We start from the raw sequence: 144,179 nt of genomic DNA, 5'->3' as shown, positions 1-144,179 counted from the left end.
TGATATAAGGAGGCTGACTCATAGTGGGGTGGGGAGGGGGAGCATGGGAGGAATAGATGAACTCTAGATAGGGCAGAGGGGTGGGAGGGAAAGGGAGGGGGCAGGGGGTTAGCAAGGATGGTGGAATGTGATGGGCATCATTATCCAAAGTACATGTACGAAGAATCGAATTGGGTGTCAACATACTTTATATATAAACAGAGATATGAAAAATTGTGGTATATTTGTGTAATAAGAATTGTAATGCAAAAAAACCAAAGTACATGGATAAAGACATGAGTTGGTGTGAATATACTCTATATACAAAGATATGAAAAAATTATACTCTATATGTGTAATAAGAATTGTGATGCATTCCACTGTCGTGTATTTTAAAAAATAAAATCAATAAAACTAAAAAAAATAAAAAAGAAGTTTGGGCTGGGGTTGTAGCTCAGTGGCAGAGCGCTTGCCTAGCATGTGTGAGGCACTGGGTTCGATCCTCAGCACCACATACACACAAATAAATGGAATGAAGGTCCATAGACAACTAGGAAAAAAATAGAAGAAGCTCTTGTTCATCTTTGTGAAGGTCAAGTTTCGTTGTTTACATTCATGTCAATGTCCCTACCATACCCACCCACAGCCAAGTGTTCTCCACCCCTGAATTCAACCACACTTGGATCCAAAATGGTTGGGGGAAATGCCTGTGTACAGAACCATGTGCTTCCTTTTTTCTTGTCATTATTCCTTACTGTTTACTTAGCATTTACATCACATGAGGCTTTATAGTCACCTAGAGATGATTGGAAACACACAGGGGGATGTGTGGAGGTTATAAGCATGTGCTCTGCCGTTTTATATAAGGGCCGGGAGCATCTGTGGATGTTGGTATCTGTAGGGGTTCCTAGAACCAGTCCCCGGGGTACTGAGCGTGAGAGTACTCGGTAAATAACCAAAGAAATTAGATATAGTTCTTAGAGTCAGTGTCAAATATCCCTGAGTCCTCAGCTAATCCAGGGATTTCTAAAATGACCAAGAAGAATTAAAAATCATGAAAGGCATTTCTAATCCAGATGACTTTCCCAGAGGGGCCCAGAGGACTCTCCGAGGGATGCACAATCTTAGTGCAACGGAACTCCTTGGAAGAGTCCCAGTCAGAGGTTAAGGGGAGACTTTGGGATGCCAGTGGGGCTCTACCTGTGGACCACAGACTTCCCTGGGGCTCTCCAGGAGGCAGTGGTGGGCAGCAAGGGAACAGCCATCCTGGACTCCAGCTGCAGACCAGGGCCACAGATGGTAGTGTTCATTCCGGGAATGCTCCCCTGGCTCTTATCGCCAGATGACCACCCCTAAGTTACCCTTTGGTTCTTGATTAAGCAGAAGGAAGATAAACCTTGCTAAAGAGCTGACTGGTGCAGGGATCTTGGAATCGAGTCATATTCCAGCTGGAATGTTCACTGTGTGATGTTGGTCAACTTACTTAACCTTTCTGAGCTTCAGCTTTTGAATCTGAAAAATGACAGTAGTGACAACCCACATTATAGATTGTTTAATTCGATTAATATTATCTGCCTTTCATTTTTCACTTAGCACTAAAGTTGACAGTATTGATGCATAACTAACTCCCTGTATGCTAATTGGAGGCTTAGAGATTTAAGTATCCCTGAAGGTTTGATGTTAGAGCTTGTTAATATTAGGGCACCGAGTGGTATAACAGGTTAGTAGAGATTGGTCTGTTTTTGTTTTTTGATGTGTATTTTTAAATGTGGTAAAGATAATTTTATTACAAAATCCAAACATTCAGAGAAGTTGCAATTACAGTACAAAGAACTCTTTCATAATTTCAATTTTTTTTAACTGAACTATTTGAGGTTATGCTGTGGCCAGGGTACCCCGCCCTCTCTCAAACTTCAGTATTACACCCATAAATGAAAATATTCTGTGTTAGCACAGTAGAGCATGAAGAGTCAGAACTTCAACACCTCTTCATTGCCACCATCTTGTCCTCAGACAGTTGAGTTTCACCAATAGCATCCCTCACAGTCAGAGGACCCAACCCGGGATGCTGTGGTGCATTTTGTCTCCTTCACCCAAGAACAGTCATGACCTTGGCCCTCTGGAAGCCAGGCATTTTGTAGCACATCCTTCTGTTTGGTTTAGCCCATGCATTGCTCACAATTGGATGCAGGCTATGCATTTCTGCAGACTCTAAAAGACGTGCTGGGGTCTCCTCGCCCTCCACCAGGTGGTGCATGATGCAGATCAGCGGATTACAGGTGGCATTAGCTTTGCTTGCTGGCTCAAGGTCTTCCAGGGTCTCCATTGCCATACCATGCCTTTTTCCCTAAGTAGTATTTGTGGGAAAGTATTTGGAGACCATAGTATCCAATTCTTTTTCCAGTTTATAGCCACTGGTTTTTATCACCTATGAATGAGTTTTGGCTGAAGCTTAGATTTTTTATTTTTATTTTTGTAGTAGTGAGGATTGAACCCAGTGGGGTTCTACCACTGAGCTACACTACTTAGAAATTTACTTATTTATTTATTTTACTTTGAGATGAGCTTTCTTTGGAACTTGTGATCCTCCTGCCTCAGCTCCCCTTAATTGCTGGGATCATAGGCATGCACCCTCAGGCCTGGCATCTTTGACTGAAATTAATACCATGATGTTTGGCGTTTTCATTTATTACACATTTATTTTTAGCATTATCTTGTAAGGAAAGCTTTCTTTTTTCCCCACATATATCTGTTTGTTTCTGTGTTTATATCTGTATCAGCTCATGGCTTCCTATTTAAAGGTTTACAATCCTTTGTTATCATTGTGTATTTTGATATTCAAATTATTCCAGACTGAATTAGTGGGAGCGTCGTCAAGTTGGCTTCTGTGTCTTTGGCTGTGTCCCAGTTAAAGCTTTTTCTTACACTCTCCAAAAATATGTTTTTTGGTTTATCTTTTATTTTCTGCCCCCAGTCCTGGAATCCACTATTTCTTTAAAAACTCCTGGTTGTTTTTAGTGAATAATGGTATTTAGAAACCAAGACCGGATGCTAGGTGTACTTAGGGGTTATTGGCCATCTATTTTTTTCCCTAATCCCTCCCCCACTGAGTGTTCTTTTAAAACCAATTTCCAATTTTTAAGTAATTTTCTTTTCTTTTAAAATAACTTTTCTTTTTTTCTGAAATTTCCGTCCTGAACATCTGTTATTTGCATGGTGGTATTATTTTATACTATAAAGTAAACCCAAATCAAACTCAAACTCCTTTTCCCCAAATCAAAATGTCATCATATATTCTTTTATTTAATTCCGAGAAAATGGACATACACTCTCTGTCCTTTATTGCTCCCAGTAACCAGTTCATCAATAAATCTTACTGAGTCTGCCCTCAACTCTAACCCTATTCTCTTTTCCCAGCTACTGTCCTTGTTCAGAGCTGCAATTCTCTCTCCCATGGACTTCAGTGACCTTATTGCACTCTCTTAAAAATGTTCTTTTTAAAAAAATGATGTCGTATGGTACACATATGTGGTGATATTTGAAATAAATTAATGAGTTAAATAATAAACTGAATATTTGTAAACTTACAACTTATCTTTTGAACAATGGAATGTTACCGGTATCCTTGAAGCTATTAGATTTAAACTACACTGGAAATAAAAAGGGTTGGATATTTGCAATTTCATAGGGTTAAATCTAGTATTTTGTGTTTTTATCTAATCTCATTATTTGGCCTTCTCCCTAGCAATAGCTCTCAAATCTTTTAAATATGAAAATGATAAATCAGTGCTGGTGAAGTAATTCAGTGGTAGGGTGCAAACTTAGCATGTGTGAGTCCTGGGTTTGATCCCAGCCCCTAAACTAAACCAAACTCAACTAACCACATTGCAGGTTTTTACTTTATTCTCTATCTTATATGTCTCTGTTGAGTTCTGTTTTAGTTTCTTTGATGTCCCCTGAAGCTGGCTTGCTTCTCTGGGTGCTGGTGACTACAGATTGTGAGTTCATATTTGATTGTAATTCATGTGAGAATACCCTCGGGGTGCTTGGCAGAACAGCTTATTAAGCTACTGGCAGAATAGCACATTTGTTTTAGTCAGCTTTTTGTGTCACCAGGGCCAAAAGACCCCACAAGAAAATCATATAGGAGGAAAAGTTTATTTGGGGCTCATGGTTTTATGGGCTCAGTCCATAATGAGATAACTCCATTGCTTTGGCTCTCAGATGAGGCAGAACATCATGGTGGAAGGGTGTGTCCGAGGAAAGCTGTTCACAAACAGGAGAAGAAACAGTGGAGGTGGTGGGGGGAGAGCGCGCTCTGCTTACCAGGGACACAATATATAGCCCAAAGAAATGCCCCCAGTGACCCACCTCCTCTAGCCACACACTAACTGCCTACTGTTACCACCCAATTAATTGATATCAATGAATCTATCCATTATTAGGTTACACTTCTCATAATCTAATCATTTTTGCCCCTGAAAATTCTTGCTTTGTCTCACATGGGTGCTTTTGGGGAACGCCACATATCTAAACCATAATATCTCACTGCTGGTCCTCAAAACCTTATGCCCATATCATAATACAAAATATACTTAGTCCATTTCCAAGAGTTCCTGTAGTTTTAACAGTTCTATCATTACCTAAAAATCCAAGTCCCTTGAGTCTCAAGGCAAATTATTGGCTCATTTCCCCTGTTAAGCCCAACATACATGGTATCCTGAGGTTCTCTTCAAAGGGCAGGGGTAGTGCCACCTGCCTTGCTGGTTGCAGTCCATATATAGCTTCTCTCATCTTATTTCTGTTTGATTCCTGCAACTTTCCTCAGCTCATGGCCCATGTGACTGGCGACTCTCAGTCCCAGGGGTCTCCCCTGCAGCTTCAACTTCCTTCTCACATCTTCATTCATCTCTCTCTCAGGGGCAACCTGTAGGGACTCTGACCTTGTTATACTTTTCCTGGCCTCTCAGGCCTTCTCTGAAATCTCAGTGGATTCCTCCATGACCCTCTAACTCCAGCATCCTGCAGAATCAGCACATATGGCTGATGCCGAGATCTGCCGCCATCTTGAGCAGTAGCTAAATTTCCTTGGACTATGGCTGTGGCACTCCCTGAGTGCCTGGATAGCTGAGATAATGAAAAAACTTTGTAGCCTCCCCACCGGCCATGCAAGCAGAGTGCCCGCATGGTCTCTTTTGAAAGCACTCTTTACTTTTATTGCCTTGAACCTGAGATGGATATGATCTTGCCAATTCCTATGATGCCCTTAAATCATCTTTTGTACTATCTCTGTGCAAAGTACTTAGCATCTCTCTACTAGATGTAATATCTTCAATAACCATAATTTCCTTAGCTCCAGTTTTATTCACACTTTTCTGGCCAAACTGAAAATTTTTCAGATCTTTCTGCTCCTGATTATCACAGTAAACTTGGCTCTAAGCCACTAGCAATATCCATGCCAGTATCTGAATGCTGTGTTTCCTTGAAATTTCCTCTGCTAGACATCAGTCCATCACCTTTAAATTCAGCATCATAAAAAGTCTCTGGACATAGGCAAATATAGCTGATGACTTCTCCTCTTCTTTTTCCTCCTCCTCCTCCTCCTCTTCTTCCTTTGATTGTCTCTTTAAAAGATTTATTTTTTCTTCTTGTCTGAATGTACAAATGCAAAAAGAGTATAGTTGGTATGTGCATGAATGTGTGTGTGTGTATGTGTGTATGTATATATGTGTGTGTGTGCATGTGTGTATGTATGTGTGTGTGTGTATGTGTATAAATTTGGAAATGTACACTTTCACAGAAGGGAACGACCAGGTAGACTGAAATTAAATCCAACAGAGAAATGCCGATGGGATAAGAGCTGTGAATATTGACCCTCCAACCTAGGCTCCCAGCTTGCTCCAACCTGTTCCCAGTGGGAGGACCAAGCACCAAGGCAAGTAATTGGGCTGGAGCAGGAGTGGCTGGGGACATGGCCTGGGAGAAGCTTGATCACAGAGGACCTCAGGGCAGCGAATCACTGTAAAGCTTCCTGGGGTACCTTATTGATAAATCAAATGACAAAGGCCCAGAATTCTGGAGTCAACTAGCTGCCTCTTTGGACCGTGGGGGCATCAGGACAGACACGTAACTGGGGAAGTACATGACATGAAAGGGCCTCAAAGCTTCTATACAATTCTCTAGCCCCTCTGTAGTATTCAATTCCCAACTCCTGGAACTCATTTCTCCCACTCCTACCCTGGAGTCTGGAGAGAAGCTTCAAGAAATGACCATTCCACTTCATAGGGTGTCCTCTTACCTGTCTGTGTGTGGTCCTTTGACCTTGAGAGGTGTGGAGAGAGGGGGGTAAAAAGGAAACCCCGTACATCTGTACCTACATGTGTAAAGCAGGAAGGGGGAACCTGTCCATGCCAAACGAGGAAGAAGCAGATGTGAATCCTAAAGAGCAATTCTCTAAGCTGTGGCTGCTACAGGGAATACCTGTCCCTATAGCTTCTCCTCCATGGAGTGAGGGGCGGTGGGCAGGGAGCTGTGGCAGATAATTTTTTTGCCACAACATGACACAAATGGCCTCTAGTCTAATTTCCCATAAAGTTCTCCTCTTCTGAAACTTCATGAGTCTTTACTGTCCCCGACCCTATCAGCATCCTGGTATTCTGAGCTCCCACCAGAATAACTCTTTAAGCTCTGCCTATAACATTCTAAAACCTTTCCAGCCTGCATCTCTAAATTTTCCAAAATTCCTCCCCTGTGCCTGCAAATCAGCTCCGAATGCTTCGGGAATCACATGGTCATGTTAGTCACAGCAACAACCCCACTGCTGGGACCAATTTCTATTTTAGTCAGCTTTTTGTGTTGCTGTGACCAAAAGACCTAACAGGAAAATCTTAGAGGAAGAAAAGTTTATTGAGGGCTAACGTCTTCAGAGGTCTCAGTCATAGACGGCCAAATCCATGGCTCTGGGCCCAAGGTACAGTGAAACGTCATGGGGGAAGGGAATGGTGGAGGAAGGCAGCCCAGGACATCGCAACCATGAAGCATAGAGGGACAAAATATATACCCCAAAGACATGCTCCCCGGTAACCCACGCCCTTCAGTCACACCTTACCAGCTTACATTTACCGCCCAGTTAATCCATATCAGTTGATCAATCCAGGACGAGGTTACACCTCGCATACTTTAATCATGTACCTCTGAAAATGCTTGCATCGCCCCACACATGAACTTTGGGGGGACCCCTCACCTCTAAACCGTAACAGCATTTTTATTTGCTTTTGCTGGGAACTCAAGGGTACTACCAAGCTGGATCCTCAGAGCCCCCTTAAGAGCCTAAGTCCAGGTCCCTCACCCTGCAGTGGGTCCTAAGCTTAGCTGCTTATTTCTCGTGTCATTCATTCTCAGAATTCCCAGGTGTGCTCAACTGCTTTGTTCCAACTTTAACTCACTCTTTCCCCTCATCCTTTTTGAACTTGTCCCTTGCTTTCTTGGGAACCCGGCTCATATATTCTAGTGAGAGCCCTAGAATGCTGTCTATCTAGAATGCTGTCACGTCGGGGCCTTGACACCCTCCGAAGTATTCACAGGTCGTAGACACTTGTAGACACGGCAGGCCAAGAGACTTCTCAGAAAATGTCAATCAGACTACACTCCTTCCAGGCCGCGACTCTCCCACATGCCTCCCAGCACCCTGAGAACAAGATCTAGTACCTTATCGGGGCATCCATCTCAGGCCCGCATGGGCCGGTTTGTGCCTGTTTCCCAGGTTCCGGGTCTTACCATGACTTGCTTCATCCATAAGGACATTCTTTCTGTTCCTTCCTCAGACCAGGCTTGTTTCAAGCTCACGGGTTTTGCATTGCATGTCCTGTCTGTTTGAAATTCTGTTTCCCTCAGTCCCCATTCTCTCTTGCCAGTCTTTGCTTGCCTGAGTCTTTTTTGTCAGTGTGTGATCTCAGCAAAAATGAGGAGCCTCAGCCTGTTTTCCAGCGCCATCCCATCTCGTGTGTGGTCACTCCAAAGCATGTCTCCTCGAGAGCCTGTATCACTATTGGAAATGATTGTAAGGATTTTAAAGTCTGTTCTGTTTGTTTTTTCTCTCTTTTATGGAAGAGGAATCCAGAAGAAATAATTACACTGAATCCTAGTGCCAAGAGGTTGTGGGATGTAAGAGTCACTCGATAGTTACTTATTGAAAAAGGAAAAGTTAGAACTCAGTAAGACTATACCTGAATCCTTACAAAAGACACGGTCATCTGGTAGGAAAAACATGAGCTACCAGAAGAGGGATGGAGTTGAGAATACCAAGTGGGCAGGGGAGGCCTGGTCTTTGGCCTTCAAGGGCTTCCACCCTGTCACAAACCCCTTTGTCTGGCTCATCATTTCACCAGCCTTGGGTGACCTTCTGGAGAAGGTCAATTTTTGACTTTGGCTCTCAAACCAGAGTTTATCCAGTCTTCCACTGAGTAAAGTTGAGTAAGTTGTGTATGCTCACATTTTAACATTTGTTTTTTAAAGTATTTATGGAGCTGGGCCTGGCGGCTCATGCCTGTAATCCCAGCGGCTCAGGAGGCTGAGGCAGGAGGATCGTGGGTTCAAAGCCAGCCTTAACAAAAGTGAGGTGCTAAGCAACTCAGTGAGACCCTGTTTCTAAATAAAATACAAAATAGGGCTGGGGGTGTGGCTCAGTGGTCAAGTGCCGTTGAGCTCAATCCCTAGTACCAAAAAAAAAAGTATTTGTATACAAAAATAGTTTTAAGAGTACTTCAATAATAAGCTCTCTCATAGAATCAAAACAGACATTTTACAGGTGGGCACATTGTCAAAATCATTCTCTCAAGATCTAATTGAGAAAATGCGTGTGCACATGGTATTCTCATGAAATAAAAAAAATCAATGACAGTTTTTGGTGTCAGGTGGGAATTAGTGCAACTTGATTTTTGGCTCGATATCAACCCTTTGAATGTCAGTCTTAAACTCTGAATCTTGCTGAGTGTAGGATGCACAGATAGCAGCGTTACGTTCCTTTTGACTAATGAAAAAATATTTCACTCTTTCTCTGGCACTCTCTCTTTCTCTCAGTCATAAACTGAAAACAGAAAACACACCTGTTGCAAAAATCCAAGAGTTGGAAGATCTCTGTCTTGGGAAATGTGTTTAGACTTTTGAAGCAAAATCATCCCTTGATGACTTATTCTAACGTCACTAGTGTCAGTTCTTACCAGAGGGATTCCTGTCAGATCTTTCTGCTGCTCAGGGCTGGTACTTGTCCTGAGTTTTCTAGAACTTCCCTGTTTGGAAGAAGGGCTTCAGGCAATGGTTGTCTTGCACTCCACCCCTAAATTTTTTCTTGATTATTAAAATGATTTTCCAGGTCTTACTGCACTCTTTTTTTTTTTTTTTTTTCGGTTGTTTTGAACGGAGGGGCACTTACCCACTGAGCCCCATCCCCAGACATTTTTATATTATGTTTTGAGACAGGGTTTTGCTAAATTGCTTAGGGCCTCACTAAGTTGCTGAAATTGACTTTAAACTCATCATCCTCCTGCCTCTGCCTCCCGAGCCACTGGGATTACAGGCATGCGCCAACATGCCTGGCCCTCACTGCACTCTTTAGGGAAACCAGCAGCATTTTTCTATTGAAAATTGATTTTGAGTTTGAGCCATGCATTTTCACTGGTGCCTGACCCCCAGGGTTTTCTAAATCTGACTTCCCAGCCAGGCTCACATATCTGTGCACACAATTTACACTGTTACATGCAGAGCATGTACAAATTGTTTGCTTTGGGTGGAAATCGATTCTGAAAGGCAAGTCTTTATAATGATTTTCTGCAGTCTAATTCTCTTATATTTATTGCCTTTACCTAATGTATTGTCTTTAAAGCTGTGAATAACATACACCCCAATAGCAAATTCAACAATGGTCATTCATCAACATGGTAGAAGAAGCAGCAGTGGCAATACTATCCTTTTCAAGTAAAATTATGGTCCATTGGCCCTTGATAATTTAAATTTTTCTCTTGGACAGCAATTTGGAGTCATACAAAGGAGGAAAAAAGTATTTAACTTACGCTTAAGTAGTAAAATAACATCCTAATTTTTTTTTTGGTGAATAACAGTCCCATCTATAACAGAGGATAAACTACAAAGGTGATTTATAATAAAGAATGTGTCGGCTTTTTGTCCTGGGTTCCTAGCGCTGAGCTTCCAAAATATTTGGGATTTCCTGAGCCACAGTGTCTCTTTATTATTCATGTGCCCTTTGAATTACTCCTGTGCACATGCTAATGAGATTACTTGTGTGGCCCCTAGATATAGCTTCAGGAATGGGGGCTGGTCACCAGAAAGAACAAACATCTGATTGAAGGGGTTGGGACTTTGACCCAGACAGATGTCCTGGGAGGAGAAGGGTGACTGAAGACTGAGTTCAATCCTGTGGCTAATGATTAATGATTCATGCCTTCAAAACGAAACACTCTACCAAGAAAAAATCTCTACACACTGGACCTCAGGGGCCTTCCTAGGTGACAGCACCTGGATGTACTAGGAGAGTGACATTCTGACCCCATGAGGAGGGCAAGGCAGCTCTGGGACCCTCCCAGACTTCTCCCTGGGTATCTCCTCATTTGGCTGATACTGAATCGTATGCTTTGCAACAAAACTATAATGGCAAGTATATTACTTTCCTGATTTCTTATGCATTGTTCTAACAAGTGATCAAAACTGTGAGGACTGGGAGAACCCATAAATGAGTGACCAGTCAGAAGTATGAGTGACCAGTGAGTCAGAAGTATGAGTGGCCTGGGGGGAACTCTGTACTTGGTTCTGTGGTGGGGTGGCCATGCAGAAGACTGAGTTCTTTTTTTTTTTTTGGTGGGGGGATGCCAAGGATTGAATTCAGGGGCACTCGACCACTGAAACACATCCCCAGCCCTATTTTGTATTTTATTTAGAGACAGGGTCTCACTGAGTTGCTTAGCACCTGGCTTTTGCTGAGGTTGGCTTTGAACACGTGATCCTCCTGCCTCAGCCTCCTGAGCCTCTGGGATTACAGGCCTGCACCACTGCTCCTGGCAAAAGACTGAATTCTTAACTCACGGGGTCTGTGCTCACACCCGGTGATTACAGCCCAAATTGAGGCAGTATATTAGTTCATATTAGAATTAAAGATAAGATAAAAATCCTTCAAGCAGGCTAAAATACCCACCTGGTATATAACTCTGGGCAAAATATTTAAAGGCCTACCAAGGTAAGCCTAGGCTGAGCCCAAGGCTTACCTACTGAGCATGGAGGAAGCGAACAAGACACTAAAATCTATTTCCACTCACTGATATGGGTATAGGATTCTGTCAATGGGAAATTGTGAGGATTTATTTTCATTAAGGCAATCACCAGCAGGTAGAAAGGGGGACATGGGATATGGAGGGAATGAGGTAGGTTCTGCCTCCATCTCTACTCCTTGAGCCAGTGTGCTCCTTAGTGGTAGAGAAAGGAGGGTCAGCTGCTGGAGGAGCAGTTGTCCTGGGAGATTATGGTATAAGCAAGTGCTTGGGACCAGGGAACAATTTGCAGCAAAGAGTTGGAAACTAGGTCATTCTTCCCATCTTACATGGAATGCACTTAAAATTTTTTTTTTAATTGTCAAAGGACCTTCATTTTATTTACTTATATGTGGTGCTGAGAATTGAACCCAGTGCCTCACACATGCTAGGCAAGCGCTCTACCACTGAGCCACAACCCGTGTCCCTGGAACTTTTAATCTGAATTTTTCTGGGAATTTAGAAACCCAGACAGCACTGACAGGTTTAAACAATGGTATCCTCTTGCTATGTACAAATAAAAAAGAAAACATGTCTATCACTGGATTAACGCTCAGCTTCTAGCTCAAGATTCTTCTCAAAGACCATTTCTCACTTGGCTCAGATCTGCTTCACAGAATGGTCAGGGTGTGCCGCTGAGACAGAATTGTAGCAGAGATTTCATGAGGACTGCAAAGTTTAAAATATTTACAACCTGGCCTTTTACAGAAAAAAAAATCTATATAATGCTATAGATGATATCCTCTGACAAAAATGTAAATTAACTATGATTAGTAATAATAATTTGCCCCCCAAAACAACCATAGACACTTTGAGCTCACAGAATATCCATTATAAAAACTATATAATATATGGAGGTGAGCAATGAAAACACTATAGATCAAAACATGTAAAAATTCAGTATTGACAAACCCATATAACCACAGTTATCTTATTCGCAAAGTCTCCAAAAACATACATTGGAGAAAAGATAGTTTCTTCAATAAATGGTGCTGGGAAAATCCATATGCAACAAAATGAAACCAAACCCCTATCTCTCACCATGCACAAATCTCAACTCAAAGAGGATTCAGGACCTAGGAATTAAACCAGAGATACTGTGTCTATTAGAATAAAAAGTAGGCCCAAATCTCCACCATGTTGGATTAGGCCCTGACTTCCTTAACGAGACTCCGATTGCACAAGAATTAAAATCAAGAATCAATAAATTGGATGGATTCAAACTAAAAAGCTTCTTCTCAGCAAAGAAACAGTGAGGTGAATAGAGAGCCTACATTAAAACAACAACAACAACAGTAAGTTATGGTTACATTTTTTGAAAATATTTATTTTTTTAGTTGTAGTTGTGTAAGGGTAAAAGAAATTGAAGTTAAAGCGTAAAAGTTAAAGGGTAAAAGACCGGGTGTTGTAAACTTTCTAAGCTGCAAGGTCTGAGTTCAAATGTAAAGGATTAGGTATTGTTAGGTTTCTATGCTACCTGCAAAACCTGAAATTTCTGTAGCTGTTGAGACAATGCTTGGAACTGCCCAGTAAATATTTCCCCTGACTATTGGTTGTTTAATAAGGGCTCTGTGTGGTCGCACGTAGGCATTGCAGGGCCTGGACCAATCAGTTTAAATGTAACCCCCTCCTTAGGAATGACCTATCACTCCAGCCTGACCTGTTCCCGCCAATGAATGAACCAATCATGTTTAGGAGTTGTTATTCAATTTTCCCGCGCCTCATGATGATTTGTTCTGATGTATACAAAGCCCTCCGCCCTCCGCCCTCCCCAAAAACTGTACTTAAGCAGTACTCAGCCCCTGCTGGGGCTCTGGGCTGCTTCCCCTTCTTGAGTGGGCATGGAGCCCCAGCATGCTGGTTCAATAAATCCCCTTCTGCCAATTGCATGAGTGGTCACTTGGTGGTCTCTTTCTCCGACATTTCGCGGGATCCTTACAGTTGGGCACAATGCCTGGATTTAATTTATTTATTTATATATGGTGCTAAGGATCGAATCCAGGGCCTCACAAGTACTAGACGAGAGCTCTACCACTGAGCCACAACCCTAACCCGAGAGCCTACATTTTGGGAGCAAATCTTTACCACATGCACATCAGATAGAGCACTAATCTCTAGGATATATAAAGAACTAAAAAATCTTAACACCAAAAAAACAAATAACCCAATCAATAAATGGGCCAAGGAAGTGAACAGAAACTTCTCAGAAGATGATGTATCAACAAATATATGAAAAAAAAAGGTTTAACATCTAGTAATTAGAGCAATGCAAATCAAAACTTCTCTAAGATTTCATCTCACTCCATAATGGCACTTCATAATGGCAGCTATCAAGAATACAACAACAATAAATGTTGGCGAGAATGTGGGGGGAAAGGCACACTCATACACTGCTGGTGGGGTTGCAGATTGGTGCAGCCAATATGGAAAACAGTATGGAGAATCCTTGGAAAACTGGGAATGGAACGACCATTTTACCAAGCTATCCCTCTTTAGTCTATACCCAAAGGATTTAAAAGTAGCATACTACAGGGACACAGCCACATTGATATTTATAGCAGCACAATTCACAATAGCTAAACTGTGGAACCAACACAGATGCCCTTCAGTAGATGAATGGATAAAGAAAATAGCCAAAATATATATACACAATGGAATATTATTCAGCATTAAAAGAGAATAAAATCATGGCATTTACAGGTAAATGAATGGAGTTGGAGAATATAATGCTAAGTGAAGTTAGCCAATCCCCCAAACCAAATGCCAAATGTTTTCTCTGATTTAAGGATGCTGATTCACAATGGGGTTGGGGATGGGGATATGGGAGGATTAGATGAACTCTAGATAGGGCAAAGGGGAAGGCGGGGAAGGCCAGGGAAAGATGGTGGAATGAGATGGACATCAAATACCCTAAGTACATGTATGAAGACACGAATGGTGTGACTCTACTTTATGTACAACCAGAGATATGAAAAATTGTGTTGTATATGTGTAATATGAATTATAGTGCATTCTGCTGTCATGTATATCAAATTAAAATTTAAAAATAAATTTCAAAACTCAATATTATATGTTTTGATATGTAGGGTCAAATGAATGCGTTTATTAGAAAATAAACAATTGAGAACACGGGGTTAGGCATTTAACTCAGGAAATTATTTTCTTAAAAAAATAATAATAATAATAATAATAAGGGATGCATAGTTAACCAAAAACGAGTCAGGAATCAAGAAAGAAATGAGGAAATCGTGCCAGATTAGAAGAGCAAAAATAACAGTGAGAATGAACAAAAGCAGAAGCTAAGATTTGAAAAGAAGTTACACCTATGAACTCTGGAAGTTTTGATTAAGGAAAAAAGACCAACAACAAAAAAGGGAAGCATATAAATAGGAAAAAAAGATACTAAATATATATATATATATATATATATATATATATATATATATATATATCATAACCTACACAATGAACAACTTTCTGGCAATAAATCTGAAAAGTCAGACAAAACGGTTGTTTTTCCAGAAAAAGGTGCACTATCAAAATTGACTACTGATTTAAATTCTCATGTCATTATTTTTTAAACCATGATTATAATGATTATGGTTATGTGGTTAAAGATCTATTCAGGCTTTTAATTTATGCTTGAGTCAATTTTGATAGTGCACCTTTTTCTGGAAAAACAAATAAACCTTTTTTAAAAAAATATTTTAGTTGTAGATGGAAACAATACGTTTACTTTATTTTATTTATTTTTATGTGGTGCCAAGGAACAAACCCAGTGCCTCACACACGCTAGGCAAGCGCTCAGCCTCAGCCCCCCAAAACCAATAAACCTTTAAAAGCCCCAAGCTTACATGATCTATGTGTAAAATTTATAAAATTTTCCAAGAAAAGAAAAAAAACAACTTCTTATAAAAGTACTGCTCAGAAGAGCAAGAACAAGAGAGAGAGAGAGAGAGAATAAATTGGAGAAAGACAATGCAAGAAAAGAAAAAGCTCAATCTCACTGATGCAGATGAATAAAAACCTCCTAGAAAAAATTTACAAATTAAATGCTTTAATCTCTAATATACCATACATAAGCATACTTCATGCAATATTATTAGTATTAGAAAATGTTAATACAATCAATAATAATGTTACAGATTAAAGAAGAAAAAACAGAGAGATGCAAAAAAAATAGCATTTGATGAAATTCTCTCATGAAACATGTCCGCAAACTAAAAATGGAATGTCATTTCCTTAATCACATAAATATTACCTACTGAAAACCTAAACAGACTTACTAACATGTAACAAGCAAAGATTAGAAAGAGCACCTTTAAAATGGGGCATGAAAGATGAGCTTGTTCTCATCAGCATTATTCTGCAGATCCAGACCTGGGTAAGAAAGGTGTGAGAGAGACAAGGGAATTGGAAAGAAAAGCTAGAAACAAAGTTGTCATTTACAAAGAACAGCATTAGCAACACAGAGAGGGAAAGAGGAAGGACAGGTGGACACAAAACTGATATAGAATACTGGCATTTTCATAATAGACCACCATTTATGCAAGTCAATAAGAAAAAGACGTTGCATCTTAAAAAATGGGGAAAAGGAGGGATAATTCACCCAAAACCAAGACCTACTTAGCCAATATGTGTGTGTAAAAGAGGCTCAGCCTCTCTCTCTCTCTAGGACCCCCCTAGTTTGCAGCCCTGCTTTGCAAAGCACTAGTTTCTAAAGAAGAGAGTCCCCCAGAGCAGGGCAAGCAGAGGAAGTAGAGCCCACCTGGTGGGAGCCCGGGCAATACTAGCAGGGGCTGGCTGGGCCGGGGGTGAACCTGCCACCTGGGGAGCAAGGCTGAGCCCTCAGGCCAAGCAGGGCTGCGTGGGGGAGACATCAACCTTGCATAGTCTCCTTTTCTCTTTAGGGAAACGCAAAACAGATGACTGGCTGTTGTATGCAGCCCTTTATAAGGCCATCCTTAAAGGGGAGGTCCCTGGACCTCATCCCTAATAGGTTCTCATCTGGGGCAAAACCATAACCCCCTGGGGGGCTTGCAAACACACAGAAGCTGGTCCACTGAATGTCCTGACCCCGTGGACCTAGGGTGAGCCCCACAGAGTTCATTTCTAACAAGTTCCTGAGGTCCAGCACACACTCCATGTCCGCAGCTATCAGTAATTTTAAGGTTGCTGCTCTCAAAGGCTGGGACAGCAGCTTGGAGGGCATGAGAAGATGAAGGAGCACTGAGCTGGGTCCACAGTCCTCTTGGCTCGGGAATTGGTTGGTGCTCTGAATAGCCTCGTCTTACTGAGAATCAGGACAAGCCTAGACTCTTTCCTCATAACAGTTGGGGGCAGGAAAGGGTAAGAAAGAGGACCCGGCCTTGTAGGGACCATATGACTATGATTGGGAATGTGTCTGTGGGCTGGAGTGGGATGGAAAATGCCCCATGGCTGGGAGGTCATGGTGCCCACCTGGCTGGTGCCTTTCACCATATCTGGGACCACTGTGGGGAGACGCTCAGGGTAACCTGATGTGTCCAGGGATGGGGTGCACAGGTGTCATGGCCTCACAAAGCTACGTCATTGTGTTCTGTTTCTTTCCCTCTTGTTTCTGCATCTCTGCCAAATTCTGGCACAACAGTTTTTCTTGGGAAGTAAAGTGATGGGGCAGAGAGGGAGGTTGACATTCAAATAAGAAAGGGGGATTAAGAAAGGAAAGCCAAGGAAGCTCTTCACCTACCTCTGGTAGCTAGTATCCAGGCAAGGTTTAGTCTGTTAGCAAAAGTGGGTTTTGTTTTTGTTTGCTTTTTCTGTTTGTTTGTTTTAAGTTTTATTTTCATTTGGCAGCTTCTCCAGAGATAATGCAGAGGATTTAACTATGGTAAATGCAATGAGATCTCAGTTTCTTTCTACGCTGATGGAATCTCATTTCAGCATGGTCAGGCAGTAGCCATAGAGACCTCTTTTCCTGCAGGACATTATAGGGCCAAGAAACATGGAGTCCCCTGGGGGCATAGGCTCAGATGCTGGGTCCCTTTCCATTTTATGCTTGGACTTCCCTTGAATGGCCCTGGACCTTGCTCTGTACACCTTGGCCGAGTGTTTTGGGATGCTTGCAAAAATAGTTCCCTGTATCTGCGAAGGATATATACCAATATTCCAATGATAATACCAAACCCTAATATATGTATGTATGTATATATATATATATATATTCCTTTATATACATAATCACGAAAAAGTGTCACCTTTTGACTTTCAAGCAAGCACTTTACGACTTTCCTTTGGCACATCCAAATTCTTACTGCTTTTGCACTTTGGAGCCATTATGAAGTAAAATAAAGATTACTCAAACAGAAACAGGGTGATACCATGACAATGGATCTGTAATCAAGATGGCTACTCAGTGACTAATGAGTGGGTAGGTTATACAGCATGGATACACTGGGCAAAGGGACGATTCATATTCTGACACTAGATTTCATTGTGCTTCTCAAAACAGCATGCAATTTAAAACTCATAAAATTGTTTACTTCTGGAATTTTCCATTTCATATTTTTGGACCCAACAGTTGACCAGAGGGAACTGAAATCTTGGAAAGTGAAACTGTGGATCAGGAGGCTTCTATACTCTAGAGCTAGCTGGTGGAGCTCATGATGGTATCTTCTGACAGTAGAACCTCCCAATTCCATAGCACTGCTCAGGGCTGTGAGGTGTCTTCAGACAAGATAGGCCTGTGGTCACATGCACTGCTGAGTAGAGACAGAGAGATCCCACCCCAGGGAAGCACCAGAGGACCAAGATAATCCAGTCCCATGAGTGGGACAAGCTGACCCTCCTGCAGCCCTGCTTACCTGTTCCCAGGCAGGTGGTCAGGGGAGGGGCAGCTGGCTCTCCCTCCTTCCTCCAAATGCTGCAGTCCCTGCTCATTCCTCCATGCCATAAGCCTCCTGCTGATGAGGCAGTGGCAGGAGTGACTGTCTCCTTCAGGAATGTGCCATGTTTCTGGGCCCATGACAATGACACCTGTGTCATTCATATGTACAAAAGCCAGATATAGCATCCCCCATGCAGCGCTCCTGGTCCTCTGTGGAATGGGCCCTTATGTGTCCTACCAGTGGGCCCTAGGATGTGGACAAGAGCCTTTCCTCCTGATGACCAGGCCGTCACCATTTGGCAAACCAGTTGTTTGGGCTGTGGGGGCCACACCAGCACAGCAGCCTGGGCTGATGTCATGGCCAGGTGGACCTGGGGACCACACCAGTTTCCACACCCAGCCGCAGCCTGTCCTGCCATTTGCAAGAAACAAAACACAAACAAAATGCATGGGAGTGTCTGACCTGTTTGCAGATGGCTTTAGTCACGTGCTGGGAAACCTCTGCTGCAGGGAGTTTTCTCTTACCAGGCCTCCTCAGGCACACAGGAGAGAGGTTCCCAGGGAGATGATAAGGAATGAAGAAAGGGAAAGAGAGAGGGTAAGAAGCCGAGGGCAGGGGAAGAACATGACGGTCAAGGGAGCTTGCTCTGTGGCCACTGAGTCCAAGTCCTCGGACCCCAGGCCCTATAGTGTGGGTCAAGTTCGTTGTACGTGTCAAGTGTGCTGGGTGGTGGAGCCAGGTAAGTGGTCAAGCTTTATCCTGGTGTCTCTGTGACAGCCTTTGGACTTGATCCACCTCACGGGGGCTCTTCCACCTCTTGCCTGCCAGCCATGGTGATTTTAGACTTGGTAGCCTCCATAATTGTAGAAGCCAATTCCTTGAAATCAATCAATCAATCTATCTATCAATCATATATCTATCATCTGTCTGTCTGTCTGTCTATGGTTGTCTCTCAGTATCCAAGGTAGAATGGTTCCAGGATCCCCCAACCCTGGTGGTGGATATCAAATTTCACAGTTGCTCAAGTCTCTCATATGGAATGATGAAGTATTTGCATGCAACCCATGAGCCTCCTCCTGTGTACTTTAAATCATCTCTAGATCACTTACAATACCTAATACCATGTAAATGATACATAAATAGTTGTTATGCTGTATCATTAGAGAGTAAGGGTATGAAAAAAAATCTGTACATGTTTAGTGCAAATTAAATATTTGTTTTTCAATATTTTATCTGCAGTTAATTGAATCAGCAGATGTAAAACATATAGATATGGAAAGCCAACTCTATCTATCTATCTATCTATCAATCATCTATCTCTCTACATCATCATCTACCATTTATCTGCCATTTATCATCTATTTATCTATCTATTCTCTATCATCTATCATTTATCATCTGTCTATCCTGTTTATCTGTCTAGTGTCATCTATCACCTGCCGGTCTACCTATCCATCCATCCATCCACCCACACACACATGCATCCCCAGTTCTGTTTCTCTACAGGATCCTGATGCCCCCATTCCCCACTCCTCAGGCTGCACTCATCCTCCTCAGCCTGCCCACATTCCCAGCAGTTGAGGGTTGGGATGCGGAACAGTCACTGAACAGTGGAGGTTGAATGAAAGGAGAAAAGTAGAATCAAGGGTACGTGTAGGCTCCAGGAGGCTGACATCACACCGATTTCTCATTTTCCTGGAGGAGATGCCATTCTTTCCCCTAATTTTCAAAAGATTTGTCTGTGGCCTAAAGAAGGTTAAGAGGAGGACTAAGAAATCCTGAGATAGCTCATGGATCCACGAACCACGGCCCCCAGCAGGTCTGTAGAATTGTGAAGGCCTGGTCATCAGAAGTAAGGCTCTTTTCCATACCTCAGGGCCCAGTGGTTTGGTTTTCCCATTAAGAGGGAAAAACAAAGTAAATACACCAGGGAAAATAAGAAGGAGGGGGCCAGGTCAAAGACAAGGGAGCCATGCTACATGTGGAGAAGTGATTTGTTCTGTTTCTCTGTCACTGAAGATATACTAGATGTTAGGAGGGAGGGCAGCACAAAACTGTACACATTATTGCTGGTATTGTAACCTGAATCCTCAGACATCATAACTGAATTTTTTAAAGTCTTTGAGAATCTCTTTCAGTGCTCTGCTGATCTGTACTCTGTACGTTTCAATAAGCTGGACTCTCCAGCCCCCTAAAATGGACAGTTTGATTTAGATTGAGGCATGCAGAGATGAAGAAAACTGCTTTTTTTCTTTCTCCTTTCTATCCAATCAAGAGGTCACAGGACCGAATTTCCCTATTTTGTCAGTCCTATACCTTGAAGCCCACACTATTCCAGTAGCACGGAACTGACAAGGGAATGTCCACACCAGAGATTTATCTGCCCATCTACAGCATGCCTGTGATCCAAGGGGGCTACCTACAGAGCGACAGTCGTTCATAAAGCCATCAATCAGACACTTATTTCATGAAAGTCTCCAGTGAGAAAACAGAATTTAGCTTTTTGAATGTTAAATTTATGCTACTAGAGATTCTTCTAATAGAGGAGTATAAATTCCAAGCTGCGCATGGCTCTGGAAAAACCTTTCAATGAACAAACGAAAATAATTAGAATCCTGTTGGGATTGGCCGAGGAGCAGAAAAGAAATGGTCCACTCTGAGTGTCAACCAAGTCTCCTCCCAGGGCGGCACCGGGAAGAAAGATGGATTGGTTGTCTGTAAGATTTGGCAAGGGACACTAACAATCAGAGTGACCATGGCGTGGATGTAACAGCAGCTCACCTTGGTCACAGAACGGCTTGCTGTACTAAGAATTTTACATAAATGCTAGTTCTCGTTTCTTTATCTTATTGAATCATTCCACCAACTCTTCTGTGACCACCCTTAGTTACTGAGCAGAACTGGGACTTAGAGCCACTGGCAAATTGATCAGCTGCACAAAAGCCTGGGTAGGGTACAGGGAGGATTTGGACCTAACCTGTGCACACCAACAAAGCCCTCTGTTGCCCAGTGTCCACTTTGAATCTCATGGGAGGACAGGGGAGTAAATACCAACAGAGTGGGCCCAGGGAGCCCTCGTGGGGGGTGTGGGTGAATGAGGCATTCACTTGCAGCCTTGCCCCAGTGTTTAGCTGCGGTCCCTAGACCCAAAGAACCTGGTCTCCCAGAGTCAGTGAGTGTAAAGAAGTAACAAATGTGTTTCTTGTTTATTCCAACATTAATTCTGTACCAGATCATGGCCTCCTTTAAGACACGCTACAACGTCAGATGCCTTGTGTTGTTTTCTTTCTTGCCTGAAATTGTTCTTTGTTAACAAGGAGGCCCTTTTGTTGAGTTTTAATGGGCAACTTAACATCTTTCGTCAGTCTCTGGCAGCGCTTCCAGAGTGTTCTGTAAGCTATGATTCGCTCCAAAGGCGAGAACGCCCCGTCGGGCTGGGGCGTGTGCAGATGGTACTGTTGATACTCTGCAGGAGGATCAGCTGGGCAGCCTGGCTGAGGCAGACCACATCAAAGCTGTCTTTGTGCGGCTCCATCCTGCCTTGTCCTGGCTCCAGCTTCTGCAAGGGCTTGCTTCAAACGCTCACAACCGGCATCACGTCGAGTGCCGACATCATTAAAATTCATACGCAGACAACAAATTGCAAGCACTTCTGTGTTGGGAAACAGTAAGCGCATATTTATCCCGATGAATATTGTAGTGGAGAATGTCCCCATCTAGCAGGAAGTCATTTCGATGGATAGGTTTGAGGTTTGTCATCAAGAAGACTGATTTGCATGCTGCTCCAGCCCAACTTGGTCAGGAAGCAGGTTCCAGTATCAGCATCTCACCCACAGCACCTACGTTATCCACCCCAACCCCGAGCTCAGCAGGGCCATGTCGATTTTAACAAGTTCCTGTTCAGATCAAATGTCCACTGATCTTTCCCGTGGGTGCTGCCTATCAAGGATACCTTCTCTCCAACAAAACCAACACTTCAGTTATTAGGTTCTTTACTGCATGTCAGGCACTGGCCTAGGTACTTGGCAAATATGTGCTCTTCGTGGCCACTCAATGGGATGTAGGCACCGTCATCATGTCCATTTTGCAGATGAGAAGTGGAGGTAAGAGAGGCTAAATAGCACCCGCGTGCTCACAAAGCTAAGGAAAGGTTGGAATTGGCTGCTAACTCTGGGAACACCCAAACCTGGAGGCCTCTGTCACTTCCTAGACAGATATGTTTCTGGGGATTGAACTGAAACAGGAAGGAAGCTCTTCCCAGCCCCATAAGAAGCCACCAGGTCATGAAGCACCCCTGTGCCTCCTTGGTTGGACCTAAGGAGACTGCCATAGTGGCATTTTGGACTAGGTGGATATTGGAGGCTGCACAGAGGACTTTGAATGCAAGCTTTGCTGCCAACTAGCTGTGTGGCCTTGCTCATTTGTCTTCACTGGCAAAAGGAGGACAATAATACTAACCCCCACAGACTGTGCAAAGGAATAATTGTCAAAATGCCCTAAAGCAGAGTAAGGTAGACAAAAATGGAGATTTAAAAAAAATTTTTTTAAATGTTTTTAAATACTTTAAAAAATATCTTAAAAATATTTTTCATAGTCCTTTGAGAAGTGACTCTGTCCTAAAAAGCAAATTAATCTTGAGCTGAAAATAATATTTTAATTGAAGATTATTTAACACTCGTGATTTTAAAAATAAAAATATAAGGACTCTACGGCCCCTCACCACCACTCCATAATTGTGCCAACTTTTCTAGCACCATGCTACAGCTGGGCAGTAAGAAAAACTCAGCTCTGGTCTTGTCTACTTGAATTTTGTTTCAATTTGGTTTTGGTGGGTGTCACTGATCCCACTCTGTAAGGTGACAGCGAGGAGAGAGGGCAGAACAGCTCTTCCTATCCCTGTCCTCTGAGACAATGGCCCTCACACTTTCCATTTCTCCAGCTACCCAGGCAGCTGTCCAAGTTGGCACCAGGAGACCTTCACTTTGCCAAAGGAGACAGTCAGGTCTATCAGCTGCCCCACCTCAGTAAGTCCCGATGGGCATGACCCATTCTGCAGCGAATTCCCTGGTGGACTCCTGGACCTTCCTATAGGTAATGAAAGGATGTGGGAACCGAGCATAGAGCCTAGGCCACTCTTTCATGCCTCTAACCAAACCCAGAGTGTATTCTCCAAACTAGTAACCGTGCAATATTCTACAGTGTCCCAGGTGGTGTGGTCCGTTGCCTGCTGAGACAATATGTTTTGTAGTACCTTTCAGGGAGAGGTGTACCTGGGAAAGAGTGAGGGAGGTCGCTTCAGGGACAAGGGAGCCCTGTGGACTACAGAACCATGGGCAAGAAATGGGAACGAAGATTGGGTCTCTCCCCAAGGTCATTCATGGAGGACTTTTGTAAGACCACAGTTCGCAAGCATGGCTCAAAGAGGTGATCGTGCAGCACAGGCTGCCAACAGGGGAAATGCAGTGACCCAGGTGCAGAGGCTGGCACCCTTGGACACTGGGATTCATGAGTGTGGAGGATGGCGAGGGAAGGACAGAGCCTCTATGCCAGTAGATGTTGTGCAATGTAATGTGTGGGTGCTGCAATCCAGGACAAGGTGTAAGTCGAGGTCCTAGAATGGGGTGATGTTTACAAGAGACCAACAGCAAGCTCTGTATACACACTCATCATCCATCCATCCAGCCTTCCCTCCACCCATCCCTGCACTCCATTCTTTGTAATCATTCATTTTAGTACAAGGAATGAACAAAAATATGAAATATAATTTTTCCTCTTGGAAGGGCAGTGCCAAGTAACTTCAGCCAAGAAAATGTGCCCTGTGCCTTCAGTGACCCACATTCTTTGCCTCCCCCGGAAGCAGTAAAGGTCTGCCCACAGCGCACTGGTAACTGCATAGAGGAAGGCTGGAATGGAGAGGGCAGACGAGCTTTCAAAACAGTGGCTGCATCGCCCAGTGGAGAGCAGGATCCATTGGATGGTGTCTCCACGTTTCCGTTTAGTGGGTGGGGGAAGTATTGGAAAGAGCACAGGAATGCAGAAACCTCTTTTTCTGTTGTTGGGGGGAGAAAGCCCCATAAACTCAGTAGCTTGTAAAAAATAGACATTTGTTATCTCACTGTTTCTATGGGTCACGAGAACAAATTCCCTGCTCCGTTAGAGTCCCAGGGCCAAATATTTACTATTTATCCAAGCCTATGGATAAAGGCTGGATACTGTTTATGTATCATCTGCAACTGACCTGAGACCCAGCTGAGAGCAAGGTTTTTTCCAGATGAAAGAATCCAGGTTCAGTGGAATTCTACTGAGTTCCTACTACACACTTGAAAGGTCAGTCAGTTTCACAAGCCCAGTCTTTCAGCCTGGGAAGAACTCGGGCTGTGGAGTAAAGGGGAGAGGAAGGTCTCATCAGGACCCTTAGTATCTGCAGCAGCTAGGCTTCTCTCCAAGCCAGGATAGTTAATGCCAACATTATCCTTTATTAGCTATTAAAAACTAGCTATGGCTTCCCTCTGGTGTGTGAAGAATCATGCTTACTGCAGAAGAAATTATTTGGCAACGCAACATGATATAAAGTGCCAACATTGATTACAATATTTTCACAAAAGGTTTTCTTCCAGGAAATAACATAACTATTTGGAGACCCCAGATGCCATCCTATGACATAGTTCTTCCTCTCACCTCCATTTGTCCAAACACAAGAAATAAGGGGATCTTTTCCTTAACACTTAGATATCCCTGTCGGCCATTTAAGGCATTTGAATCTCTTGGAGAACTAAGACCTCTCTTCCTTAGATGCCAGAGGAATGAATTTGTAAAAAACTTTGATGTGATTGTTCTTCCCACCTTCTTTGATGTGCCCTCTTCTCCCTTCATCCAGGGCCCTGCATTGTCTGATATAAAGAAAAAGAGACAATGTTTAGCCTTTAAATTTCAGAAGAGATTTTTGAAGCACTCAAGGAGAAAATGGTCTTGCCAGCCAGGATTTGTGAGGACAAATGGAGTTTGGTATCCCCAAACTTGCTGTCATCTGTAAACAACAAAGGTGAGAATTACCAGAGGCTCTGCAAAGGGGAAGCCCCCATAGGGAAGTTGAGGATGCTCTCCTGCCTGCAGGTAGGCACATGGGTGCATTGAGAGAGAGAGAGAGAGAGAGAGGTTTGCATGGAAGAGCAAGGCTAAGGTGGGGTTGTCATCAGTCTTTAGCTCCACTGCCTCCATGAGAGGGCACAGACCCAGGATGACATGGGGTTCAGAGTGCAGAGCAGACTTTCTAGCTATGACCAAGCAGCAATGTCCGAGAGTGAAGCTTAACACAGCAGCCTGGCCTAGACACCCCTTCCCTGTGGGACCTGGGGGACAAGGACTATGACTCATGCTTCTGGCTAGAGTTTGTGGGAGCACCAGAGCAAGGTGTGCAAGGACCCCAGAATAGGGCCCAAAGGGTGAGATCCCATGGGAATTGCACATAGCTCTTTTAAGAATCTGTTTCCCCAGAGGGCCAGTGTGAGAGACTCCTGGGAGAGGGTCTTGAGCCTTGTTCATAGAGCATCAGGAATGGAGGCATCTGCAGAGCAAAAGGAGCCAGTTGCTAAGGTGGTAGTCCTGGACCAGCCTTGTGCAGTGCCACAGGGCCTAGGTGCGCCTCCCAGCACCCAGAGGCCTCTTGGGACAGAGAAGTAACGAGGCAGTTGCTTAAAGGGGTGTCTCTGACAGCTGGAGTGCACTAAGGAGAGGCTCAGCATATACCCCAGAGGACCTCAGGAAACCCCAAAGAGGGGCCCAAATGGAGGCAATGGCACTTGGTGAGCGTCAATGGTACATTCGATTTTCCCCAATAGCAGTTAAAAAATAAAGAAAATGACAGCTGTTATTTGCACATGAGAATGATTTGAGTACGGTTTGTGCCTCTGAATCTCACGTAGAATATCTGATTGCTGCCCTGGCATGTTAGAAGGGAATAGTGCCTTTCTCTTGGGTCTAGGCTAATTCTTGGAGTTGGGACTTATTGTTCTTGCCGTGTTGGAGTAATTGCTGCAGCAGTGAGTTGTGATAAAGTGGGCCACCCTTTGTGTTTTGCTGCTTCTGCACACACCACCCACTTGCCCTTCCATCTTCTGCCGTGAGCTGAAGTAGCACAGGGCCCTTAGCAGAAACAGCTGCCCAATCTCGGGCATTCCCACCTTCAGATCTGTGTGCTAAGTAACCTCTCACGTCTGGTACTTTTTTATAGCAACAGAAAGTGGAATAGGATAATATACATTTTACCAGACCACGTCTGGATTTAAAAATGCATTGCAACTGAGGATCAGAAAAATGTTGAGGGTGATGCAACCCGGAGCTTGCTGTAAGCTGTGGCTTTTCCCAAGTTCTATGTCAGAGTGGTTGACGTGCAGCAGGAGTCTCTACAGCTCCACGTAGACCTCTCTGTTAGGAAACTGGTGCTGCAGCACCAAGTGTTGGGAAGGAGCTGACATTCCAGCCCCAGCAGTGATCCAATTTTGAGTGGATTGCAAATAAGCTGTTAGAGTTGGAGGCACCCGGACCTTTCTAGTCTAGTGTTTTAGGATCACCAATAAGGCAACCGTGCTTACCTGGCTTAATCTGGATTTATCCCAGGAGGATTTAAAATTAAAGTGAGGCTTTCCATGCAAGTCTCCTCATTTCCTAGTCACTTCTGAGCAGACTGCTCAGGTCCGAGGCAGGACAGAGGACCTCCAATGTCCCTGTCACATCCTCTGCCTCCCCAACTCCTTGCTTGCTTGTTGAAATAACCCATTCCCTTTTTTTTTTTAAGCAGGTTGGGCCAAAACTAGAAAGAAATATGGCAGCGACTTTAGGAACTCTCTAGCTCATGCCACCTTTGGTCCTTTTTCTTGGGGAGCCCTTTTTAGGAAAGGGAATTAGTTTCCCAGGACGCAGTTTTGAATCAGCCCTGGCTACTGAGAGTGGCCACTGGCCACTGAGGGCAAGCAGCTGGTGCCAACTGAACACGGCCAGGAATGACGACTTCATAATGCTCCTGGGGAGCCCCACTAATTACCCAATGGACGATTTCAGGCCCAGTCAGTCTCTGATGAGTCCTAGATGGCAGGCAAGTGTCAAAACTTGCCCTCAGACTTGGAGGCTTCATGCAGCAAGTCAGGGGGATGACGGGGTGGATTTTCCAGTCACACTGCCAAAGGGGCCGTGGTGCTGCTTCTGTGCCATACAGAGCTGTGTTCTGGCCTGCAGAGGCACAGTGAGTCTTGCTGCTTGAGGGAAAGATGGCCATAAGCAAGTCTTAACTCTCCGCATCCCATCTCTGCTTCCAGAAAGCCATAAGGCTTAAGTTCTAGGTGGCAGAATAAATCAGCAGTGGAATTCAAGTCGAGCATTTCATGTCCTTATTCCTGTGTGCCCCCCATGAACTCTTGCATCTTCTGTCAAATGTCTTCTCAGGCCCTACTGCCCCCCCCCCCAATACACATGCTTCCCAAATTGGGATGCCACCTGCTCCTTACCTACAGGAAAGGTGGCTGGTAGCATTGGCAGTGTCCTACTTGGGGGGTAGGGGTCAGAGCTCTCAAATTTTAAAAGAAAATTCACCCCCTCCCAAGAATTTTTCTCTCCTTTTTTTCTTAGCAATGCTCAATTATAAGATACACTGTTTTTTAACTACAGTGTTGAAACTGAGCAGTAGGTCTCCAGAATTTGCTCATCCAACTGGCAACTGCAAACCCTTTGACCAACATTCTCACCCACCCCCCCCATGCCTACCCCTAGTCCCTGGCAACCACTGCTTCTGTGAGTTCAAAGTTTTCAGAATTCCCCCAGGAATTATGTTCTGGGACTACAATATTTTAAAATACTCTAAAAATATAACTATTTGTTAATCCAGGGCACTCATCTGAGCGCCCAGTCTTGGAGGTTGAGTAAGAATTCCCAGGGGGCATCTAAGGGTAGCGTGGAGTGTACCTAAGACGACAGCCAACCGTGTCCACGTTGGGACAGTCGTAGAATGGGACTGTTTCAAGCATTTGGTTGAAAGTGTTTGATTTTGCTGTCTCTCTCTTCCTCATCCACCTTTTTTCTTGCCTTAGGTGAGGGAACGATGACGGGGGACAGCATAGTCATTTACGCACACGTTGGCCGATTGTCCAGGCAAACGTTTTACTATTTTGTGATGGGTTTCACAAAAGAGGAATGAACGGTCAATTTCTGAAATGTTTCCAGAGGTCCTCTAAAGAGAACCAACTTAATTCGAGTTAGAGGATAGTTTTGATAAATACAGAAAATAATGGATAGCAAAACTCCACTATTCCTGGCCTTTTCCTCATGCACACAGTGTGGTTTTTAAAACTGGAAAGTACTGGTTTCTAAATATTAGTTTGCTAGGGTCACTGTTACAAGTGCTTTAGACTGGATGGCTTAAACAGCAGAAATTTCTCATCTTATCATTCTGAAGCCAGAAGTTGGAGATCCAAGTAGCACCCTCGTTGGTTCCTTTGGGGGCTGGGGCGAGAACCTGTTCCAGCTTTTCCCCTTAGCTCATAGATGGCCATCTTTTTGCATCCCTACATGGTTGTCCCTCTGAGGGTTCCTATGTCCAAATTTCTTCTAATAAGAGCACCAGTCATTTTGGGTTAGCACTCACCCTAATGACCTCCCATAACTTTATAATTATGTGCCTCTGTAAAGACCTTCTCAACACATAAGGTCACATTTTTAGGTCCTGGGGGTTAGAACTTCATGTGAACTTGGCCTGGTGAAATAATCCAACCAGAAGAGTTTCCCTATGACATGCAAGGTCAGTAGGCAGCTGGGATGTAGATTTAGGGGTGGGCTGCGCTCAGCATGCTAAAGACCCTGGGTCAGTCCCCAACCTGAAGAACAAAGATAAAAACAAGTCAGTCTGTAGGACAGCATTCTCTGCCATCTGTACCCGATAAACACCCCTGGCAAAGTAACAGGAGTCTGGAATTCCTCCTTCTCTGGAGGTTTGGATTTAAATGGAAGAGGTTGTAAGGCTACGTGGGTTCATCCCCTGAGTGTTTATTTGGTAAGGACATTGTAAGATAAACAACCTTCTTACTGATTGTTTTCATATTTCTATTAATAACCTTTTCCCTTTCTTTGATAAAAAAGGCCACTTCCTGCCCTATATCCTTTCATGGTTAGGGACATCTTTCATGATTAGTGACATCTCTCTCGACTCAGTTTCTTTTTCCACATATTCCACATATTCTTCCTCCTTCAGGGCAGCCAAGATTCTCAGAGTCTGCAGAATTCTTCCTTTCTTTATGCCTTTGCATTTAGCATTTAAGACATATAACTAGATTTTTCTCTATTCCGCACAATTCAGTCCTTTCTTGTCTGCCAGTTTCATGTTGTGTATGGATTAGGCGCCACCATTACATAGACTCTGATTTTCACCTGTCCCTTTAAAAGTCACTTGTCTCCAGTTATATCATAAACTGCTTATATATGTGTCCCCTCCAGTCCAAGGACGGTGGTAAACAAAGAGTAGGTGTTCAATAAATACTTGTGATTGGCTGTTCTCATTTTTTCAGGATTCCTAGTGCATGTTTGTCAAAGAACTAGAAAGTGGCAGTAGGTAAAGTGGTAAAATAGATATTACTCAATGTTGCAATGGGGGGGAAAGACCTCAGCACAGAGCTGGGCTCCACTCCAAGTACAATAAGGAAAAGTGAGAATCTACAGCCAAGGAGCAGGGCGGGGGTCAGTGGATGGAAAATTCCTGAGCAGAAGCGTCAAGCGGGATTCTTGACAAAGACGGGCCCAGTGAGCAGACATCACCTGTGGGGAGGGGTCGGGGTGGGAGGTGAGGAGTTGGATGGGATAACAAGGGAGAGCAGATGCTGATGACAATGGCTAAATAGCCATCGTGACGTTCATCAGGCTCTCGTAGGACATGACCAAGGTCAAGACCTAGTCAGCACTGAGGAAACCCCTCTAAAGTCTGGTCAAGGGAGACAAGCTTCATCACACTACCTCTTTGCCACTTGCGGGGTAGAAGCTTCAGAATGCAAGAAGCATAGTCTGCCTCCCCGTGCTCTTTTGGGAGGTACGACCAGAGAGGCCTTCAGAACCAGCAGGAGGAATCCCTGCTGTAGACTTCATATGCTGGAGGACTCCAAGTGTTGTACACACACACACACAAACAAGAACATGCAGGCACAGACACACCTGCAGACACGCACACACACACCACACCCGCATACACACACAAATACATACGTACACATACCTTTCCAAACACACAGAGACACATATATGTGCATACAAACATACAGATGCACACATATGCCCCACTTACAAACATACACACACGAACACAAGAACACACACATTCATTAAAGAATATCTAGAATCCTGCATCTAGTAACAATACTTCTCACTTGAGGTTGTTAGTTTTTGTAGTAGGTTTACCAAATCATGATAAATTATAATAACTTTTTAAAGTTTTCTCTTTTCTTTTAGTTGTTGATGGACCTTTATTTTATTTCTATGTGGTGCTAAGAATCCCACCCAGTGCCTCACACATGCTAGGCAAGCCCTCTGTCACTGAGCTACAGCCCCAGCCCCATGACAAATCTGACTAGGAAGAGATGTGATCCTACAGTGGTAACGCCCACTCTCCACTAACACGGGAGACTGTTGCCCGTGAGGTTTTCTCCCCACTCCTTTCTCGATTGGGATTCACATAGTTGTATTCAAGTATCAAACAGGATAATGAGTCTGGTATATGATGGATAGTTCTAGGACAAAATTTCTCATCTCTACCATCAAATCCTCTTGGATTCACTTCGATATCTGTCTTGATTCTTTCTGCATCGTTTCATCTTACGGCTTGTTATGGCTTGGAGATGAGATGTCCCCCCAGAGCTTCTGTGTTGACGTGGGGATATTTGGGGGTACATGATTGCAGTAGGAGAGCTGTGGTCTAATCAGTCCGTCCTAGTCTGAATGGACTGACTGGGTGGTGACCGTGGGCGGGTGGGGTGTGGCTAGAGGAGGTGGGTCACTGGAGACGTGCCCTGGAGGGGCTCATGTTTCCTGTGGCCCCTTTCCCTCTCCCTCTTCCAGGTGGCCATGAACTGAGCAGCACTCCTTCACCAAGCCCTTCCACCCTGATGTTCTGCCTCACCTTGGGCCTAGAGCAAGGGAGTCAGCCCACCGTGGATTAAACCTCAAAACCATGAGCCCAAACAGACTTTTCCTCCTCTGCGTTGTCCTTGTTCATGGTGAAACAAAGATGAGTGTACAAACAAGCCCGCCTGGCTCCTCCTCAAGGTCGTCATCGTCTCTCCTCAACTCTGTGTCAGCCCTTAGTGCATCTCCGCTGTGGCCTCATGCAGGTCATTCTGCACTGGGTCGCCACAGTGATCGGCATGAAGTGTTGACGTTGCTTCCCCACCTAAAACCTTCCAGCAACTTCCATTGCACCACACCTACAACTGAAATCCCTTCCTATGGCAACGGACTGTCCTGATGGAACCCTGGCCTCCTTCACCAGTGTCACATGGGGCTACAGTCCCCCAAACACTGGAGTCAGCCCTAGGACCTTTACAACACCCGACATGCTGAGCTTCCCAGCCTCAGGACTTTGGGACTCACTCATCCTGTTATACCCACCTGTCCACCTGACCAGCTTCTTCTCATGCTCCAGTGTCTGTTGAAGGCTCATTTCCCCAGAGGTGCCTCCCCTGACCACCCCATCTCAAACGCAGCCCATCTCACTAATTCCTGACCTCCCACTGCCCAGTGAATGCCCAGTGCTACCTGACATTGTCTATGCGCCCCCTTCCTAGTGACCTTTTATTACCACAACTAGAGTGGGAGGTCCTCAGGACATTCCTGTTGAATAGATATCTTCAGGGGAATAAAGGACCTTTACTTCAATCTTACGGCAAATGTAAAGAAAAGTCGCACAGATGTGTGCAAATCTTACTGTACATCTCCATGGATTAGATAAAGAAGATTTCTTTCTGTTCCCTATTTTCCCTACCCCAGTATCTCCTCTTACCTTTAAGGAGTAAGGTTTTGACATTGTTGATGGAACTTACTAGGTTCTTCTCACATCTTTATCTTAGCTCATGAGCCCTCCCCTAGATGCACCTTGTCTGCTTTTTTTTTTTTAAAGAGAGAGAAAGAATTTTTTATATTTATTTTTTAGTTTTCGGTGGACACAACATCTTTGTTTGTATGTGGTGCTGAGGATCGAACCCGGGCCGCACGCCTGCCAGGCGAGCACGCTACCGCTTGAGCCACATCCCCAGCCCAACACCTTGTCTGCTTTTTGTAGAAGGGACTTTCCTATCTCGTTCCCCACTGCAGAGTGCTCTGCTGCTGAGTTGCAGAAACATTTTAGCTCACAGACGTCCACTTTTTAAACAGTGCTGTCTCTGCTTCTTTGAAAAATGCCAGCCATTTAATCATGCCTTCTGCTTCAAGTTCACCGTGACGATGGCTAATAAGCTTGGGATTGTTCTATCTCCATCGCTCTGTGCTGGGAGAGCCTCTGTGGGCTCATGTAAGCCAAACAAAGACTTCTCGCTATTCCTTGACTTTTCTCTTTCATCTCTCCAGTCTTTTTACTTGGCTCTGATTAGTGCATCTGGAATTTGAAGACCAAATGCAACAGAGACACACAGAGAGTCACAGAGCTGGCATAGACCACCAGAGGTGGGCTGATATTTTCTCTTGGAAGATAAACTCAAAGAAAGAAAAAAAAATGGATTTTATCATCTACCATGGTCCATAGTAAACACAGAAAACCGCCCTCTGCTCAGTGGGCAGCTCATTCACATTCATTCACTTTTCCAACAAAGTCCCTGATCAGCGTCAGCGCTGCCAGGTGCTACTCACCTGTGTGGCCCAGCGTGCAGAGTTGAATAGCTATTCTTTTCTATATGCTTATTTCATGCTTTTAGAAATAAAATCATCATCTTGAGTGTAGCAGAAGTTGTCAGAATCAAAATGTAATCGGTTATGTCAACTTTAACAACAATAACCAAAAACAACTAAGTCGGAGAGATTACAAAGGAAGGATTTTTACTCTTGGCTACCCTTTAGCTGCTACCACAAAGGACTGTGAGAGCACCACCTTGCACAGAGCCCACTGCGACCTTATACAAAGAGCACTTGTACGAGGACAGCTGCCAGGCAATATCTGCTCAACCCTGGACGCAGGCTACTCTTGCTATTGGTCATCATGGCCCAACCTTATTATTGCAAAATATCTGAAGTAATCATCCTATTTCTATATTTTTTATTTGGCTAGGGTCTCCTTATGTTGCCCAATCTAGCTTTGAACTCAAGATACTTCTGCCTCAGCAATCCAAGCATCATCCTTTTCTTTAAAAAAATCTTCCCCTTGTCACCGGGTATCGAGGTGCACACCTGTAATCCCTCCCAGCTACTCAGGAGGCTGAAGCAGGAGGATCATAAATTAGAGGCCAGCCTGGGCAACTTAGCAAGATCATGTCTCAAAGTAAAAATAAACTGAGCTGGGGATTTAGCTCAGGGATAAAGTGTACCTGGGTTAGATCCCTGATACCATGAAAAACAAAGCAAAGTAAAACAAAACCAAACGAAAACAAAACTTCCCCTTGCCTCAGCCTCTTGAATACACTCATGGTTTCCTAGGGTGTGTGTGAATCTCTGCTTCATTCACTGCAAAAAGATTTCCAAAAAAACATTAGTTTTTGGAGAAGCTATTTCTATTTATTTATTTATTTTAATTTAGGTCAATAGTGTGATAGACTGAGAAAAGTCCACCAATTCCTGTCTTCCTTTGGCTGTAGACTCCCAGAGTCCCTGTGGACACGTGATGATTCTCAACCTCCACCGTTAGCGTAGCTGTGTGAGTAGGGCCTCAAGAAGTGAGCAGAGCCTTGTGCATGACACAGAAAGTCGCTAAAAGCAGAGTGTGGGGGGTGCCCCTCCTCCTTTCCTCTCCTTTCTTGCTGAATGAAGAAATGCAGACGTGGTAGTCAGTGCTGAGAAGGCATTTGGACCATGGGTGGAAGTGAGGTGCACGAGATAATAGAAAACCAAGACTTTTAACAGGTTTTCTTTGAAGACAGACATCAGATGATACCATGTGTGGTGGTTAATCTGAATCGTCAACTTGATTGAAGAGTAAAAGGCTCCTGGCTGGGTCCGTGAGGACGTTTCTGGGAATGATTGGCAGGTGGGATGGCAGACTGAGGGGAAACCCACCTTAAATGTGGGCAGCACTGTCCACGGTCCCATAGGTCAGGGGCCTGGATGGAAGAAGACGATGGAAGAACAGGAAAGATGATGCAGATCCGAGCTCCGTTCTTCCTGAGAAGGTGCTTTGATTCTGCCAGGATCCCCAAGGTCATCACAGTCCAGCTCCTTCACCCTTCCAACGTGACTTCTGATGGGTGACTGTCCGGGGGGTTTCCAGGCCTTTGATCCTGGACTGGGGCTGCACCATCGATCTCTCTCCTTCTGAGGCTCCAGCTTGTTGGACGACGCAGCTCTCCAGCCTGCTAATGTCCACTGTAGGACTATCCAGATTCCAGTCGTTGAAGCCGATTGAATAAATCCCCTTTTTATAACCAGACCTACCTGTATAGACTGCTGGCTCTGTTCGTCTAGAGAACTCGGACTGATACACCATGGTAACTGTTCTAGTCAGATTTCCTGCTGCTGTGACTACAACATCTGACCAGAATGATTTTAGAGGAGGGACTGTTTACTTGGGGCCCATGGCTTCAGAGACCTCAATCCATAGACAGCTGGCTCCATTCCTCTGGGCTCAAGAGGAGGCAGAACATCATGGCGGAGGAGTGTAGCGGAGGGAAGTGGCTCACATGATGATCAGCAGGAGAGAGAGAGAGAGAGAGATCTCCACTGGCCAGATACAAAATATGTACCCCAAAAGCACGCCCCGCCTCCTCCAGCCACACCCTACCTGCCTTCAGGTACCACTCAGTTAATCTCTATTAGGGGATTAATTCACTGATTGGATTAAGGCCGTCATAATCCAATCATTGGGGAACACCTCACATCCAGATGATGATGATGACTGATCTAGAAGGGGCAACAATTTCTGACCCATGGTGCCTATAGAGAGTGGTTTTCTTGGGAGGAGAGTGATCCGCCCTGCACAGTCAAGAAGCACTCAGGAATTGGATGCACCACATACAGGGGGGCTGCGCTGACGGGATTGTGTCTGTATTCTGAGCAGTCAGCCTCCTAGGGCGCCTCATCACCCTCCTCAGTCAGGCATGTGATTCCTCCAAATTCTCCTCCTCCTACTTCCAGGGATGAGTCAAGAGTGTTGTTCTTTGGAGAAACTAAGCAGGAAAGAAATGCTGGATGTGGGGAAACCAAATGAATTGCAGCATGGAGCAGAAGATATGTGAGAATCAAGGAAATGTCTATAAGAGAAACAATTGGGCGTAAGACTTTTTTCTCTCTTTTTCTCTCTCAGAAGACCCTCGGCAGACTGTGCATGACAGGTTGTGTCTTCTAGGTCATCTGTAAGAGACACATTTGGTTGCATAGAAACAAGCAGGTTGATAATAAAAGGATGGTATGATATCTACCTGGCAGAGAGAAGCGAAAAAGAACTATGTTGGCTCTGCTAATATCAGACAAATAGATTCTGAACAAAGAAATATCGCCAGAGAAGAGAGGGCCATTTCATAATAATAAAAGGGTAAATATATCAGAAAGATGTAGTGGGTGTAAGTGCACCCAACAGCAGGCTCTCAAAACACAGTAAGTAAGAACTGATAAAACCAAGAGGAGAAAGAGACATTTGGACAATTGTAATTGAAGGCTTTCTCAGTAATTGATAAAACAATATTCAGAAAGTCAGGAAGGGTATAGAAGACCTGAACGATACTATCAACCACTGGAACTAATTGACATAAAGAAGTACCCTTCTATCCTTGACTTCACATTCCATGGCTTCAGATACCCACAGTCAACTGTTCGATGAAAGAACATTCCTTGCAATTTCCAGCATCTGGTGGCGGGCAGCCTTCCTTGGCTTCTGGTTACACTGGCTGGCCTTCAACTTTATATCACCTTCTCTTCTCCCTCTGCCATTCTCTTAGAAGAACATCCATACTGCATTTTCCAGAATAATCCCAAGATCCTTCATGTAATCACATCTGTGAAGAGCATATTATGTAAGTCAGTTTTCTGTTGCTGTGACAAATACCTAAGATAAATGAACTTAAAGAGAGAAAAGGTTTATTTTGGTTTGTGATTCCAGTCCACAGTCGCTTGGCCCTGTTTCTTTGGGCCTGTACACAGTATATCACAGCAGAAGCTTCTGGAAAAGGAGACTGTTCACCTCATGGAGGCCAGAAAGCAAATAGAGGGAGGAGGTGGGAGTCTAGTATCCCCTTCAAGGACATGTCCCTAGTGACCTCCACTTCCGCCCACTAGGACCCACCTCCTAAGTATTTCCCAATAGTGCCATGGATGGGCCACCAAGTCTTCAGCATGTAGGTCTTTGGGGGACCCTTATCAAATCATGGCACATACAGTGTGCTATTTATAGGTCCCAAGGATTGGGACATGAACATCCTTTGGGAGATAATTGTTTTTTAGTGTATTATACAAGTGCCCATAAATTTTAAAAGGTTAAAGTAATACAAAGTGTGTTCTATGACTAAAACAGTATAAATTAGCAATCAACTAGATAAATAAATATGGAAATTTATCACATATTTGGAAACCAAACCACAAGCTTCTTAATATTCATAAATCAAAGAAATCACCCACAAAATTAAAAATGTCTCAAACTGAAAAGGAAAGCCCAACTTTTCAAAACTTAGAGGATGCAGAAAAAAGACATCTTAGAGAAATAAAAATGAATATGTTTAAACTCCTGTATTTGAAAAGAAAAAGGTTCTAAAAAAAAGGATTACTTAAGCTTTCTCATCAAGAAGCTCTAAAAAGAAGCGTGAATTAAAACAAGAGTAAAGAGAAGGAAGGAAATAATAAAAATCAAGGCAAAAATCAAGGAAAGAAATGAAAGATCATGACAGAAAATCAAACAACAAAAATGTGTGTTGGAAAGATCAACAAAATACATACACTTAGGGAAACTGATTAAGAAAAAAAGAAGGGAAGACACCAATTGCAAACTTTTGAATATATTTATTCTTTCTAGTTGTTTTTTTTTCTCCTCTTTTTTTTTCAGGGGGGTGGGTTAGGGAAAGAATTTCTACACAGGCCATCATACACCTGCCATTAGAACAGCTTTCCAGACTTATTTTGTTGCCTAGAACTTCATAATTATCATACTGAATAGAAGGGATGGGATACGACATTCTTGCTCTGCTCTGTCTTGGGGAAAAGTAGTCAGCTTTTTACCAGTAAATACAATATTAGTGTTAGGGTTTTTACTCATGTCTCTATCAAGTTGAGGAAGTTCCCCTTTATTCCTAGTTTCCTAAGAATTTTTATCATAATTGGTTGTTGAATTAGGTAAAAATATTTTTCAACATCACTTGACATAGTCCTATGATTTTTCTTCTTTAGCTTGTTCACATGGTGGATTGCACTGATTGCTTTTCAAATATTGAGCCAGACTGGCGTATCTGGAATAAATCTCAGATGAGCTCTGCCTGCTGGTACTTGAGAATTTTTTGTCTGTTTATGAGGGATAGAGCTCTGTAGTTTTCTCTTTCCTTGAACTGTCTTTGTTTAGTTTTGGTACCAGGGCAATACTGTCTTCGTGGAATAAAGTGAGAACTATTTCCTCTTCTGTTTTCTGGAACATGTTGTATACAATGGGCTTATGCAATGTTTGGTTGAATGTTCTCCAGAAAAAAAAACAACTAGTGCTGGAGACTCTTTTTCCAGGAGATTTTAAATGATCAACTTCCTCTGAAATGATAAAGCTTATCAGATTATCTTCTTTGTACTCAGTGAGCTGTAGTGCTTTGTACTTTTCAAGGTCCTTTCACATAAGTTGCCAATATTATACATGTAGTTATTCGGGGTTTTGTTTTGTTTTGTTTTTTTACATAGTCATTCTCTTCCGAAGCCCACAGTTTGTATGGCGCTATTCCCAATCCTGATATTAGCAACTTCTAAACTTCTCTCATCTATTTTATCAGTCTTGCAAGAAGTTGTCAATTTTATCAAATCTTTTCTAAGAACTAATTTTTATTCCTAGTGTTTTCCTACTTTTAAGTTTGGTTTCTACTCTTTTCTAATATTTTATTCTGTTGGCTTTGGATTTGTTTTTCTTTGTCTGGAGTCTTCACTAAGGAACTTGGTTATTGATTTCTAACGTAAACTTTTAGCATTTTACATTTCTCTCTTGGCACCATGTGATTCCATCCAACCTGTTGTGAAATGTTTTATTTTCATTTTCGTTCACTTTTTATTGCCTGGAGACTCCTCTTTGAACTATGGCTTACGTAGAAGTGTGTCATTTAATTTCCATGCATTTAGAGATTTTTCCTGTTTTCTTTCTTTTTTTTTTTAATTTCTACTTTGATTCCATTGTAGGAAGAGGAAATACTCTGTATGATTATAATTATTTTGGATTTGTTGAGACTTGTTTTGTAGTTCAGGATGTGGTCTTGGTGAATGGTCTATAGACATCTGAAAATCAGAAAAGCATGCATTCTGCTGTAGGCGGGTGAGTAGTCTGTAGGTGTCAATCAGATCCTATGGCTGATATCATTCTATATTCTTCCTGGTTGTTTTCTCTAGAAGTGCCATCAGCTGTTGGTAAGAAGGAAATGCGGAAGTCTCCAAGTGCAAGGTTTTTACTTGTTTCTTTCATCTTCAGTTCCGTTGGTTTTTGCATCATACATTTTGAGGCCATATTGTTTGGTGGTATACTTTGGATCTGTAATGAGCCCCACCCCTAAAAGCTCACAATTTGAAAGCATGTTCTTGTTGCAGCAAGATTCTGAAGTGGGACTTTTAGACAATGATTGGATCATGGGAGCTCTGAATCCATCATTTAATTAATTAATCAATCCATTAATAGCTTAGTGGTGGTAACTGTAGGCAAAGGAGGCATGGCTGGAGGAATAGGTCACTGGGGGCATGCCCTTGGGGACTATATCTGTCCCTGGTCCCTTCCTGTTACACTCTCTCACTGTCTCTCTCTGCTTTCTGGCTGCCATGGGCTGAAAATATCTCCTCTCCACCATAATGTTTCTGCCTTGGGTTCTGCTGACCGTGAACTGAACTTTGAAACCATGGTCCCAAATAAACCTTTTCTCCTCTAAGTTGTTCTCATCGGGTGTTTCGGTCACAGTGAGACACAACTGACTAACGTATTTGGTGGGTATTGTTATATAATTTTCCTCTACATCTCTAGAAATTCAATCTGATATTCATATAACCCCTCGTGTCTTTAAAAATGTGAACGTGAGATGTCATTTTTCTTCCACTGACTTTAAACCTCCTATATTAAGCATGAGATGAATATTACGTAAATAGACGTGATTTTGCACCTCCAGTGAGTGTGCACACCTCACCTTCTTTCAAGTCCCCTTGTTTTCCCATCTAAGTTGGATGGTCTAGACTATCAAATGGTATCATAATTCTGTTTCCATCATCAATACGATTTATAACACTGAAGAGGAGTCGACTCTCTTTTATGTGCCGATTTTCTCCTGGTCTTTCTTCCTTTCTGATCCTCCAGGTTCCTCATTTTACCATCGCCTTTCTGTGTGAGAACTTCCACTAGCCTTCTTAAGGGTGGCCTCCTGGTTGGTTCACCTGACTGACGCGTGGGACTCCCACTCAGTTCGGAGAAGAAGTTAGTCTGTCCAGGCTACCCTGGGTTACGAGGCTGGGGTTGGGGGATCCCAGGCCTGGGTTATTGTTTTAGTCAACATTTTTGCTGCTGTGACTTAAAGACCCAACCAGAACAATTGAAGAGGAGAAAAAAATCATTTGAGGGCTCATTGTTTCAGAGGTCTTGGTCCATAGAAGGCCGGCCCCATTCCTTGAGGCTCAAGGTGAGGCAGGACATCATGGCGGGAGGGTGTGGCAGAGGGAACCAGCTCACATGGTGATCAGGAAGCAGAGAGGGAAGTCTCCACGTGTTTTGTTTTGTTTCATTTTTTAAAGTACTAGGTATTGAACCCAGGGGTGCTCCACATCCTTAGCCATATATATATATATATATATATATATATATATATATATATATATATATATATATATATATACATACACACACATATATAATTTTGAGGTGGGTCTCACTAAGTGACCCAAGTTGGCTCCAAACATGTGATCCTCCTGCCTCAGTCTCCGGAATGACATAAGTAGGGTCCACCACCTTTCTATCTGGAAATAAATGGCTCTCTTTTAAGCCCCTTTAGCAGATTTCTTTTTGTGTCTCATTAGCCAGACCTGTGCCACGTGATACCCTTAGGCCTCGGAAAGTCTAGAAAAGGACAGGGTCAGGTTCATTGCTACCCATAGTCAAATCGGATTCAAAGTAGAAAGAAAGAAGCACAGAAGGACCCTTGGGTGGGCAACTACTCAAGTACTGCATACCTTTGCCTGTTGTTCTACTGGGTTCTTTGCGTTTTCCTTCTTCAGCATTTCTCTACATATTCAGATTCCAACATACTGTAAGTTCAGCACATGAAGTTGTCTTCTCTAAGTGAAAGGTTCCTTTTGTGTTTTACTTGGTAACATTTTTTCCGTTAGTTTTTACGTTGTAGATCCAAAAACCAAGCAGACAACTCTCCTTTGGTGGGGATTGCTTGTTTTTTTGTTTTTTTTTTCACAGAAACCCCACATTTCACGTGATATGGAGCTGATCCTCCAGAGAAGCTGCATGCTCATTTCTTCAGGCCAGTTCTTGTCCCAGGACAGAGTCGTGAGTGTTTGCCCACGTGGAGTCTCCTGGCTTGAGTGTAGCATAAACTCCTCTCCATGTGGCTCTGGGTTGATGTTCTAATGCCTAATGAAAGATATCTTTCTATCCAGATAGTGATTGGAAGAAGCCTCTTGGTCATTACCTTGGCCAGTGGTATGATTCTTTTTTACTCTGTCTTAACAGAGAGTCTAAACTTCTCAAAATCCCCAATTTATGCCAAGATCTAAGCTTTGGGCCCAAAGCCTCATTTCTTGTCTTTGACTGTTTGAACTCTAACTTGATCTGATACCATTTTTTTCCCCGCAAGATGCTATAGCCAGACCTTGCATGGAAGCGCTCCAGATCTCCTTTCAATCTTTGTTTCTGACATTTTCTTTCCTGTGAGATAAAGTGTACATTTAAACACTTTTATTTTTGCTCAGTTCTATTCAGCATTCTCATATTTGAAATGGGAAAAAGGTTTCATATGTCTTCAGGCATCACGCTGATGGAAGAGGAAGCCCCCTGAATGTTTTAATGGCTGTCCTAGCACAACTGGATGCCTGTGAACACCACTAAGAGATGTGGCCACTTCACATCAAGGGATGATTTAATTTGGAGTCTCCAAATACTTTCTATAGTTGTACACAGAGATGATATTTTTCTACTGAAATGAAAATTAATAGTGGCACAATGTTCAAGATTAAGCTTTGAACATGATATCATTGTTCAACAAAGATGATGAATTAAAATGAAGGGATGAAGGGGAGAATTTTTGCTCAGATGCCTTAATATTCCTCCTATGTTCCTTTTTTTTTTGGGGGGGGGGGGTACCAGCAATTGAACTGGAAGTGTTCAACCACTGAGCCACATCCCCAACCCTTTACTTATTTTTAATTTTTTAAAATTCTAATTTGTTATATATGACAGCAGAATATATTACAATTCATATTTCACATATAGAGCACAATTTTTCATATTACTGGTTGTACACAAAGGAGAGTCACAGCATTCATGTCTTCATACATGTACTTAGGGTAATGATGTCCATCTCATTCCACCATCTTTCCTGCCCCCATGCCCCCTCCCTTCCCATCCCACCCCTTTTCCCTATCTGGAGTTTGTCTAACCCTCCCATGCTCCACCGGCAACCCATTATGAATCAGCCTCCTTATATCATAGAAAACATTCGGCATTTGGTGTTTTGGGATTGGCTAACTTTACTCAGCATTATATTCTCCAACTCCATCCATTTACATGTAAATGCCATGATTTTATTCTCTTTTAATGCTGAACAATATTTGAATGTGTGTGTGTGTGTGTGTGTGTGTAATTTTCTTTTACCATTCATCTACTAAAGGGCATCTGGGTTGGTTCCACAATTTAGCTATTGTGAATTGTGCTGCTATGAACATTGATGTGGCTGTGTCTCTGTAGTGTGCTGTTTTTAAGTCCTTTGGGTATAGATCCAGGAGTGGGATAGATGGGTCAAATGGTGGTTCCATTCCCAGTTTTCCAAGGAATCTCCATACTGCTTTCCAGATTGGCTGCACCCATTTGCAGTCCCACCAGCAGTGTATGAGTGTGCCTTTCCCCCCACATCTTCACCAACACTTATTGTTTGTATTCTTGATAGCTGCCATTCTGACTGGAGTGAGATGAAATCTTAGTAGTTTTGATTTGCATTTCTCTAATTGCTAGAGATGTTGAACATTTTTTTCATATATTTGTTGATTGATTGTATATCATCTTCTGAAAAGTGTTTGTTCTGTTCCTTGGCCCATTTTTTGAGTGGGTTATTTGTTGGATTTTTTTTTTTTTTGGTGTTTATATTTTTTAGTTCTTTATATATCCTAGAGATTAGTGCTCTATCTTATGTGCGTGTGGTAAAAATTTGCTCCCAAAATGTAGGCTCTCTATTCACCTCACTGCTTGTGTCTTTTGCTGAGAAGAAGTTTTTTAGTTTGAATTCATTCCATTTATTGATTCTTGATTTTAATTCTTGTGCTTATTAAGGAAGTTGGAGCCTAATCCAACATGATGGAGATTTGGGCCTACTTTTTCTTCCATTATACACAGTGTCTCTGGTTTAATTTCTAGGTCCTGGATTCACTTTGAGTTGAGCTTTGTGCATGGTGAGAGATAGGGATTTAATTTTATTCTGTTGTATATCGATTTCCAGTTTTCCCAATACCATTTCTTAAAGAAGCTTTCTTTTCTCCAATGTATGTTTTTTCCAGCCCTTTATTTTTGAAACAGCATTTTGCTAAGTTGTTTAGAGCCTCACTAAGTTGCTGAGGCTGGCTTTGAACTAACAATCCTCCTGCCTCAGCCTCCCCAGCTCCTGGGATTATAGTCATGTGCTGCTACACCCAGCTTTCCTCCTAGTTCTGCTACATACATGAGTAGCCTAGGCAAGGACGGGAGGAGGAAGGGACACCAACTTGGAGATTGAATTACGTAGCTCTTACAAGAGGAGGGTTTAGATAAAAGACATTTGCTTAGGATCACTGAAAAGATTATATCAGATTCATAGATTTGAGTTCTCTCGGTAATTTTTAAAGCAATAGGGAAGAGTTAAATCAAACATCAATTATCTACATTTCAAATATCTGTTTATATTGCAGGAGGAGTTCAAACAGACTCATTGAATGACCTGGATGCTTTGAATATAAATTGAAGAAATGACGTTGTGATTCCTCAGTCTGAAGAAATACAATTATCATCGCTACTAGCCTTGAATTAAGCATTTCTTTATAGATGAATACACTCTTTGAAATAGAAGAATCTTCTGTGAATCATTTAATCCCCTCTCCACAAAGAGGCACTCTTTGCATAAATAATTTTGAGCATTCAGGCTGGCTATCTTCTGCAGTGCTGTTGCCTCCAATAAATCCTTCCTGCATTGGATGTATCTGGTTCTAAATTCATCCCAGGGAAAAACAGTAGGAAAGAGCCACACATTTTTCTTGGGTATTCCTGTCTGGAAAATTGAATGAAGGTCCCCCTGTTGCTCACCTGCCTTTCTCTTTTATTATCTTGGGCTAAATACACTAGTGCTAGTAAATGCTCTTCCAAAAATTTTATTGTGGTACTTGTCAATTTCTATGGTGAAATACGTAGTTACCATGGCTCCAGAAATAAACCTAACATCACTGAATATGGAGTTGGGAAGAGATCTGTAGTATCACACCAGTCTATAGGATTTATACTACACAGATACAACAGACATAAATAATTTCAAGAACAGAGGCAACAGTAAAATGTACTAAAGTAACTAGGAAGTGATGAGCTTTGAGCACTTGTTATCATTCTTGATAAAGTATCATATTTAATTATAATTTTGCAAAAGTTATTTTAATGATGCCTTTGTTTAACAACAGATGACTGTGTGAAGAGACTTTTTGTTAAAGTCTATGATATTTATTTGAATCTGGGTGGATGCCAACTGCTTTCCCTTCATTGTTAGCAGTGGACACCATCAGCTTCCTATGTTTCTGTCTCTTCTTCTCGGTCCCCACCCCCTGAGTACACTTTTAAACTAGAGTTCAGCCTCTTGAACTTGTTCCTTGTTTAGCTCTTTACCAAAATATATTGTTACAAAAGGTTTCCTGCAAATCCCCACAGACAAGTAGTAGCAGACAGAGGAAGATAGTGTTATTAGGAAGGCACAATCGTTACAATAAACTATGCAAACAGAACAAAGGACAGCAGACACACAGAAGGCTTTTCACAGAATCCATCGCGCCTTTGTGGTAAAACTTCTTAACCAACTAGGAATAGAAGAGAGCCAAATAATGGGCATCTATAAAAAGTCTATAGCTAATGTCATACCTAAGAAGGAATGATTTCTCCCTAAGATCAGGAACAAGATAAGGATGCCTGCCCCCCAACTGCTTTTATTTAACATTGCACTGGAAGCAATTAGAGGAAAAAGAAACCAAGAATGAAAGAAAGAGGAAGGGGAGGAGGAATATTCAGATTAGAAAAGAAATAAATTATGTCTATTCACAAATGACATAGCTTATACATATATGCAAAATCCTAATCAATCTACTAAAAACTATTAGAAGTAAAAAAATGAGTTGATCAAGGTTGCAGAGTGAAAGATTAATATACAGACATTTTATATATATATAATTGAACCCAGGGGCCCTCAACCACTGAGCCACATCCCCAGCCCTTTTTTGTATTTTGTATTTTATTTAGAGACCGGGTCTTGCTGAGTTGCTAAGTGCCTCACTAAATTGCTGAGGCTGGCTTTGAACTCATGATCCTCCTGCCTCAGCCTCCCAGGTCACGGGGACTACAGGCGTATGTCTATACATTTTCAGTGACCATTCTGAAAATAAAATTGAGAAAACAATTCTAGATGTAATAGTGAAACCGGAGTTTGAGATGAAACTAATTCTCTGCTTCGGCTGGGGGCTGGGGTCTGTGTAAGATGCAGGCATCTGCAGCTGAGAAAGCCTGTCATAGTGTCAGCAGGTGATCCAGGCAGGGGATGCTGATCGTGTCCGCTGTGAGTGTTGCAGCCGGCAAAGCCCAATTCTTCTCCAGTGCTGTTGAGTGGGGTGTTGTACTCTTAATGGCAGGTTATGCCCCCCACCCCCGTGTTGCAGCAGACCCCAGGAGCCCACTGCCAATTTCTTCTGTCTGGGTTCCACAGACAAAGAAGAGTGAGTGCAAAAGAGTGGGGCTTATTCATGTGGAAGAAAAGAGACAGCTCTCTCATAGGGTGGGAGGGAGTCTTATAAAGGTTGCCCCTTAAGTGCGCTGGTCTGGGGGTTTATATAGCTCTTGGGTCAATTTTATTGGCCTAAATTTATGCTATTTAGGGTTTGGAAAAATACCAATGGGTTTTAGTCAGCTTTTTCACTGTTGTGAGTAGAGGACCCAACTAGCACCATTATGGAGGAGGAAGAGTTTATTTGGGGGCTCACGGTTTCAGAGGTCTTAGTCCATAGAAGGCCGGCTCCATTTCTCAGGGCTTGAGATGAGACAGAACATCATGGCAGAATGTGTGGGGAAGGGAAGCAGCTCACATCCTGGTGATCAAGAAGGGGGGGCCGGGAGACTCCACTCTCCAGTTACAAATATACCCCAAAATCACACCCCAATGCCCACTCCTCCAGCCACACTCTACCACTTCAGTTACCACTCAGTTCCTCCCTATCAGGGGATTGAATCGCTGACTGGGTTAAGACTCTTACAGTCCAGTCATTTCTCCTCTGAACCTTCTTGAATTATCTCACAGGTAAGCTTCCGGGGGACACCTCACATCCAAACCACAGCACAATGCTGTTGGTTAGCCTTGCAGTCTCCATTTGGGTCTGTCCAACTCTGTTTTCTCATTCTCATTGGGAAGAAGGAGGTTGAGCTCAGCAGATTGCGGATACTGAGGGGTTCAGGGCTGTGGCGCTGGGTGGAGTGGATTTGGGCTGCCATAGTGTGACAGGTCCACGAACCCTGGCTCTCCTCGGCCTTAGCTTGTGCTGGCAGGGTAGGTTCTGCATTGCCACCGGCCCAAGCTCGCAGCCTGTGCTCCAACCTGACCAGTCCACTGCTCTGCAGCCCCAGGACAAGGGCTTGGCTTCAAAAGCATCAAAAGGAATAAAATATTTAGATATAAATTTAATAAGAGGAATTCAAGGCTTAAACATTGAGAACTATGGGATATTAAAAGAAACCAGTGAAGAAGATAGAAATAAGTTTAAAGACATCCACTGTCTTGAACTTATTATTGGTAGATGGCAATATTTTTATACCATTTTGATAATAACCATACTTAGAAGATTCAACATGATTTCCATCAAAATCTGGGTTTTACAGAAATTGACAAAATTCATATGGAAATGCAAGGGATCTAGAATAGTCAAAAACAATGTTGAAAAAGAGCAAAGTTAGAGGATTCATACTTCTTAACTGCAAACAAACTTACTACAAATGTGTAATAATCAAGACTGTGTTTTACAGGCATAAGGATAAACATAGAGATCAATGGAGGGTCCAGAGGTAAAGTCCCACATTCACAGTCAACTCCTTTTCAACAGGGTACCAAGATGATTCAATGGAGAAAGAAGAGGTTTTTTTGCTTGTTTTAACAAATGACATTGGAACAACTGAAAAACCACATGCAACAGAATGAAGCGGATCTCTATATTACACCATTCTCAAACATTAATTAAAAATGGATCATAAACACACAAACATAAGGGCTAACACCATAAAACCTTTACAAGAAAACCTAGGAGTAGATCTTCATGACCTTGGATTTTAGCAATGACTTCCTACATAGAACACCAAAACCCAAGCAACAAATGAAAACATAGATAAATTTGTCTGAATCAAAATGTAGAACTTTTGTGCTGCAAAGAGTACTATCAAGAAAGCAGAAGTAGAATTTACAGAATGGGAAAAGACATTTGCAAACTATGCTTCTGATAAGGGATTGTATCCAGAATACGTAAAGAACTCTTAAAACTCAATAATAAAAAGATACTCCTCTGTTCAAAAGGTCAAATGATTTAAGAAGACATTTCTCCAAAGAAAATACACAAATGTTCAATAAGCACATTTGAAAAAAATTCTCTAGGGACCAGGGAAATGCAAATCTAAACCACACTGAAATACAACTTCCTACTTACTAAGGCAACCATCATCAAAAAGACATAAAATAACAGTGCAGATGAGGTGGAGGAATGTTAAAATAATATAGACATGTGTTTTCAAGTCTTTGGGGAACAAATATACATGTTGAATTGCTGGGACATGTAGTTTAACACTTTGAGTGTCCCAGCAGTTCACCTTCTAGGTTTATACTCAAGAGAATTGAAAACATGTGTCTGAACAAAAACTTGTTCGGGGATATTCCTAGCAGCATTATTTATAATAGTTAACATGTGAAAACAACTAACTGACCGTCAACTGATAAATGGATAAATAAAATGTGGCATATCCTTACAATGGAACATTCTCAGCCATAGAAAAAAGGAACAAAATCTGAAAAATATGCTAAATTTAAAAGGCCAGTCATAAAAGCTGGCATATTGTGCAATTCTGTGTATATGGAATATTCAGGACGGGCAAATTGGTACAGATAGAAAGGTTAGTGGTTATTTAGGGGAGGACGCTGGTTGGGGGGTAATGGAGGGTGACTGCTCACGGGTGCATGGTTTTTCTGGGTGCGGGGAGATAAAAATGTTCCAGTTAGATTAAAGTAGATTAGATTTTGGTGATGGCTGCACAATCCTGTCCACATATGAGAAAACATTGTGTAGTATACTTCAAATGAGTGAATTATGTAGCATTGAGTTGCATCTTAAAGCTATTTAAAAAAAAAAAATTATGGACATCCCAGAATCCTAACCAGATTCTCAAGTCCATTGATTTGGGCCTGAAACTATTGCCTTCCTTGTTGGATGTTTGCTGAAACTTGGATGGTCTCCTATGCAGCCCTTCCAAGTGTCTCCAGTGTCAAGTGACATTTGGTACCTCTTAGCACCTCCATATTGGGTGGGGTTGGGATTCTCTAATATCTCATTGAGGGATTGTCCTCAAACTGGAGAGGGTACTCGCTGCAGTGTGTACCCACTGGACCACTTGAGAGGCTGATGGTACAGTCTTGGTAGATGGTGTCTTCTTGGAGCTTCAGAGTTGGTGACGTACTTTTCAGAGGACAGTCTTACCCTAACATGAAGACAAGCATAAACCAAATAAGCAGGAGGCCAACTCACCATGCACGTAAATGCAGGGATGGATGACTTGGAGGCAGCAAGCTACTTCCACCCAACCCTAACAAGCTGCTTGTTTCCTACTGCGTGGGAGATATTTCAGTGGCAAAGTCCGACAAGTCCCATCTTCGACATCTTCACAGAGCAACTAACTCCCCACATGAGCAAGTTACACAACGACAGCATATGCATTAGTTCTCTTTGAAAACATTTATAAAGTCGCCACAAAGTACTTTCTATGAGTAAAACAGAAATTTCTTTTGTGTGTGATTTAACCATTATTTAAAGAACGTCTGTTCATGGTGAAGTGTTTGACTTTCCAACATTTAATTAAATTTCATTTCATGGTTTAGAGCATTCCTTGATTTGACTTCTTTATGCAAAAACCATCAGGCCCATTTTTGCTTTCTAACCAAGTGGAACCGTGCAAATGTTTTGAGTAAATGATAAACTGAACACTTTTGCCAGGAGCAGCTATTTCTACAAGATGCGATGCCACTGAATTATCCAAGCAAAGTGGAAGATGCCAATTGCTAGCAGACGTAAGGAGACTGATAGAAGCTTGTAAACGTGGCTATTATCAAGCAATCCAAATAATTTTTTTTTAAAAAAAAAGACGAGACAACAGCAAAAATCCTTAAAAACTTAAAAATGATAGACATTGTCACCGTAGCAGTGGCTGGTTTGTTTTGTATGTCTCATCTAAGTTTTTTGGCATGAGGGCAGAACTCAAATTACATGCTCCAAAACTTGGTTCCTAAAGTTGTTTCTTTCCATTTGTGATTCACTTTCCTGGAGAAAAAGTGTTACACTTGGTGTCTCAGGACAGCCCGTGAGCAACTTTTCAATTCATCATGTAATAAAAACACTACATTTGCAATGGAAAGTGTAAAAAACAAAACTGCAACAATATTGGTAATCAAAACAGGAAAACAATAAAAATGAGAGGAAAAAAAGAAGATCCCCTTATCTCTAAGGCTGTTCCTGTGAAACTCACATGCATTTAGAGAAAAAAAAATGAGAAGGCATTTGGAATTTTTTGTTGTTGTTTATAAACATTTGGGATTTTATTTTTTAAAAAAATCACAACCACAAACATTGTTACAGTTGGTGGTCCTCTTGGTTCTCCGCAATGACATGGAGCATGTTCACAGGGGTTACCATTTTTAGATCTTAAAGAACCATCATTAAAAGAAGAAGAAGAAGAAAGGCACACTGCCATTTGATTTGTTTTTGTTTTCGTTTTTAGGGGGAATTGAACTCAGGGCACTCGACCACTGAGCCCCATCCCCAGCCTTATTTTGTATTTTATTTACAGACAGGGCCTCACGGAGTTGCTTAGTGCCTCACTTTTGCTGAGGCTGGCTTTGAACTCACGTTCCTTCTGCCTCAGCCTCCTGAGCCGCTGAGATGACAGGTGCACCACTCCAGGCCATTTGACTTGTTTTAATGTTTCTTTACAAGCAGTGAAAAGTACTACAGTGCAGCAAAGGAATGATCATAATGTTGTGGCCAGCAGTATAAATATAGAATTATAAATTGAAAACATTTTCTGGTTTCAAAATTAAATCTGGTAGTCACTGGCACTCTGTGGGCGCTGCTGTAATGGGACCTGGTCCGTGTTCCTGATGGTGCTGACCTTCATCGATTGCCCAGGTCCTGCCTGTCCTCCTTTTCTTCCTCCCATCTGTCAACCTCACCTTTCTCTGCCAAAGTCACCTTGGTCCATGCAAAGGCCACCACGGAAGCCACCTCTGTCTTCACCAGAGCCACCTCTGGGCATTCCACCTGGCCCTCCACCATCCACGAGGTCCCTCTTCCTCCTGGCATTTCTCTCTGCTTTCCTGAGGGTGCCCTCAGGCTTGGGGCTCTCACTATGGTTGCATTTGTTCTAAGGGTGAAGTTCTGGGTTCCACAACCCCCTCTGGGACACTGCCAGCCTCGGGCCTGGTGCTGGGCATTACCTCCTCCCTCAGAAACCCTGGCCCTCTTGAGCAAAAGCCTCCCTGGAACGGTGGCATCCATCTGTCGTCACGGGGCGGCATGGCACTTTGCATGTGGTTCATCAGAGGCTTCTTCTGAGCAAGTGCGACTCTCAGTGTCCTCCCTGGAAAGTCTTCTCCACTGAACCATCCAACGGTGCCCTCAGCAGCCTTTGGGTCTTCATAGGACACTGTGGCATGGCCTTTGGGTTCTCCTGTTTCCTCGTCCAGGAAAACCCAATTCCTTGTGGATGTGGATCATGGGCTGCCCAGTTCTCTTGTTCTTCTTGACAACCCCACGCTGCTTAAAGAAGTCTGCCACATCGTGGTGGAGAGTCACGCTGTCATTTGATCCTTGCACCAAAACTGCATGGTAGGGAGGGTCATCATCAAGATCCAGCCCTTCACCCAGGGGTCCACTAGGCTTCCTGAAGCCTTCTCATTCCACTGCATCCTTCTCCCCACCCACCTGAGCCCATGCCTCCATGATCAAGTCCACACTCCCCTGTCCCTGTTACTGGGGCCATTCATGTCCCAGTTCTCTCCGGAGCAGGAAAACCTTCCAGACTCCTGCTCATAAATACCCAAACTACTGGGAGGTCCCGTGGGAATGAACTCCTCTGCCCATAGCTGCTGCCCTGTTGGAGGTACTGACTTGGAGCCAGGTTGTGGGATCCAGTGGGCATGGGGGATAATTAGTAGGAAGCTGTACCCATTGACCAGAGCCACTCTGCCGTCCATAGCTGCTCAGTGCTCATGTGCTCTGCTGCGAGTACTCCTCTGATCATAGCTGGTTGGCTGTGTAGACGATAGGATGGAGGTGCAGGGTCTGGTTGCATGGGGAAGCTCCCAGGAACCTGGAGGTAACCGTAGTTACTTTGTCTGCATCCTTGAGCTGGTTATAACCCCCTGTGCTAGACTGAGGTTGACTGGTCTCCAAGTGCTTGTTACCATCCTGCAGTCTCGTAGGTGTGGTGGTTGCCTGTTAGAGAGGCCGGGTGAGCAGGCTGAGTGCCATATGCAGACTGAGTTGCATAGGAGGCCTGAGTGGTGGTGACTGTGGCTGCGGTAAGGTCATAAGCACCTGTGCTGTAGCCCTGGGCTGGCTGGCTGCCTGCCTGGCAGGGGGTGGGGGCAGTTGGCATAATGTAACCAGTGGGAAGCTGTCCATAAGATGTTGATATGCGAACTGCCCTTAAGTGTCAGTGGACTGAGCCTGGGTATGGCTGACACCAGTAGCTGTCCATGAGAGCCATAGTTCTTTGTCCATAAGCCTGGGTGACCTATGTGTATCCTTGAGTTGACTGGGGGTGTAAGCACTGTGCTCTGCTGGGTTGTAACTCAGCTGGAGGTACTAGACACCATTTTCTCTCCTTCCTCCTCCTGCATGTGAGCATTTTGCAGAAATTCTGAAGCAAAGCTACTAGCATCTATCTCCAATCTGACCCTGCCTTGGTTTGGGTTTTCCCTAAAGCCAGCCTGTGGCAAATTTGGGAACCCAGTAAGCACAGTGAGGAGCTAGAAGTTGCAAGGTATGTTAGGGAGTAGTTACTGCTGTGGGTCACTGGGGCTCAGTCCCACTGGCACTATCTGGCAGACTGCAGGATACACCTCAGAGGAGTCCCACCAGGGACGAGAGAGCCAGGGTGTTGATCCCCTGATTCCCTTCCCTTACTGGTTAGGGTTACCCCTGTGGGTGCTACCTGCGCGGTACTGTCAGCTGGCCCTGCACACAGGATGAGAACATTGCAGCAGCTGAACCAAGCTCCAAGATGGAAAGATGCAGAGTGTCATCAGGGTAAACCATCTGCAGGGGGTCTCTGGTACTGGCTTGATGCTGACAGCAGACCTCTAAAATTGATGGGAATTTAAAAAATTTTAATAGACTTTATTTTTTAGAGCAGTTTGATTGTAGAGAGAGTACAGAAAGTTCCCATAAATCCTCTAACTTCTTTCCCTCAACCCCACCATTTTTCTATTAATATCTTGCAGTAGTGTTATTAGAGTCATTAGTATCAATGGAACTAAAGCCCATAGTGTACGGTAGGCTCACTCTGGGTCTTGACAAATGTATCCACGATCACAGAGTGGTTTCATTGCCCTAAAAGTCCCATGCTTCACCTATCCCTTCTCCTGCTTCCCTAGTTTTTCCTTCTCCAGACTGCCATATATTTGAAATCATGCACTTTTCACACTGGATTCTTTTACTTAGGAAATCCACGACTTGCTGTCTCATTTCTTTTTATTGTTGAATAACATTCCAGTACCCATAAAGCTGAGGCTGCCGAAAACCAAACCCCGACTCTCAACCTACAAGTGGCTAGATGACAGTGCAAACTGAATCCCAGCCTTGCTACAAGGTGCTCATGTTAGAGTGCCCTCTCTCCCCCAGCCTGCTCCTGTGGTTTCCCTGGGCATCTCCTAGAGCCATGTGGCAGAGAAAGAAAAGACTCAGGCCTGGCCTGCTGACCACCTAGAAACATGAAGAGCGGCTGCCTTACAGCTTCTTTCTTGGACACCATGAAGGGACAGAATTTTGAGCAAAGAACCTACTTGTTCATCTTGCTTAAGAAGGGAACTGACCAGACACAGGACTACACAGTGACTTATGAGCTATAACCACTGGTTTTGTTGGATGGTCAAGTATTTGAAAGGAACATTGTTGGAAAACTGGTGAGAATAAAGTCTAGGGAAAACTATGTGGATGGTCTTCTCAGAATGGGCAAAGAGTGAGGATCTTTGTGTCCCATGTGAATGCTCACCCATGATGACCTCAGCAGAAGAGGACTTTAATAATCAAGTGGATAGTATGACATATTCTGTGGCTACCAGTCGGCCTCTTTCCCCTGCTACCCATGATCAAAATAGCCATGGTGGTAGGGGTAGAAATTGTGCATAAGCTAAGTGACATGACTGCCACTCATGAAGGCTGACCTGGCTACAGCCATCTCTGAAGACTTGATCTTCCAGCAACAGATACCAGCTCTGAGACCCAGATATGGCGCTAACCCTCCAGGTGATCATCCAGCTACTTGGTGATGGGTTGATTTCAATGGGCCACTTCCATCAGGGAAAGGATCTTGTCCTTTTGGAATAGACACTCTGGATGCAGACACGCCTGCCCTGCACATAATGCTTCTGCCAAAACTGCTGTCCAGAGACTTCCAGAATGACCTACCTGCTTTGTGATATTCCACAGAGCGTTGCTCCTGATCGAGGAACTCCCTCTGCAGCCAGAGAGATGCAGCAATAGGCCCTGCCCAGGGGATCACTAGGCTTATCAGGATAACAATGAGCTGGCTTGATAAAACAGGGGGGTGGACTTTTGAAGTCAGGGCTACAGTGCCAGCTAGACAGGAATGCCTTGCAGGGCTGGAGCAAAGTTCTCCACAAAGCCTCATGTCCTTGGAATCTGTGTCCAAAGTAAACATAGTGCTGTTGCATCTTCCAAACCCCAGCTTCCAGAACTGAGGGTGGAAATGGATAAAGATTTCCGTTGTAAATAATAACACCTGACCTTCCTGCCATAATCAGGGCTCTCACTCCGGTTCTCTGTGTTCATCTTCTTCTTGAGGTCCTAGATGCTACGATGGACTTAGAAAAAAATACATATATTCCAAGTTTCCACAATTGCAAAGGGAAGAGCAACTTCTCACTTGTGATAAATGACATGACTCTTGCTTTCTTTTGATGCATGACAAATTACTCCAAACTTGGTGTTTTAAAACAGCATCTTTTTATCTTCTCACAGTTCTGTAGGCCAGAGTCTGATGGGTTTCACTGGGTTCCCTGCTTACGTTTTAGGAGGCTGCAGTCAAGGTGTGAGTGGACTGAAGTTTTATCTGAATTTCTTATCAGGAAAATTCATGACCAGTCTCACGCATGATATTGGCAGAACTCAGCTCCTGTGGCTGGAGGGTTGAACTTGCTGATTTCTTGATGGGTGTCATTCTCTCTCACCCTGAACCCCCTCTGAAGCCCTGAATCTCTGAATTCCTCTTTTCTTGGCAGTCAGAGAAAACTCTGCTTTTAGAGGGCTCACATGGCCAGGTTGGGTCCACCCGGTTTACCTCCCTATCTTAAGGTTAACTGATTAGCAAACTTAATCACCTCTGCAAAATCCCCTTTGTTGTGTAACATGAGACTAACACCAGAGAAGGGATCAGGGGGACAATCTTAGACTTCCACTGGCCATAAATTCCTGCTAAGAAAATCTGAAAGGAGCACCTGATAGCAGGATAGCCACATATAATACAAAAGTCAATAGCTTTCTAATAATTAACTATGAAATGTACTGGGGAAAAAATTCAAGGTTAAAAAAAGAAACAAACCCCCCAAACAGGCAGAGATAAAACTAACAAAAATGTTCAGGATCTAGGTAAATAAAATTATGAATGTTTCCTGAACACACACACACACACACAAGTAAATGGGAGCCTAAGCATATTTACAGGTTTCCCTTTCATTTATTTGTATTTTTATTTTTTTAAATGGGAAAAGGAAACAATGTCAGGAAGTCACAGAAAGCAAACCTTTAATCTCTTACTTATAAGAGACGGAATCTTGCTGTGTTGCCTGGTTCAAGAAATCCCCCTGCCTCAGCCTTCTAAGTAGCTGGGACTACAAGCATGCTCCACTGTGCCCAGCTTCTTTATTTCTTTAAAAAAATTAAACACGTGGGAAGATTTTGAAAAAGCACAAGAAGGAGAACGTGGCTTATCAGATATTAAATTTACAATAAGCAAGATAGTGTGCAAATCTCACGAGAGGAGTCAAAGACAGTGATGAACCCAACAGGACAAGCGTGAATATTCTGATGGACCTGAAATCTATGGTCTGAGAGGGCCACATGGGCTAAGTTCCAAGGCAGGCAACAAAATGACTGGAGTTTCTAAAAAATCCACTTTGGATGAGCTGATGTGGGACATTAGCCTTTTTGTTGAGGAACAGGCAGAGATGTGTAAATAGGCTCACTCAGGTGTAACACACCTTCAAAGGATGTGAAAGGATACAGACAAGATAATATAACCAGTCACCCACGGGAAAGACGGGCAGGCTGACAGCCATTTGGGGAAAGGGCTCCTTTAAAAGGTTCATTTTTACATCAACGTGTGTCATTGGATTATTTCCTCACATCCACATTCCATTTATTTTTAATTTCTCGGCTTTAAATAGTTCAGAAATAACATGGGCTGAGAAAAGTTAAATGATACTAGATGTGAGAGTTAACATTGCAAGTCCCCTTCCACCACCAATAATCTTACCCACTCTTACCATCAAAGGAGAACAAATTTTGTGTGTGAATTCTTATAGATCTTGGGGGGGTTTCATTGCTGGATTATTTTGAGGTCATTTTGGGAACAAAACATATGTACATAAATAAAAATAAAGGGAAAGTACGTTTGATTCCACAAGCATAAACTATATGATTTGTTTTACTCTATTCCAACTGTTTCCTATGGCTTATAGTGTCATAAGATACCTACTATGGGCTAATCTTATTTTTTGCATAAAAATGGATACCTTTAGCTATACATGACTGCAGAGTCCATTTTGATATAATTATACAAGCATGGAATATATCTTATGCTAATTCGGGCCCCATTCTGGTGGGGTGTCCATATGTGTATACAGGGAAGTTACATCAGGCTCGTTCTAGTGTCTTTCCTTTTCCCGTCCCTTCTCCCTTCCCTTCATTCCCCTTTGTCTAATCCGTTGAACTTCTACTCTTCCCCTCCAACCCTCCTTACTATGGGTTAGTTTCTATATATCAGAGAAAACATTCAACCATCGGTTTGGGAGGAAGGGATTATTTTGCTTAGCACGATAGTCTCCAGTTCCATCCATTTATCAGTAAATGTCATAAACTCATTCTTTTATATGGCTGAGTAATGTTCCATTATGTACGTATACCACAGTTTCTTTATCCATTCATCTGTTGAAAGGAACCTAGGTTGGCTCTTAGCTTAGCAATTGTGAGCTGAGTTACTATAAACACTGATGTGGCTTGTGTCCCTGTAGTGTACTGATTTTAAGTCCCTCAGGTATATACCAAGGAGTGGGATAGCTGGGTCATATGATGGTTCCATTCCTAGCTTTAGAGGAATCTCCATACTGCCTTCCAGAGTGTTTGCTCCAATTTGCAGTCCCACCACCAACAGTGTATGAGTATACCCCTTTCCCCACATCCTTGCTAATATTTATGTTACTTGTACTCTTGATAATTGTCATTCTGGCTAAAGTGAGATAAAATCTCAGTGTAGCTTTTATTTGCATTTCTCTAATTGCTAGAAATGTTGAACATTTTTTCATATATCTGTTACCCTTTCATACTTCTTCTATAAAGTGTCTGTTTAGTTCCTTTACCTGTTTATTGATTGAATCATTATTATTATTATTATTATTATTATTATTATTATTATGTGTGTGAAGCTTTTTGAGTTATTTATATATCCTAAAGATCGATGCTCTATCTGTAGGTGGCAAAGATTTTCTCCCATCCTGTAGGCTCTCTCTTCACATTCTTTATCGTTCCTTTTGCAGTCAAGAAGCTTTTTAGTTCAATGCCATCCCATTTACTGATTTTTCATTTAACTTCTTGTGCTTTAGGAGTCTTGTTGAGGAAGTCACTTCCTGAGCTGACATGTTGGAGTACTGAGCCTACATCTTCTTCTAGCAGGTGCAGAGTTTCTGGTCTCACTCCTAGGTCTTTGATCCACTTTGAGTTGTGTTTTGTGCAGGGTGAGAGATGGAGATTCATTTTCATTTACTACATATGGATCTCCAGTTTTTCCAGCAGCACTTGTTGAAGAGGCTATATTTTTTTAAAAGTATATTTTTGGCACCTTTGTCTAATACGAGATAACTGTATTTATGGGGGTTTGTCTCTGTGTCTTCTGTTCTGTGCCATTGGTCTTCATGTCTGTTTTGGTGACAATACCATGCTGTATTTGTTACGATGGCTCTGTAGTATAATTTAAAGTCTGGTATTATGATGCCTCCTACTTCTCCTTTCTCACTAAGGATTGCTTTGGCTATTCTGAGCCTTTCATTTTTCTAAATGAATTTCATTACTGCTTTTTCTAAAATAGACACTTTTAAACCTCATTTCATGTAAATAGGTTTACACTTACACCATGACTTGTTTGTTTGCTTATTTTTATATACTGAGATGAACGCAGGAGCATTCTACCTCTGAGCTACATCCCCAGACCCTTTTTATTTTATTTTGAGACACGGTCTCACTAATTTTCACAGTCTGGCCTTGAATTTGTGATCCTCCTGCCTCAGACTCCTGAGTAGCTGAGATTATAATCATGTGCCACCACACCTGACACACCATGATTTTTGACAGGTGTGATTGTATATAACACTATAAATAAATTATACCCTAATATTTCAATATTCAAATTATTTTCATTTTAATGATAAACATGGCTTACAAATTGATGCTTCTCGTGTAAATCTTCATGTGCTTTTCTAAATATTTTCCTTTTGATTTTGTAATTAAAAATTTTTGTAAACACAAGAAATATTGATATTTATGTTTAAAATTTTATGCCACAAACATAAGCAAAGTCAAAGTACAAATGATCAACAAAGAAATACACTTAACAAATGAAGAGTTGACGCCTATATCACAAAAATATTTGGAGTTTAATAAGAAAAGGATTTTTTCATCTCAATGCAAATTAGAGAATATAATTATAAAGAAAGAAAATACTAATGATAATGACTATGATTATATGATTAATTTGGCTATTAACCAGAAGGATGCAAGTTCAAGTAAGAGTAAGATACTAATTTCATTCAATATATCTGTTTAAAAATTGAGGAAAATAGACACATACTAGTTGGGGAAAGGTCCTTGCATATGTTGCTCATGGGAATAAGATGACTGCAACTATTTGGAAAGCAATCTGGCAATATCTACTAAAAAGTTAAAAATAAGCGTACCCTTTGGCCTTGCAATCCTACGCATCAGAATCCAGCTCATAAAAATAGAAGTACTAGTATCTGAGGATGTCTACCACCACACTTTGGGACCTGACCAGAAACTGCAAAATGTCTTTCTTCATGTTTATTTTTTGGTACTGGGAATGAACTCAGGAGCACTTGACCACTGAGCCACATCCCCTGCCCCCACCCCCCCGCCTTTTTTTTTTTTTGGTATTTTATTTATAGACAGGGTCTCACTGAGTTACTTAGGGCCTCGCTAAGTTCCTGAGGCTGACTTTGAACTCCCAATCCTCCTGCCTCAGCCTCCTGAGCCACTTGAATTTCAGGGATATGTCACCACACCCAATGAACTTATAAACATGAACTTATTAACTCACAAAACGTGAACTTATTAACTTATGTTATAAAACATTATTTGTGATTGTCTATTTGCCTCTAGTTATATGAGTAGGGGGAAAGGCATGCTATTAGTTTTGGGAGGTGGCAGCTTGATGTACCAAAGAAAAGGCTGGATGTCAACGGTGAGGATGGTGATGGTGGTGGTGGTGGTGGTGATTTTACTGAGAGCACAGATTACTTTGTAGTTTAATTTTTTAAAAGATGAATGAGTTGGACTTTTGAGTGGGCTAGAGAACTTCTGCACATGTATTTAGGTTAATAGAGATGCATCATCACCCTGAAGGGTTACATGTAGACAACAAAATATGGATCTACACAGATAAGACCGTGTGTTAGTCTGCTTTGTTTACTGTAATGAAATACCTGAGGCTGGGTAACAGTATAAAAAAGAAAAATGTATTTAGCTCACAGTGCTGGAGGTTTAAGGGCCCAAATGTGGTAATAACTTTGTTACTGGCAGAGTCTTGAGGTGGTGCAGGGTATCTCATGGTGAGACAGGGAGTATGTGTGTGTGTGCGTGTGTGTGTGTGTGTGTACCATCACTTTTCCATCTTTTAACATGGGATTCTATCCCAATGACCTTACCTATTCCTAATCAGCTCCCAAAGATCTTCCCTCTAAAAAACAGAGTCAGACACAGTTTCCATCCTTTTAATTTCTTACACTGGGGGTGACATTTCAACACGTGAGCCCTTGGAAGATATGCTCAAACTACATCCAAATCACAGCAACCATAGACTGAGTGTCCACACCAGGGTCATGAAGCATGAGCTAGAAGACCTGTGTCCAGGGTTTCAAGCCCAAGTTCCTGCTGTCTTCCTTTCCTCTGTCCTTCAAAAGGGGTTTCCCACCTGTTGGATCCTCTCCCTGGTTACGGGCTCTGCCGAGGCCACGTGAGGTCCCGGCGGAGAGCTTCCTGGTGGCTGCAGCAGTTAGAAAGCAGCAGTCTCTGCTGCTTGGCTCTCCCTCTATCCACCCTGACCTCTGTTTCCTGGCCAGTCCACCATCAGCCTGCCAGGATGTGCTGTAATGTCCAGCCTGGGCCCGGCACCAGCAGGACAAAAATAGAATCTGGAGAGCCAGTTTAGGATTCGCCCTGTTGCAAGTCAGCCAGGCTGGAGAGCACAGGAAGACCAGGGGATACCCTGCTCCTTGGATCCCCAGCTGGAGTCTGTAAGCCTCAGGAACCAGATGTCAGCATCAGGCGGTCCCGGGAGCTGGCTGCTCTGTCCTCCCCTGCCCCTCCTTGGAGCTGGGGGGCTTGCTGCCTGCATTACTCAGCTGTCTGCAGGAGGGTTGCCTGAGCGGCCATCTCTGGAGTCACCGCATTGTGGGGTGATGTTCCTGGCTAAAAGTAACCCAACCCTGGGCACTGAACACACATGGCAGATGCAAAGAAGAGACTCTTGCAGCCCCTGACCTTGAAATCCTAGTTTCCAAGAGTGGGAATGAGCCGCCATGAGTTCCTTGAGCTAAGGTCAAAGTACCTGAGGTAAAGACTTCCAAGGCCCCTAACGGAAGACACCCTGCTCTCCCTGGGAGCGTCCAGCTGCCTGCAGCAGGGAGCAGCCGCCTGGCCCAGCTCCAGTTTGCCCCCGAGGTGGAGGCTTGTGTGGAGGGAGGCTGGTCCCAGTGAATGACAAGAGGCTTCCGTCCGCTGCATTGTTGGACCTCCCGGGTTCCGTCTGCAGCCCAGCCCGTGCCACAACACCGGGACCTAGACTCTGGAAGCAGACTGCGTTCTGTGAGTTCACGGCCAGCCACAGCCTTGACATCTGCAAGGCTTTCTCTGGGCCTGGGGTTTTCAGGAGGTACTAGGCCTCCTAAAGGCGTTATCACAGTCCATGAGCGCCCACAGGTCTAGAGGTGCGGTGCCATTCTTCTTGCTCCCCCGGTAAAGCACTTTGCTTGCTCTCTTCTAAGAACACATCATTAAAAACACCTTGAGACGCCCGCCTGCCCTATGGGATCTGTGAGTCTGCGTGCTCTGGGCCATCGCCCTGCCGCGGGCATCATGTCAGACTCTTGACACACATTATTTCTACATTTTAGTACTCAGCCAGCCAGCCGCGCCATTATTTTTATGTTACTTAACCAACTACGTGGTAAAGTGTTCAGATCCATTCAGACCCTGTCCACCTCTACTGGACTTTCCCACCTCCCTGCTGTCAGCTGCCACCAGGGTGCATGAACATTCTGATGGGTGTGAGGTGTGTCACCTAATCAGTGACTGAGAGGGTCTGCAAAGATGATGATTTCAATGGGGAATGAAGGTCAGAGCACCACAGTAAATTATATGCCTACTCAGGAGGCAATTGAAGACAGCGGCTTTAAAATACAAAATGAGGAGTATTTCATAAGTCGTGTTTGAAAGAATAACCTTTGGTTACAAGGGTCAATAATAAAGGTGGCATCCGTCTGAGTCGGACAGGCAGTTTGGGGCGAACATCCTTGCCGAAGTCTTTTCTGTGTAGGTAATAAGACGGCCTGTGGTGGCCATTGAGCATGGTGTTGGTTCTGGCTGAGTCTTTGGTGCTAGTTCTTGTCACCTGGCACCCATGTGTGACATCCCCTCCTTCACCACTTCCCAGCTTTATTTATTTTTATTAAGGTTCAACACGAGCATCAGCATTTGGATTCTGACCACTTTCATGCATGCAAGGTGAGAAGTAGGAGATCCCAGGATCGACATCCCTCTGCCACCTTCTTCCAAAGGCCGACGTTAGCCTACGTAACTGAGGATGGAGACAGACAGCAAGCAGTTAAACAGGTTATATAATATGCCAAGCGATGGTGAGTGCTGTGGAAGTAAGGCAGTGAAGGAGAGCAGGGAGTTCTGGTAGACTGGGATGAGAGAGGGAGGGTTTGTGAAATTTAAATAAGGTGGTGCTCTAGTTTGGATCAGAAATGTTTCCCAGAGGCCCGTGTGTTGAAGGTTTGGTTGACAGCCTATGGTGCTATGGGAGGTGGTGGGACCTTTAAGAGGTGGAGCCTAGTGGAAGGAAGTTAGGTAATTAATCAAGGGGTGTGCCCTCGAAAGGGATATTGGGATCCAGCCCCCCACACACCCCCATGACCCCTATCCCCTTTTTGTTTCCCAGTCACCAGGAGGTGAACAGGTCTTTTCTGTCAAGTACTCCTACCATGATATACTCCACACTGGAGGCCCAAAACAACTGTGCCAAATGACCATGGACTGAAACCTCTAAAACTGTGAGCCAAAATAAGCCTGTCCCTCCTTGTAAGTTGTTTATCTCAGGTATTTTGTTACAGTCATGGAAAGCTGACTAACATAAATGACCACTTCTGAATTATTTCCTGAGGTGCCTCTTACCTGATGGTGACTTCTAAATAATGTAAAGTCTGTGAGAAGTGATGGCTGGTGAATCTGAAGGGACATATAGTTTCTGCAGTCATGACCTAGAGACATACTCTTCCGAATGATTGACTGCAGTCATGTGTAGCTTTTTCAAGTACTTAAAATGAAATAAATTAAGAAATTGTGTTCCTCTGTCACACTAGCCATACTAGCAAGTCCTTATAGCCACAGGTACTGAACAATGCATATCTAGAACATTCCCCTCACTGCAGAATGTCGGTAGGGCTGCATTCAGGTCGAATGTGATGGTCAATGACTGGGATATTTAGCATGGTGGTGCAGTTCAGTGGTAATGAGATTAAGGTGATGGCCTTGGAGCACGGGGCTTGTACCCCCCAGAGGTATTATGAGGCATCTACCTATTGCAAAACACTCTTAAGACAAAAGAGCACAAATACATCCATCTTCAGGCAACAAAACTTATTCAGCCAACCTAACTTAACATTCTCTTCCTCCTCCTCACCACCGGAGTCAGCAGTATCAACACCATCTGCCATTGAGCCCCTTCCTGTTCTTTTGATTTTCTTCCTGGAATAATGTGCAATACCACAGGACAAATGCTATTTGTAAGCATAAAATCAACAGGTTATTTTGGGTTATAAAAGTTATTAAAAAAAAAAAAAACTGAACCTGTGTGACTTCTTCAGTTACTTCTCTCAATAAGTTATCGATGGGAATTAACAGAAAACAATACATCAATCAACACATATGGTTTTATGATAACCCAAGTTATTTCATTAAGAACTAAAAGAAAGACTGTGGCGTGAAGCTCAAAAGTAAGCTGTTAGTAAACGCAATGCCTGATACTCAGTTGGATCCTGGATCAAAAGAAAGAAAAGCCAGTTGTGAAAGATAAAAGGAAAATATGAATGTGGACCCTATATCTCATCAATAGTACTATATTAATGTTAATTTTTCCTAACTGTGTTGAGTGTACTATTTTTTTTAGGAGATAAATGCTAAAATGTCCAAAGGTGGAATGTCATGATGCCTATAGTTAACTTTGAGATGGTTCCTCAAAAAAGTATGCATATTGTATCACATGTAAACATACATGTGCAAATATGGTAAAGCAGGTGAATCTGGTAAAGGATATGTAGATGTTCATTGGATTACTTTTGCAACTTTTCTGTAGATGTAGTATTTCATAATAAAATTTGGAGAGAAACGAAAGGATTATTTTTACATGCAGTCATAGCAGTAGTCCACTAAGGCTTGAGACCGTGTCTAAGACTTTCAAAAGACCACTGAATAAATGTTTATTTTATGTACTTGAATTTGTTTCTTCCAATAGATTATGTTTTCCTCCCTTTTTCAAAACATTAGTCCCAATGTGTCAAACTGATCATGTTTTGTTCTTTGAGTCAAAGTTTAACATTTGCAAGTGCTTTTTGAACTTACTTACGTGTTAATGAAATCTTAACTTTTGGGATAAAGCCTTAGAATGTCAGAATTAGACCCTTAAGCATCTCAAAAACAAATTCCTTATATTCCTTGTCAATTTAGTCATCCCTTTATGGAGGGATCCGTACATTCCTACAGACCAAGAGGACTCCAAAGGTGGATGTCATATACAAATAAACTGAGGGGCAGCTGAGAGACACACTGCCCTGGGGCCATTCTGGACCACAGAGGAAAGGGAAAAGAAACTTGAGTCATGGCACAAATGAAAGTTTATGAAACTTCTCCCTATCCATTGCATTTCTGTGAGGGAAAGTTAACTGGTCTAAAATTTGATTAAGCAGGAAGAAAAATCCATGTGTCAACTGCTGGAAGGTCCAGAGGACAGGCAGGTTCTACTGCTCAGTGTCCTGAGGACTTAGCGTCTCTGTTTCTCAGCTCAGCTTCTCTCCAATAGGTTCTCAGGATCTTCTCTCATGGGGTCAAAGTGGCTGTGAAAGCCCTGACCTGTCATCTCTGTGTAAATCCAGTGAAGAGAAGCAAAGGGCTCTTTCCCAAAAGTCCCAGGGGAAACCTCATTGGGTCTCAAGGTGCCAACACCCACATCTGTGCCAAGGGCTGTGAGGGGAAGAAGCTGAAATGCTCCCAGATGTTGAGACACACCCTCACCTACCCCATGGCCTACTCTGCTAAAACAGGGTGTGGTGGGTCCCTGAGTGCATGCTAGCACAAGTGTGGGACCACTCTATCCTGGAAACCATTCAGATGACTTAATGGAGCATGCACCCTAGGGTAGCCAAGGAGGAGTTTCTATAAGGAAAAGGAAACATCTTACTCTTCTGCAAAAGACAAAATGTTCCACTCCTTATAATTGGAAATTCCTTTTTGTTTTTGAGCTTCAAGACGCTCAGCGTTGGAACGGCCGTGTTGAATCTCTCAGTGTAGGCTGTTAAAATAGAAAATTCATTAGCATTGCTGGTGTGGCTCTCGTGTATTCTCCAGAAACTTCTGATGGATGCCTTCAGCCTGCAACAAGTTTCTGGAGTGGAAAAATCTAAGCATGGAGCCCAATGCGGTGGGAAGTCCTGGCTCAACCCCACTGGAGGCCTATAAAGGAGAGTGAGAACATCCCTCTGACTCCCCCCACCAGGGGGCAAGGAATAGAAGGATCTTTGGCTCATTGATTGAAGGTTAATCCCTGTCATTTCTGCCTTGTCCCTGGAATAGGTCAAGCTCACAGGGACACTCTCAGGTGGAGAGTTGTGGATGATACTACAGGGTGCCACCAGTGTGCCTGATTTAAGTAAATGTTCTAGGGACAACGGGCACCAACTTAGTCAGTTACAGGAGAAAATGTCTTCTTAGACACTTTCTGGAAGCTTTATTCTAGGGATGCACTTGGCCACTGATGCTACTATAAAGAAATAGTTTTATCCAGAGAAACATAGCAGACCTTCAGGTCCCCCAAGAAGTGGGAACACCTCCTTTCACAAACCCAGATGATGCATAAGTCACAAAAAGCCAAAAGATAGATTAGAAACCACAGTACGAGACTGGATGTGGAGCTACTGGCTACTGCAGCCCACCTCACTGTCAGACAGGAGCTGCATTCGGAAGAACTCCAGCTCACACTTCATGAGAGATCTGAATAATTAACGGAATGCAATCCTTTCTGGCTCAACAAGATTATGGAGGACGTCAAGCAATGAAACAAAAGGGCAACTTCAAGTGGAAAGAGGTGCTAAGGATAAGGCGTTCTCCTAGAGTCTAGACACACCAATTTGGTGAGAGAATATTGGGGGCCCCAACAGGGAAATGAAGAAGGCCATCTTGGTTTCCTGCTATCTGATATTAAAGTATCATCCCGTGGAAAGACTAAGGGCTCCCATCTTGTATCATCCATGGACCTTTGGGCTTGCTATTCAACTTCTTTGGGGTTCTATTTACTCAGCTGATAAACTGGGATGCAATACCATATAGACTGGTCTTGAGGGCACACGCAGAGCCTCCCCTGATGGGCACTCAGTAGCCGAGGGGTATCTGCTGGGTCAGATCTGCTATCCTAGATGAGAGCTGTTACTGGCTGTGACTCCATTACCTCACATGTCAATTACCCTGCTGTTTCTGGAACAAGTCCAGGGGGTGCAAAAAAGCACAAATAAAGAACCGACGGATACTCACAAGGAGAGACACTGAGTTCTCCCCAGGGAGACGGTTGACCGTGGCAAGCTATTAATAGAGTGAAGTTATTAATATGTGTGGACTGTGTCCACTTTCTTGGCATGTATTCAGTTTTATATTCTCTCTAGAGGCATGCTAAGTGGATGTGGTGGGAAAAGGAGAGAGAGGCCATAAAAACGCTATTCTGGGTGAACCTGTTCCCATCCCTCCAGAGAACCAGGGGCTGTCGGGGCCTGAGTCAGCGAGCCAGCTCAGCAGCCCTTCCGTGTGACTGTCTCTGGCTGAAGCCACAGAAATCTTGACTTTGTGCTCCAAATAGAGCGCTGACTCAGAAGGCTTCCCAGTAAGAGACTGAAATGAGGCAGCAGACTGTGCTGCCACAAAAGATGGTGGAGTGCTTAAAGGTCTATTTTGGGGTCCCTCCTTTCAGCCTTCGGTAGGCTGGAGTCACCTACATGTGGGCACGCGGGTTGGGGGCCTGTGTTCTGGTGACTCTGTGGAGACAGGAGCTGATTCATGTGGTGGCTTCAGCTGACTTCCTTGGTGTGCTTGACTCTCTTTGTAAGAGTCAGTGGCTAAAGGGATTTATTGTTGCCACCATGTGAAACACATGGAAGCCGCGGACTCTGGAATGATCTATCTCAGGGGACTTGGTAGAGTGGAGCTATGTGACAGTGGCAATGTTGGAGCTGGAATTTGGAATTTAGAGGCAAGAGCAATAGCTATGATCAGAGTTCTAGAAAACGAATTTTGTGGCAGGGACTCAAATACTTCCCTCTCAACACACAGCACTGTTGACTAAGGGGCTTCATACCAGGCATCCCTGAGAGTCCTCATCTGTCAAAGTTGGATGGAGTAGATAGATTGACCTCCCATCTTGGAATGCTCCCAGAGGTGAGATGACCCCAGCCCTCTGTCCCCAGGAGAGAAGATTCCAATCCCTCCTGTTCAAATGCAGCCAAGCGAACAGATTCAGTTCAGTCTTATGGTGCATTTTAAATCTGTGTCACTTTGAAATCATTTGGTATGTACAGACAAGTTTCAAGAATAGCACAAATAACCCTTATCGGCCCTACACTCAGATTCCCGCATATTAACTTCTTACCATATGGGTCTTATCATTCTTTATAGATTCATGTTTATTTCTTCTGAAACACTTGATAGAAAGTTTTACCCATAATCCCTTCTGCCCCTAGAAGGGTCAATGTGGAATTTCCAAAAAGCAGGGATATTCTTGTTAGAGTCTGTAAACAAGTCAAAATAACACCTGGCATTTTGCCAGGGGAATGTTAGAGTTCGTAAACAAGTCTGGATGGTGCCTGGCAAAATGCCAGAGGGAGTGGTTTGAGAAGTAACAAAAGCGAGCCATTAAGTGTGGAGATTCCTGATTGGTTGACTGCTGTATCTAGTTTATGTTAATTAGATAAGCTGTGTGGAATGTATAAATACCTCTGTTGTCCTACAATAAACGGCTCCCTCTCCTGCTGTATCAACGTGCACAAGTTATTCGTCACCCCCAGGTTATTTTGCTGCAGCTGGACTGCGGCATATTCTCTTATCTAAGTTCAAGTATCAAAATTTAAAAAATTAACATTGATGTAGATTATCTAATACGCAGTCTTTATCTAATTTCTGCCAATTGTTTAAGAAACATCCTTGAGAGCAAAAGAAATAAAAGTCCTTGTCTGGGATCCCATATTGCATTTAGTTGTCATGTTTCTTTAATCTCATCTAATCTGGACCAAGTTCTCAGTTTTCATGAGATTGAGATTCTTGAGGAGGACAAGTCAGTTACTCTGTAAAATATCCTCATTTTGGATTTAAAGAAGGAATCACTTTTTTTTTTTTTAATTATCAATGGAAAGACTAATCTAATTTTCAATTGATGCATGAACTAGCTGGAATTGGACTCAGTAGTTCCCCTCCTATTCAGTGGTTTCAGTTACCTGAGATCAATAGTAGTTTGAAAATAGCAAATGGAAAATCCCAGAAATAAACAATTCATAAGTTTTAAAAGTTGAACATTTTTCTAAGTAGCATTATAAAATATCATGCCATCCACCCCATGCTGCTCAGGACATGAACTGTTCCTTTATCCAGCGTATCCATGTTGTATATTCTACCTGCCCATTAATATCTTAGTATAGGTATCTTGGTTATCAAATTTGGTGACAAAGATATTCAATGGTAAAACATTTGCCTAGCATATGTGAGGCACTGGGTTTGATACCCAGCACCAAAAAGGAAAAGAAAGGGAGAAGGAGAAAAAAAGAAAAGAAAAAATAGAGAAATCAAGTGAACTTTGAAGTATCACAGTGCTTGTGTTAAAGTACACTCTTATTTTGCTAGCTAATGGACCCAAACAGCAATAGTAGCTATGCTGGCAATTTGGTCATGCAAAAAAAAAAAAAAAGTAGTGTAGCACTTTCTTTAAATGAACAGATGGACGTAAACATATGTGGGGTTCAGTTTGACCTGTGGCTTCTAGCACCCCTGAGTCTTGGAATGTCTCCCCTGTGGACAGGGGAAGCTACTGCACTTACTTAGTCTCCATACACCTCCCCCCAGAATACTTACTGACTGGGAAGAGAAAACGTCACATTGTAATGGGCCAGGCTGGCAGACCCCACTGTACCTGGGCCAGTGAAGTTGACATTGGACTTCATGTTGTGCCTGCTGTATTTCCACCAAAAATGCATAACGTGAACCTGTTCAGGAAGAAACAGCAAATGGAACACATTGGGATGCTAGCATAATGTGAGGAAATTTTGGAATACAAACTCTTTACAGACAGGGAACTTTGTGTCAACCATCCTGGTTATATGGTGAGCTTGGCAGAACTGAGGAAAAGTCCAGAACCTTCACAAGACTTCCTGAACATCTAAGCTCCTCCCACCCATTCCCAGAAACTCCAAGCTCTAGCTCCTTTTCTGGGATCCCCCTTTCCTACGCAGGCTAGAAAAATACTCAACACTTTCAGTTTAGAGTCAGCCTGGCTGAGCTTCCCTGTGGATCTGCACCCCGGGAGCCACTGCTTCAGTGCTGTTCCTCTGGTTTCCCATCTGGAGCAGACTTGGGTCTGAACTAATGCTGGCCCCTCCTCTCCCTCCATCTGCTCATCCAGGCAGTGGGAACAATGGTCCCCAGGTGGTAGTACTACAGAGTCAAGTTCATTTATCCGCCACTCGAAAAAACCCTATGACTCTAAGATGAGTTGTCAGCACAAGGAAAAAGAATTATTTGGAAAGCAAGCTTCTCATCTTCTTTGCTTTACTAGCTTCCTGGATATACTTTCCCTTACCCCAACTGCTCAGTGACAACCAGGCTGTAGAAAGTACAATATAGAATATTTGTAAAAAGCGTATCATAGAATTCAGCACCTGGTCACGGTGCAGTCCACGTTAGCTTTTATTATGATCATCAGCAATGCACCCTGGAGCCAAGCTGCTGGGCTTCAAATCCTGTCTCCACCATGTCCCAACTCTATGCTCGTTGGCAAATGATTTAACCTCCTTCCTGGGGTTGTGGAACGGATCCAAGAAATGGTGCCTGGCACCCAGAGTGAGCTTCACTTCACAGATTGTGGCTGTTCTTCTTTCTATCATCTTTCCTTTTTAAAAAGCTCACATTTGGTAAAACTTCTGAGTTGACCATGAACACTCACCTTTGGATGCCAATCCTCACGAGGTTAAGAAAGGGAATACATCATGATCCTCATTTCATGAATAACAATTAGCGCCATGAGCCAGCTCAGCAAAAGCGCACATCTGGCAGGATTACAGTGGCGTGCGGCTGTAATCCCACAGCTTTGGAGGTTGAGGCAGGATTGCGAATTCAAAGCCAGCCTCAGCAACTTAGCGAGATGCTAAGCAACTTGGCCAGACCCTGTCTCTAAATAAGATATAAAGAAGGACTGGGGATATGGCTCAGTGGTTGAGCACCTCTGGGTTCAATCCCTGGTACCAAACCAAAACAAAACAACACACATTTGCAATTAGCAGAGAGTTACATTAAGTGTGTCCAGGTCATAGACACAAGTACTCTGTTCTTTACAGCAGCTGACCTTCCAGAAAGTACTCGAGAAGTACCATGAGCTGAGAGCTGGCACACGGAGAAGACAAAGGCCCTGAGTCAGAGTAAGTGGGGAGGACAGGAGACGGGCCAGGCTGCAGGGAGATGTGAGTGTGGTCCCACCTGTGGCTAATGTCCCTCTAACTGGACTCTGAGGTTTCTTAGAAGGCGATGCCTGAGACAGAGTCTGGAAGGATGTAGAATGATCTGGATGGAGGAGCTGCAAGATGAAGGTCATCCAGGGAAAAAAAGTAAATGTGAAGTCAGGGAGGGAGAAACAGCACATCACCAGGTGCGAGGTTCAAGCAATTGGGAATGGCCAGAGCCAAGGCTGCAGAATGGGTGTTAGCAAGAGCAACGTGTGTGGACCTCCCGGCAGGGGATAGAGACCCACTCTGCGGCAGCTCTGGGCTGCTGTTCACAGGGCACTTTGGTGGAGGAGTTTTGGGGTTTGTTCCTTCCCCCTAGATTCTCATTTAATTGCATGATTTTTAAATGCTTTCTCCAGGTCTGTGGTGATTCTGCTGAACTACTCACCCTTGCCTTCTGTCAGAAGGTTGATTCCAGGTGGGGCTGCCCAGACACCAGGTAGGAGCTCAGAGGTCAGCTGGAGCCAGGTGGAGCTGTCCCCAAGGGGTCCAGGTAGCCACCCTTAGGAAGGAAGCCCAGCCCAGGACAGATCCAGAGTCACAGAGAAAGGGGCTCCTGCTACAGAGCAGTCAGCACAGTTCTCAGATACGATGGGGGAGGACAGTGGACCAGGCTGCAGGCAGTAGGCAGAAGGGAGAAGCTGTCTTTGGAATGGCCACTGTGAGGAACCCATGGAAGACCCCTAAGGAGATGTCCCCTAAGCAGCAAGATGTTCGTTTCTGAAACTTGCTCAGAAGAGAGGCTGCTCAGGGAATGGAGGCTGAGGACGTCAGCACACTAGCAGTTTTCGAAGTCCTGGGGAAAGCCACTCTGGAGAATGCATGAAATGAGAAGACAAGGGCCTGCAGAGACGGACGAGGACTTGGAGCAGAATGTCAGAATGCACGGTGCCAGGTTCCCTTTCCGTGTTGTTCACGGGATTCCCCCCACTGTCACAGAGAGCTGCCCACGTCCAACATGCTGGCGTGCTCAGGAGGTGGAGATTGACCTGGACCTCACAACAGTCTCTTCCCGGCCACAGTTACTGTGCTCAGGAGTTCACATTTAATGTGGTGAGCTCCTCACCATCTGCACTGCCAGGCGTCCTCAGTGTCAGACATCAAGGACGGGCCTTCTTGTCACATGGTGTTTTGGAAAGAGGAATAGGGCTCTCTGAGTCACTCCCCTGCCTTTCCACACCCAGGTCTCCTCCACCCACTCATTCCACCCCAGCAGTCAGGAGGGGTCAATGGAATGCTTCATACCACAGGTTTTAGGCGGCATAGTATTCTGACAGTTTTGCCTAGTGGCTACATTTTCCATCTCAGCCATATTTCTTGGCAGGTTATGCATTACTTTTCCCTTCGTACTGCACATTAGCTAACTGGCCATGTTAGTATGGTCCTGCAGGAATGTAAACATTTAGAGAATCTTTGGCAATGACAAGGAGAGATAATACACAGGAAGCCAGTGAGCTGGTCATGTTTAGGAAAATCACCATGGGGTTTCAGAGGATGCATTGATGTAATGCAATTGGTGGTTTTATGGAAATTCCTTTAGACTAACCCGGCTGTATAAGCACACACATTCCTCACTACTGAACAGAGGTGGAAGTGGCGGTGTCATTTTTTACGGGTTCCATTACTAACCCTTTTCTTTCTTTTTTTTTAAACTTATTTCTTACATACATGACAATAGTGGAATACATTACATTCATGATTATCCATTCACAGCACAACATACCTTATATACAAACAGAGATATGATAAATTGTGGTATAAAGGTATATTAAGAATTGTAATGCAATAATAATAATAATAATAATAATAATAATAATAATAACCCTTTACTTTCTACCTGTCGAGGGAGAAGGAGGCTTGGGGGGAAGGGGGACAACTTCACAGTGACATTTTCAGTGGAAGCCCGTTTGAGCCTACAGATAGTAAAAAGAGAATCCAGAGATAGTTTAGAATATTACTCACCTGTCTGCAAACTTTTCAGTTACAGTTTTGTATTCCACTTTATGGAAATTTTTTTTAAAAAAAAATGGACGTGTGGAAAGATTAATAATCTTTGTACAAGGGCAGGAAAAAGTCCAGTTTCAGGTCTGGAAAGACAGGGAAAAAGTTCCCATTTACTAAAACATTGTCAACATAATTCCCATGCTGGAAAATCATATTCTGGGAACTAGGAAACATGTTGACTTTCTCTACTTTTTGCTACGTTTAACAACACAAAATGCCAATAATTGGGTCATACTTAGTATTGCTTATTTAAAAACAGGAATATGTCATCTAATGCCTGCATACACAGACATCATGAAGCTATCCACTAATATATGCCTATCTATCTTTTTTAAATGTGGAATTTAGTTCTCCTTAAAGGAGAACTGAGATGGGGTAAAGCAGTATTGAAATATTCCTGTTGCTATTACCAGGCCAACCTATTGTTCGGATACTTTCAAAGCAGTTATTTTTCTCCTTGTTATTCTATTAAAATGTGTCTTTAGAAACAAGGACGGTTGAGGGAATGGAATGGGAAACTTGTTACAAAGCTTATTTTTTAAAGGTAAACAGTTTCCAGAGCCACACTGAATGGTGCTGTTGGCCCCAATAGAAAGCTGGGGCTGGGGTGCTCACCCTTAGTGAGAGTCCAGCCCCAGGCTGTGTTCCTCAGGCAGTGACATCTGACTTGGCATTGATAAGAAGCTTCTTGTCGCCTGAGGAAAAGGGTCTAGAGGGCATTTTGGAGTTAGAGTCTGAGAACTCAAGTGAGTAGCATCTATAGCAAAGCATCCTGCCGGGCTGATGCAGAACGACTGGGCAGCTGCTAGCCCAAGGGCTGCCGACCCGTGGCTTTGCCTCGGGTGGGTGCTCTGAGTTGCCAGTCACACAGAAGGCTCAAAATGAGTCATCAGGGCATCTGGTTAAAATGAAAATTATGATCCAGCAGGTCTGGGTGGGACCCCTGATCCAGAATTTCTCCTAAGTTCCCAGTAGCATTGATATGGCTGCCTGGGGGCCACAGTTTAGGTTACAATGGCTTAAAAATCAGGATCCTGATTACCGTCTACAGTAAGACTTTTGCAGACTGGACAGTTCCCTGGTTGGTACAGCAACTCAAGACACATCTTCACATAAACATTTCTGTTGATGTCAGAGGGACAAATTTTTGCTCTTCTGTCCCCAGCAGACCTCCCTATGACCAGGATTGCCTTATGCTCACACCTAGCTTTTAGGGAGCTGGTGAAACAGCTGTCTGGCACTCCCAGTCCTGTCTACAAAGCAATGGGCATATGAGGCCCCTCTGATAGGGGGATGATGTCACCCTCATGCACAGAGAGAAAAACCGTCTTTGTTGCATTCAGTGCATTCAGTGCCACAAGAAAAATCAAATCAAGTTAAGAATATTTGAAAGTTGTATGGAAAACCTTATTATAGTTAATGTTGCTTAGTAATTGGAGATGCATCATTAATATAGTCTCTCTGATGATCATCGGCATATAAAATACTCTTGAAATTCACCACTCTCACTTATACCAAGGAATGAGGATAGCCTCCTCTCCGAATGAGGTTAGATTAAGTAGAATATATGTAAAACTGTCTAGCTAAGATTCTCTATAAAAGAGTGAAGCTCAGTGCCCAGCGCACAGTAGACACCCTACAAAACTAACATTATATAATAATATAACATTTTATATCACATAGTGCTATTTGTGTGTGCACAATATAAGAAGATGGATTATATTTTGTACTTCTACTTTCAGCTAATCTATGCAGAGTGAAATAAATCCATGAAGATAGTGACTGGGACATCTCAATCAATCATGCAGTTAGAGCTGGAAGTCTTGGTCCACTCCCTGACATCTATTTGAATTGTTGGATATGTGTCATTAAAAGGAACATACTGGTCTTGCAAATCCAAACTTAAAAAAAAATGACACAAATATTCCAATCACCTGCAATGATAATAGATTTTTACTGGGTACAGGAAAATCATTGATTAGAAATCTTTGTGTCCGTTAGTTAATCAGAGCAGCTTCTAATTGCTAATATTGTCTGTGTTCATCATGAAATGATTTGGTTTAAACTGAACTGAATGCCTAGAATTTATTTAATTATATTATTTACTTAATTATCACTAAGTGAAATATAAAACTAAAAGTATTTGTTAACTATGATATGAAAATCTTATCAACTTCAAATTTTGAATAGGCATTTGACACAACTATTTCATAATTTAAATACCTATTTGGCATAAAGTCTCTTTCTTTTTTATTTTGCATACAATTAAAGCCTGAAACATTTTAGCCAGTGTGCATATTTTCAGTTTGCATGCAACTAAACTTTTTTTTAAATAAATAGAATAATTGTTCTTATGCTTGACTTGGGTAAGTAGACTTGTTAGGACAAACACTAGAATGACTATAAAATATTAGTTCCTAAAGGAAAACAAATATACAATGATATTGATATACTTGAAAGCATGTTATCTTTTAAAGCATTGCCATGGGAGACCATAAACTTATTCAAAGATTGCTGAAATTGCTCAAAATAGTTTCAGTTTCTCTTAGGGAATGGATTTCAAAGCCAATGCAAAAACTATATGAAATTTATATCATTTTGTGACACAAATGTGTAATTTTTCATAGTTCTCTAGAACGATGATAACAAAACCAAGATTTGTTTTGCAAATGCCCTACAAAGTAAAATAAAATTTTCTCTCATTTGTGAAGTTCTCTAAAAACGTCAAATAACTGAGCATCCATTATTTTTATAATAATTAAAATAAAATAAATGTGGGATAAAAAATTCTCAAATATAATCACATATGACAAAAAAATCTGATTAGAATGAAACAATTTGAAATGGTAATAAAGGAAATTAAAATAATTGTAAAAACAGAGTTACAAAAATATTGACTGCTTTGACAGAGACACATGGAAGAGTGAATACAAAACAACCAAGCTGGCACTCTGTATCTGGCTAATAGGAGTGTAAAATATTTCAGCTCGTCTGGAAGGCCTTTGACAATTTCTAGCAGAAAAGCATGGAAATTTCTCTTTGAATCCAGCTACCTTTCTCCCTGGAGTTTCCTTGTGACTGCACCCTGCAGCTGCAAATCAATGCATGCACAAAGGGATTCATGATGCCATGATTTGGAGCAGGTGGTGTGGTGGTGGAAGGCACCGTGCACGCCTGTCCACAGAGAACACGGGGCAAGCTGGAAACACTCAGCTGTGCCAGCAAGCAAGACAAGTGCTAGACAGAATGCATCACTGCAATCAGATGGGGACCTGAGAACAAGGACACAGATGCTCCCAACAGCAACACTTGGGACAATTCGTGCATTGGAAAAAAATACATAATTGGTTATAACACTTTAGAGTTGGAAAGGTAGCTCAGTTGTAGAATATGTACTTAGCATTCAAGAGGCCCTGGGTTCAATTCCCAGGACCTAAAATAAAATAAGATAAAAGAATCTTCAAGTCATTCATAATAACTCTAAAATGGGAAGGAAGGAAGCTCTTCTTTATTATTGTGATGGTTTGGATGTGAGGTGTCCACCAAAAACGCACGTGTGAGACAATGCAGGAAGATCCGGAGGAGAAATGATTGGATTATAGCCTTAACCTAATCAGTGAATTATTCCCTGGCGGGATTAACTGGGTGGTAACTAGAGGCAGGTGGGGTATGGCTGGAGGAAGTGGCTCATTGGAGGTGTGGCTTTGGGGTATATATTTGTTTCTGGCAAGAGAAGACCTCTCTCTCTCTGCTTTCTGATGAGCACGTGAGTTGCTTCCCTCTGCTGCTCTCTTCTGAACATGATGTTCAGCCTCACCTTGATCCCTGAGGAACGGAGCCTGCTGTCTGTGGATTGAGACCCCTGAAACCGTGAGCCCCCAAATATACTTTTCCTCCTAAAATTGTTCTGGTCAGATCCTTTAGTCACAGCAGTGAAAAAGCTGGCTAAAATGGTCATTCTATATTATTATAGAACAAACTTTGCTAATAAATGTAGAAGGAATGAAGAATTCAACAGTTAAATTTTGCCTCTATGGAGGTAATGACCGACACAGGTAAGGATTAGCAGCAAATCCAAAAACCACTGAGCAAAGAGTTGTCAGGTGCACCAGCTCAAAGCATCACTCCCGCAGATTATTTCTTAGGTACAGAGAAGATCCACATGGGAGAAGAAAGCAAATCGGTATGGCCCGATCACAGGACAAGCCCGCCATGTAATAGGAAGCAGCCTACATGGCCAACTGGTTTCCTGTTAAAGTCCTTAACTTCACCCAATCAAGAAAAGATAGTGGAAATCCAGAGAGTGGAAAATTCCATAAGGTGACTGGCCTAGATTCTTCAAAAGCGAAGCATCATGTCATGTAAAGCAAATCAAAGGAAAGACACCAGACAGGGGTCCAAATGAATCCTGAGTTTTTTAAAAAATACATTGTTATGGTTTAGATATTTGGTGTCTCCCCAAACCTCAGGTGTGAGACAATGCAAGAAGGTTTAGAGGTGAAATGATTCGGGTATGAGAGCCTTAACCCAATCAGTGAATTAATCCCAGATAGGGATTAACTGAGAGGTGACTGAAGGCAGAAGGGTTGTGGCTGGAGGAGGTGGGTTATTGGGGGCATGCCTTTGGGATATATATTTTGTTCCTGGCAAGTGGAGAGTCCTTCTCTCTTTCCTCCTCTAATTGTTCCTGTCAGGTCTTTTGGGTCACAGCAATGAAAAAGGTGACTAAAACATACATACACAAAACAAAAACAACAACCAAAAACAAGTAAATCAATCACAGAATGTAGATCATTTTGATTGCTTTGGGGGAAGTTTTAAGACTGTCATATTAAAGACTGAATTCCTGAGGTTGATAAAGGTCTTGTGGCTGGTAGAGAACATCTTTGCTCTTGGGCAGTGGATGCTGACATAGAGGTGAGGGCTGCAGCTTATTTTCAAATGGTTCAGCAGTGTGCGTGTGTGTGTGTGTGTGTGTGTGTGTGTGTCTACCTGCACATGTGTGCTTATAGAAAGTAAAAGACAAAACTGTGTGGTCAAGTGTTAACAGTTAGCGAATTTGGGAGGAAGGTTGATAGGCATTAATTGCACTATCATTTCCATTTTTCTGTGAGTTTTAAATGGTTGGAAAGAAATTGGGGGAAATCCAGTTAATGATTGTACAGCTACGCTTGACATATTTATCACAGAATCTGGTATCTGTGGATGAATTGCAGTATTTTCATCATTAATGCAGACCATAATATGACTGGCAGGAATCGGGGGTAGATATCAGTAAGATATGCACACATCAGAACCAGAGGTTGCTAGGGTCAGCCCTCCTGAGGCAGGCCTTGTGCACAGCAACCACTAGTTCTATTTCATTAATGAGTGAGTGGATCCACGTGTTCACCAGCTGCTTGAGCAAAGAACAAGACTGAGAGACTTGTAGTCACAGGTACCTCCTCTGTGCAGATATCAAATGTGGAAACTACAGATGAAGATCTTTCAGGAGAGCTAATGGGGCCGTGGCTACAGGTACTAAATGGAGCACACATCTGGGTATGTGACCAAACTTTTACCTCTTACATAATGTAATGGACCACTTCCCTCTCATTGGGAAAGAAATAAGGAAGGGGTCTGAAAATTGGCTTTAGAAAACAATTAAGCTCTTAAATCCAGTGTATCTTTGGCTCAGATAATAGCAACACACAACACTGATATGTTCCCATCATACCTGAGGGCTGACTATTCCAGAGAATTCCAAGGGAGGCCCTCAGATATCCCAGCGTTGCACATGGACAATGCTATTCCCATTAGCATTTTGTCAGTACTCTTCATCAATGTCTAATTATATGGAGTAGAACTAGCAGGTATGTTCTAATGAAAAACTTCCAAAGAGAAATAAAGAGATTTAAGGAGGTAGAGGAGACTCTCAAGCTTCTAAGCATACAAAACTGCCTTGCCATTCATCGAGAACTTCAATGCAATTCACTCCTGGGCATATTCTTCAGTGCATCCAAACGACATTTCGTAATGGATGCTTCTAAATACTAAACCGCCAGGGTTGAACAGCCAGGGTGAGGGTGTTTCACGGATCATCCATGTCTTCTTGCTGTTTAGTGGGCTCACTTATATCTCGCGGAGTCCTTTTAAACCCTTTTAAACCCTCTTGCTCTGATCTGCCAGGCTCACCAACACCAAATCAACCTCTCCAGCTTTCAGAAGTGACCACCCACTCTCCCACTTTCTCTCACACTCCTCCCTTGCCCACACTCAGAACCTAATTACCAGCTCTTCTGAAGACTCAAAGCTGGGCTTTAGACCAAGAGTGCCCCAAAGTTGGTGGGAAATGCCAGCTGACCTCCTAAGAAAGTCAGAAGAGAAAAACCAGTGTGTGACCCCCAGGTCCTGTGAGGTTTCTGCAGGCAGAGCACAGTGCAGTCCTGGGGCTCCTGGAATTCTCCTTCAGTGGTGCACGCTGTGCAATACTCACACCGGAACTTAGTGGCTTAAACATCAGCAACCATTGATTTATTCTTGGTTCTGCAATTGTCCAGTGCCTGTAGAGGACAGCTTGTCTCTCCTCCAAGTGACATTAGTGGGAGAGCTAAAATGGAGCTGGATGACCCAATTCCAAGATGGCTCTGCTCAGGGGGCTGGCTTGTTGGTGCTGGTTGTGGGAAAGGGTTTGCCCATGGCTATTGACTTGCGGCCTCAGTTTTCCTCTGTGTGGCCTCTCCATGTGGTTAGGATTGGCCACCACAGAATGGATATCTCAGGGCAATTGGGATTTTAATGTGGCTGCTGGCTTCCCTCGGAGATTAAATGTGGAAGCATCTAGGCTTTCTTAAGACTGAGGTCTCACTCCAACAAAGTGTTACTTTTGCTACATTCTCTTGGTCAAGGTGAGCCACAAGGACCAGATTCAAGGAGAACAAGTTACATAAGGATGGATGTGAATATCAGCTGGCATGAGTTATTGGAAGCTGCTAATATATCAGACCATCACATCTTCAGAATCATCAAGAAAAGGTTAGATTTGGACCAGCAGGCTACTTAAGGAGGAAGGGAAATGTGTCTAATAATTAGAAAATGCTTGCATTTTTAAAATAAAATATACTGTTTCAGGATAAAATTTTCATGTCCTATATGGGAAATTCCTTACTGATTCTGGGTAGACTAGACCTTGCACTCTGTGCTTCATCCCGTAGATGGAGTTTAGATGTGTACCAGTGAGCAAGTTCAGGTTTGGAGACGGGGGGACCACAGATGGGCCCCTGCTCAGCCTCCCAGGCTCAGGGTCCGGGGAAGCTTTGTGAGTGAACTAAGTGTTAAGGAGGCCAGGCTTCCGGAAGGAAGGAGACCCTGGTGAAGCACAATGATGACGTGGGCAGTGTTGGGATAAACCAAAAAGACTCAAAGGGAATAAAAGTGGGAGAAGGAGATAAAGCCAAGGATCCGCAGCTGCTTCTTGCTCCGGAGCCTTCCAGGGACCAAGAAGAAAGCTATGGATCTTCTTTTCAAATCATGGAAGCTACACTCCCCTCTTCTGTCTGGAGGGAGAATTTGAGGCTCAGGCAAGAGGCTGCCGGGAGTTCCTGTGTTAAGGGTATTGACCCTTTATGTTGAAGGGAAGGGAGCCTGCTGACCCTATAGGTCAGGGATATTGATTGATGTGCTCAAAGGAGTACCATCACCCTCACTGATGCTGTGCTAAGGAGTAAGATGGCCACGAGTTTTACCCCTGCATGTTCTGGAGGTCTCTGAGTACCGTCTGAGGGAATTTGCACTCCTATCTGATTTTCGCACCTGTAGGGCCCTCTTTTCCACGTGTCAGGATAGCAATGCTACTTTCACCTCTTCCTGCTCCAGTGAGTCAGTAGGCAAAATGGTCAGTTTTCCACCACCACAAGGAAACACAAACAGAGAAAACGTTTACTTTGGCTCACTGTTTTGGAGTCTCCAGTCCAAGACTGGGTAGACGTACTGCTTTGGGATTCTGGTTGGCATTTTGGATGTCAGCGAACTGTCCACCTCATAACCAGGAGGCAAAAGAGGAAGGACACTGGGGTCTCACAATCCCTTTCCAGACCACACCCCTCTGACCTAAGTGACTCCCACTACACTCCACCTAGAAGTCCACAGCATCTCCCAATAGCATCACCAAGCCTTTAGCACATGGGTCTGTGGGGGACATTCAAGATCCATACTATAGCAGTGGACATGATCTGGCCAAGGATTTCATACTGCTTTCGGGGTGAAACCCTAAGTGACAATGTTTCATTTTACATATGCGAAAATGTTAAACTAGCCAAGATAGCTCAGTGGCTTACAGGGAGATGAAGGTGGGAAATTTTAAATACGAACTATCTTCAGTAATTCTAGGGTAGAAAGCTATATCCAGAGACCAGGCCAGGAGTGTGACATAACTTAAACTGTGGAGAGTACAGTGGAATGTAAATTGTGGTGAAAACACTGATGTGGACTAATTTTTGTGGGTGTCGGAAGTGGGTGACTGAGTGAGGTCATCTGCTGGCCTGCCCTTCCCTGTAAGTGTGGGTCCACTCCTCTGGTGTACCACCAACCACAGCCACCCATCTACTTATGAGGACCCACCTTGCAGAAGTTCAAGGAAACTTCCAGAAGGACTAATTCTGCTCCTCCAGTTAAACCGGATACATCCTTCAAAGGTAAAAATTAAAAACATTTTAGGGATAATACTTATCTCCAGTAGAACTGCACTACAAGGAATCCTAAAAGAAGTTCTTCTTCAACCTGTAGTGAAGTGACACAGCTAGAATCGAAAAACTATTTCCTCCAGAAAATAAAGGAAAAGGGACTACTTTAGAAGAGGGAATGACTTCATTTTATGAGGTCAATGTAACCTTGATACAAAAATTAAACAAAGACATTGCAAGAAAAGAAAATTACAGACATTAATATCCCTCACAAACACAGACTTAAAATAGTTGGCAAAATATTAGCAAATTAAACCCAGACATTTGAAAAGGATGACACATCCTGACTAAATCAGGGTTATACCAGGAATTCATGGATAATGATGAACAAATTCAAAATTTGAAGAAAAATGTTAATATAATTTGACACATCAACTGGAAAAACATTTTTTAAAAACTGTATAATCATCTCAGTAGATACAGGAAAGGCACTGGATAAAATTCAATAGACATTCATGACAAAAAATTCTCAGCAAACTAGGAATAGATTGGAATTTAGCTGTAGAATGAAGGAAAGCAAAACTATTGATGCAGCATTTCTAAGGGCATTTGACCTTGATATTGAGGTGGGTGGGAAGAAATCTCAAAAGTCACCTTGTCCATAACCCTGGATACCTGAGTCTCCCAGCAACCTGAGGGCAAACTATTACTTTCATATATAAGTTACAACCCTAAATGGAGATTCCAAATCCCAAGAGCCTGCTCAACTAGAGTTTGTTGAATTAATCAGGATGGCTCAGATTAGAAAATAAGGACTTTGACAAACATGTAATGATTTTATTGACTCAGAGGTTGAAAAGACTTTATAGTACTTTCCATGGATATTAAAATGTTAACACAGGAGAAGAAAACTCAAGATTACATTGTAAAGTCAAATCTGCTAAACAGCACAAGGGACTTGAGTGTTTCCCCAAAGGTAAGATCGTTAAGAATCACCTGGAACGTGTGTTTAAGGATCACTCACCAGTTCCCAATTCTGCAGATCTGATTTTGAGATGGGGCAATTATTCCTGTTGCATTGTCATTATCAGCTGAATTTGAGAAGCACTGGATTAAGATGTACCAGCTGTGTGCAGAGGCACACACCTGTAATCCCAGCAGCTCAGGAGGCTGAGGCAGGAGGATCGTGAGTTCAAAGCCAGCCTCAGCACTTGACAAGTCCCTAGGCAATTCAGTGAGACCCTGACTCTAAATAAAGCATAAAAAGGGCTGGGGATGTGACTCAGTGGTTAAGTACCCCTGGGTTCAATCCCCGGAACAAACAAACAAACAAAAGTACCAGAAAAGGCTCATGGAAATAAGATCCCCACAAAAGTCTCTAGGAGTTATGTTTATTTCATCATTAAGTACAATATTTTTGTTTGATTTGGATAAACAATCTTTATTAAGAACATGTTCAGGGGCTGGGGCTGTAGCTTAGTGGCTGAGGCACTGGGTTTGATTCTCAGTACAACATACAAAAATAAATAAATAAAGATATTGTGTCCATTTACAACTAAAAAAAATTTTAAAAAGAACATGTTCACATATTCCTACTATAGTAAAATGTCCCTTTCTTTAAAAAAAAGTCAAGATATTGAATTTTTGAACAATGTCTCTTGGTTTCTATAGATATTATATATTTTATAACAAGTTGATACAATGAAATTATATTTTGGAAATTTCCAAAGGATAAGCCTTATGTTAGAATAAACTTATCTTATGATCTATTTTTAATAAATGTACTGGTTTTGATAATATATATTTAAGATTTTTACACTACTGGCCATAAACTGAGATAATTTGATTGTTAATTTTCTGTGTTATCAAGATTTGCTATCAAAGGATTCGATAAAAAAGAAAACTTCAGCCAGGCATGGTTGTGTACACCTGTATTCCCAGCAACTCAGAAGGTGGGGGGGCGCAGGAGGATCGCAAGCTCCAGGCCAGCCTCAGCGACTTAGCGAGACCTAATAAATAAAAAATAAATAATCAAAAAAGGACTGGGGATGTGCTCACTGGTAAAGCACCCTGGGTTCAATCCCCAACATCCCCCCAACAAATACCCTCCAAATTCCAAACTTTTTAAATGCACAACATTTAAAAAATGAGCAGTAGTTTGTCTCTTAAGTTTTCCTAGAACATGTCACTCAAGCAGTTTGGACATAGATGTGTGACTATATCTGCTACCTGAGCTAATCAGGGTTGTTTCCAGGTTTAAAAACCTTGATGAACAAAGATGAACAATGACTTGGGCCAGTGATCATGACCCTTTTTTATCAGCAAAGAATCTGGGCTAATTTTTCAACTCATGGATTTCGTGCGTTTGAAGATTTAACCTGCCCGACTGCTTTCTTAAGGAAAAGCAAATACACTTTTTTTTTTTTTGATTGAACCCAGGGGCACTTAACCCCAACCCTTTTAAAAAATGTTTTATTTTGAGGCAGGTTCTCACTAAGTTGCTCAGGGCCTTGCCAAGTTGCTGAGGCTGGTTTTGAACTTGCCATCACTCTGCCTCAGCCTCCTGGGCTGCTGGAATGACAGGTGTGTGCATGCCACCATGCCTTTTTATTCATTGTATTTGAAGACGCACAAAAAATCAGGAGCAACAGAAATAACCCATAGCATAAAACAAGGTAAAAATAGCACCAAACTGGCTAAATCCCAGACTCATGAAAATAGACCACTTTCATTCATCTGTGAGGCCTTATTATTTATAAATATTTTGGCTCCATTAAGCATTAGGAAGTCTTGAAAATACTCACAGACTGGTAAGATTCCCACTGGGGCACTTGGAAGTAGGGGACTTGTTCGACCCCAGCCACTGGCAGATGCATTCTGTTTACTGATCCCAAAGGAAGAACTTGGAGGATTCAACAGAGAGGACATTTTATTACTCACCATGAGATGTGAGGGCCAGGGGCTGCCCCCGCACCTGCAAGCAGAGAGGCTCTACGGGACAGGTGCATGCCCACTGCGCAGGTGGTGCTCTTCACATATTTTCTGAGTAAATTCTTTTCCTCTGCTTTGATGGTCACCTAAAGATCCCATACAAGGGAAGGGCCAGTTCCCCCTTTCTGTTTCCTTCATTATCACATTCTTTAAAGTCTTTAAACTCACTGCCGGGAATAAACTTTCCTAGGCACTGACTAGTGTTTATTCCAACAGAAGTTTTGCAATTTTATTTATTTATTTATTTATCTATCTATTTATTTATTTTTAGTACTGGGGATTGAACCCAGGGACACTCGACCCCTGAGCCACATCCCCAGCCCTTTTTTTGTATTTTACTTAGAGACAGGGTCTCACTGAGTTGCTTAGGGCCTCACTAAGTTACTGAGGCTGGCTTTGAACTCGCGATTCTCGCGTCTCAGCCTCCTGAGCCACTGGGATTACAGGCATGTGCCAACGTGCCTGGCTGCAATTTTTTTTTTTCTTATAAAACCTACACTAACTATAAAATAGCTGGTAAGCTTCTCGGGAGAACTGCCTCTGCTTGTTTGGTCAAGATGGTGTGGGTGCTTTTGCCTCTGTGCCTATTGGAGCTAACAAGAAAGCAATTTAAAACTGAACGTGGGCCACGGATCAGGGGTCATCATCTCACAAGATCTCACAATCCCGTGGTCATTCCCTACTCGTGTGTTCTTCACGGTTTCCACAGTTCTTGGAGATTGCTTACCCTTGACTTCTAGGCTGTGGCCAGCAGCATCAGGATGGAACAGTCCTGCCTCTGATTATTTCTCAAGTAAGCCCCAAATACGGCAAAGGCCAATAGGATAAGTTTTCCTGTTGGGGAACAGAAAAATTTTAAATTGAGAAGAGTTTTAGAAATGAATATACGTCTTTATTCTTCCCTCTTCTCGAGTTTATTGAGCCTTTCTTTAAGTGCTAGCTCTCTACCTGATTACTTACTGGGACAGTTAATTGCATTGTTTAGAAAGAAATGTACAAAGATGGAAAATACGTGTTTACATTCATATTAAGAAACTAGTTTTGGAGGAAAACTGTAGTCTCCCAGGGTGATGGAAATCCCTTTACAAACTGTGTATCAGAAAGCAATAAGTCAGTTATGGTATGAACAGACATTGTTGAGAGGCTACCCCTGGAGTCTTACTTCAGAAAGGGATTATATTTTCACAGAAATGTTATTGAATGCAACTTCTCCTGGTAAATATAGAAAGCTCTGGCTCCCCAAAGCTGAGCACTTTTTTTTGGTGAATGAAATGGGCAATGTGCATACAATCCATGATAAAATCTCTCAACAATCACTAAATCCACCAACAGGAGGTACAAATATGTGTTTGCCTCTTTCTATCATTGGTTCAGACCCTCCTCTTTTCAGACTGAAGTTCGTCTACATCACTGACCTAAGGTTATTCTGAGCCTAAAAAGGGAGAACAAGATCTCATGACGTTCCTATGAAATTATGCACAAATATGACCCACCCAGACCCACCCAAGGAAGGAGCCAGGCTGCCCAGAGTAAGCTTCCAAAGGTGAAGGGGCCCGGTGGGTTTTATGAAGGGTCTTCCTGTACCCTACTCTGAGGATGATGCCCAGGCAGCTGATCTGGTTGAAAAGTCTACAGAAACTTCCAATGTGCTGGACCGTCATCCACTGGAGACCTGACTAGAACAGAAGGCTGAGCAAACAGGAATTCAGCCCTGTTTTTCTGCCTATCTGAGCTGAGACATTGCATCTCGTCATCTTCAAACCTCTGACGGAGGGTTTCATCATTGGCTCCACCAGTTCTCAGACCTCCAGACTGAAGTACACCCCTGGTTTCCTGGATCTCCAGCTACAGAGCCTGGCCCTTCTCAGCCTCCACAATCATCTGAGCCAATTCCTCATCATGTGTGTATCCACCTCATTCTGTTTCTCTGGAGAACTCTGACTCATGCAGCCTCCTTTTAATAATTCCATTTGAGCTTGATATTGTTGCATTTGCCTGATGGGATAGTGTAGGCCACATTAAAGTGATGTGCCGACCCCACATTGAGAGAGTTCCTAGCTACAGGTACAAGGAGGAAGGCATCTCATTGCAGGAGCCTTTTCTTTTCAACTCTTTCAAACTCTTCTTAAGCTAAGAAGAGATCAAGGAAATGCAGAAACACTCAGCTGCCATTGAGATGGAGAGCAGGTGGTGGGAGATGAGGGTAGGGGGAAGATTCCATTATCCCCAGGGCTGCTGTCACCGCCTGCCAGGGATTACCCAAAAGCTGGAGTGCACATCCTCTTTCAGTGATCTTTCCAGGCCAGCATTTCTCGAAACTTAATGTACTTAGAAATTGTCTGAGGATCTGGTTAAGACAGTAGGTCTGGCTGGAATCTGAGACTCTGCATTTCTAACATGCTACTGTAGCTGCTGGTCCGTCGCTCCTCTGACAGGTACAGCTCTAGGAAATAGTGGCAGAGTTTGCACGGAGCTCCAAATAGTCGCTGAATCCCTAAAATATGGAGGAATCTGAGGCAGGAATTAGCCAAAAAGTCTTCGAAAAACCAAGGTCTGTCCCTTGAGTTTCAAATATCAAAGTGAAAGGGACAAAGTGGTCTCTTCTTCTCAAGGCAGAAATCTTGTGACGCCTTCTCACATGCAAACCTCAAGAGGCACTCTCCGTTGGTCACTGTCACCAGAGGTTCACCTGAGGAACCAGCCTTGAATGACCCAACTATTTTTCAAATCTGTTTTTTATTTCATTAATGTCTGTTCTCATCTTTATTGGTTTTTTCCTTTTACTTTCTTTGAGTTTTTTTCCTCTTATTTCCTTAATTTTGTTTTTTTCTTCTTTCCTAATGCAGTATATTCACTGAAGACTAAAATATTTTCTTTGGTTCATTTAGAATTATCTTCTAACTGCCATTGTGAATTCTGATTTAATCTATTGATTATTTAGAAGTGTAATTCTTATGTTCAAATATGTGAGGGTCTTCTAGTTATCATGGGATTATTGATTTCTAGCATAGTAGGATTATCAGAATACTTTGTAATTATCCAGTCCTTCAAAATGTGTTGAGACTCACTCTAAGGGACACAGTCTGGGACTATTATTGCAAATGCTGTGTGTGAACAAAAGTATTAAATATTCTGGAGTGATTGGTTGCGGTGTTTTGCTATATTTCATTGATTTTAAGATGGACACTTTTCATATCTTAATATCTCAAAAATGAGGATGCATTTTATAATCGCAGAGGGACACATGACCACCGTGACATTGCAGTGGCTTCTGAAATACATGGGTATATACACATAGAAGGAATAACTGTAATATCTTAACTTTCTAGTCAACAGATCACTCCAGGACCTTCTGAGGAAGAAATGTGAATCCCACTGTTGTCTGACAATGTTCCAATGTCGCCTTCGCACCCTGATCAATGTAGGGAATGAAGACTCAGCTCCAGACTCCAGCTCCGGACATCCCGGCTCCAGGGATTCCCATAAGATCAGCCAGCATTGGAACAGCATCACAGCTTCCCCCTCTGCCTAATCCTGCTTCCTTCGCACCCTCTGAAGGAGCTGACGTCATGAGTGCTCCTAATGAACCTCCTGCATGCTCACCTCCTATGCAGAGTCTTCCAGGAGAGACTGCCCTATGGCAATTGGTAGGAGAAGTAGTTCAAAAAATGAGGAACTGTGATGGGACTCTCCATTGGATCAGCCCCTGCCTTCCTGGCAGCGGGGGGGGGGGGGGGGGGGGGGGGGGGGCTATTCCTGATGGCACTGGAGCACAGCACCAAAGGTAGTGCCATTATTAAAGCAGACATTGGCAGTGAGCTCGAGCAAGTTCCTGGAGGAAGGAAGTATGTGGACTTGTACATTGTATCAAGGGTTTGAGAAAAGTGGGGGCAGCAGTAAACATTAGAGAAACCCAATTTGGTGGTTATTGCTAAGCTCGATTGACCCTTGGGTAAGACAATGAAAAGCTGAGATAAATCAGTTAGCAGCAGAATGCTCAGCATGAATGCAGGCTTCTTTGGTCATGAATAAAGAGGTTCCCATCACCTGCAGCGCAATAGCAGAGCCAGACCTTCCTTGGATGATGGCCGAGCTCCAAATAGGGACAAACTGCCACCAGAGCAGCCAGCCTAACAAAGAATGGGGCCCTGGCACGAAGAGTGGGGACATCTAGGTTAATGCCTCCCAAAACATTCAACGTCCAGATTCCACTGACCATCAGAGCCTGCACAGTGGCTTCCTTGGCATACCAAGAGTTACGTGTGAAGGACCCACACTGACAGGGAGCTGTTCACAGCTCAGTTTCTGTCTCCGCCAAGGCTGCTTCCTGCCCTTTTATTCTGTGCATATAGATCCCAGGACTCCTCCTCAAAATCTCTCCCATGCTAATCTCCATCTCAGGTCTATTTCCTGGGAAGCCAATCTGCAATGGTTACCCCTGCAAAGGCCTTTATTTCTGTGCCACCTTGATCCCACTTTTCTCTGTTAGGGCAGGGGCCAAATGGTTCTAGTTAGGCTTGTTCTGCTTTTAGTGTGTGACCAAGGCCATGAACTGGCTATGTTATGATCAGTGTGTAGTCACGGTCTGAAACACTCTGATTCAGCAAATGTACTCAAGGTTGTCAACATTGGCTTGTGAGCATGCGTCCCCCTGTGTAAAACCTGTTGATAGTATTTGACCTGCACAAAAAAGAGGCCTATGGAAATGGCTCTGGGGGCCGAAGCAGGAGCTGGAGGCTGGCGAGGGGCGATGTTTGAAACTCAGTGGACAGACCTTGGTTTCTCTAGTCCAGAATAAAGGATGACCAATGTTCCCACTGTGCCCTGAATCTTTCTTCAACTGCTGGATCCCCCAACCTTCCTCCCCAGACCTGAGCCTTGCCCGCAGTCTGACACTCATTTTCCCCTCAACTTACTCTTCCTTTTCTTCTGTTTGAGTTACTTGTCTCTTTTTCGACTTCTTATTCTCCTCTGAGTTCTCCTTTCAATGTTATTATGTTTCCTTTCATTTCCTGCAGCTCAGGGAGTAACATGAACCCACATTTTCTGTTACTTCTGAGGCATGGTCTTCACCTGCCATTATTGGTTGTCTCTGTTCCCTTCTTTGAAGGACTATTATTCCTTTTAATGAGGTCAGCTCTCTCTGGACTGGCTATTTGCTGAGAACCGTGTGGGGAAAGGACAAATTGTGGAGGACAGCAGCGGTGTTATCTGGAAGGACATCATTTCAGTGTCCTCTGTATAGGGACTGTTATCTGATTACCAATCCCAGGGCTCCATTTCATGGGGAGCAGGCCTGTGTGATTGACAGCAAAGCCCAGATGTTTGACAATATTTGCAGAATCAGAGCAGCTAATACCAAGTTGACTGCCTCAAAGATTCTTTCTCTGAGCCCTTATACTTTGCAAAAAGACCAGCCACCTCGATGGTTTCCCCCTGCCCTGGCTCACCTAAAATGCCAGGTGTGGACATCCCTGGCCAGGACCTTCAACTGGACCCCTTTTTCCTTTGATGGAAAGCTGTAGGCTGGAAAAGACTTGTAGAGGTTGCATGTGCTTGGTGGTTAGCTGTCTAATGAATCCAAAATTTATGGTGCTTTGCAGCTACCCTTTTAAACTCATGGGTTTTTGCATGTCTTTTCAAAGAAAATAGTTTTTTTAATTCTGTATTACTGGTTCTTTTAGTCAGCAGTGCAAATAAATAAATAAGCAAATAAATAAATAAAGGTATTGTGTCCATCTACAACTAAAAATCGTATTTTTAAAAATATTACTTAGAGCATGAACAACGACACCGCATGCATGCAGACATAGAAGTTCTTCCTTGAGTCATGAATCAGGAATTTAGATCTGAAAAAGAAAGAAAAAATCAATTTTTACATCACAAAACCAATGAACACCACCAATAGTCCTGGCCGTGTTCACAGGGCACCACATGGCTCATAAAAAACTGCCTTCAAGAAGCGGTGGTGATGTAAAGCCAGCCAATGCAGTAGCCACGGACTCCCCCACAGATGAAGTCATCTGCATTGCGTGGCAGGAAGAACTTCTGCCACCTCAGCTCGGCGTTGGTCACAGCGTGCCACAAAGACTTTCTTTGTTTTTCCCTGACCCTTGCTCCTGTGCTGTTACATGGTGACTGGATCCCAAGATCAGAACTTCTCTGAAGTAATTGCCCAGAGGTCACTTAATACAATTTCTTTGCAAGCAGTGAAGTGTCACTGGGTGTCTTCATCTCCAGGGTGCTGTGAATCCAGCATGATTCATCGGGGTGTCAGGGAGGAGGTGCAGGTTGGAGAGCAATCAGGCTACCTGTCCCTGTGCCTCCGTCTTTTATTTAGTCTTATCCAGCATCTAAATGCCAGCTTGGGATCAGCCCACGAGCGTTGGGTTTTGGGGGGTTTTCACTATCAAAATGACCACCTTCAAAGGAAGACAAATGGTGATGACTCAAACCAGATCTAATGCCTGGTTTGTAAATTAAGAAACAGTTATTTTTGAACAAAAGAAAAGAGAAGCAGCAAAACTTCAGAAATGCAAATTAGGAATGTTATAAAAAGTACAATTTCATTTCACGAAAATATAGTTAATTCCACTATGTCCTTCAAACCCAGTAGCAAAAACACGTTAAAAAAAAATTTGAAGTTAAAGTGGGAGAAATCTTACTCATTTCTGAATTTTGAAGCAACCACAGGTCAATACAATGTAAACTAAAAAAAACAGCCCAAAGTTTTTAATTCTATCTAAGGAATCGGAAGGTCTTTCTGTTGAAGCTGAAGTAAGAGCATGTTCCAGTAACAAACCTCACAGCTGCATAGACGGCAAAGTCTTTCCTCATTTGATCCCAGATTGCCTTGTGTGGTGAGCTGAAGAAGTCCCCCTGAAGATACCAGGTTCCTAATCTTCTGGAACCCGTGAAGGTCACCTCGCAAAGAGAAAGGGTCTTTGGCGATGTCAAGGCTCTTGGCATGAGGAGATTAGCCTGGGTGGACCTTAAATGCCATCAAAAGTGTCCTTGTAAGAAAGAGGGAGAAGACAGGAGCACAGAAGAGAGGAAGGTCAGGTGCAGACAGAAACTGGAGTTACGTGGCCATCAGCCAAGGAACACCAGCACCAAAGGGTGGCAAAGAACAGATTCTCCTGGAAACTCCACAGGGAATGTGGACTTGCTCACCCTTTGATTCCAGTCCATTGATCCTGATAATGAACTTCGGGCCTTCAGAGCTATAAGAGAAAAAAGTTCTGTTGTTCGAAGGCACCAGGTTTGTGGTAACTTGCTATAGTAACAATAGGAAACGAATACGCCTTATTTCCTCACAAATATGGTATGATTTTATTTTGTCTTCCTTCATTAGAGACATCACAAAAAAATGAAAATGTAAGATCTAAGGCAGCTATTTTCTAAAATTTGACTAATTTTTCCATTGAAAACTTTTCTTTAGATAAATGCATGCTAAAACCTTCCTGTTAGATAATATTGCACTAGCATCAATTTCCTGGTTTTCATGAAGTGTTCTAGTCTTTCAGACTGTCACCCGCGGGGGACACTGGATCGGTTGGTATACATGAGACTTTTCTGTACTGTTTTTCCAACTTCTTATGGGTCTATGCTTATTTCAAAGTAAGAATTAAAAAAACAACCTTTCCTTTATTCTTTTTTCTCCTTCCCTTCTGTATTGGTCACCTATTGATTACTGGTAGTTTCAGAGTTCAATAAGTGAAAAAAAAAAAGAGTCTATGTGCTTAAAAAATCAGTGATTTACGTAGTGAAAGAAGCATTGATATTCATGTTTTCCAGAAGCAGAGGGTGAACAGAGAATAGGAATTGCTGTGTGACCACATGCTAGTCATGGGGCACAGCTTAAACCCTGTTTTCTAACAGCTCCATGATTTTTACATGCAGCGACAGGTACAGCAGAACAAAGAAAATCCTGTTTCAACATGTCCTGGAGTTTCTATCCAGAATGACAGTACTTTTTGGAAGTGCCGATAGAAATCACCTCGGGGTGAGATCACACAGAGCCTTCAGGGAGACAAGTGCCACCTTCCCTCAGCCAAATGTCAACAGCATAACAAAAGGAGAAATTGGTACGGCCAGTCTTCAGGAGCATGGTACATCAAAACAAGGAGATTCCCCAGCAGGACAGGTGATCAAGTATACCTGAAAATCATTTGTCATCCCTCTCTTCCTCTTCCCCAACTTTGCTAAGGCTCAGCCACAAAGCCCCAGGCCTGTGTAACCTCTTGACAACCCCAAATCCCCCACTTGGAGAAATAATTGAACCCTAGGCACCATACTACCTAAAATAATGGAACCCATTATCTTCTCTCGTGGTGCATCTGTGATTGCTATGCTCATTCATTTCACAAGTATTTACTATATCCCAGACGTGACTTTAGGCTTGCAGGATATATCAGTGAACAAAAATGACAAGGTTCCTTCCTGCCTTTGGAAGCACACATTCATATAGGGAGAAACAAACAAAAAATAATATGCATAAGAAGTAAGAATTGCAGTTTCAGCTAAGGCAGTCAGGGAAGGGCATACTGAAATGATAAGATCTGAACAAACTTTGAAGGAGGGAGGAGGTGAGTTGTAAGTATCTGGGAGAAGGTCCTGGCGAAGAGGAAGCAGACTTCTGCTGGGCGTATGACTCAAGCAAGAGCAAAGAGACTCCTGTTCTAGAATGTGCAAGGGAGATGGGATCTTCTAGTTTCAGGTAGAAGCGGGTTATTCATTATTTATAAAGTTTTAAAACTTTAATGCATATGAGAAAAACATGGTGAACTTGCTCAAATACAGATTGCTGGGGACAGGATTTCTACAATGGTGGAAAGAGGAGTTTGGCAAATCCGTACCCCCTACTCCTTCACCACCACCAAAAAAGGAACAATGAAAGTGGAAAAATAATTTCCAGAAAAAATATCACCACTTCAAAAGTCTAGAAACCAACCAAAAGCATACAAAAAAATTGAGAAGCATTTACTTGAGAAAATCACTGAACCTCAGGTAAGAACGGTCAGAGTTGGTAGCATTTTTGGTGGGGATGGTCCTACATACACACACCAGGCTGTCAGTGCAGTATTTCTGTTAAGGCAAGAAAATCATAAGCTTTGCTTCCAGTCGATGATGGTACACTTTGGAGTGTGCATAGGTTCAAGGCTCTGTGCACATTCAAAGCAGGCCCGAGAGGACCTTAGCCATCCATACCTCTAAGGCAGAACATGAGGCAGTGTGCACTCAGGGAAGAGACAGGGGAGGACTGAGTGGAAAGTGAGATCCAGGACAAACTTGTATATGGCCCGAACTTTGAATGACAGACCCACTGGCAAAGAAAGGAAGCCAGATTCATGCAAGATGTTTAAGAATAACCCCTGATCACCGCTGACGGACCAGTAAGATATACTGACACAGTGTGACCCAGAGCAAGTCAGGTATATAAATAAAAATAGGAAGAAAATAGAGGAAAGGAGAAAGGAACAAAGAAAGAAAGGAGTGAATGAACTGATTAGGGACATCAGGAAACATACACATATACCACAGAATGAGTTCAGGCTACCAAAATAAAGAACTAAGCAAAAAAAGAAAACCAACAACCATTGGGGTGGGATAGGAAGAGAATCATAATTGCTGCAATAAACTATCTAAGAGGTTCAGTTTTTAACAAAAGAATTATGAGACATGCTAACAGGAAAGGATGACCTGTGTGCCAGAAAATACACAATGGATAGAAACTGTCTCTGAAGAGGCCCAGACGTTGGATTTAGCACACTTAATAAAGGAAGGAGCTACCATAAAAATGTCCAAAGAACTAAAGAAAGAAGAAAAAAAATGAAGTGACCCATAAACAGAAAAAAAAATGGTAAGAAATTCAAAAAGTCAAGTTGGATATGGCAGTATATAATCTATGATCCCTGCTACTTGGGAGGCTGAGGCAGGAGAAGTTTGAGGTCAACCTGGACAACTTAGTGAGAATTTGAGAATCAAAATAAAATAAAAACAGCTAGGAATGTAGCTTAGTAGGAGAGTATTTTCCTAGCAGGCATGAGGCCCTGGATTCAAATCCCCAATATATAAAAAAAAACAAACAACAAAAACAAAAACAAAAGCCTTCCAAAATCCATGAGACACCATCAATGCACACCTCTCCCCTCTTCCTATATATATGAAATCTCGGGAAGAGAGAAGAGAAAGGGAGAGAAAAACATTGACAAAAAAGTGATCAACTTATAATCCTAAATATTTGGGAGGCTGAGGGAGGAAGATTGCAAGTTTGAAGCCAGCCTAGGCAACTTTGTGAGATCCTATCTCAAAATAAAAAAAAAAAAAAATGACTGGGGATCTAACTCAGTGGTAGAACACTCCTGGGTTTAACTGACAGTACCACAAAGAAATGAATAAAATTCTTTAAGAAGAAGGAGGAGGAGACAGTGGAGGGGGGAAGGAGGAAGGAAAGAAAGGAAGGGAGGGAGGGAGGGATAAAGAAAGACAGAAAGAAAGGGAAAGACATTCCTTGTTCATGGATTGGAAGACTTAATATTGTCAATATGTCACTACCCAAAGTGAACTACAGATGCAATGTAATCCCTATCAAAATCCCAACATTTCTTTGTAGAAATAGAACAATCTATTCTAAAATCCATAAAATGAAGAATGATGTTGAAAGTCTTGCACTTCTTAATTTCAAAAAAGCTACAATATGGTATGGTATTGAACAGTATGGTACTATCATAAAGCAGACACACAGATCAATGGAATAGGTTAGAGGTTCTAGAAATAAGCTCTTGCATAGATAACCAAATAACTAGGAGAAGGGTGTCAAGATTTTCCAATGGAGAATCCAAACAGAGTTTTCAACAAATAATATCAGGAAATTGGATATCCAGATGCAAGAAATGAAGTTATGCCATTACCTTAAACTGTATGCAAAAACTTGAGTAAAAACCTAAACATTAGCACTAAAATTATAAAATTCACAGAGAAGACCTTTACAACATTGGATGTGGTAATGATTTCTTGGATATGACACCAAAAGCACAGAATATAAAAATAAAAGTAGGTTAATTGCAATTTATCAAAATTAAAAACTTTTATACATCAAAGAAGACATCAATGTTGAGTGTAAAGGGGATTCATTAAGTGGGAAAAATTATTTTTCCAATCATTCTTTCTGATAAATGGTGAATATCAAGAATACATAAAAACTTCTAGAACTTAACAACAACTCAAAAGACTAATGACTCAATTTTTAAAGAGGGCAAAGAAATTGAGTAAACATTTTTCCAAAGAAGTTAGACATATGGCCAAACAAGCACATAAAAAGATGCACAAAGTCATTAATCATCAGGGAAACATGATTTTTAGTCAGTTTTTGCGTCACTGTGACCCATATAATCTGAAAAGAACAACATGGAGGAGGGGGTTTATTTTGACTCACAGTTTCAGAGGTTTAGTTCGTGGTCAACCAATTAGCCTAGCTCTGGGCCCAGGATGAGGCAGAACATGATGGTGGAAGAGTGTGGCATAGGAAAGTAGCTCGGGACATGACACCCAGGAAGCAGAGAGAGCTCCACTCACCAAGGACAAAAGGCATATCCTCAAAGGCATGTCCTAAGTGACCTACTTCTTCCAGCCACGCCCTACCTGCCTATAATTACCACCCAATTAACCCATATCAGTGGACTAATCTGCTGATTAGGTTACACCTCTCATAATCTAATCACTTTACCTCTTAACGTTATTGCATTGTCCCACCCGCGTGAGCTTTGGGGGACACCTCATATCTAACAGCAAATCAAAACCACCAGAGACCATTTTACACTCACTACCAATGATTACAAAAAAAACAAACAAAAAACAGAAAATAACAAATGATTGGTGAGAATATTAGAGAAATTAGAACCTTGTGCATAGCTTTTTGGAAATGTAAAATGTTGCAAGTGTGGCAGTTTCTCAAAATATTAAATATAGAATACTACATATCCAGCAATTCAGATTCTGAGTATATATCTGAAATGATTGAAAATGGGGATTCAAGCAGATATTTACACACCCATGTTCACAGTGGCGTTATTCACAATAGCCAGAAGGTGGAATGAACCCAAGTGCTCATTGACAGATGACTGGATAAACAAAATGTGGCATATAGATGGAATGGAATGATATTCAGCTTTATAAAGGAAGGATATTCTAACACGAGCTACACAGGGGTGAACCCTGAAGATGTCATGCTAAGTGAAATAAGCCAGTCATAAAATGGCAAATAGTGTATGATTCCTTTTATAGCAAGAAAGTAGGCTTGTAGTTGCTATGGACAGGGGAGAGGGAAATGTGGAATTATTGGTTAATGGGTAGGAATTCCATTTGGGGAAGATGAATATTTTCTGGAGATGGGTGGAGGTGATGGCAAATTTATATCTCACCACAATTAAAAAGAGAGAGAACAAGATCTTTCCATAAGAAAAAGTTCCAGGACCAGATGACTTTACAGGTGAATTCTATCAAATAATTACCAGTCTCTCACCAACTCTTTGAGAAACTCATTGGATGAGGCCAGGATGACCCCAGTTACTGAGCTAGACAAAGGCTTCACAACACGAGGAACACGCAGATGGGTACCATCCAGTACGTAGAGACAGAAAAATCCTCAACAAAATATTAGCCAACAATGTAGCTGCATATAAAAATGCATAGTCACCACAACCAGATGGGATTAATCCCACAAATGCTTTAACTTTGAATCAGTAACAAGTCAAGGATGTCCGGCACTCCACATAGTACTGAAAGTTCCAGCCACAGTAATAAAATAAGACAAACAAAAAAAAAAAAGAAAAAGAAACAACAACAACAACAAACCCACCAAAGATGAAAGTTAAAGGTATCGAGGTTACAAAAAGGAGAACTCAATCTGTCTTCATTCACAGATGATGGACTGCTGTATATAAAAATTCCTCCATGTTCCATGAAAAACCTGCTGGAAATGATAAAAGCATCCAGCAACACACAGGAGACAAGATGAATATACAGAAGCCAATTGTATTTCTATGTACTAGCAAATCCACAACCCCAAAATGAAATCAAGATAACAGTTCCACTCATAATTGTGTCAAAAACAAAAAAATATTTAGGAATGAATTTATCAAAAGAAGCTCAAGACTTGTACATGGAAAAAAAAAAATATCAAACACTGCTAAGAAAAATTAAAGAACTAAATAAATGGAGGAGTTTGAATGTCCATGAGTAGAAGACTCAGAGGTGTCAAGACAACTATTTTTCCTAGAGAGAAAAAAATCCCCCAACAGAACAACCCTTGGGATGCTCAATGTGAAATAAAACTTGCATCCCTAGTACTCAGTCCTCTGCCCCATAGTGAGAAAACCTGGAAAGTATTTGGGTCTGTTTAGAGCAGGTGGCCTGCAGTAAGTCTGGACCCCAGTGTCACCAGGCTGTGACGTCAAAGACACCATCACAGGTGGACCTGTGGCGTTTGAGAAAGAAACAAAAGCAGCCATCCAGATGAGAAGGCCCTGGGTAGGGAGGGCTGGAAGGGGAAAGAGAAAAGCAAAGGTTTGGGTCCACTGGACTCAGGTGGGTATATGAAAGGCTTCTTGCTAATGTGCACAAAGGACCAATCACACCAAACGTGCTGGAGTAGAGGTGAGCCTGCTCAGGTGAGCCCACCCATCACTACCCCGGTGAGTCCTTGCAGTAGGGGCCTGGGCACGGGCATTCTTTTCGGTCTCAGAAGCAGGGAATGTTTTAAATGGAAAGAAAGAGGGCTGAGGATGTAGGTCAGTAGTGGGGCACTTACCAAGGAAGGAAGGAAGGAAATGTCATCCCTTCTGAGTTGCTTCCTGGTTGGCATTGAAGGAGGGATAGAGAAGGGCCTGCAGCCCCTCTGGGAAATGCATGAACAGTTAAAAAAAAATTAGGTGTGTCAGGGCTTCACACCAAGTCTCCTGCACCCAATGAGCAGACAAGCTCATAGCTGATCTCCAGAAGAATATAGACGGACCAGGGGGATGTGACACCAGAACAGCAAGGGACACTTCTCAGAACCCCAGTAGACTCTTTACCCCAAACCAGGATGTCATCTTTCTGGGAGCCGCATGGAAACCTGTGGACAGGCTGTGGAGCTCCCTGCTCTACGTGGACATTAACCACATCCTTTGCATACAGTTCAAGGAACTTGCAGGTTCAGAAAGCGCTTAACACTTTCTGTCAATCATAGCACCTCTTCACCTCCACGGAGACTGACAGGCTGCATCACAGAGCAATTACAAACCACCACAGAACATTGTCAAAAAAGTGACATGGTTTTAGCCACCAGGCCGTCTTCTGATGGAACTTAATTACCGTGTCCTTCAAGGGATCTCTTCAAATCTCTGGATTCCTCTGTCTGGAAAGTGAAAAGGAGCCTGTTGGGTTAAGGTAATTTTCAGGAATGCCTTGTTTAAACAGCAGCTCTGAGGACAGGAAGTGTCACCCAACAACTGACAATAGGCGGTGTTTTAAAAGAAAAAGTCCTCCCAGAGAAGATCTGGCAAAACAGCAAACATCTGCAGGAAGTGAAGGCTCCTCCTCAATTGTAGAACCTCATCTTAGAGAAAGGGGGTGGATAAGATTTAGCAGAATGAGATAAGGAAAGATAGAGGAAGTCCCAAGTCACAACCTTCAAACTCCTCTAGATGCTGAGAACAAGAAGGAATTCAAATTTCTGGAAATTTAGAGTGGACCAAGGGAAAAACAATCAATTCTTAGAGAGCATGCCATGAATTCACAAAACTAAAATTCCCATCCCTGGAAATCTGTACAAGAAAGAGCCACTGCCTAATAGTACTATCCTATGCCTAGGTCTTATGAGAGTGGCAACATAGTGGAAGTTCATTTCTAAATTCATTTGTCCTCCTAAATTGGAGCAAGGAATTTGATGAGGAATTAGATGTCACCAATCCAGAAATCCTGGGTTTGCCCTCAGTGGGGAATTGGAAAACAGCAGACAGAAAGTATGAGCTCTACCTTGAGCACTTTGGGACCGAGGGCTGGTAGAAGCCTTGTGTTTTTCTCACCACTCAGTAACCAATATTTAGCATGGTCCTTGGCATCTAGTACATGCACAATAAAATAGCTCACGCACGAGTGTGAGTTTTACCCTAAAAAGAAAGCAATGAAATTCAGCACAGTTGTGAGAAAGAGACTGCCAAGGGAGAAGTAGAAGTTTAGCAATATTGTATTAATTTTCCAGGATGCAACACAGCCTGGAGCCGCTCACTATGTCTGGAATATTCTGTTCAGATGGAATACAGTTCTTGTGTGTTACAGTTTGGATCTGAAATGTCACCCAGAGGCTCATGTGTTAAAAGCTTGGTACCCAGTTGGTGTTGCTATTGGGAGGTGGTGGGAATTTTAGAAGGTAGAGCCTAGTTGGAGGAAGTGGGTCATCAGGGAAAGGCCCTGGCCCCTGCATCTCTTTCTCTTTACTTCCTGGCCCCCACAAAGTGAGCTGTTTCCTCTGTCATGTGCTCCCTGCCATGATGAGCTACTTCACTATGGCCTCAATGACAAGAGAACCAGATAAACATGGACTGAAACCTCCAAAACTTTGGGCCAAAATTAACTTTTCTTCCTCATAAATGATCTCAGGTATTTTGTCATAGTTACAGAAAGCCACCCTACACAGAAAAATGGCTACTCCTTCAGTCTTCCTTTGTACTTATAGAGAATTATGTAAACTTCTCCATGTCTCTCTTTCAAATTGTCCTCTTTGAATGTGTTAAAAAAGTAAAAGGTGGATTTGAAGGAATGTAATGCCAGCTAAAGAATACATCAGTCAAATTGGTGAAGACTGTATTTCAAAGCAAGGAAAAATCAGTCAGAGGAAATAATTGCCATCTGATTTGGGGGAAAACTGGAATACACATCTTTTGGTTTCTGTCTTTGAGAATTAGACCTACTTTATGATCATTGTGAAGATTGAATGAGATAAATGGAGAGTGTTTATCTAGTCTGTAATATATGTAATGAATATTAACAGCTATCTTTTTTATTTGAAAATGGAAGTCTTCATTAGCTCTTTTTAAATTTTAAGACTATTTTTAGTGTAATTTTTGGTTTTAAAAAAATTGCACCAACTTTTTTTAAGTGCAGTTGTATCTCACATATCCCCCTCCCTCGCCCACATCCTCTATGTGAACATATTGCATTAGCGTGGTCCATTTGATAGAACTGATGAACTAATACTGATATATTACCATTAGGTACACTCCATAGTGTTCATTATAGTTTTCTGGGTGTTGTGCATCCTACAGGTTTTGACAAATGGATAATGACATGCATCTACCATTTCAGTATCATACAGAATAGTTTCATTAGCCTGAAAATTCCATGCTCCACCTGTTCACCCTCTCTGCCCAGAAACCCTAGCAACTGCTGATCTATTTACTGTCTCCACAGTTTTGCCTTTTCCAGAATGTTCTATAGTTGAAATCACACAGATGGAATTTTCCCACTGCCGTATTCACTTAGCAATACACATTCAAGTTTTCTACGTATACTGTTGGGTCTTGATAGCCCATTCCTGTTAATCACTGAGTAACGGTCTATTGTATGAAATCATATGCATTTTGAATACCAATTATCTGCTGTAGCTTTATGCATTAGATTGATAAAATTCATAGATGTAAGCACTATGACTAAGGAAAATTTGGCATCTCCGAGAGGCAACATAAATACTGCCTAACACAGCTTTTGGATCAGACATACCTGAGGATAGCAATAGTCAACATTCAAAAAATAAATACTCATTGAGAATAGTATAGAATAGGTACAACACCCTCTGGCCTTGAGGATAAATCGGCAAACAGATATGGCCTGTACGTTGTCACCTTCTCTTATCTCCCCCAGTGGACCCCCCCCCCCCATATACACAGTCTTTTTCACAGCTGCCTTACTCTGTATCATGAATTATATTAAGTGCCTTATAAATCTTGACTCATTTAAACAACTTAGGAGTACATACTACTATTAGTCTCATTTTATAGATGAAGAACGGAGGCACTGAAAAATTAAATAACTTACTCCTTATTCTACCATCACTGAGTGGTAGAACAGGGATTCAGGTCCAGGCAGTCTGTGAGAGTCTAAATTAACAATTAATGAAGACGGCCTATCACAAAAGACCAGCAGGAGAAGAGAGAGTTAAGTAAAAAAAAAAAAAAAACTAACAAGATAGCATGTGTATTAGTCTGCTGTCCATTACTATAACAAAAATACCTGAGAATAACCAAGTTATAAAGAGGAAAAGTTTGGCAGCATATCCTAGCAAGAGGGCATGGTAGAGCAGATCCACTTACATCATAAGCCAGAAAGCAAAGAGACAGAAAAGGGCCAGGTCTTATGATATCCCCAATGACCTAAGCACCTCTAAGACCACCCCTCCTTTTAAGGGTTCCACTGCCTCCCAATAGTGTGTTGGGCTGGGCCTCTGGGGGACATTCAACGTCCACATGCTAGCCGTGTATTCAGCCTGATGGTTCCCAGGGAGCAGCAGGACCACTTCACCTTGTTGTACCTTCAGCAGGGTGAAAGCCACGCCGGTCACATTCTGAAGCCTGCGTGTGGTCAGCTCCAGAACCCTCTGGGTCTTACTTGGGGATAAGGACAATCATCTGTCTGATTTGGGGGGAGAAATGGGCATTGTCACATTTCCGTGACACAGAAGGGAGAGTAACGGTATGTCCTCACTTCACAAAGGTGCTTTCTTGGTCTGAGGCTGCCACTCCTCCTACCTCCCCACCAACCTTGCAGACCTCTGAATGCTGCAGGAAGAGCCCCCTCCCGACCCCTGAGAATCTCTGGGCTGCTGCCCAGTCACTGTTGAAGAAGGAATGGAGAACAGGGGGAAAGTGAGAAACAAGATGCAGGTACGTTAGCTTTTCATCGCTGTGAGCAAGAGACCTGACCAAGAACAACGTGGATGAGGAAAGTTGATCTGGGGCTCATGGTCCGTGGTTGACTGGCTCCATCGCTCCAGGCCTAAGTAAGGCTGAACCTCCCGGCCAAAGGATGTGGCCGAAGGCTGCTCAGTTCATGGCAAATGGGAAACGGGGGGAGAGAAGGAGGAGCTGGGGGGCAAGATAGATCCCAAGGGCTCTAGTGACCTACTTCTCCAGCCACGCTGCACCTGTCCGCATTATCACCCGTACAGTGAACCTTTCAAATCATCAAACCATCAGATGGGTTAATCCACTGCTTAGGTCACAGCTAATAAAATACCCCATCGTTACCTCCTGCTGAATTAAATAAATGGGATAACTTGGTCCTTTCTTATAATGCCAGGCATTGGATCCTAAACTCAGAACTGCACAAAATATTTCCATTAGAAAAAAACAAATTTGGTATGTATTGCTTTGACTTGAAGTAATAATACAAAATAGGAGCGCTTTGGCCACAGAACTACCCGAGAGGATTGTTTATTAATATAGTGCAGGGTGCTGGAGAAGGCTGCTCTCGCCAGTGTGTGGGGTCAGTCACTGACCATTGGAAAAGCCGTTTGTTAAGACAAGAGGTCTCACTGCACAGGGTGAGTTCACCTACAGAGCAAATTGCCAGCTGTCTCTGTGTGCTCATTTTGGGGCCCTAATTAAAAGCTTACTGCCCTTATGGGGGTTTGCTGATATTCAAGATCTACAGTTAAAGGCATATTCTAAGGGGGTGGGCTAAGAGACAGGCCACTTCTGGAAGTGGAAAGATGCTGAGGCTACGTTAAGTGGAACAGAGGTCAGCAGGTGTGGCTCTGAGGACACCAACAGGCAGGAGCAATGGAGGTGGTGGCCCCTGGAGGTGTCTGTCTTGTGGTCATAGAACTTGTTTCTTCATATCTGTGGCCACGTTTGGGCATTCGCGAGCCAGTTTGCACTGAAGGATCAGTCATTTCCGTACCAGCAGGGCAAACATCTTAGCTCTCTCTCCTTACTTGCCCCGCTCTGAGGGATAGTGGGAACAGATGATTGCAAATGACAAAGTACATACAGAAGTCCTGGGCCACCCTGGGCACTCACCGCCTTTCAACTTCCTTCTTCTCTGCGTGTGAACATGAAGGTCAGCAGGGCTCACAGATTCACTGCCTCCTCTGGCACTCACAGATGTCCAGCTGCAGGGGGTCTGGGCTGCTGGAAGTGGGAAGGAAACCATAGTTGGTGGACAGGGGAGCCCCGGTGTGGGAGGAGCCACCTCCAGCAAAGTGACCTTAAGACAAGACTGCACATCATGTTGTATCACAGGCCACTCTGGTTTATTTTCCAAAGCTGAATTACAACAGGTCGATTTTCTTTTTTCTTTTCTTTTTAAAAATGTGTCTACTCTTGACAGTCTTAACCAAGGAGAACGAAATCATTAGGGCTTGATTTTTTCGTGTTGTTTCTGGGCTGGGCATTGTGTTCTTCAAGACCTAAGTTTATGGTATGAAATGGTAGTTTAAGGTAAAGTATTTGTCTGGGGTAGGCAGAATTTATTATTGCTTACTTTCATATTTTTTATAAAATTGTTAATAATTAAGTAAATATCTGTCCTGTGGGGCAGTCAAGAGTGCTTTCACGTTATTACACTCTCTTCCAAATGATCCTAAAAGACAGAAATGATTAGGATAGTCGATGCAGATTGCAAGGTTTAAAAGATATGGAAGACTTAGACTAGATTTTTTTTAATTCGGAGAACACACACACACACACACACACACATACATGCATAGTCATCCACAGGTGCACACATACACACATGCACACACTTTGCTTTATTTAACAGGAATCGCTTGGGAAGCCTCAATGATTTGAAGAAGAGCACGGCTTTGCACTTCTTGTTGCTTGAGGAGACAAACAGCATAGATTGTTTCTGAGACTACATGTTCAAGGGCTTCTCTTGCAACTTTGCAAGGTCCAGATTTAACTCTCAGCAATGCAATGAAAACTGGAGACTGCTCATTCTGTTAGGATCCTCATATCTCAGCATACGGTTGTACTGAACTGTCCACTTCATTTTTGTTAGTAACCATTCTCGAAAATCAAATACTTAGGGAACAAAGACTCAGAGCTGCAATTCATTTTACCTTCTTTGTTTTTTTTTTTGTTTGTTTGTTTGTTTGGTACTGGGGATTGAACTCAGGGTCACTGGTTCACTGAGCCACATCCCCAGCCCTATTTTGTATTTTATTTAGAGACAGGGTCTCCTGGAGTTGCTCAGTGCCTCGCCATTGCTGAGGCTGGCTTTGAACTTGGGACCCTCCTACCTCAGTCTCCCTAGCTGCTGGGATTTCAGGCATGCGCCACCGCGCCTGGCTCATTTTACCTTCCTAGACAAGGGTCTCTGATTGGAGGACGACGGTGGGAGTGCTGGGTGACTGCTTGGCCTGGACTGACCATCATGGAGGACCAACGCTGACCTGCTTCTACTCTCCTGGGAGCGCATCTCCAGTCAGACAAGGGAGTTGTCAAGAGGAGCCCTCTGCCCGGACACGCAGCACCTGGGCTGCCAAGTTCACGTGCCTCTGTCCAGGTCCTGGCACCCTTCCATCTTCTAAAGAAAGACTCAGTGTTTCAGAGGGAGGCAGAGCCCAGGCCCGTGGCAGGAGAGCACAGGACAGCAGCCATCTAACGAAATACTCATGTAATTAGCTAAATGAGTGAGAGGATTATTCCAGCAGAGGCTGGGGACTTCTTTTCTATACACAGTGAAGCCAGGGGACTTACGCATTCGGGTTTCTTCCAATTGTGGAAAAAAACAAAAACCCCATATTGAAGACAGCCTCTCAGGTCGGTCACTGTTCTGAACCATCCAGGCCTGTGGGCAGGAAGGTACTCTGCTGAGGAGACTTTGGGGTCAACCAGAGGCAACTTCTTGATTTATAACCCTGTGAGTAGCGAAGAATGCTGAGGTCTTTGATACACCCTAGCTGCAAATGCCCTGGGGAGCAGAAATGCTTAGGAAGGCCAGGGTCATGGAGAGGGGATGATAAAGGTTGACGTGTTTATGGGGTCAGAGCCTCAAATGGCTGCTCTCCTGTTTAAACAAACGTAACCAGGGCCACAGGGAGTGAGCAGATCTACTCCCGTTGGCAGGAAGGGGAGCGTACCTTGACCCTTCTGGAGGTCAGCTGGGCCGTATGTCTTAGAGGCCCCAAAATACACATCCTAATTGACAAGAATTTACAAGGCACCGAGAATCATGTTCCCTCCCACTGGACTAGCCAGTCAGTAGAGGTGGAAACAATGTGAAAATCCAGTCATATACAGAGGATCAAAGTAAATGATGCTACTTTTACCCCAGGAAAAACTTTGCAGTTCAAAACATATTTGAAAAGAACATTTGAGGACAGGAAACAAACAAAACAAAACCAAACCCTTCCTTGCCTAGTTAAGTGAAAAGCTCACGAAACAGTATCAGCTTCATTCCACTTTAAAAGTACTTAAAAATATAACATTAAAGAGTAAATATCAAAAACTTAAAAAAAATGTAAACATAAGGTTGGCAGAATCCTAAACATTCCCCAAGATTCCACTTCCTGACATCCAGAACCTGTGATGGGCTAAGGCGATCACCTGTGCTTGCAGTAAGCTACCCGGCACTCTTGCTCATAATGGAATGGTCATCCTTGTGGGCCTCACAACCACAGAGATCCTTTGAAAGCAGAGTGCTTTTCAGGCTGGTTTGGACAGAAAGGCAGAGAGGTCCTCTGGAAGCCAGCGGGTGGATGACTCACGCACCACTGCTGGTTTGAAGATAGAGGGGGCCAGGAGAGAGGGAAATGAGGCAGCCTCGACCCCGGTCCTAGGGATACAGGAGCTAAAGGTGGCCAAGAACCTGAATAAGCTTAGAAGCACATTCTTCCCCCAGAGCCTCCCCTGGTGGAGAACGAGCCGGACACATCAACTGTGAGCACCCCCTGGTCTTCCTGGCAGTGATGCTCTCCAGCGGATTTTCAGCCTGGAGACACCTTGACAGATCCTGAGCGGAGAACCCCGTCAAGCCGTGAAGGACTTCAGACCTACAGAACATGTGTTGTTTTAAGTGTGGTGATATTTTTTACAGCTGGTCAAAAATGCACACACACACACACACAAAAAGGACTCAAAGAAATCAAAATACAAGAGCAGGCCAAGCACGGTGGGCCTGCCTATAGTCCCAGCAACTAAGGAGGCTGAGGCAGGAGGATCGTGAGTTCAAAGCCAGCCTCAGCAGATTAGCAAGGCGCTCAGCAACTCAGTGAGACCCTGTCTCTAAATAAAATACAAAATAAGGCTGGGGATGTAGCTTAGTGGTTAAGCACCCCTGGGTTTAATCCCCAGTACCAAAAATAAAAACAAAAACACACAACAGCAGTCTCAGTGCTAGAATGCTTCTGTTATTGTGCATGTGTGCGATGAGTATGGCTTTTCCTTGAACTCAGGAAAAAGATATTTAAAAAAGACAAAAACAATAATATCTTTACAAAACAAGAGAATAAAAATGATGTTCATGGCATCCATCTAGAATGAATAGATTTAAAAGGAGAAAACTTCCTTCTCTAATTTACCAATTATACCCAGGGACTCGAACACAAAAGTTTATGCAGGAAAACTAATGCACTTTATATGCAATATCTAGTTTTTTCTTTGCCCTATGCAAGGACACGAAAACTATTTTTATAACTTTAGGAGAAACATTAGTCACCTATTGACAACTTGATCAATAGCTTGATGCAGAAAGGCTCTAACCCCAAACCCAGCACGGGTCTGTGTCTAGGATTACATACTTGAGATAACCATGGAATGTTTCCTATTCCTTTAAATCCTCAAGAGCTCGAAGGGCAGAACCTTTAAGAACTGCTCCTGCCTTTGTTCTCTTAATTGCTGACATAACCTAAGCCCCAGAAGGATTTGCTTTCATCCGCACATGAGGCAGGAGCAGCGATTGCCTGGGCAGGTCTTGTCACTGCCATGTGCTCCTAGGAACTTAATTAATCGTTCACCTCGGCATCTCCATGTTTCAACTTCAAGCCAATCATTTCATATTCACATCAGCAAAACTGAAATGAAGTTATCATCACCCTGCACTGAGAAAGGTGAAGGGCTCCGTGGAGTCCAACAAGTGTTCATTATTCTGTGCAGGGTTTACGGACCCCAGCCTGCCTGTCAACCTGTGCTCATTCGGACTCCCCCAGACACGCCTTTGTTCCAGGGGTGCAAACCATTTCTAGTGGGCTTTTGAGCAGCGCACGTATTCCTGAAAATATTTGTTGGACCTCTTTCTAGATATTATGGTTGACCAAAAGGGACTATTAAATGTGGTGATTCTTAATATATGGACTCCCTCGCTTTGTAGATAAGATATTCACCCATGAAAAATACTAAGAATGGATATAATCTGAAATGTGAAAGGGCAGGGCCATGTAAATGCAAGATGGAGTAAACAGGAGGGTCTGCGGGGAGGGAGGGGTTGAATGGAGTAGGAAGGTATTGGGTCAGAAGTAGAGAGGATCTGTATGGTGTTTATTAAAATGTAGGACTAGTGATCAAGGAGCATGAGACACACAGGAGGTCATTATTCAATGAAAAAGAGGCCCATTCTTCAAGAAGAACAGCAATTATACATGTGCCCAATGCCAGAGCACTTAAATATATAAAGCAAATGTTAATAGATCTGAAGAGAGAAAGGCCACAATACAATGGTAAGGGGCTTCCAAAGCACTCGCTTTCAATAATGGACAGATGACCCAAGCAGAAAAACAATGACCAAACATTGGATTTGAACCACACTTTAGACCAAATGGACTTATAGACACACAGTACATTTCATCTAATAGAAACCAAATGTGGTCTCCTGAAATGTACAGGGCATTCTCCAGGACATATCCTGTGGTAGGCTGCAAAACACAGCTTAACTAATCTAAGAAGACTGAAATTACGTCTAGTGTTATTTCAGACTACAATGATATGCATCTAGAAATCAATAGTGGAAGGAATTCCACAAATATGTACAAATGCAACAACCTGTCCCAAATGACTAATAAGTCAGAGAAAAAATTAAAAGGGAAAAATTTTTTTTAAATCTTGAGACAAGGGGCTGGGGTTGTGGCTCAGTGGTAGAGTGCTCGCCTAGCATGCACGAGGCACTGGGTTCAATCCTTAGCACCACATAAATGTAAAATAAAGATATTGTGTCCACCTAAAACTTAAAAATAAATATTTTTAAAATGGAGTGAAAATTGAAAAATAAATGTAAACTATCAGGATTTAAAAAAAAATCTTGAGACAAAAGAAAATGGAAACAACAATGTACCCAAAATTATAGGATCGAACAAAAGCAATCCTAGGAGGGAAGTTTATAGTAATAAATGCCTACATGCAAAAAGAGGATCTCATATCACGTTACAGGGGACAAAGAGACACTATATATTATATACAAAGTGTATTGCTTTTCCTGCATTAACTTTTGTGTTAGAATCCCTGGATGTGATTGGTAAATTAGAGAAGGGAGTTTTCTCTTTTTAAATCTATCCATTCTGAGACAATACCATTCATATGATTTTTATCCTCTTGTTTTATAAAGATTATTTTTTAAACATCTTTATCCTGAATCCTTTGCATCTCAAAAAACTAGGAAAAGAAAAACCAACCAGGCTTAAAACTAGAAGAAAGGAAACAATAAAGATCAAAGCAGAAATAAATGAGAGACTAGAAAATGGTAGAAAAGATCAATGAAACCAACACCTGGTTTTTAAGTAAAGATAAGCAAAATGGACACACCCTTAGCTAGACTGGGAGGGAAAGAGAGATGACTCCAATAAATGAAATAAAAAAATGAAAGAGGAGACATTACAACAGATACAGAATTCAAAGGATTATAAAATACTTCTAAGAAATTATACACCAATGTGTTGGATAACCTAGAAGAAAAATTCCCAGACACATACACTCTATCAAGACTGAAGCATGAAGAAATAAGAAGATTGAAGCAGTAATAAAATATCTCTCATCGAAGAAATGTCCAAGAAATGCACTGCTGAATTCCACCAAACATTGAAAGAGCCAATTCTTCTCAAACTCTTCCAAAAAATGAAGGGAGGATCACTTCCGAACTCAGTTTAGAGGCCAGCATTACCCTGAGAATACCAAAGCCATTGAAGAACATCACAAGAAGAGAAACTTACAAGCCAATACCCCGGATGAACATGTTTGCAAACATTGTCAACAAAATCCTAGCAAGCCAAATTCAACAACACATCGAAGGGACGATTCACCACGATCAAGTGGCATGAATCTCCAGGAAGCAAGGACATAATGAAAATCAACAAATAGGAGACGCAACATCACTAGGATAAATGACCCAGACCATTCCGTCATCTCAATAGATTCCAAGAAGATATTTATCAAAATTCAGCATCCTTTCATGACAAAAATTCTCAAAAACTCAGCCATGTAAAGAATGTCCCTCAACACAGTGAAGGCCGTGTATTTCAAGCCCATAGCTAACAGCATACCGAACAGTAAATGTTGAAAGCTTTATCTCTAATGTTGGGAACAAGAGAAGGATGGCTACTCTCACCATTTCTGTTTAACATAGTCCTGGAAGTCCAAGCCAGAGTAATTAAGCAAGAGAGAAAATAATAATAATAAAAGTCATCCAAAGCAGAAAGGAAAAAGTTCATTTATACCTGCTTGCAGATAACTTGATCTCAAGTATTGAAAATCCTAGACTCCCTAGCACTATTAGAACGAATAAATAAATTCAGTAAGTTATAAGATACAATATCAACACACAAAAATTAGTAGCATTTTTATAGACTAACAACAAACTGTCTGAAAAAATTAAGAAAACAGTCACATTTGTAATAGGTACATATATAAATAAAATCAAATACTTAGGAATAAATTTAACCAAGAAGGTAAAAGATCTGTATCCCTGAAAACTGTAAAAGCATGGATGAGAGAAATTGAGGAAGAGAGAAATAAATGGAAAAGTAACACATCTTTGTGGATCAGGAGAATTAATGTTATTAAAATATCCATGCTATCTGTTTCAGTCAGCTTTTTCGCTGCTGTGGTCAAAAGACCTGACAAGAACAATTTTAGAGGAGGAAAAGTTTACTTTGGGGTTCATGGTTTCAGTAGATAGACAGTGAACTCCATTGCTCTAGGCTCGAGATGAGAAAGAACACCATGGCACAAGGGTGGGGTGGAGGAAAGTGGCTCAGGACCTGGCCACCAGGAAGCAGAGAGAGACCAACAGCTCCTCTCACCATAGACAAAGTATAAACCCTAAGAGCACAGCCTCGGCGATCCACCTCCCCCTCATACCCTCGCTGCCTACAGTTAACATCCAGTTCATCTCTATCAGTGCATTAATGCACTGAGTAGGCTAAGACTCTCATAACCCAACCATTCCACCTCCACACTTTCACTCCCTGTCTCACACATGAGCTTTTGTGGTGTATTTCATATCCAAACCAGAACACTACCAAAATGATCTACAGATTCAATGCAATCTCTAACAAAATTCCCAAGACAGTCTTCACCGAAAGAATAAACAATCTCCAAATTTATAAGAAACCACAGAAGACCCCAAAGAGCCAAAGCAATTCTGAGAAAAAAAAGAACAAAGCTGGAGAATCCACACTTCCAGGTTTCAAATCTACCACAAAGCTATAATAAGCAAAACAGCATGGTATTGGCCCCAGAGACAGACACATAGGCCAAAGGAACAGGGTAGACCAGAAATAATTCCATATACTTACAGATGATTTTTTTATAAAGTTCTCAAAAACTTAATGGACAAAGGACAGTTTTTTTGTTACAGGAGTTGGGAAAACTGGATATCCACTTGCAGAAGGATGAGATTAGACCCTTATATACAAAAAACAACTCAAAATGGATTAAAGACTTGAATATTCATCCTGAAACTGTAAAACTATTAGAAGAAAAAATAGGGAGAAATTTCCATGACATCCGTCAGGGCAATGATCTCTTTCAAATGGGATCCAAAAACCATAGGCAACAAAAAGTAAAAGTAGACAAGTAGGTTTACATCCAGCTCAAAAGCTGCACATCAAGGAAACAACCGACAGAGAGAAGAGACCACCTACAGAATGGTTGAAAATGTGCACAAACCATACGTCTCATAGGGTTGATCTGCAAATATATCAGAAGCTAAAATAGCTCAAAGAAAAAAAAAAATACCATGGGCAAATAATGTGAATAGATAATTTCTCAAGAGAAGACAAATAGCCAACAAGTCAATGAATATAATGTTCGACAACCCTAATAATCAAGGAAATGCAAACTAAATGGAACTGAAACATCAACTCCCCCCAGACAGAATGCTATTATCAAGAAGACAAAAGATCGTGAGTGTCGGTGAAGATGTGGAGTAAAGAAAATCCCTGTGAGCTGTTGGTGAGAATGTAAATTATTACAGCTATCCTGGAAAATCGTGCAAAAGTCCCTCAAAACAATTAAAAGTAGAACTAAAAATCAAGAATAGATCTACCATACGATCCAGCAATTCTAATTCTGGGTATATAGCTAAAAAGAAAGGAAACCAGTATGTCAAAAAGATATCTGTATGCTTATGTTCATTAAAGCATTATAACTAGCAGTCAAGATAAGAAATCAGCCCGGGAATCCATCAGGGCACAACCCGATAAAGAAAGTGGTGTGTGTACATACACAGTGGAATACTGTCCAGCCTCTAAAAAGAAGAAAACCCTGTCATTTGCAGCAAATGGATGGGTCAGGAGGACACGATGTTAAATGAAATAAGCCAGGCACGGAAAGATAGATACCACACGATCTCTGTTAAATGTGGAGTGTAAAGAAGTCAAACTCACAGAAACAGAGTGACGTGGTGGTTAACAAAGATTGCCGGGTAGGGGGATTGGGTAGATGTCGGTGAAGGAATGCAAAATTTCAGTGAGGAAGAACACGTTCAAGAGAGCTATTGTACTTGCAGTGACTACCACAAATAGCAATATATTGTGTATTTGAAAATTAGTAGAAGAGTAAAACATTTTTTCCCTCCAGCTTCTGGTTTGTTCATACAGACAGCACAAGATGAAACCAGCCCCATGCAGATGACAGCCTGGGGACAGTCACACCAGTCCTTCTGTCCTCTCACTGGCAGTCAGAGGCCTTTACTATGGAGACTTCACAGGGGCCTGGGCACCTTTGGGAGCCTGAGCCAGGACTGAAACTGGAGCTGGACTTTGGTCTGGCCTTGACCTTGGCCTTTGGCCAGCAGAGCCTGAGATCCTGGGCACTGCAGGCACTGGCCCACTTGCCAAGCTTGGGCTGGGTGCTATAGGCAGGTGACTGGGCTTGCCGCTGACACCCTGGGAATCCTGGGCTTCCCTTCTCTGAGGCCTTGATGGCCTCCACACGTATCCTTGTGGCCTTGGAATCGCTGACCTTCATCTTCTTCAAGCTCTCCTTGTTGTGATTATTGGGAAAACACAAGTTCCTCGGGAACTGAGGATCTTACCCTCTTAAGAAATCCATGTCTTTGTGGTCAGGATTTCTTATTACCATTTCTGTGCCGTTTTCAGGACTGGGTGTGTGTGGTGTGCTTCTTGGACTTGGCCACGTGTGCACTGTAGCCCACGGCTCCTGAATCACGTGGGACCAGAACAGAGAGGAAAGAGTAGGTCTGAAGTGTCCACACACACACACACCCACACATATGAAGCAATACATATGTTAATTAGCTTGATTTATGCATTCTACAATTATACATAGATCAACTTGTTGGGCGAGGGATGCAGTTCAGTAGTACAGCACTAGTCTAGCTGGTGGAAGGCCCTGGGTTCAGCTTTCAGCACTTAAAAAAAAAAGATCCTGTTGTACATCATAAATATATAAAATCTTTGCTGGTCAATTTTAAAAAATAAATAAGAATCATGGATCATAGGGTTTGTGGTTATCAAATGAAGTTTAATATTATAAACCACAAGGAAACCCAAAGGAGAATGTAACTAGAAAATGATGGAGATGGGAAGATGGAGAGAGTGTCAAGTGAGCAATTTCTCCTTCTCCATCATAAGGAATCGCCACATCCTGCCCAAGGTTGATAAACGAAAAAGGGTCTAAGTGTGTTCATTCATGCCATGAATAGTTTTAGAGCACATGCTCTGAACCCGGTTCTGTTCCTGGCTTGGGGTACAGTCCAGAACGTGTCCCCACAAAACTTGCATTCAACCGAGGGGAAAAGACAAGACAAAATGAAACTCGTAAGGAAGATCTTCTAACTTGGTGGTCATCACCGTGGAAACAGGACATAAGAGGTGCATTGGGGAAGGATGGGTAGGAGAGCTGGTTTAGGATTGGGGTCAAGAAATGGGTGGGGGTGTCATTTGAGCTTCACTTGGGGGGTGCAAGAACACCCTTGTGCCAACCTGGAAGAACACTCCAGGGCAAATGGAAAGGCCCCAAGAGGGGGGTGAGAGGCTCAGAAGTGACACGTGTGGAGGCCACACAGACACGGAAGGACTGCCTGAGACCTGGTCCCTATCATGGAAGCCCGCCTTGAGCAGAGAATTCCCATGGAATTGGCAAAGGATTTGAAGCAGAACAGTGAAGCTCTCTCTGTGGTTAGAACGAGAGGATGTAGCGGGCCAGAGGGTGCAGGCTAGGGTGGGCTGGGGTGTAGGACTTCCTGCCTTTGGAGCTAATGGGGTTGGGAAGACGGGGCAGAGAAGCAAAAGGAATCAAGGGTATTTTGGAGAAGAAATTCTAGGACTTCATGTGAACACAAAGCAGACATTGGGAGTTATGCCTGAGTTTTTGCTCTAGCAAAGAGAGAGCAATCTCTTCATGGAAAAGCAGAAAAATATAAAAGTCAGGTTTCTGGGAGGCTGGAATTGCGATTCAGTTTGACGTAAGTTGTAGTGGCTTTTTCAGACACCCACTGTCAAGTAGATGGGTGGTGATGTTGGTGATTAAGTAGACAGGAGAATGTCCAGAGCTGGAGCCCAAGGAATGGAGCTTGAATGGAGAGATACGTTAAGAGACAAGGAGTGACCACCCGAAGAAACATAGTACCACCACAACAGCTTCAAAGTAGGAAAGTGCTTGACGTGTCAACAGGTATTGTAAAAGTTGGTAGGAAACAAGAAAGTTTCCGGTGAATTGTTAAAAGTTGAAAGGTGGTGCACACCTGTGATCTCAGAGACTGGGGAGGCTGAGACAGGAGGATCTCAAGTACGAGGACAGCCTCATCAATTTAGTGAGACCCCAGCTCAAAATAAAATGAAAAGGGCTGGAAATGGAGTCCAGCGGTAGAGCACCTTGGGTTCAATCTCCAATAACACACACACACACAAAAAAAAAAAAAAAAGAAGAAGAAAGAAAGAAAGAAAAAAAAAGTTATAAGACTAATCCTACAAGACTGGAAGTAAACTATACATTTTCCAAACTATCAAAAGACAAATATTGATGTTCAAAAAGTGAAGCCATATAGCAAAAGACCTTTTAAGAAGAAACAGAATTACAGAAAACATAAAGAAACCTCAGTCCCCACACCACCCCCAAAAAAAAGAAAGAAAGAAAAACTAAGGAGAAGAGTTAAAGGCAAACATACCTGTCATCTCAAATAGGGGATAAACAGCTTTATGATGAAGGAAAAAAAATCAGATTGAACCCAAACTCATCTAAAAGCTGCACATAAAAAAATAATAAATGACGAAAACAAAACAGAAGAGAACATTTGAAATTACAAAACATAGGTCAACCAATTAGGTGAACCCCATGAGGCAGTGCAAGATAGCAACGTCAGAAAAGATTTAATTTGAAGCAAATGGCCTTAAACAAGCAGGAGCGCTTTATGATGATAGAAGGTACAATACCCCAAGAGAGGCCCCATTGATCTCCACACCCCAAGTAATCTATCAGCAAAATTCACAAAGCAAAAAAATGAAGAAGGCAGCGAAGTACATTAACAGTAGGAGACAGTATCTCCCTTGTCAGCTACTGACAGAGCCAGTAAAAAAATTTTAAAAAACTAAGTGATAATATAGAAAATTGTTTTGAAAATGCAATGTGCTTCAGAATCATCTCTGATGCCTCCAAAAAAAAAAAAAAAAAAAAAAAATATATATATATATATATATATATATATATATATATCTTATGCCAAAGATCCTATGCTAGCAAGTGTGTAGTAATAATACCAGGGACCTGAACTTTAATACGCGCTTCAGATAATTCTAATCCAGAATTAAAATGACAGAGACATTCTGAATGACACACACAATAAGGTGAATCTCATTAGACTTTTATTGAACTCTATGCTTGGAGGAAATAGAACACACCTTATTTTGAATTGCTCATGAACTATTTACAAATTCTATACAAGGCCCCACATAAAATTTCAAGACTAATGCTGTGATTTAGAAATAGTTCAGGTGACATTTTCTGATCACAAAATATTGAAAAGAAATAGAAAATTAGCAACAGAAAAAACCCAAGCATCCAAAATGTTTAAGTCATACAATAAGCGGATCTTGTCCCAAAGAGATCTTGCTTAAAGTAAAAGTCACATGACATCTTAAAAGAAAGAACTTTTTATTTTTTTTTTTTTATGAACATCTCAGAACTCACAGCATTTGGTTAAGATTTCCTTCAGTGGAACAATTCTAGGTCTCAAACAGTTTCATTACTAAATATGAATGAATGAAAGGGGGAAGACTCTGTCTACATCATCTGCTTCTTCATTTTGCACCCTCTCCCCACTACTGAGGTTGGTGTGTGATCTCTCCAGATGTTTGCACACTATATTATTGCTTATTCTTTTTACATGTCTTTGACTCATTTATATCGAGGCTGTTTGTCTTACAGACTTGCAGAAATTACTTATATAGTTCTTCCTTCCTCAGGGTTTCGAACATATTTTTTTGTACCTTAAAAAAGTTTGTCCTAGGGCTGGGGTTGCAGCTCAGTGGTAGAGCACATGCCTAACAGGCACAAGGCCCTGGGTTCACCCACAACACTAAAAAAAAAAAAAAGAAAGAAAGAAAAAATTATTCCAAAACACTCTAAAATTCAACTCCCAAATACAACAAATTTTCATGTTTTTTTCAGGTTGCTTGTTTTTGCTATTTTAGTCAAGTTTTATTTTAAATTTCCATTCATGTATGAATTGGACATATTAATGAGGTCCATTGTGGTATTTCCATGTGTACAGGGTGCTCTGTTCGAACCCAATTACTCTTCTTCCATCATCCTGCCCCCCCCACCCTTCCCAATCTCTGGTAATCACTATCCTACCTTCGGGTCCATATCTTTTAGCTTATACATATGAAAGAGCACATGTGGTATTTGTCTTTCTGTATTTGGCTTATTTCATTTAACAAAATGTCCTCCAGGTTTATCCATTTTGTTGAAAATGGCAGGATTTTGTTCTTCTTTGTGCATACACACGCATTTTCTTTATCCATTCAGCAGTTGACAGGCACCCAGGCCGATTGCATATTTTAGGTGTTGTGAGTGGTGCCACAATAAACATGGCTTTGGTATGCTGATTTCTTTTCCTTTGCATACACACCCAAGAGTGGGATGGTGAAATCATATGGTTGATCTACTTTGAGTTTTTTGAGGAAACTACATCCTGTTCTTCCTAAGGGCTATAGGAATTTACATTCCCAACACAAGTGAATAAAAGTTCCCTTTTCTCCACATCCTTACCGACATTTGTTATTTTTTTTGCTCTTTGGATAACAACAATTCCAACCAGAGTGATTATGGTTTGGAATTGCATTTCTCTAATGTCCTATTTTATTATAAAATACTTTTATTCATTTTTTTCTGTTTTTTTATTAATTGTTTAAAAAATAAATGACAGTGGAATGCATTACAATTCTTATTAATACTTTTAGATTCAAGAAAGTCTACGGGATACATGATAAACACCCACAAACTCACCATCTAATTCCAACGTACTTCACTATTTGCCACTTTTTGCTTACTTTTTTTTTTTAAATACTAAATCAGACATGAGGGAATTAGCCCAGATGGTGGAAGCAGTGGCAATCTTTGAATGGAACTGTGCTGTTCCTGCAGGTCACATTCTCAGAGGCCCCCTGACTCAACACAACCGTGAAGGGCAGGGCGACCCATCGCCAGGAGCTCAACCCAATTACAAACAGGAGAAATGTCTCTTTATGGGTTACATTCCAACTAACATCAAAGAGAGAGGATTAGAAAATGACATTTACAATCCCTAACAGAGCCTTGGATCAAAGCGTCAAGCCCTGGGGCTACAAACGTAAAGGGAGATAACCAACCAAACCCGCACCTTCTGAAGATGCTCAGGGCAGCCGCTGGGGAGTAAGCTTGCCAGAAAAGAAAACGCGATGGAAACTGTTCTGGTCAGCTTGTTCACCGCTGTGACCAGAAGAACCGACAGAAACCACTGTAGAGGAGAAAAGTTTGTTTGGGGCTCATGGTTGCAGAGATCCCAGTCCATAAACAGCTGGCTCCATGGCTCTGGGTCTAAGACGAGGCAGAACAATATGTGGAAGAGTGCAGAGGAGGAACGTGGCTCAGAACACAGTCACCAGGAAGCAGAGAGAGAGAGAGCTCTGCTCACCAAGAACAAAATAGACACCCCAAAGTCGTGCCCCCAATGACCCACCTCCTCCAGTCACACCCCACCTGTCGATAGTTACTGCTCAGTTAATCTATATCCCTGGATCAATACACTGATTAGGTCAAAACTCTCATAACCCAAACATTTCACCTCTAGACTTTCTTGCATTGTCTCACACATGAGCTTTTGAGGGACGTGCCATATCTAAACCATAACAGAAACGGAATCTGTTCTCATGATCTGATACCAACTCATAGGAAATATATGGGTCAGGGGGAAAGTTGTGACTGTGAGGAACTATATAAGACAAATATCCCAGTTTTTCAACAGAAGAAAGTACAAGGGGAAGAAATGGGGGAGGACCCTTAGATGGAAAAATATATAAGCCAGTAGGATAGGAGAAATGACTTCTAATGTTCTATAGCAAGTAAGTTAGATACGGTGGACCACATTGTGCATTTCAAAATAGCAGAGAGGATTCTGAATGCTTCTAATACAAATAAATGATACGTGTCTGATAAAGAAAGAATGTATGTCTGATGTGATAGATATGCCAGTTATCCTGATCTGACTGATGTGCATGGTATACACATACTGAAACGTCACACTGTACCCATAAATACATACAACTACAGGTGTTAATTAAAGCAAAAATATATATTTTAAAAAAATACATAGGAGACCTATTGAACAATTTCAGTTCAGATATTCCTCCACTTTAGAGGGGTTGCATCCTGACAAACCACCCCAAATTAAAAGTATCATTAAGTGGAAAGTGCATTTGCTATACCTCACCTACAGAACATCATAGTTAGCAACAGTACACTGTAGAGAGTCAAAAGTTCACCTCATGCTCACAGGACCAACTGGGCCTACAGCTCGCTGACTCTGCCCAGCATCATGAGAGATTTCCAGGCGACTTATTGTAAGCCCAGGAAAAGATCCAAGTTCAGAATTTAAAGTATGGTTTCTATTTAATACGTATCGCTTTCACATCAACAGAAAGTTGAAAACGTATACGTCGAACAATCCTAAATCAGGGAGAATCTGTCTGTGAGTCTTATTTGGATCCCTACCCACTCGAGACATTTAAAAATATCTCAAAGACAAATGGGGCACATTTGAACACCTACTGAGCGTGAGTTTTGGGTGTGACAATGATGTTGTGGCTGTCCTGTTTTAAGTCTTCTCATCCAGAATTCATGCCAAAGTATTTACAGTGGAATTTCAATATGTTCAGGGTTCTTTACATCAGTGATATCCAGGAGGGTTTTCATCTGCAGAGATCCTACAATCAGCAATCTTAACACACACAGATGGTCTTGGCTTTGGGATGGGATAGTGGACTGAGCTGGTGGGGGAGGCTGCAGGAGGGGACAGGACATCTCTTGAGAGGGGGGACTTGGAGGTCCATTATACTATTCTGTCTACCTTAGAAATGTTTCCAGATTTCCATGATGGAATGTTAAAGATAAATAAATAATGATTTGTGAAAATGTTTTATATGAGGCTTAATTCACCTCCAACAAGAAATGAGCCTGGAAGTCAACCATCCCATCCTTATTTTGCAAATTGAAAGTCAGTGGCTGTCACCAGCCGTCCATGGGCTGTGTGTGGATTGTGTTGTGCACAGTAGCCAAATGAGGGCACAGGCCTGGCATTGCGGGCTCCCTGTGAGGGAGTGATCATGTGATGCAGGTGCGCCTGCCGCTCTGGTTCTGCCTAAGATCACACCCACACAGCACCTGAGAGGGGTGTGATTTGCCAAGCTGTCAATCAATCTGCTGACCTGGAGACATCACCAAGCAAGCCTCCACCCTTGAAGCCTTATCCCTGCCTCGATGCCCTGCTATAAGATAAAGGGATTCTGGGATCACACCCCCACCCCCTCCCCCCCTCCCCCCCTCCCCCCCCCCACCCCCTGCTCTCTCCAGCATGAAAGCTGAACTCTTAAGGTCGCAGAGCCGTCCCATCCTCGTTCTGAAAAACTTACGTCTGTGTCACGGGATTTTTCGCAGCTTTCTTGGTTCAATGTTGCAGCCAGCTCTTTTAACCCAGTTCATCTTGCCTGCACAGGTCATGGGCCAGAAGTGGCTTCTCTGGGGCCTGTCAGAGGTCATCTGCCACCCCAGTGTGGCAAGGGGCAAATGCAGGGTGACAGTCAGAATCTGACCTGGAGCAGCAGCGAGGGAGCTGGGCTGGAAGGTCTCAGAGGTGAGCTGGGCAAGTTGTTGGAGGCTGAGTGTGGATGGGTGTGAGCGAGAAGTGTCAGCGCTGCAGTCTTGGGGGGTCCTTCCTCCCCGGAAGCCCAGGCACTTTTGGAGGTGACTGAGAGAGATCAATCACTTGGTTAGGGCACAGGGCAGGAATTACAGAGTTCACCCAGAGACTCCTTTTTCCCCCCAAAACCATTTATTTATTTATTTTGGTTATTAACTTTTTATTTGTTCTTTTTAGTTTTACCTGACAGTAGGATGTATTTGACATATCCTACATACATGCGGTATAACTTCCCATTCCCGTGGTTGCTCGTGATGTGGAGTCACACTGGTTGTGTATTCATATACGAACACAGGAAAGTGATGTCCGATTCCTTCTACTGTCTTTCCCATTCTCATCCCTCTCCCTTCTCCCCTGTCCCCCTGTCCAATCTGGTGAACCACCATCCCCAACCCCACCCCTGCCTACTGAGAGTCAGCATTCACATATCAGAGAGAACACTTGGCCTTTGGTTTTAGCTTATTTCACTTAGCAGGATAGTCTCTAGTTTCATGCATTTACCAGCAAATGCCATATTTTCATTTTTCTTGAGTAATTGTGAGTAATTGTGTATATATACCACATTTTCTTCATCCCTGTATCTGTTGAAGGGCATCTAGGTTGGTTTCAGAGTTTAGCTATTGTGAATTGAGCTGCTATAAACATTGATGCGGCTGCGTCACTGTAATATGCTGATTTTAACTCCTTTGGGTACAGACCGAGGGGTGGGAGAGCCGGGTCAAATAGTGGTTCCATTCCTAGTTTTCTGAGGATTCTCCATACTGCTTTCCATAGTGGTTGCACCAATTTGCCATCCCTCCGGCAATGTATGAGTGTACCCTTTTCCCCACAACCTCACCGACACTTATTGTTACTCGTATTCTTGATAATTGCCATTCTGACTGGAGTGACATGGAATCTCAGTGTAGTTTTAATTTGCATTTCTCTAATTGCTAGTGATGTTGGACATTTTTCATATATTTGTTAACAATTCCTATTTCTTCTCCAGGGCCTCTTTTTGGAGAAAAGACTTGGCTGAGCCCTGTACTGGCTCAGGGCGAAGGCACAGTTTCCTCCCCCTACGGCCCCCTACAGCCTTCCTGTCTTGCTTCAGAGGGAAACCATAGTCAACAACTGTCAAGAAAATGGAACAGGAGTGGTAGCCAGGGAAGGAGGAAAGGGCAGGGACAGAGGAGAGAGAGAGAGAGAGCCACTTGGGAGGATCACAGCACAGGATCAGGGGCCAGAGAAGGATGTGGGATTGTGTGTATGATCTATGAGTATAATGTGCATTGTGTGTACATGGTGTGTGTGTGTGTGTGTGTGAGGTACATGTGGTGTGTATGTGATGTGTGTTGTGATATGTGTGGTTTGTAATTTGTGGGAGCATCCCCTAATCAGCTCTCTGTGCTATGACCCTCCCAAGTGGCTCTCTCCAAACCACACACATATCATATACATATCGCTTGCACACACACACACACACACACACACACACTTTCTCCATCCCCATGAGCAGTTTGTTTCGGTATCTAATCTGAACATAGTCAGTACCTCCTCCTGGGCACCACAGGTCCCCATAAGCCCTATACCAAGCTGTGGTCGGCAGCAGCTTCTCAATCTCATTTGATGACTTGAGGTGACCATGTGATCCTTGGAGCCTGGAATGTACTGCTGGTCCTCACAACAGCAGCATGATAGGGTTGGAAAGCTGTCCCCTCTCACCTCCTCTACCCTTAACCAGGGTTGGCTTCACTCCACTTCTCTACCCAGCAGGAGCTGGGGTCAAATTAGAATCATTGGTTTGTTAAACACTTAATAAAATTTACCAGGTGAGATATTTGAACATGGACTTTGCTGGTAGATTTTAAAATACAAATTCAATTTCATTGCTAGATATTTAAGCTACCCATGTCTTCTTCAGTTCACTTTGGTAATTTGTGTCTTTAAAAGAACTTATCTATTTAATGCAGATCGTCAGATTAATTGGCATAATGTTATTAGTGATGTTCTCTTATTTTCCTTATAATGTTTATAGAATCTCTTATGATGTTTCTTCTCTTGCTTTTGATATTAGTCATTTGTATCTTTTACCTTCTTTTTTAATAGCCCTGTTAGTGGTTATCAATTTTATTAATCATCTAAAAAAAAACAGCTTTATTTTGTGGTGCTGGGTATTGAACCCAAGGACTTGTGCATGCTAGGCAAGCACTCTACCAACTGAGATATATCCCCAGTCCCCCCCAAAACCAGCTTTTGATTTCAATTTTTTCTGTTCCATTGATTTCAATGACAGAAATTCCTATGTCTTTACCCACTCGTTATCACTTCTGGTGAGATTTAGCATTTAATTTGATATGTCCCTCAGTTACTATTATTCCATCAAAATCATTAGAAAGTATTTGCTTATGTATTCATTTCCTCCCATAGACTACAGAATCCTTGATGCAGATATTGATTTCTTATTGGTATTTGCATTTTCAGTGCATTAACTTGGACACATCATGAATGCACATATACTGAATGAATCAATGAATGAATGAATGAAAAAATGAGTGGGCGATGAGAAACACACTGTGGAGCCTTTCCCCTAGGCCAAGGGAAGGCCCTGACAGAGCCCTTGTTATGTGGCCGCTCCACAAGCTGAAGAGCTGTTGATAGAAGTGATGGAGAAGCTAGAGAGATTGGGGTTTATGTTTCTTTGTTCACTAAACATGTTAGAAAACTATTTGAGTTGAGGGGCCCCTGAGTCTGGGATGTGAGGTGTGTGCATGTGAAGTGGATGGTGTGCAGTGTTATGGTGTGTGATGTGTGGGCTCCCAGCAACTGTTCCTGCTGGTCCACCTGGAGCCAGCGAGCCACTCATTCTGCCCGTGATTGATGTTCACACCCATTGCACTTTGGAGAGGTTTTTTGATTGGTATTTTTTGTGTTTACTTTTTACCTTTTTGTTTTCATTAACTATCATTAATCCTGCTAGATATTTTTTCTACTTATAAGAAGTAAATAACTGTCTTTTATCAAATGAGCAGCCAATAACAATTTACCTGATAGCCCATTCTTGCCTCACTGATCTGAAATACAGTTATAATTGTTATATGCAAAAATCCCTATAGTTAAGTGGGTTTGATTCAGGATTTTGTATTCTGTTCAATTGATCAGTTTGCCTGTTCCTTTCTCAGTACTGTTCTGTTTTCATAAAATAGCTAGTATCACTTAGATTGTGATGGGCTAAAGGTAACCATGTCCTAACAACAATAGGAGTGAATTGTGCTCATAATACCAGAGCTGAGTAGCCCAAGTCAGATGTGGCAAATCCAAGATGGCACCTGGGACCCAGAACCATCCTTGCCTTCAACTTGGCCAGTGTCCACCTGTGATCTTGGCCCTTATGGTTGCCTGAAGGCTGATGAACCCTTAAGCATCTTGTCATAGACAAGAATAAAATGTATGTGAAGTAGGGGCAGAGGAGAAACGCTATATGTAATCTGAATATGTCCTTTTTGTCAGGAAAATTATACCTTTATCAGGACTCTCCCATGGCACACTTTGCTTAAGTCTGATTGGTCAAAACTATGTCACAGGGACACTTCAAAGAACAAAGGAGATGAAAGAGCCCAGAATGTTACCACCCCAAATAATTTCAGGACTGTGTTAGTAATTAAGAAGGGAGAATGCCTATTGAGTAGACCATTAATAATCTATGCCCCACAACAATTTCCCTATGTGTTTCTGTCTGAATAAAAGTCCTGTATCTCTCTTTTTTAAAAGGGCATTCATGCACATTCAAGAGGCCAAATGAATTTTAAAATCAGATAATTTTCACAGGAAAAAATTAGATGAGCGTTTTATGGTTAGTTTTTGAAGGTAGAAATTAAGATTTAGAATAAAATGGTTTATTAACTTATTGAATAAATTTTTCTTCCAATTCATTCAGTTACATTTTTTCCATTTCCCTCTGTAGTTCTTTTGCGTACTGGTCCATTTATTCTTGTAGTCCCCCGTCACTTAACAATGGGGGTATGTTCTGAGAATATTGTCAGGTAGTTCTGCCCTTGTGTGTACTTAGACAAGATTTGACGGTCTAGGTCAAGCACGTGATGTGGTCTCTTGATGCCACCAAGAGACATAGTAACTTGGGGTGTAGGAGGAGAAGCATAGCATGCTGGTTTACACTAGCCTTTTAAAATAAGTAGTACTACATCTAAAATAATGAGGGAAAGAGTAGCAGAGTAATACATAAGCCAGAAATAGTCATTCCTCATCCTTGCCAGGGATTAGGTACCATGCCTAATCACAAATGCTACACTATTGCACAGTTGATAGTCCAGTGCGTTTGTTTACACCAGCAACACCATAAACACCTGAGTGAGGTGTTGTACTATGACTTCCCAAGGGCTGTGACATCACAGGTGACAGGAATTCTTCAGCTCCATTATGATCTTGTGGGGCCACAGTCACGTATGCAGCATGTCATGGATCAACATTTTCGTGTGGGGCAGGAGCACACTAAGGTTTACTGTTATCAGATGTGATTTGGTTGGTTTTAGTGTCGTAACTGCGGTGATAGGAACTAACCCAGGACCTCATCTATGCCGGGCAATCACTCTACCACCGAGCCATACTCCCAACCCCAACTGGCCACTTCTAATGAGCGTAATGTTGAATGGCACTTGTAAGAGGCAACTGTGTCTGGCTTTAATCAGAATGCTTTCATCTGCTATGAATTTTTTATTAGATACCACATGTTTAGCCAGCTTCCTTCTATTATTAATTTTCTCAAGGTAGAGTCAAATTAAGTGTCAAATTTTATCAATTTGAAAATAACATGCATTTTGACTTTGAATATTAAAGTACATTGAAATACATTCCAAGATATTTTTTTCTGTTTCTGAACATTCTGTATTCTTTGCATAAACTTATATTCTTGAATATTTTAAGAGTTTTTATCTATACCCATTTGTAAGTAAGATTGACTTATCAATTTCTATTTCAAATGTTCTTTTCCTGTTTTGACATCAGGTTTATACTGTTGTCATAAAATTAGTTCTTTAATGTGTCATCTTTCTGGCACTTAGAATGTAGGACCAAAATTGTCTATTCCTTGGAGGTTTTTCAGAACTTACCTTACCTATAAAATCATGTTAAGGAGACAATATCTCCTAATATGGAATTTAGAGAAGATATCCAAGAACTATTTTAAATTATTTTTATTGTCTTTTTAGTTGTAGTATATCTTCTTTTAGCAAATCAGAGCATTTGGGAAAATTATCTATTTTATTGAAAATTTTAAATTTTCTTTTTTTTTTTTAAATTTTTTATTGTGGGTTGTTCAAAACATTACAAATTTCTTGACATATCATATTCCACACTTTGATTCAAGTGGGTTATGAACTCCCACCTTCACCCCATACACAGATTGCAGAATCACATCAGTTACACATCCATTGATTTACAAATTGCCATACTAGTGTCTGTTGTGCTCCACTGCCTTTCCCATCCTCCACCCTCCCCCCTCCCCACCTCTCCCCTCCCCTCCCCTCCTCTATCTCTACCTCCTCCACTGTATAACCCTGAGGGTCTCCTTCCATTACCATGCAATTTTCCTTCTCTCTCCCTTTCCCTCCCACCTCTCATCCCTGTTAAATGTTAATCTTCTTCTCCTGTTCTTCGTCCCTACACTGTTCTTAGTTACTCTCCTTATATCAAAGAAGACATTTGGCATTTGTTTTTTAGGGATTGGCTAGCTTCACTTAGCATAATCTGCTCTAATGCCATCCATTTCCCTGTAAATTCTATGATTTTGTCATTTTTTAATGCACAGACACTTCTCAGAGGAGGACATACAGTCAATCAACAAGTACATGAAAAAATGCTCAACATCTCTAGCTGTCAGAGAAATGCAAATCAAAACCACCCTAAGATACCATCTCACTCCAGTAAAATTGGCAGCCATTAGGAAGTCAAACAACAACAAGTGCTGGCGAGGATGTGGGGAAAAGGGTACACTTGTACATTGCTGGTGGGACTGCAGATTGGTGCAGCCAATTTGGAAAGCAGTATGGAGATTTCTTGGAAAGCTGGGAATGGAGCCACCATTTGACCCAGCTATTCCCCTTCTTGGTCTATTCCCTAAAGACCTAAAAAGAGCATGCTACAGGGACACTGCTACATCGATGTTCATAGCAGCACAGTTCACAATAGCAAGACTGTGGAACCAACCTAGATGCCCTTCAATAGACGAATGGATAAAAAAAATGTGGCATTTATACACAATGGAGTATTACTCTGCATTAGAAAATTTTAAATTTTCTGATACAAAGCTATTAATTGTATTCTCCTGTATTTTTTTTATCCCCTTGGTATCTAAATTACACCCCCTTTCCTTTCATGCTGTTCTTTTGTTGTGTGTGTCTTTTCTCTTTCTTCTTGATCAAACATGTCAAAGATAGGTCTATTTTATTTGACTTCTCAAAGAATTTTTATAGTAGGTTAAATGGCGTCCCTCAAAAGAGATGCCCATGTCCTGATCTCCAGACCTGTGGATAAACCCAATAATAAGGGCCCTGGTGAAAGAAAGGCAGAGGGTGAAATAGAAGAGGAGAAGACTCAGACACAGAGAAGAACTCAACGTGAAAATGGATGCAGAGGTGGCAGGAGTGTGGACCAAACCAAGAAAGCCCAGGACTCCCTGGACCCATTAAAACCAGCAGTGGCCAGAACAGTGGCCAGAGCCCCTGGGAGGGAAATAGCCCCTTAGACTTCTTATCACCAGAACTATGAGAGGATACATTTCTGTAATTTAAGCCACTATGTTTATGGTAATTTGTTACAGCAACCCAAGAAAACAAACACAATTACCTTCTGTTTTTTAGTTATTGTCTCAGTCTCTGATCCCCGCCACCAAACCAGCCACACACATAATTGCATTATTTCTGCTTTCTATTTTATAACATTTTGAATTTTTACCTGAGCTTCTTTTTTAATTAAAAGAAGTTGAAAAGGTCAAACTTAACCTCATTTCCCTAAGGGCTTATATTTCCTTCTGGGTGTTTTATATTGGAAAATGTGTAACCGTGGACTTGACAAGATAATTGAATTCTCATATTTACTCTACCTACACAGGAGGTAGCTTCACTATAATTGAACCTACACACAAGTTCTTCACTATAATCGTCCCTGACGAACTAAATCTTCCACAAATCAAGGACAAGTATGAACATCATCAGGACTGAAATGGAGTCACTTGGTCAAGCCCCAAGCAAAAATAAATAATGGGGTAATAAAACTAGGGGGGCGGTGAAGGAGGGGATCTCACAAGAACTGGTAATAAAAACTAGCACAAAAGTCTCTGCCAGGGCCACAAGCCTGGCCACAGGTCACAGCAACCTTACACAGAAAACACTTGTGAGTGGAAGTCTGTCCAAACACCGCTTAGTACTGAAGTGGTACCACACTGATCTGTGTAGCTCAGGATCCTTGTTTCAATATTCCATGTGGTCCTTCTTGTTTTAGCTTTAAAAACAAGTGTAGCAAGCACTAGGCTTTTGCACAATTGACAGTCCAGCGGGTTGTTTACACTGGACTAACAACCTGTGTGTCAACCTCCTTGAATATACACACAGCTCACAATGGCTCCCATTCCCATTGCAATTCTCTGCGGCTTCCAAATCGATACCATTCTTCTTTGAAGAGTCCACTCTAGTGCAGGTTGACACTGGGAGTTTGCTCAGACAGAGGACAAACTCCCAAAGTGCCATAGATCCCACCACCACGGAAGGCACAGAATTTAGAGATCCGCCGACATGAAAAACCTCTGAAGCCATTTATTCTTTGCTTATATAGTCACAAGGAAGGAATTGGATTGCAATATGACATTTAATTTCTATTCTAAATCTTTCTACATCCCATATGCTTAGGATGTATAAGGTATTTTTGCCGTTTTCAGGATCTAAGTAAAACAGTACTTTTGAATTTCTGATGCCTTATTGGAGGGTGCTCAACGCACCCACGCCATATGCCATGCATCGTGAGCCAGGTGTTCATTTCTGACTTTTTCATTTAATAACTCAGGTGGGCGCTTGCTGGGCCACTGCACGTGCATAGCTCAGAAGCCCTGGTGAAGTTTCTCAGGGAAAACCCTCGTGTGATAAGGAATTCAGGTGGACAATTTTGGTTTTGCAGGTTGTCTATTAAGAACTGAGCATCCCTGCCCACAGCAGCAATAAATCTTAATAAAGCACTTTATGTGGATGTACATGGTCTTACATTCCAATAAGTTCGTAATACGTTGAAATATCTTAAGTCAAAAATGCATTTATTGGGCTAGGATTGTGGCTCAGCAGTAGAGCGCTTGCCTAGCACGGGCGTCCGGACCCAGGTTCGATTCTCAGCACCACATAAAAAAATAAATAAATAAATAAAATAAAGGCGTTGTGTTGTGTCCATCTACAAAAAAGATTCTCTCTCTCTCTCTCTCTCTCTCTCTCTCTCTCTCTCTCTCTTTCTCTCTCTCTCCTTAAAAAAAAAAAAGATTTAAAAAATGCATTTATTGCACCTGACCTACATGACATCACAGCCCAGCCACACAGTACCCCATGACAAACTATCAGTTATTAACCTCTAGATGGTGTGGCTGACTAGGCGATGCAGCTTGCTACTGCTGCCCAGTATGGCAAGAGGATTAAACCATGTATCACTATCCCAAGAAAAGATCAGAATTTAAGGTTGTTGTTCGTTACCTGAATGCATGTGGCTTTCACACCATCAAAAAGTTGAAAAATCCTAAGTCAAACCGTCTTAGGTCAGGGACTATCTGTATTGACTTCAGCTTCTCTCCTGTCTCACCCACCTGGTCCCTTACTTCTGCCCCTGGGATTACTTTTCAAACTACACCCTTGCAAGTCCTTGCCTCAGATTCAGGGGGCTCCTCAACTCAGATAGTTTTCTAACATGTTTAGTGAACAAAGAAACACAAAACCCCAATCTCTCTAGCTTCTCTATCACTTCTATCAACATCTTTTCAGCTCGGCAGGAGAGGACATAACAAGGGCTCTGTCAGGGTCCTTCCCTTGGCCTAGGGGAAAGGCTCCACAGTGTGTTTCCCATCGCCCACTCATCTTTTCATTCATTCATTCATCCATCCATCCATTCAGTATATGTGCATTCATGGTGTGTCCAAGTTAGTGCATTTAAGATGCAAATACCAATAAGAAATCAATTTCTGCATCAAGGATTCTGTAGTCTATGAGAGGAAATGAATACATAAGCAAATACTTTCTAATGATTTTGATGGAATAATAGTAACTGAGGGACATAACAAATTAAATGCTAAATCTCACCAGAAGTGACAACGAGGTGGGTAAATACATAAGAAGTTGTCATTGAAATCAGTGAAACAGAAAAAAATGAAATCAAAAGCTGTTTTATTGGAGGCCCGGGGATATATCTCAGTTGGTAGAGTGTTTGCACAAGTTCTTGGGTTCAATACCCAGCACCACAAAAACAAAACAAAACAAAAAGAAACTGTTTTTTTTTTTTTTTTTTAAGATGATCAATAAAGTTGATAACCACTAGCAGGGCTATTAGAAAAAAAGGTAGAAGATACAAATGACTAATATCAAAAACAAGAAACATCATAAGAAATTCTATAAATATTATAAGGAAAATAAGAGAACATTATTAATAATATTCTACCAATAAATCTGACAATCTGGATAAAATGGATGAGATTTTTAAAGACATAACTACCAAAGTGAACTGAAGAAGACATGGATAGCCTAAATATCTAGCAATGAAACTGAATTTTTTAAAATATTTATTTATTTATTTTAGTTTTCGGCAGACACAACATCTTTATTTTTATGTGGTGCTGAGCATCGAAGCTGTGCCGCACACATGCCAGGTGAGCGCGCTACCTCTTGAGTCACATCCCCAGGCCCCAATGAAATTGAATTTGTATTTTAAAATCTTCCAGCAAAGTCCATGTTCAAATAGCTCATCTGGTAAATTTTATTAAGTGTTTAACAAAGCAATGATTCTAATTCTACACAATCTCTTCCAGAAAATTGAGGAGAACGATTTCCAGTTCATTATAGAAGGCCAGCATCACCCTGATACCAAATCCTGAGAAAGACGCTATAAGGAAAAAAAAAATCACTACAGATTAAAATTCCTCATGAGCATATTTGTAAAAATTCCAAATAAATCTAAATCAAATGACACATAAAAATATAATGTGACTAAATGTGGTTTACCCCTTGGAATGTAAGGATGGTTTACCTTTGAAAATCAATGGGATTTACCATATAAACAAACTAAAGGAAGGAGAGAAACTGCGGGATCATCTCATGACAGAAAAAAAAAATTGACAAAAATCACACACCCCTTTGTGATTTTAAAATCTAGCAAACTTGGAATAGAAGAGAATTTTCTCAAACTTAAATGAGAACGTCTATGAAAAACCTATGGCTAACATCATACTCAGTGATTAAAGACTGAATGTTTTCCTCCTAAATTAGGAAAAACCCAAAGATCTCACAGCATTTCCATTCAGCATGTACTACAAGTTCTAAGCTGTGAAATAAGACAAATAAAGGAAATAGTGGCCTTCAATAAAGAAGAAAAACACTATTTGTGGACAGCATGGTCATCCAGGTAGAGAATCCAGTGAAATCTTCTAACAGCTACTAGGCTGCTAGATACAGGCTCATCGTACCATTATCAATTACATTCTCTATAATATGAATGAATATTGGAAATAAGAATTTATTTTTTGATATATTTTCTTCATTGTCAATGGACTTTATTTATTCATTTCTCTGTGGTGCTGAGAATGGAACCCAGTGCCCCACACAGGCTAGGCAAGTGCTCTACCACTGAGCCACAGCTCCAGCCCAGAAATCAGCATTTAAAACACCGTTTACAACAGCATAAAACATGCTTAAGGACGAACACAAAAGATATGCAAGACCTCTACACAGAAATCTACATGGTATTGCTAAGGGAAAGAATAGAAGAAATAAATAAAGGCAGAGCTAAAGCTTGGAAGACTTCGTATCGCTGAAATAACGAGTCCTAATGAAGCTGTAAACTCAGTGAAATCCCAGTTAAATTCCAAGCAGGTTTTTTCTTTTTTAATAGAAACCTACAAACTTCATAAAACTAGTAATTAATTCAAGTGGTCTAGAATGCCAAAACAACTTTCCAAAAGATGGATAAATTTGGATCGGTAAGTGAGTTCAAGTCTTATAAAGCTACAGTCATCAAGACGGTGTGGAACTATATATAGTCAGGGTAGATACATAGCCCAGAGAAAGAAATTAAAAGAGTCTAGAAACAGACCTATTATGGTTAAGGTAGGAGGTGTCTCCCCAAAGCTCGTGTGTAAGACAATGCAAGAATGGTTCAGGGGTGGAGTGGTTGGACTGTAAGCTCATCAGTGGATTGACACGATTAACTGGGTGGTAACTGTGAGCAGGGAGGCTGTGGCTGGAGGAGGTAGAACCCTGGGGGTGTGGCCTTAGGGCTTATGTTCTGTCCCTGCTGAGCAGAGCTCTCTGCTTCCTGATGGCCGTGTTCGGAGCTGTTTTCCCACTCCACGCCTTCCGCCCTGATGTTCTGCCACATGTTGGGCCAGAGCAATGGAGTCAGCCATCCAAGGACTGAGACCTCTGAAACCATGAGGCACGCCCCCACCCAAACAAACAAACTTTTCTTCCTCTGTTGTTATTGTCAGGTCTTTTGGTCCCAACAACCAAAACAGCTGACTAAAACAGACCCAGACATCCACCTTTCAACAAAGGTGTAAAGGTCATTCGGTAGTTAAAAAAGGTAAGTCTTTTCAACAACTGATGCTAGACATGTTGCATATCCACGTGCAAATAAATCAAAGCAATGTAAACACAAAAAAATATTAAATAAAAAAGGACTTGATCCGTTCTTCTCATCACATTTAAAGTTAACTCAAAAATGGATCCTAGATTCTATGGTTTAGATGTGATTTGTCCCCCTAGATGTCCCTGTGTTGGGAACTTGGTCCCCAGGGTGGTGGTATCAGGAGCTGGTAGAACCTTTAAGGGGTGGGGCCTCCTGGGAAGTGGTTAAGTTATTAGGAGTGCCACCCTTGCAAAGATTAATATGACTCTTAGTATATTCAGATTAATTCCCAACAGAGTGAATTGTTTAAAAAAAAGAGCAAACCTGGCTCTTGGATCTCTCTGGCTTCCTGTCCTTCCAGCTTGTCTCTCCCTGTCTTATGTGCACCCACCATGACACCATCTTGTGTGTGTGTGTGGGGAGGGGGGGGATTGCTGAACTTTGAGAACTGTGAGCCAAATAAACTTCTTTTGTTTATAACATACCCAGTCTTAGATATTTTATAATAGCACCAGGAGAGAGACTAAAACAAACCTAAACTATAAAATATCTACAAGAAAACAGGGAAGAAAACCTTTGTTACTGTATGACAGGCAAAGATCTCTTAGCTATGACACCAAAAATATAATCAAACCAGAAACAACTTCATAAACTGGACTTTCCTAAAATGAAAACTTTCTTTCATTGGAAAAAGTAGGTTCAGAGAATGAAAAATGTATTCATACACTGAGAGAAAATATTACAAATCATATAACTGATAAAGACAACATATTTGGAATATATAAAGAATCTCAAATTTAGAAAAAGAAAATGAGCAAACTAATTTTTTTAAAAAAGGAACCAAAACATGTGCCAACACTTCAGGAAGGAAGATTGAAGAATGATTACTAAATATCATATAGAAGAGGCTCACAGAGCCAAGATTAACATCACACGCATTCATACCAGGAACCCCTCGGCATGACACTCCAAGAAAGCCACCACATTATTTCTGTGGTATTCTTGCTAAAAACCTCATTCTATTCATAAGAAAATATATAATAAACCCAAAATATTATACAAAATACCTGGAGCCAAGGATCCTATAGGCCACATTTACCACCGAGGTATCACTAGCAATCGACATCATGCTTCACACAGAGTAGACATGTATGAATATCCCTTGCATAATTGAGTCAAGCAGAAGAATGAGTTGCACTTACCAACAGAAATTTTGATGTTTGCTATAGAAGTTTGTGACAAGTAAAATCCGAAGGTCTGTTTTAGAATAATTGAATTTTGACCCAATTGAATTATAGCTTCTGTAATGATGGCTGCATAATTTTCCTGCATAATCTTTGAAGATTTTTTTTCTACAACAAACGTGAGGTGTAACCATTATGTGAAGCTGGTTTATTTTTAATGTATCAGTATTATTTAAAAATCACCTATTACTAAACTATCTTTGGCTCGAGATTCAGATGCACAGAATACTCGTGAATATATGTTAAAGTAGAGTAGTCCAAATCATTTCTTCATGACAGGTTAGCCAACATTTTTTCCAGCCTGGGGGAAAAAAAAAAAGAAAGAAAGAAAGTTAAAACATCAGTTGTTCTTTGATTTGTGCATGGAAATATTACACTTGAGAAAAATTTACTACAGTATTGTGAAGCATGGACTTCAAAATTTAATCTCCTGGGCTGGGGCTGGGGCTCAGTGGTAGAGCACTTGCCTAGCATGTGTGAGGCACTGGGTTCAATCCTCAGCACCAAATATAAATAAAGGCATGCTATCCATCTACAACTACCAAAAAAAAAAAAATCCAAAAATCAAATTTAACCTCCCGTGTCCAAGGATTCTGCGCCGCTGTTATCGATCTCCTTACACTGTTCTCAGAGTCCCCAGCGTGAGAAAAGACAGATGTGCATCGCTTGTCATGGGTAAATACATTGTTGCTCTACTTTTTTTTTTTTTAAACCAGGGTTTAAACCCAGGAAAGCTTAACCACTGAGCCGTATCCCCAGCCACCACCACCCCTTTTTAAATTTTATTTAGAAACAGGGTCTCGCTAGGTTGCTTAGGGCCTCCCTGATTTGCTGAGGCTGGCTTGGAACTCTCGATCCTCCTGCCTCAGCCTCCCGAGCTGCTGGGATGACAGGCCTGTGCCACTGCGTCTGGCTGTCTGCCTTTTAAGCAGCAGGACATGCAGAATTATACCATGCTATGAGTACACAATTAAAGGTCATAAACCAATTTTTGGATTGAAAAAGCAGGGCGGGACTAACATGGGCGGTGACGATTCCGCAGGTGAGTGTGTCTTATATACGAAGAAGAGTTTGTGCATCTGCTCTAGTATTTCCTTAGAGACAAAAGCCTATTTTTTTTCCTTTTGTAAACACAAGAAAAACAAAGCTTTGGGGGATAAAAACTCTTAAAAGATGATTTCTGTGGGCTAGAAATCATTTTTTTTTCCTACTCCGACAACTGCCTTGTGCAAATTTGTTTTTCGGGAACATAAATCATGAGTTAATTTAGTTGTTATATTCTTTAATTGTATTCCTCAAGGTTCATTTACTTGAAATTTGTTTTCCACCTCAAAAGCTAATGTTTAATTCCATGCAAGACACAAAACAAGAAGTGAGATACTAGAAGTTAAAAAATAAATCTCGAGTGAGTATAAACGGTCCTCATTTTGTGACTGTTTTTAATGTCTTAATTATCAGTTCTCTTCATCAGATACGATTTCCTGATACGCCGTTCCCATGTTTTCGTTTCTAAGAAAAGTTTCAACTAATGTGTAGTAAGCGGCTGCTTTGATGTAATATTGGAAATGTCTCTGCTTTAAAATACAGTTTGAAATGGTCGGAGAGGTTTATTAGTGTAATCACTTGAGAAAAACGCCAAATGGCCTGGGCTTAAGAAAGACTTTTGAAATATGTTAGGAAAAAAAAAATCGAGTTTGTATGTCTTCCAAATAACCTTAAATCAGAGTCTTGCCTGAAATGTTGATACGGCCCTGCAGTCTGAGCAGCCCCAGTACCCTGCCCCCCTGGCAATGGATTATCCCCTGCAGGCTGAGCTGCTGGGACACCTGCCCCACCCCCACCCCAGCTGTTGCCACTCGCACTGTTCCTTGGTCCTTGCCATGCCTGGGTCTGTGCTGCTGCAGGGACTGCTGTGTCCCGCCCTCCCTGGGTGCAGAGACACCACTCCCTGGCACCTCATCTCTCAGGGTCCGACCTGCTACCTTAGACCTGTTAGTTCCCAGACTTGAACTGTGGCTGCGCTCTGCTCCCTGGGGCTTGCCCCTCCAGAGCATTCCTGACCTGGAGCAATTCAATGTGGTGCCCTGCCACCCACAGTCAGAATCACAATCATAGTGGAGCTCACACTGCAGGGGTGTGCCTCAGAACAACAGAACCCACCTTTGCAGAATTGCATCCACCTGTGCCTCCAACAATAAATACCTAGGCCTCAAGTACCAGGTACTGCAATAGTTGCACAAGACCCTGAGCCCAGGAACCTGACAGCACAGCTACTTCGAGTACCTATGCCCTGGACCCAGCACCATCGCAGCTACCTGTGGGCCATGTTGGACTCAACACCCAAGGGCCATCCCCCAGCTAAGACTCCAAATGTGAGGAAAACAAGAACCGGCAGGTCTCGAAAGCCCTTGGCACCATGTACCCTAAGAACCTTTGCTGCCACAGCCACCACCACGGACCAGTGAGGCACCCACAGATAAGACCACTGTGCCCACCTGTCACCAGAGCACTGTACCCGGCCCAACTGGCACCATCAGGACCACTGCAGAATCCACTCTGTGAAGTGAGGGAGAGGCAAGTGGTCCCCCAGACATTCAGACAGAGACACAAAAATCATGCAAAAGCAAGGAAACACCATACCACAAAAGGAACACGATCATTTTTAAGTAACTGACCCCAAAGAAACGGAAACTTAAACATTGCCCGAAAAAAGGAATTCAGAATAATTGTCTTAAGAGAACTCAGCAAGGTACAAGAGAATACAGATAGCAAATCTAACAAAAGCAGGAAAACAATTCATGATCTAATAAGAAACTCAACAAAGAGATGGATACCTTTTTTTTTTTTTTAAAAAGAACCAAGCAGAAATCTTGGACTGGTGAATACAATGAATGAAATAAAAAATACAATTCAAAACTCCAACAGCACACTAGGTCAGTGGGAGAAAGAAACCGTGTGCTGAAAGATAGGTCCTGCCGTGACTCAATTAGAGTGAATGTGGCTCCCCCCACCCCCCACCCAACACACACACACAAGGGCTAACATGTTGGTTGCTTGGTCCCCAGTGTGGCAATGGTAAGAATGGCGGGACATTTCAGAGAGGGGACAGGACGGGAAGTCATCTGATCTTTCTGACTTGCTGCCTGTGGAAGAGATTAAGATGGTCCTCGTGGGACCATGAGTCAGTTCTCATGGGAATGTTGTTACAAAAAGGGCAAAACTTCCCTCCCCACGCTCTTGCTTCCTGACTTGCAGTGTGGTCTCAGACGTGTGTTCCTGCCAGCGTGTGCCATCCACCATGGGGCCTTTATCAAAATCATGCTGATACCAGCTCCAGGCTTCCAACTGAGAAACGGATGTGACTCCATTTTGGAAAAACCAGCCTCTACCTCAGAGCAGGGCCTGTCCAAAGTGGGGCTGACCCTTGCTCTTGGAAAACGCACAGTGTTCCTAGGCGTGCAGCCCCCCTGCTGAGTGGTCTGCCTGTAAATAAGAGGAGAGGTCTGCGGAGCCAGGTGTCCCTGCCTCAGCAACGCTAGTTCCTGGAAAGACCAAAGAATGTTTGAGGCCCAAGGCCCAACCATGAAGATCCAAGCAACCCCCTAGTGTGAGACAGAGAAGATGCCTGGAATGCCAGGTGACCCCCCAGGAGTCTCAGTGATGGATAACATGTTAGGAAGCCATGTAGTTTAGCATGTACACTCTTGCAACCCCTCGCGGCCTAAACCCATCAGTTCAAACGTATCCACCTCTTGAACTCACCAATCACCCCTTACCCAACTTGTTCCCGCCAGTGAATGTACTGATCAATGCTAAGAGTTGTTGTTTGATTTTCCCGACGTATGGAATGATTTGCTGTGTGATGTTTAGAGTGTCCCCCCAAACTATGAAACCTCACTGAACAAAGGACCGGGACTCACGCCTCAGAACTGCTATGTTGGGAACAGCTCTGAGTCCAGGCTGGAGCTTGCAGTAAAGACTCTGTGTGCTTGCATCGGATTCAGCTCCTGGAGGTCTTTCGTGGTCCCTAAAATCTGGCATGACACAACCTGCAGGAAAGTGACATAAATAAGCCTCTCCTCTTTATAAGTTACTGTCCCCAAGTACTTTGTTATAGTATCATAAAATAGACTAATTCAATCTCCAAGTAGTTACAATCTAAATTGGTCATCTCTGAGGAACATTAGAGTCAAACTGCCAAAAGCAAAGACAAAGGGAGAATTTTTTTAAAATGTATTTATTTATTTATATTGGTTCTTTTTAGTTATACGTGACAGTAGAATTTGTTTGACATAATTATAAAAGCATGGAATATAATTTGTCCTAATTCAGTACCCAGTACTTCCCCTTCCCCTCCCAGCACAATTCATAATAGCTAAGCTATGGAGCTATGAATAAAGAAAGAAAATGTGGTGTATATACACAATGGAATATTACTCAGCCATAAATAAGAATGGCTTTATGACATTCACTGGTAAATGGGTGGAACTGGAGACCATCGTACTAAGTGAAATAAGCCAGTTCCAAAAAGTCAAAGGTTGGTGTTCTGATATGCAGAAGTTAATCCAAAATAAAATGGGGGGGGGGTGTGAACAAAAGAATAGAAGAAAGATTAATGGAGTCGACAAAGGGGAATGAAAGGAAGGGAGATGGGGTGGGATAGGGAAAGATAGTCAATGAAGCTGACCCAACTTCCCTAAGCACATATGTGAATGTGCCACAGTGAATCTCACCATCATGTGCACCCACAAGACACTAAGTAAAAAAAAAAAAACAACTATAAGTAAATAGCAGAAATATCAGTACAGTAGAGGGAAGGGGATAGGGGAGGAGAATTTTAAAAAGAACAAAAGAAACTCATGCAGATACACACAAAGGAATCGCCATTAGATTGTCAGCAGACGTCTGGGAAGAAACCTTGCAAGAAGGTACAAAGAAAAAAACTTGCCAACCACGAATACTGTACCCAGAAAAACTGTCCTTCAGAAATTCAGGAGCTTCAGAATCTTTCCAAATCAGTAGCTGAGGAAATGTGTCCCGCCTAGGCTGCCTTTGTAAGAAATGCTTAAGGGACCTGCTGAGGCTGTGGCTCAGTGGCAGAGCGTTTGCCTCACAGGGGTGAGGCCCTGGGTTCCATCATCAGCACCACATAAAAACAAATGTGGGGGACGAACTATTCAGATTTCTAGTATGAAGGCTAAAGGTCCATACGTTAAAAAATGACCAAAGCTACAGTAAGTGGCAAAGAAAAATGCAACATAAAAATGTAAATTGCTGTATCCAAAGCAAATGAGGATGTAAAAGTCTAGAGTTTCTGTATGCGACAGAAGTTAAGTTGTTATCAGTTTAAAACCGTTGATTATTCCTGTAAGGTGTTTTTATGTAAGTCTCGTGGTGACCACAAAACAAAAACTATGGCAGATGCATAAACAATAAAGAGAAGGACTCACTCCTAGCACTACAGAAAATCATCAACTCCCAATAACAACAAGAGACGAAGAAAGGAACTAAAACTATCTATAGAGCAATCAGAAAACAACTTGGCAGAAGTAAGACCTTACCTATCAATCGTGGTCTTGAGTATAAATGGATTGAATAATTCTCTAATCAGAAGACTCAGAGTGACTGAATGAATTTAAATAAAAGAGAAACCAAGGTCCACCTACTTGCTCCCTGGAAGAGACCCACAGACCTCAAGGACAGACAGGCTGAGCAAAAGAGGACAAATTGGGGCTGGGATTGTGGCTCAGTGGTAGAGCGCTTGCCTAGCATGGGTGAGGCACTGGGTTCAATTCTCAGCACTGCTTATAAATAAATTATAAAATAAAGGTCCTTGGACAACCAAAAACAAATATTTAAAAAAATAAAGAGCAAGTTGGCTATTCTTAGATATGATGACCTACACTTCAAGTCAAAACTATCACAAGAGGCAAAGAACTTCATTATTTAATGATAAACTGGTCAATTCATCAAGCAGATATAACAATCATAAATACATGGGCACTCCGTAGAGGAGCAAGAATGGCAAACCCACAAAGCTATGTTAATGGGCATGAAGAAAGAAATACAAAGCAATACGATAAGAAGAGAGGACTTGAGTGTCCCATTTTTAACAAAGAACAGATCAACCAGACAGAAATTCATAAGGAAATACTGAACATGAATCCTACTTTAGATCAAATGACCCTGACAAACATGTAACAGGACATTTTGTCCGACAGCAGCAGAACACAGGAGCTTCTCAAGCACACCCATACCATCTCCAAGATGGATCATGCGAGAGGTCGTAAAACAAGTGTCAACAAACTCAAGAAGACTGAATTCATATCTAGTACTGTTTCAGGCCCCATGATATGAAAATCTACAAATCAATAGCAGAGGAATCTCGGAAAATTCACAAATATGTGGAAATTAAGCAACATGCTGCTGAACAACCAATAAGTCAAAGAAAAAAAAAAGTCAAAAGGGAATTTTTAAAGTAGCTTAAGACAAATTAAAATGAAAACAGAACATACTAAAAAGAAAAAAACCTATGGGATTTAGAAAAAGCAGTTCTAAGAGGAAAGTTAATGTCAACGATGCCTGTTTAAAAAGATGAAAGATCACAAATAAATAACTGAACAGTGTACTTTAAGGAACTAGAGAAAGAAGAGCAAATCAAACCCAAATTTAGAAGAGAGGAAGATCAGAACAGAAATAAATCAAACGGAGAACAGAAACATAGGGAAAAAAATCAATAAAATGGAATTCCAACATCTTCTTCTGATAAAAACACTCAACGGTCTAGATATGAAAGTTTTCCGATATAATAAAGCCCATTGATGAACAATTCACAGTTAACATTATAATCAGTGGGAAAAAAAACAAAAAAACCACAAGTTTTTCCACTAAGTTACACTACAAGGCAAGGGTGCCCATTCTCTCCACTTCTATTCAACATAGTCCTGGAAGCCCAAGCCCTAGTGAATTTGATTTAAATTAACTAACTAAATAAATAGCATTCAAACCCAAAAGAAGAAGGAAGATTATCCCTATTGCAAATGACACGATCCCATGTATAGAAGACCCTAAAGATGTTACACACCCGCACATACACACAGAGTTAGAACTAATAAACAAATTCAGCAAAGTTTCATAGTTATAAGATCAACATACAAAAACCAGTAGCATTTTTATACACGTATAACAACCTGAGAAAGAAATAAAAAAAAAATAATCCTATTTATAGTGGCACCAAAAAAAAAAAGAGTGAGAGAAAGAAAAAGGAAAAAAAAGGAAGGAAGAGAGGGAGGAAGGGAGGGTAAGGAAAGTAAAAAAGAGTCCACAAAATACTTCGGAGTAAAGTTAACCAAGGAGGTAAAAGATCTGTACACCAAAGTCTACAAAACATTGATGAAAGAAATGGAAGCCAACACAAATAAATGGAAAGATACCCCATGTCCATGAGCACAAGAATCAGAATTGTCCAACTGTTTGTGGTAGCCAAAGAAATAGAGAGATTCAATACAACCCTTATGAAAAGTCCAGTGGCATTCTTGTACTGGGGTTGGGGACAGGGTCTCCCAATGTTGCCCAGGCTGACCTCAAACTCTTAGGCCCAAACAATCCTCCTGTCTCAGCCTCCAAGTTATCTGGGACTATAGGCACCTGCAACCATGCCTGGTTTCCAAAGATGTTCTTCACAGAAATAGAGAAAAGCCATCATGACATTCATGTGAAATCGCGAAAGACCCTGGCTAGCCAAAACAATTCTGAGAAAGAAAAACAAAGTTGGAAGTTCCCCATTTCCTGGTTTTATATGATATTACAAAGCCCTAATGATCAAATCAGCATTGTCCTGGCATCATGACAGCAGGAAACAGAATGGAGAGCCCAGAAATAAATCCAAGCACACTCCATCAGCTAATTTCCATCAGGGCATCATGACTTGTACACAGTAAGGAAAGGACAAACTCTTCAAGCTGGGAAAACCCGATTTCCACATTACATCATACACAAACATAAACTCAGAGTGAACACAGGACCTAAATGTGAGACCTGAAACTGTAAAGGCCCAAGAGAAAACACAGGAGAAAAGCTTCGGGACACGGGCCAATCACGTCAAAAACTCAAGTTATGAGAGCAAAAGACCAATAGATCAGACTACACCAAACTGAAAGTTTTCTGTACGACAAAGGGAAACCATCAACAAAATACAATGGCAGCCCACAGGTTGGGAAAAAAAAATATTTGCAAGCCACATATCTGACAAGGGATTAATATCCAAGATTCATAAGAATTCATACAACTCCATAGTAGAAAAAAATCCAATTAGAAAATAAGCAAAGGACCTGAATAGACATTTCTCCAAAGAAGACATAAAAAACGGGCAACAGATATTTGAAAAGCCGATCCATATTAATCATCAGGAAAATTCGAGTCAGGCTCACCGTGAGACACCACCCACTCCCATTACGGATGACTATTATTAAACAATCGCAAGGCAGGTGTCGGCAAGGGTGTAGAGAAAGCCTGCCGGGTGCTACTTGTGGGCATGTGGATGGGTGTCGCCCTTATGGAGAACAGTATGGAGATGCTGTGCTTTCAATGCACCCCTCAACAGTTCTCCCGTTGAAACTGAGTCTCCAAATTCCCATATGGAGAGCATTTGAAGGTGGAGCCCTGGTTAGGTGACTGGATTTAAATGAAGTCAGAAGGGTGGGGCCCTGTGATGGCGTTCGTGGTTTTATAAGAAGAGGGAGACAGAGCTGGATGTGCCTGCCCTCACCCCCTTGCTCTCTCATGGCAATGCCCTCCAGCAAGCTGGGATGCAGCAAGAAGCCCCCCTACCACCACCACCGGATGCAGATCCTTGCTCCTGCACCTCCCAGGCTCCAGAACTGTAAGAAATAAACGTTTGTCTTTGTGAATTTCCCAGCCTCGGGAATCCTGTTACAGAAGCAGAGACTGGGCTAAGGCAAGAGGTTTCTAAAGAGGGTAAAAGAGGAACTGACATATCACACAGCAATCCCCCTTCTACCCAAAGGAAATGAAATCACCATCTTGTAAAGACGGGTCTTAACACCCCTGTGTTCCTTGCAGCATTATTCAAAGCAGCCAAGACGTGGACCATGGAAGGAAACTGAGGCACACAGAACTCATCAAAGGCAGAAACAGTTTGAGAAGCTGCAGGAGTCTTTGCTGGCAGCGTTAGGACCCACCTGTTTCTGGTTTTCCCACTGTGGGTACAGTAGCTAAGGGAACCGCTGTAGGCGTCAGGTCTGGCGTGGCCCACGGTGAGCGGCAGGTGCTTAGAGTGGCCGTGGGGTTGGCGTCCAGGCTCATTGAATCATCCATCTCTATTCTCCTGTTGAACTTCCTTAAGGTCGTTATTTTGAATTCCATTTCAAGCCAAGTTTTAAATTTCCATTTCCTGAGGCCAGTTACTGAAAGATGATTGTATTCCTTTGGTAATATCTTGGTTCCTCATTAGAAATTAACACAACTCAAGTTAATTATAGGTATTACAATATTATAATTTTGGAAGAAGGGGAAATAGATGATTTGCAAATTTGAGAATAAAAAGAATGCTATTTGACCATGAAAAGGAGATCCTGTCATTTGCTACAACATGGGTGAATGTGAAGCACATCCAGACACAGAAAAAATATTGCATGATTTTACTTATGGGATGTGTTTAAGAAAATAAAGTCAGATATACAAAGATAGAGAACAGAACAGTATCAGTAGTTACCACAGGTAGAGGGTGGGATGAAGAAATGGGAAGGTGTAGGTCAGGAGATGTAAGACATTCAGGAGGAACAGTTTGGAGATCTTAATGCACATGAGGACCATAGGTATAATAAAATTGTACTGTATGATTAATTCCTGCTAAATGAGTTGATTATAACATCTCTTGCCCCAAAACAGATTAAAAGGTGGGTAACTATAGGAGGTGGTGGGAATAGGAATGGGGATGTTAATTTGCTTCACTAGTAACCATTTTATTGTGTATTGTATTTTATAACATCAAACTAATACCCAAAATATACACAATAACATTTTATGTTATGTGTAATTTAACCACACTTTTAAAATGATACGCTTTAAATGGGCAAATTGTATGGTACGTGAATCATACTGCAATAAAACTGTTTTTAAAAAGACATTTTGGTGGTAGAGTCGGAACTGTAATTGGCCACACCACCCGTGGGTGATGTAGTCCATATTGGTCATCCCTGATGGCCCCTCAGCCACTGAACCTCTTCCTATATGTGGGAATAGGGCCTGCCTTCCTTCAGGAAATTTACAAATCATCTATTTCCCCATCTTCCTGGTGGCCCCGGGGCCCTGGTACGTGATCTAGGCTCTGTCAACCAAAACTACCCGACCCTCTATTTGCCCCTGTCCCCGATGGTCACTCAGAAGATGCTGGTGTAAGGAAGTGAAGACCATGTAGGTTCCTTCCCCCTGGGGCCGGGGCCTGCATCCTGTCTGCAGGCGCACCTTGTTAGCCACTGTTCACAGCTGTGACCAGAATATCTGACAAGAACAACTTAGAGGAGGAAGTTTATTTTGGCTCAGAGTTTGAGAGGGTCAGCTGACTCCACTGCTCTGGGCTGGTGAGGCAGGGCATCATGGTGGAAGGACGCAGCAGAGAAAAGCTGCTCCGATCATGGCGGCCAGGAACCAGGGAGAGAGCAGGAGGAGCCGGGGACAGAACATATACTCCCCGATGGCCTAGCTCTCCAACCAGGTGCACCTGCCTACAGCTAACACCCAGTTGGTCCTTTTGAGTGATCAATCCAGCGAGGGGATCGGGTCACATTACAACTCTCCTAATCTGATCATTTCACCTCTACCCATTCCTACATTAACACAGGAGCTTTGGGGGGCCACCTCACCTCCCAAGCATAACAGACTCTCATTCTGGCTACAGCACTGAGGGAGCCAGCCATCTGCAAAGTGCGGTTTCTCTGTCCAACAGCAAGAGACAGCAGTACCTATTGGGGACACCCATGTGGGGCTTCCAGCTCTATAGCCTTCAAACCTGATTTGCCTGTCTTCCCATAGATTCTGTGAATCACCTGATCTACTCTTTTTTTAATTACCATTCTTCTTACATTTACCAGAATTGGTCTCTGTTGCTTGCAACGAAATATCCTGAATAATGTAAAAATGAGTCACTGATTCTCAGGAAGTTGAGTAAAAAGTAGGATGGGTTTTTCTGGATCAGACATAACTCAAGAACTATCCACATCTGCTTAAAAGGAAAGATGGGAACTCTGTCAGTGCCTGGCATGCA

General features: G+C 42.3%; 1 pseudogene; it reads right to left on the bottom strand.

Annotated features, from left to right (window-relative positions):
- Nucleotides 1-50,310: 50,310 nt before the first annotated feature.
- On the bottom strand, nt 50,311-142,231 carry LOC114107939 (RNA-binding protein EWS pseudogene; annotated as a pseudogene).
- Nucleotides 142,232-144,179: the final 1,948 nt, after the last annotated feature.

This window comes from Marmota flaviventris, chromosome 16, assembly GCF_047511675.1.
Source record: "Marmota flaviventris isolate mMarFla1 chromosome 16, mMarFla1.hap1, whole genome shotgun sequence".
NCBI classification, from domain to species: domain Eukaryota; kingdom Metazoa; phylum Chordata; class Mammalia; order Rodentia; family Sciuridae; genus Marmota; species Marmota flaviventris.
The sequence above is the reverse complement of the archived record's forward strand: the minus strand, read 5'-3'. Positions and strand labels throughout refer to the sequence as shown.